The sequence below is a fragment of the Giraffa tippelskirchi genome, chromosome 5 (assembly GCF_054371585.1).
Source record: "Giraffa tippelskirchi isolate mGirTip1 chromosome 5, T2T-mGirTip1v1.2.pri, whole genome shotgun sequence".
NCBI lineage: Eukaryota > Metazoa > Chordata > Mammalia > Artiodactyla > Giraffidae > Giraffa > Giraffa tippelskirchi.
The window spans coordinates 100,699,368-100,839,009 of record NC_137279.1 but is presented as its reverse complement, the minus strand read 5'-3'; the positions used below and the strand labels follow the sequence as shown (position 1 = coordinate 100,839,009).

Genomic DNA, 139,642 nt, shown 5'->3' with positions numbered 1-139,642 from the left:
GGTTTGGGAAATCATTTGGCTCCATCAGGAAGACTTCTGCTCACAATATGGTCTGAATTATATGAACACACAGACACATACATGCACAGTGGGTAACACATGACATCAACATAGCCTAATGGGAGAATAAAGGGAAAGAAGCTTAAGGATAGAGTTTAAATTCCCAGTAATTTTAAAAAGTGGGTTTTTTTTTTTTGATGTGTTTCTGTCTTTTTTGATATGGTTTTTATTTATCAAAATGCCATTTATCTCTCAAAAGTGACATTAAAATGAGCTAATAAAAAATTTCTCATTTTTCTAAAAAAGTCACTGTTTACTATTGTTCTGGGTCTTTTCTCATTTTGCTTCAGAAATCTGTTATTTAACTAGTGTCCTCACCATCAAATACCACAAAATAGAATGCCTTTTGTAACCAAATATCTTTTCTTTTGTCTAATGCTACTTTGTCCTAGAAAGAAAAAGCAGGGTCTTTTCTTTTTTCAGTTACCTAAATGCATCTTCCTTGAGATTTCAAAATATTCACCTCTCATCTTAACACTGCCCAAGATTTATGGTGGTGGGAGGGCCACTGAATACTAAAGAACAAAAAGTTCTCATACAATCATCCTGTCTCTTCTACTAGACCATGATGTATTGGGTATTGGAGAAGCAAGTGACTTCCTTTGCATTAATGAGGTGATCAACCACAAGAAACAAATCCATGGCTGAGGGAGGTGATTACAAGTTACCCAGAGATCCCTGAATTTGAGATGGATTTGGCACCTGGATGGAATTTGAAGTTGTCTCCCTTGGGGTGGGGATGAGCAGAACAGAAGGAAGAACACAGCATTTTAGTGACTAGAGAGGTATCAGACTGCTAACTCTTAATTGAAATCTGTTTTCCTCATATTACAACATTATAGGACTGTAGGTGGGATGGGGCTGCCCAATAGCAACTGTATTGCCCAGTTTCCCTTGCAGCTACTTGCCTAACTAAGTCATCTTTTAGAAATGTAAGAAGAGGTGATTAGGCAAGTTCTGCCCAACCTGTTTAAAAGGCAGTAGTTTGCTGTGATTTGCCCTGGACCTCTGATCTATTTTCTTACCTGTGGCCTAGAATATTGATAACTAGAGAGACCTTTCAAAACTATGTATTGAAGTAGGTCCACCATCAGATTGGGGCTCTAAATGACTGGATCTCCTAATCTGATCTATTAATCTTGGTCAGTTATATGAGAGATAAATAAATTGCTATTTTTTGTGTGCTATTGAATTTTCAATTTTGTTTTTTACAACTGCTTTTACAACTTTTTACAACTCTAATTAATCTTATCATCAATATTTTTTGGACCTGTAGCTTTTTAAAGACTGATATCTTTCATAAAAGTTTTCAGTTATAAATGTGAACTTACAATAGGTACTTTTAAACATAAAATTCTAAAAAGTGTTTTAATGCAACCATTTTATATACTGGAAGTGTGACCTAAAATTAAATTATTTATAAATTGGATAATTTTGAATTTACTAGAGATGCCTAGTTATAGGAAAACTGATGAATATGTTTATAAACTGAATAGTAGTCTCTCCCTGCTGAATCAGCTTTACCATTTCAGAATAATACAAGAATTACCTTTAAAAGTTAGTATTTTAAAATGTAATTTTATTTTAATGCTCTACTACTTTCACTGTCTTATAATTAATTACTTTCAAACTTGTCATGGATGTCGTTTTTAAATTCTTGTGAAATGTTTTAAACCTTAACTCAAATTTTCTCTCTGTTTAGGCTAACTGCAAATTTGCAAGTGAGTATATACAAACTCAGGTTTCCCTGGTAGCTCAGCTGGTAAAGAATCTGCCTGCAATGCAGGAGACCCCGGTTCAATCCCTGAGTTGGGAAGATCTCCTGGAGGAGGTCATGGCAAACCACTGCAGTATTCTTACCTGGAGAATCCCCATGGACAGAGGAACCTGGCAGGCTACCGTCCATGGGGTCGCAAAGAGTCCAACATGACTGAGCGACTAAGCACAGCACACAGATAGGCTCAACTTTGACTAAAGTTTTTCTACAGATGAAAGGCAGGCAGAGGACATGCTGGGGGTGTTCTGTTTCAGTTGTGCTTCCTATGCATCCAGTGCTGCATGCCATGCTCTTGTGCACAAAAACAAGCAATGGAAGACCCTTCCCTTCGTGATTTTCAAAGATGATTGGAAACACAGAATATAAACCCATCAAAAAGATTTAAAGATACTTAAAAATACCATTAAAAAAAAAAAAAAGCAGGTGAAACGTCTCCAATGAAGAAATGACTGGGTTCTGAAAAGTTAGGCAATTTTAATAAATTGTTGAAAATCAGAATACATTTCCTAATAGAAATAATATCTTTTTCCATGGTTAAGGCACTGGAAATGTTGTGAAAACCAACTGAGGCACAAAAGAAAATCAGTTAAAATTCTGGATCAGTAGGGAATGGAAATTTTGTGGTAATGGCTCATTCACATAGAGAAGAACTACAATCATATCAGGTGAGTCTCTGGGGCTCTTGTCTTTCCGTTCATTCCTCAGACACAGGGTCCTGCTGACCTGCACATCAGAGACAGTTGAGATGTGGTCTAGGGTAGGGATAGTGCAGATCATGAGAAGTAGATGATTCTAGGAACGGTTCAGAGGTAGAATGACTGTAATGATGGATGTGGAGCAGAGGAGTCATACAGAGTTTTCTTGTGCACTTTCCCAGCCAATACCCACCTCCAGAAGCAATCATTGTTTTCTTTTATCACCATAGATTCCTTTCATTTTTGTTTGTTTTTTTATTACTGAGGTGTAATTGACATATATTTAGTTTCTAGTGTATAGAACTTATACATCTGAATATATTTGTATATGGTGAAATGGTGAAATGATCACCACAATAAGTCTGGAGAACATCTGATACTTTAATTTGTTCTTGAACGTCATATAAATTGTACAATATATACTTTCTGTGCTTGGAATCATTACACAATGTAGTGTTTTTAAGTTTCATCCATTCTTTTATTGATGAATATTTTGATTATTTCCACTTTTTGGTGTAATGAAGAAGGTGTTTTATTCTTGAACAAGTCTTTTTTTTTTTTTTTTTGATTTCTGGTCTCAGTTTTCTTGTGTGCCCAAGTGGAACTGCTGAGTCATAGGTAGGTATAATGTTTAACTTTACTTGACACTGCCAAAAAGTTTTCAAAAGAGATTGTGCCATTTATACACTCACTAACAATATATAAAAATTCTAGTAGCTCCATAGCCTCTCAACACTTGGTACTGCTAGCCATACTTGTGGGCATGTGGTATTATCTCATGGTGTTTTTAATTGGAATTTCCCTGATGACTGATGATATTGAACCTCTTTCCACTTAATTTCTTGGCCATTTTTATATCTCCTTTGCCAAGTGTTTGTGAAAACATTTTGCCCATTTTTAAAAAGCTCAGTGGTTTTAGAATTCAGTTGTAAGAATTCTTTGTGCAATCTGGTTACAAATCCTTGGCAGATATATGTATTTCAAATATTTTCTTCCAGTCTGTGACTTAACTTTTCACCTTCTTTTTTAAAATAATTAATTATTTATTTTTGGCTGTGCTGAGTCTTCATTTCTGCACATGGGCTTTCTCTTGTTTCCTCGAGTAGAGGTTACTCTGAAGGAAAGTTGCATGGCTTGAGGTAGCCTGGAATTAAAACTCCCCTCCAGGTCCCCCCCACCACTCTATGCAAAACAAAGAACTCTCTCACCCGATGAAAAAATGGACATTAAGTTTGATTACGCCCAGCTCCCAGCTGGTCCAGCCTCTGGCCGATCTCCAAACTTCCTTGCCCCAGCCGTTTAAGAGATAACTACTCTGAACAACCTTGGAAAAGAACAGGCCCCCTTAAGACAGTAACTTTCCACATACATGCCTATATATACTTACTCATTTCTTAGGTTAGTACAGCAGCTCGCTAATCTGACTGCTGCCGCTTCTTGCCTCATTAAAGGTGATCTGTTCCTGTAAAGTGCTGGTCTCCTTTTTCTGAACCTTGCCTTCTCTAACTACCTTACCTTACATGCTCTCTAGTTGCGGTGCACAGGCTCCTCATAGAGGTGGCTTCTCTTGTTGTGGAGCACACTCTAGGACATGCAGGCTTCAGTAGCTGTGATGCCCAGACTCAGCAGTTGTGATACATGGGCTTAGTTGTTTTGCAACATGTGGGCAGGGGTGGAACTAATCAGGTTCCGTTCCTGACCAGGGATGGAACACATATCCCACTGTAAATGGTATTATTTTTACATTTTCATATTTCAGTTGTTTGTTACGAGTATAAAGAAATACTATTAATGTTTGTATATTGATTTTGTATCACATGGCCTTGCTAAACTCACTTATTCTAGTAGTTTGTATGTTCCTTGGATAGTCTATGTACACGATCATGTCATTTATGAGTACAGTTTTACTATTTCCTTTGCAATTAAATTTTTTTCTCTCCTTATGACACTGACAAGAACTCCAGTACAGTGTTGAATAGAAGTGGTGATAACAGATAACCTTGTCTTGTAGGGGGAAACATTCACTATTTCACCATTGTGATGTTATTTGTATGTTTTAGGTAAATAATTTCATCAAATTGAGAAAGCTTCCTTCGATTCTTAGTCAGCTAATAGTTTTTATTATGAATAGGTGTTAAATTTTATAAAATGCTTTTTCTGTATCTTTTTGGTTGTTGTTAAATTTTAACTAATTATTTTTATTTTGGCTGCACTGAGTCTTCATTGCTGTGTAGGCTTTCTCCAGTTTCATCGAGCAGGGGCTATTCTAATTGTGGTGCATGGGCTTCTCATTCTGGTGGCTTCTCTTGTTGCAGAGCACAGGCTCTAGGGTGCAGGGCTTCAAAAGTTGTGGCATGTGAGCAACGTGGTTATGGCACATGGACTTAGTTGCTCCGCATCATGTGAAATCTTTCTGGACCAGGAGTCAAACCCGTGTCCCCTTCAAAGGCAGGCAGATTCTTAACCACTGGACCACGAGGAAAGTCCTTTTCTGTATCTTTTAAGATGATCACATTGTTAAAATTATATTGAATGATTTTTTTAAGTGTTAAGCCAGTTTATCTTTCTAGAATAAACTCACAAAAACATGATATGTATCATTCTTACATAACACTGTATTTGATTTGCTAGCATTTCATTTGGAATTTTTTTTCCATCTGTATTCTTCATTTCTTTCTTTTTTAGTTTGGCTATGCTGGATCTTCACTGCAGCGCAAGGGCTTCTCTAGTTTTGTGGCTTGGGCTACAGAGTGCATGCTGGGTCATACGGCTCAGTAGTTGCAGCTCACTGGCTTACTTGCCCCAAGACAGGTGGGATCTTATTTCCCTTGTGTGTGTGCTAAGTCGCTTCAGTCATGTCTGACTCTGTGCGATCCTATGGACTGTAGCCCGCCAGGCTCCTCTGTCCATGGGATTCTCCAGGCAAGAATACTGAAGTGGGTTGCTAGTGCCTTTCTCCAGGGGATCTTCCTGACTGAGGGATCCAACCCGCGTCTCTGATGTCTTCTGCATTGTAAGCTGGATTTTTAACTATTGAACCACCAGGAAGTCCCCAGGGACATTAGTCTATAATTTTTTTTTCTTGGAATGTCTTTAGTAGGTCTTTGGTATTAAGGTTATGTTGGCCTCTCTGAAAGATTTTGTCTAGAATTGCTCATCACTTTCCTTAAAGTTTGGTAGTGTTTACTAGTGTAACCATTTGGATATGACATTTTTGTTAATGGAATGTTACAAATTATGGACTTAATTCATTAAAAGATACAGGATTATTCAAAACTTTTGTTAGTTGTATTTTTCTAGAAAGTTTCCCATTTCATCTTGGTTGTCAAATTTATGAACATAAAGTTATACATGAATCCTCATATTACTTTTTTAATGTATGTGGCATCTATAGTGATGTTGCCTCTGTCATTCCTTTTTTTAAAAAATTAATTAATTTACTTTAATTGGGGGCTAATTACTTTACAATATTGTGGTGGTTTTTGCCATGCATTGACATGAATCAACCACAGGTGTATATCTGTCCCCCAATCCTAACCCCCCACCCACCTCCCTACCCAATCCATCCTTCTGGGTTGTCCCAGAGCACTAGCTTTGGGTCCCTGCTTCATGCATCAAACTTGCACTGGTCATCTATTTTACATATGGTAATATATGTCTTACATATGTTACTATACATGGGTAATATACATTTTACATATGGTAATATACATGGGCATCTGGTCCCATCACTTCATGGCAAATAGATGGGGAAACAGTGGAAACAGTGGCTGACTTTATCTTTCTGGGCTCCAAAATCACTTCAGATGGTGATTGCAGCTATGAAATTAAAAGACACTTACTCCTTGGAAAGAAAGTTATGACCAACTTAGACAGCATATTAAAAAGCAGAGATGAGGCAGTCCTAAGATGGTAGAGGAATAGGATGGGGAGACGACTTTCTCTCCCACAAATTCACCGAAGGAACATTTACACGCCGAGCAAATTCCACAAAACAACTTTTGAATGCTGGCAGAGGACATCAGACACACAGAAAGGCAGCCCATAGTCTTTGAAAGGAGGTAGGACAAAATATAAAAGATAAAAAGTGAGACAAAAGAGGTGGGAATGGAGATGTGTCACAGGAAAGGAGTCTTAAAAAGAGAAGTTTCCAAACACCAGGAGACACTCTCTCTGGCGGGTCTGTGGCGAGCCTTGGAATCACAGAGGGCAAAATAACTGAGAGGAAAAATAAATAAATAATTAAAACCCGCGGTTTACGTACCTAACAGCCACTCCCAGAGGGTACGCAGCGCAGACGCGCACATCCCCAGCTAGCAAGCGGGGGATGGGCAGGGAGAGGCAGGCTGCATTGCTTTGGGTAAGGACTGGGCCTGAATACTCCGAGGGCAATCTGAGGGAACTAGATTGAGACAGCAACCTAGACCCTGGGATAGCTTTCCTGTGAAAAGCCATAACCTAAGACACCCCCAGGCCCGCTCACAGAACAAAGGACTGAGGAGAGCAATCAGGCTGTGGACCAGCCCACCCTGCTCCAGAGACAGGCAAGCGAGGGCAGCCAGAGCCGGAAGGGTGGAATCGTGGTCCCAGAGAGGCATCCTATACCAAACTGCAAACAGACCTCGCTGCTAACCAGGACTTCTTGGGACTCTGGCGGGTCGACATCCGCCGAGAGGATTGCAGCCAGAGATCAGCTCCCCAGAGGAGAGCACAGCAAACCTGGGAAGCTGCGCCCATTGTACACTGAGAAAACTGAGCAGTTGGGATGGGGAAAGGGAAAAAGGTGCAGCCCCTGACCGCGCTAGCCAAAAACTTGGTCACCGGAGCTGCTTGGACATGGGAAGGGCAAAATCCCAGGCTCAACCAAGTCTGTGCCTTTGTGAAGTACCCGGGAACCAGAACCTGAGCAGCTTAGACCTGGGAAGTACAGGCAACCCCAGGGGTCGCTTCAGACTGTTCCTGGCAGTGCAACCTAGAGCCTGAGCAGTGTAGACTGGGAAAGCACACACGCCATGAGCGGGCCAAACCCAGTGTGGCTGAAACATTGTGACCACATGCCAGTGAGATTTGTTTGCAGTGTTCCTCCCTCCCCACAGCACGACTGAACAAGTGAGACTAAAAAAAAGTGACCCGCTTTGTGTCAGGGCGGATATTAGACACTGAATAGACCAGCAAACAGAAGAAGCTAAAAGAAACAGAGGGAACCGCTTTGGAAGTGACAGATGCAACAGATTAAAGCCCTGTAGTTAGCACCGACTACATAGGAAGGGGCCTAGAGACCTTGAGAAGTACAAGCTGGACCAAAGAACTATCTGAAAATGAACTGATCCCACACTGTCCATAACAGCTCCAGAGAAAGTCCTAGGTACATTTTTACTACTATCATTTTTTTAATTTTTAAAACTTTTAAAATTATTTTTTAATTTTTCAAATTTTATTTTATTTTCTTATTTTATTTTTACTTTTAAGTCCCCTATTATGCCTTCAATTTTCATTTTTATAACCTACTATTACCTTGCAAAAAAAAAGACTATTTTTATTTGTATTTTTTGTTTTAAGACCTTATTTTTAAAGCAAACTTCATATATATATATTTTATAATTTTTGTGACTGGTGGTTTTATTTCTTTTTTTGTCTTTTTTTTGTTCTTTTTTGTCCTCTTTTTTTAATATGGTATTTTGAGAACCTAACCTCTACTCTAAATTTTTAATCTTTGCTTTTTAGTATTTGTTATCAACTTTGTATCTTCAAGAACCCAATCTTTAGCACCCATTTTTACTTGGGAGTGAGATCACTGGCTTGATTGCTCTCTCCTCCTTTTAACTCTCCTTTTTCTCCACCAAGCTGCCTCCATTTCCTCACTCCCTCTTTACTTCTCAACCCAACTCTGTGAATCTCTTTGTGTGTTCCAGGCTGTGGAGAACACTTAGAGAACTGGTTACTGGCTGAATCTGTCTCTCCCCTTTTGATTCCCCCATTTCTCCTCCTGGCCACCTCTGTCTCCTTCCTCCCTCTTCTCTTCCCTATGTAACTCTGTGAACATCTCTGAGAGATCCAGATGATGGAGAGCACATAGGGAAGTGATTACTTGCTAGCTTGCTCTCTCCCCTTTTGATTCCCCTCTTCTCCTCCTGGCCTCCTCTATCTCCCTCCTCCCTCTTCTCTTCTCCATGTAACTCTGTGAACCTCTCCTGGTGTCCCTCACTGTGGAGAAACGTTTCATCATTAGCCTAGAGGTTTTATCATTGGTGCTGTATAGATGGAGAAGTCTTGAGGCTACTGTAAGAATAAGACTGAAAACCAGAGACAGGAGCCTTAAGTCCAAATCTTGAGAACACCAGAGAACTCCTGAATCCAGGAAGCATTAAACGATAGGAGTTTATCAAATGCCTCCATACCTACACTGAAACCAAGCACCACCGAAGGGCCAACAAGTTTCAGAGTAAGATATACCATGCAAATTCTCTAGCAACACAGGAACATAGCCCTGAGCTTCCATATACAGGCTGCCCAAAGTCACACCAAATCCAATGACATCTCAAAACTCATTACTGGGCACTTCATTGCACTCCAGAGAGAAGAAATCCAGCTCCACCCACCAGAACACCGACACAAGCTTCCCCAACTAGGAAACCTTGACAAGCCACCCGTCTAACCCTACCCACAGCGAGGAACTTCCACAATAAAGAGGAGTCACAAACTGCCAGAAAACAGAAAGGCCACCCCAAACACAGCAATATAAACAAGATGAAAAGGCAGAGAAATACCCAAGTAAAGGAACAGGATAAATGCCCTCTAAATCAAACAAAAGAGGAAGAGATAGGGAATCTACCTGATAAAGAATTCCGAATAATGATAGTGAAAATGATCCAAAATCTGGAAAACAAATTGAAGTTACAGATAAGTAACCTGGAGACAAGGATCGAGAAGATGCAAGAAAGGTTTAACAAGGACTTAGAAGAAATAAAAAAGAGTCAGTATATAATGAATAATGCAATAAATGAGATAAAAAACACTCTGAGGGAATAAACAGTAGAATAACAGAGGCAGAAGATAGGATAAGTGAGGTAGAAGATAGAATGATAGAAATAAATGAAACACAGAGGAAAAAAGAAAAAAGAATTAAAAGAAATGAGGACAACCTCAGAGACCTCTGGGACAATGTTAAACGTACCAACATACGAATCATAGGAGTCCCAGAAGAAGAAGACAAAAAGAAAGACCATGAGAAAATACTCAAGGAGATAATAGTTGAAAACTTCCCTAAAGTGGGGAAGGAAATAATCACTCAAGTCCACAAAACCCAGGGAGTCCCAAACAGGGTAAATCCAAGGCAAAACACCCCAAGAAACATAAGAGTTAAATTAACAAAAATCAAACATAAAGAACAAATATTAAAAGCAGCAAGGCAAAAACAACAAATAACACACAAGGAGATTTCCATAAGGAAAACAGCTGATCTTTCAACAGAAACTCTTCAGGCCAGAAGGGAATGGCAGGACATACTTAAAGTGATGAAAGAAAAAAATCTACAGCCCAGATTACTATTTCCTGCAAGAATCTCATACAAATACGAAGGAGAAATCAAAACTTAACAGACAAGTAAGAGCTGAGAGAATTCAGCACCACCAAATCAGCTCTCCAACAAATGCTAAAGGATCTTCTCTAGACAGGAAACATAGAAAGGGTGTATAATCTTGAACCCAAAACAATAAAGTAAAAAGGAATGGGATCATACTTATCAATAATTACCTTAAATGTAAATGGGTTGACTGCCCTAACCAAAAGACAAAGACTGACTGAATGGGTACAAAAAGAAGACCCTATATATGTTGTCTACAAGACACCCACCTCAAAACAAGGTACACATACGGACTGAAAGTGAAGGGCTGGAAAAAGATATTTCACGCAAATAGAGACCAAAAGAAAGCAGGAGTAGCAATACTCATATCAGATAAAATAGACTTTAAAACAAAGGCGGTGAAAAGAGACAAAGATGGACACTACATAATGATCAAAGGATCAATCCAAGAAGAAGATATATAACAATTATAAATATATATGCACCCAACATAGGAGCACCGCAATATGTAAGGCAAATGCTAACAAGTATGAAAGGGGAAATTAACAATAACACAATAATAGTGGGAGACTTCAATACCCCACTCACACCTATGGACAGATCAACTAAACAGAAAATTAACAAAGAAACACAAACTTTAAATGATACAATAGACCAGTTAGACCTAATTGATATCTACAGGTCGTTTCACCCCAAAACAATGAATTTCACCTTTTTCTCAAGCGCACACGCAACCTTCTCCAGAATAGATCACATCCTGGGCCATAAATCCAGTCTTGGTAAATTCAAAAAAATTGAAGTCATCCCAAGCATCTTTACTGACCACAATGTAGTAAGATTAGATGTCAATTACAGGAGAAAAACAATTAAAAACTCCAACATATGGAGGCTGAACAACACACTGCTGAATAACCAACAAATCACAGAAGAAATCAAACTATGCATACAAACGAATGAAAGTGAAAACACAATAGCCCAAAACCTATTGGACACTGTAAAAGCAGTGCTAAGGGGAAGATTCATAGCCATACAGGCTCACCTCAAGAAACAAGAAAAAAGCCAAATAAATAACCTAACTCTACACCTAAAGCAACTAGAAAAGGAAGAAATGAAGAACCCCAGGGTTAGTAGAAGGAACAAAATCTTAAAAATTAGGGCAGAAATAAATGCAAAAGAAACAAAAGAGACCATAGCAAAATTCAACAAAATTAAAAGCTGGTTCTTTGAGAAGATAAATAAAATTGACAAGCCGTTAGCCAGACTCATCAAGAAACAAAGGGAGAAGAATCAAATCAACAAAATTAGAAATGAAAACAGAGAGATCGCAACAGACAACACAGAAATACAAAGGATCATAAGAGACTATTATCAGCAACCATATGCAAATAAAATGGACAACTTGGAAGAAATGGATAAATTCCTAGAAAAGTACGACTTCCCAAATCTGAACCAGGAATTAATAGAAAATCTCAACAGACACATCACAAGCACAGGAATTGAAACTGTAATCAGAAATCTTCCAGCACACAAAAGCCCAGGACCAGATGGCTTCACAGCTGAATTCTACCAAAAATTTAGAGAAGAGCTAACACCTATCCTACTCAAACTCTTCCAGAAAATTGCAGAGGAAGGTAAACTTCCAAACTCATTCTATGAGGCCACCATCACCCTAATACCAAAACCTGACAAAGATGCCACAAGAAAAGAAAACTACAGGCCAATATCACTGATGAACACAGATGCAAAAATCCTTAACAAAATACTAGCAAACAGAATCCATTTTAAAAAGATCATACATCATGACCAAGTGGGCTTTATCCCAGGGATGCAAGGATTCTTCAATATCTGCCAATCAATCAATGTAATACACCACATAAGCAAATTGAAAAATAAAAACCATATGATTATTTCAATAGATGCAGAGAAAGCCTTTGACAAAGTTCAACATCCATTTATGATAAAAACCCTCCAAAAAGCAGGAATAGAAGGAACATACCTCAACATAAAAAAAGCTATATATGACAAACCCACAGCGAACATTATCCTAAATGGTGAAAAACTGAAAGCATTTCCCCTAAAGTCCGGAACAAGACAAGGGTGCCCACTCTCACCACTACTATTCAACATAGTTTTGGAAGTTTTGGCCACAGCAATCAGAGCAGAAAAAGAAATAAAAGGAATCCAGATTGGAAAAGAAGAAGTAAAAATCTCACTGTTTGCAGATGACGTGATCCTCTACATAGAAAACCCTAAAGACTCCACCAGAAAACTTCTAGAGCTAATCAATGAATATAGTAAAGTTGCAGGATATAAAATTAACACACAGAAATCCCTTGCATTCCTATACACTAACAACGAGAAAACAGAAAGAGAAATGAAGGAAACAATTCCATTCACCATCGCAACGAAAAGAATAAAATACATAGGAATATATCTACCTAAAGAAACAAAAGACCTATATATAGAAAACTATAAAACACTGGTGAAAGAAATCAAAGAGGACACAAACAGATGGAGAAATAGACCGTGTTCATGGATCAGGAAAATCAATACAGTGAAAATGAGTATACTACCCAAAGCAATCTATAGATTCAATGCAATCCCTATCAAGCTATCAACGGTATTTTTCAGAGACCTAGAACAAATAATTTCACAATTTGTATGGAAATACAAAAAACCTAGAATAGCCAAAACAATCTTGAGAAAGACGAATGGAACTGGAGGAATCAACCTGCCTGTCTTCAGGCTCTACTACAAAGCCACAGTCATCAAGACAGTATGGTACTGGCACAAGGAAAGAAATATAGATCAATGGAACAAAACAGAAAGCCCAGAGATACACCCACGCACCTATGGACACTTTATCTTTGACAAAGGAGGCAAGAATATACAATGGAGAAAAGACAATCTTTTTAACAAGTGGTGCTGGGAAAACTGGTCAACCACTTGTAAAAGAATGAAACTAGAACACTTTCTAACACCATACACAAAAATAAACTCAAAATGGATTAAATATCTAAAGGTAAGACCAGAAACTATAAAACTACTAGAGGAAAACATAGGCAAAACACTCTCCGACATAAACCACAGCAGGATCCTCTATGACCCACCTCCCAGAATACTGGCAATAAAAGCAAAAATAAACAAATGGGATCTAATTAAAATTAAAAGCTTTTGCACAACAAAGGAAACTATAAGCAAGGTGAACAGACAGCCTTCAGAATGGGAGAAAATAATAGCAAACGAAGCAACGGACAAACAATTAATCTCAGAAATATACAAGCAACTCCTGCAGCTCAATTCCAGAAAAATAAATGACCCAATCAAAATGTGGGCCAAAGAACTTAACAGACACTTCTCCAAAGAAGACATACAGATGGCTAACAAACACATGAAAAGATGCTCAACATCACTGATTATCAGAGAAATGCAAATCAAAACCACAATGTGGTACCATTTCACGCCCGTCAGAATAGCTGCTATCCAAAGGACTACAAGCAATAAATGCTGGAGAGGGTGGGGAGAAAAGGGAACCCTCTTAAACTGTTGGTGGGAATGCAAACTAGTACAGCCACTATGGAGAACAGTGTGGAGATTCCTCAAGAAACTGGAAATAGAACTGCCATATGACCCAGCAATCCCCTTTCTGGGCATACACACTGAGGAAACCAGAATTGAAAGAGACACGTGTACCCCAATGTTCATCGCAGCACTGTTTATAATAGCCAGGACATGGAAGCGGCCTAGATGCCCATCAGCAGACGAATGGATCAGGAAGCTGTGGTACATATACACAATGGAATATTACTCAGCCATTAAAAAGAATACATTCAAATTAGTTCTAATGAGGTGGGTGAAATTGGAGCCTATTATACAGAGTGAAGTAAGCCAGAAAGAAAAACACCAATACGGTATACTAACACATATATATGGTATTTAGTTAATCGGTAAAGATAACCCTGTATGTGAGACATCAAAAGAGACACAGATAAATAGAACACTATTATGGACTCTATGGGAGAGGGTGAAGGTGGGATGATATGAGAGAATGGCCTTGAAGCATGTAAATTATCATATTGAAACAAATCGCCAGTCCAGGTTCGATGCATGATACCGGGTGCTTGGGGCTGGTGCACTGGGATGACCTGGAGGGATGGGATGGGGAGGGAGGTGGGAGGGTGGTTCTGGAAGGGGAACACATGTACACCCATTTTGGATTCATGTCAATGTATAGCAAAACAAATACAATATTGTAAAGTTAAAAAATAGATAAATAAACTAAAATAAATAAATAAATAAACTTCAAAACCTAGACAAGTGTTTTGGAGAAGGAAATGGCAACCCACTCCAGTATTCTTGCCTGGAGAATCCCTTGGACAGAAGAGCCTGGTGAGCCCCAGTCCATTGGGTCGCAGAGAGTCGGACACGGCTGAGCAACTAATACACATACAAGTGTATAAAAGAAAAAACAACAGTTCTCACAATCCTAGTCCTTGTGGTATAAGTTTCCACAATTCTGTTCACAAATAAAAATTACATACACCTTGGCCACCTAATGCGAAGAACTCACTCATTGGAAAAGACCCTGATGCTGGGAAAGATGGAGGGCAGGAGAAGGGGACGACAGAGGGTGACATGGTTGGGTGGCATCACCGACTTGATGGACATGAGTTTGAGCAAGCTACAGGAGTTGGTGATGGATGGAAGCCTGTCGTGCTGCAGTCCATGGGGTCACAAAGAGTCGTACACGACTGAGCAACTGAACTGAACTTATAGTCAATAAAGGGCTTCCCTGGTGACCCACATGGTAAAGAATCCACCTGCAATGTGGGAGGCCTGGGTTCGATCCCTGGTCAGGAAGATCCCCTAGAGAATGGCATGGCAACCTACTCCGGTATTCTTGCCTGCCGAATGCCCATGGACAGAGGAGCCTGGCAGACTACAGTCCCTGGGGACGCAAAGAGTTGGACACGACGAGCAACTAAGCACAGCACAGCACATAGTCCAATAAAAAGGATCATATCATTCTTCACCTACTTTGCCATTTAATGGTATGGGTACATTATGCTTTGTCTATATAGAATGCAGTTTGGTTTAATGGCTGTACAGTGTTTGTTTCGTTGTGTAGAAAAGCATAGTTTATTTAACTGGACTTTATAGACTTTTATATTGTTACCTATTTGTGATTCTTACTAATAATATTGAAATAAAAATTCTTGTACATTAAAATAAATAAATAAAAATAAAAAGCAGAGACATTACTTTGCCAACAAAGGTCCTTCTAGTCAAGCCTATGGTTTTTCCAGTGGTCATGTATGGATGTGAGAGCTGGACTATAAAGAAAGCTGAGCACTGAAGAATTGATGCTTTTGAACTGTGGTGTTGGAGAAGACTCTTGAGAGTCCCTTCGACTGCAAGGAGATCCAACTAGTCCATCCTAAAGGAGATCAGTCCTGGGTGTTCATTGGAAGGACTGATGTTGAAGCTGAAACTCCAATACTTTGGCCACCTGTTGCGAAGAGCTGACTCATTTGAAAAGACCTTGATGCTGGGCAAGATTAAAGGCAGGAGGAGAAGGGGACGACAGAGGATGAGATGGTTGGATGGCATTACCGACTCAATGGACATGGGTTTGGGTGGACTCCAGGAGCTGGTGATGGACAAGGAGGCCTGGCGTGCTGCAGTTCATGGAGCTGCAAAGAGTCGGACACGACTGAGTGACTGAACTGAACTGAACTGAATATACATGTTTCAAGGCTATCCTCTCAAGTCATCCCACCCTTGCCTTCTCCCACAGAGTCCAAAAGTTTGTTCTTTATATCTGTGTCTCTTTTGCTGTCTTGCATATAGGGTCATCGTTACCATCTTTCTAAATTCCATATATATGCGTTAATGTATTGGTGTTTTCTTTCTGACTTACTTCACTCTATATAATAGGCTCCAATTTCATATACCTCATCAGAACTGACTCAAATGAGTTCTTTTTTATAGTTGAGTAATATTTCATTGTGTATATGTAAAACAGCTTCCTCATCCATTCTTCTGCCAATGGACATCTAGATTGCTTCCATGTCCTAGCAATTGTAAACAGTGCTCCAATGAACATTGGGATACATGTGTCTCTTTCACTTCTGGTTTCCTCGGGGTTTATGCTCAGCAGTGGGATTGCTGGGTCATATGGCAGTTCTATTTCCAGTTTTTAAGGAATCTCCACACTGTTCTCCATAGTGGTTGTACTAGTTTGCATTTCCACCAACAGTGTAAGAGGGTTGCCTTTTCTCCACACCCTCTCTAGCATTTATTGTTTGTAGGCTTTTTAATGGCAGCCATCCTGACCAGCATGATGAGATGGTACCTCATGGTGGTTTTGATTTGCATTTCTCTGATAATGAGTGATATTGAGCATCTTTTCATGTGTTTATTAGCCACCTGTATGTCTTCTCTGGAGAAATGTCTTTGGTCCTCTTTTTGATTGGGTCGTTCATTTTTCAGGTATTGAGCTGCATGAGCTGCTTGTATATTTTGGCAATTAATTCTTTTTCAACTGTTTCATTTGCTATTATTTTCTCCCATTCTGAAGGCTGCCTTTTCACCTTGCTTATAGTTTCCTTCATTGTGCAAAAGCTTTCAAGTTTAATTAAACTTGATGACCATAAGCATGTAACCTGCAGACCTACTGGGGCCTAAAGATTGATAATGTTAACCCCTGTGACACCACCCTGTTACCTCACCATCAGCCAATCAGAGAATTCTGCAGGGGCTGGTCATTTACCCTGGGATGCCACTCCCTCACCTTGTCTTTAAAAATACATTGCTGAAACCCATCAGGGAGGTCAGGCTTTTTGAGCACTAGTCCTGTGTTCCTTATATGCGTGCATGCTAAGTTGCTTCAGTCGTGTCCAACTCTGTGACCCCATGGACTGTATCCCGCCAGGTTCCTCTGTCGATGGGGATTCTCCAGGCAAGAATACTGGAGTGGGTTGCCATTTCCTCCTCCAGGGTTCCTTATATGGCACCTTACAATACATGCTGCTGTTTGCTTCATCACAACCTGGCATCAGTAGATTGGCTTTCCTGTGTGTAGGCAAGTGGACCCAAATTTTGGTTCGGTAACAGATATCTTACTGTTGTTGATTTCCATTTTAACTTTTCTGTGGTTAAAGAACACATTTCATGTGATTCTAATGCTTTGAAATTGACTACTAGTTTTATGGCTCAGTATATGATATATTTTGTTCATTGTTCCATATGCACTTGGAAAGATGATGCAATCTACAGCTGTTGAGTGTAGTTTCCTACAAGTATCAGTTAAGTTGCTTGGTATTGTTACTCAAATGTTCTATATCCTTACTAATATTTTGTCTGTTTGGCCTATTGATTACTGGGGAGGTATGTTAAAATCTCCAACTCTAATTCTAGATTTGTCTTTCCCATACAATTCTGTCAATTGTTTGCTTAATAAATTTTGAAGTTATATTATTACATGCATACACATTTAGGATTATGTATTTCTTCTATGGAATTTATCTTCTAATTATTATGAATTTCTTTTTTTTCCTCTGTTACTTCTTCCTTAACATCTTCTTTGACCATTAATAATATAATTGCATCAGTTTTCACATGGTTACTGTTTTCACAGAGTATCTTTTCCCTTGTTTTATTTCCAATTACTTATATTTAAATCAATTATATTTAAAGTCTCTTGTACTCAGGATATTTTTGGGTCTTTAAAAAAAAATAGTCTGACAATCTTTTTCTTTTTAAAGAGCTATTATTGTTGTTTAGTCACCAAGTTGTGTCTGCTTCTTTTGTGACCCCATGAACTGTATTCCGCCAGGCTTCTCTGTCCATAGGATTTCCTAGGCAAGAATACTGGAGTGGGTTGGCATTTCCTTCTCCAGGGAATCTCCCCGACCCAGGGATGAAACTCGTATCTCCTGTACTGGCAGGCAGATTCTTTTACCACTGAGTCACTTGGGACATCCTGAAGAGCAATTAGTCCATTTAAATTTGTGATTACTGATATGGTTAGCTTAAAGTATACCATATTTGCCTTTCAATTTTTTCCACCTGTTACTTGTTTTTTTTCGTTTGTTTGTTTCTCCTTTTCAGCTTGCTTTCAGGTTAGTCAAGTGTGTTTTAGTTCTCCATTTTCCCTCTTTTATTGTCTTTTTGCATATAATATATACTTAATAGTTACTCTAATGATTACAAAGTGAATCCTTCATTTCTTACTTTCTCTCTTGAAATAGTACTTAATCATTTGACAGTGTACTAAAGCCTTACAATAGTATAATTATAATTTTATTTATCTTTCCTGAATATTGTGTTATCAATGTCATATATGTTATGTCAACATGTTATGAACCCCATAATATATTGAAAGTATTGTTTTAAGCAGCAAATAGTCTTTTAAAAAGAATATGAAGTGAAAATTTTGAAATGTTACCATTTATACCATATGAAAATATCAAATTCCTGGGAATAAACCTAACAAAAGTCATACAAATCCTCTATGCAGAAAGTGGAAAAAATATTGGAAGAAACTACAGAGACCTAAATTAGTGGTGTGAGATACCATGTTATGAGTCAATATTGCAAGGATGTCAGGTCACTGCAATTCAGTCTTCAGATTCAATGCAGTTCCAATCAGAATCTCAAGGTGTAGAAGTATGTGTGTGTGTCTGTAGCTGATTTTAAAAACTTAGCCTAGGCACCTCAAAAAGAGCAAGGCTCACCAAAGAAGTTTAGATGTGAGTTGAGTGCTCAGTTGCTTAGTCATGTCCAACTCTTTGCGACCCAAGGAGTGTAGCCCACAAGTCTCCTCTGTTCATGGGATTTCCCAGGCAAGAATACTGAAGTGAGTTGCCATTTCCTTCTCCAGGGGATCTTCCTGACCCAGGGATCAAACTCAGATGTCAAGTAAGCATATAAAAAGATGTTGCACGTCATATGTCATCAGGCAAATGCAAGTTAAAATCACGAGAAGATAATACTACACATCTATGAGAATGGCCAAAAACCAAGAACATTGATGACACCAAATGCTGGCAAGGCTACAGTGCTACAGATAGTCTTTCATTGCTGATGGGAATGTAATATGGTACAGCCACACTGCAGATTTCCTACAAACTACGCATATTTTTACCATGTATCCGGCAATTATGAGTCTTAGTATTTACTTGAAGGAGGTGAAAACTTTTATCCGTACGTAAACTTGCACTCAGATTTCCATGCTGCACCCCCAGCTTAATTGAAGTATGTGTGTGTGCTTAGTTGCTCAGTCATGTTGGACTCTTTGCCACCCAATGGACTGTAGCCCACCAGGCTCTTCTGTCCCTGAGGATTCTCCAGGCAAGACTACTGGAGTGGGTTGCCATGCCCTCCTCCATGGGATCTTCCCAACCCAGGAATTGCACCCAGGCCTCCTGCACTGCAGGTGGATTCTTTACCATCTGAGTCACCAAGCAATTGAGGTATAATTGACAAATCCAAAATTATATATATTTAAATTGTATACTATGATGATTTGCTGTATTTATACATTGTGAGATGATTACCACCATCAAGTTAATTAACACCTCCATCACCTAACATAGTTACTTTGTGTGTGTGTGTGGTGAAGAATGCTTTACATTTACTTCCTTAGCAAATTTCAAGTATCCAATAGAGAATTATTAATGATTATATATTTTGTGTATATATATATATATATATATATACCATGCTGTATGTTAGATCCTCAGAATGTATTCATTTTATAACTGAATGTTTATACCTTTTGACCAACATCTTCTCATTTCTTCTGTTTTAGCCCCTGGTAACTACCATTCTATTCTATTTGTATGAGCTCAACTTTTTTTTTTAGATTCCACATATAATAATTTCACATCACACTGTATGTGATAGCATACAATATTTATCTTTCCCTTCTGGTATATTTCACCTAGCATAATGCCTTCTAGGTTCATCTGTGTTGTCACAAATGACAGGATTCTCTTTTTATGGTTAAATAATACTCTATTGTTATGTATATATAACATAGTTTCTCCATTTATATGTTGGCGGACACTTAGGTTGTTTTCATACCTTGCCTATGGTGAATAATGCTATAATGAATATGAGCATGCATGTCTCTTCCAGATACTGATTTTACTTCCTTTGGATACATATGCAGAAGTGAAATTTCTGGATCTTATCATAGTTCTATTTTTAATTTCTTGAGGAGCTTCCATACTGTTTTCCATAATAGCAGTATGAATTTACACTCCCATCAACAATGTACAAGAATTCCCTTTTTCCACAACCTTGCCAACATTTGTTATTTCTTACATGTATTTCTTTTGATAATAGCCATTATAACAGGTATGAGGTGATATCTCATTATGGTTTTGATTTGCATTTCCCTGATAGTTATTGATAATGAGCACCTTTTTATGTATCTATTGACCATTTGTTTATTTTCTTTGGAAAAATGTCTACTCAGGCTCTTTGCCTATTTTTAAAATCAGATTGTTTCCTTGCTATTGAGTTGCATGAGTTTCTTATATATTTTAGATATCAACCCCTTATCAGATACATGGTTTGCAAATATTTTCACCCATTCTGTAGTTTGTCTTCTCATTTCTTGGTTACTTCTTTGCTGTACAGCTTTTTGGTTTGATATAGTCCCAGTTGTTTATTTTTGCTTTTGTTGCTTATACTTTTGGATTATCTAAAAAATCGTTGCCAAGACCAGTGTCAAGGAGATTTTCCCTATATTTTTTTCTAAGAGTTTTATGATTTCAGGTCTTACATTTCAGTCTTGAATCCATTTCAAGTTAGTTTTGTGAGTGATATAAGAGAGGAGTCCAATTTCATTCTTTTGCAATGTGGATATCTAGCTTTCCCAGCACCATTTATTGAAAAGAGTATCCATTTCCCATTTTATGTTCTGGGCACCCATGTCAAAGATTAGTTAACTGTGTATATGTGAGTTTATTCCTGGGCTTTCTATGCTCTTCCATTGGTCTATGTGTCTGTTTTTATGCCACTACCATTGTGTTTTGATTACTGTAGGTTTTTTAATATAGTTTGAAATCAGGACGTGTAATTCCTCCAGCTTTGTTCTTTTTCCTCAAGGTTGTTTTGGCTATTTGGAGTCTTTTGTGGATACAAATGTTTATAGCAGCTTTATTTGTAGTTGCTGAAACTTGGAAGCAACTTGGATGTCTTTCAGTAGGCAAATGGATAAATTATAGTGCATCTGGACAGCAGAATATTGTTTAGTGTTAAGAGGAAATTAACTACCAAGCCATAAAAAAGACATGGAGGAAACTGAAATGCATCTTACTAAGTGAAACTAAAATGAAAAGACTACTGTGATGGTTAACTTTATGTGTCAGCTTGACTGGGCTAAATAAGGTATACCCAAATAGCTGGCAAAATATTATTTCTGAGTGTGTCTGTGAGGGTGTTTCTAGATGAGATTAGCATTTGAATTGGCAGACTGAGTGAAGAAGATCACCCCTTACCCATGTGGGTGGGCATTATCCAATTCATTGAAGTCCTGAATAAAACAAAAAGGTAAAGGAAGGGCAAATTTGCTCTCTACTTGAACTGGAATATCCATCTTTTCTTGCCCTCACACATGGGTGCTTTTGGTTCTTGGGCTTTTGGACTGCACTATGACTTAAATCACTGGGGCTTCCCTGGCTCTCAGGCTTTCAAATTTAAAACTACACCACTGGCTTTCCTATGCTCCAACTTGCATATGGCAGACATTGTTTTCTCAAATTCCATAGTCAGTGAACCAATCCCTCATTATAAGTCTCTTACTCTCTCTCTCTCTACATATATATATATATATATACACACACACACACACACACATACATACATATATATGTATATTACATACATACTATTCTGTTTCTCTGGAGAACCCTGACTAAAACAGCTATATACTATATGATTCTGACTATATAACATTCTGGGAAATGCAAAAGTATGAAGATACTTAAATGACCTGTGGTTGTCAGGGGTTTGAGGGAAAGAGGGATGAATGGGTGAAGCACAGAGGAGTTTTAGGGCAGTGAAAATACTCTGTGTGATACTATAATGGTGTATCCATGTCATTATATATTTCTTCAAACATATAGAATATACAACACCCTAATGTAAACTATGGACTTTGGGTGATAATGATGTGTCAATGTAGATTCTTTGATTGTAACAAATGTACCACTCTGGGGATGTTGATGAAGTAGGCTATGCTTGTGTGGGAGCTGGGAGTATAAGGGAAATCTCTATACCTCTTATCAATTTAGCTATGAAGCTAAAACTGCTCTAAAAAAGTAAAGTCTGAAAAAATGGAATCTCAAAAAATATTTTTCTGTAGTTTCTTTGTTTAAAAAAAAGAAGACATGCTGTACTAAGCTACAATTATGCTGTGTTGGTGTAAGACTAGTCAAATAGTTAAATAGGACACCGTAGAGAATCCAGAAACTGGTTCATGTACATAAAGACATTTGATTTATGATGAAGTTATCACTGCAAAGCAATTGGAAAAGTAGCTATCAATAAATGCTGCTTGGAAAATACCCACAAAACTTGATTCTTATTTCATATTCTACAAAATATTGATTCCAATTTATAGATACAAATGTATTAGAAATCCTAGATGGTGTAACAAAATAAGAAAAATAAACGAGAGATATTTAAACTGGAAGGAGGAAATACAGAGAATACATTTGTCCATGTAGAGGATTCCAAGGAATCTACACAAAAAGCTACTAGAACTTACAAGTGATTAGCAAGTTCACAGTATTAAAAAGGTCAACATATAAATATATAGAAATGCAAGTTGATTTTTGTTTATAAATGATTGGAATCCCAAAGTAAAAAACAGCACCAATAGCTCTTCATAAATGAAACAGGTATAATTATAATAGAATATATAGGATCTTTATTTTGAAAATCAAAAACCAATGATGAAATAAATAAGACCTTAATGAATGGTGAGACATTGAGGCATACCATTTTCAATGATTGAAACATTTAGTGTAGTTAAGATGTCAATTCTCCTTTAAGTTGATATAATGATTTAATGCAATCCCAATTAAAATTCCAGCAGAATTCTTTGCAAATCTTTACAAAAGATAATTCTAAAGTTCATGTGGAAATGTGAAGAAACTAAAGTAGTCAAAACAATTTTGAAAAGGAAGAACACAGTTGGAAGACTCACATTAAGATATATCATGAATCTAAATAGAGAAGACAGTGGTATTGGTAAAAGGATAGACACGTAGATCAGTGGAATAGAATAGATTCCAGAAATTGACCTTTTGTAGTGGGAATTTCTAATAATGTACTTTCACAGCCTTGAGAAATTTCATAGAAATAGCACCTGGAAAAACAGCATATATCAAGAAACTGTATTGATTATTTTTCATGTTTTTCTTAGAATAATAGCCTTGTTACAGACCCCAAGGCCAGACCCAGAAGGGAGTGTGACGGGGATCATGAAAGCATGGAGCTTGGAACACCACGGTGGTGTTAGGTATGAACACTGCCTACGCACTTGCCGATTGTTCCCGAGACCATCCCAGAAGGAAACAGACTGGGGTAAAAACAAGGAGATCTGGACTATGTCAATGTAATGTCTTGGGAAGATAGATCAAAAACAGTTTTGTAGTCTGCAATTAGGAATAAAAGCTGGACTCAGAGTGGACTCCACACCTCAGTCCAATAGAGGCTGCAGGTCCCCTAACCCATTGCACCAGATTTCGTGTTCTGTTTTCATTCTCATTGCTCACTCCTGGACCTTTAGGGCAACAACCTTTGTAAACTCAGTCTATTGATTTTTAGTGAAGATATAGAACAATTCAATGGAGAAAAGACAGTCTTTTGCACAAATGATCCTGGAAAAATGAGGCATCACATGCAAAAAAAAAAAGTGAACCTTGACCTACATCTCATAACTCATATAGAAAATGAATTCAAAATGGATAGTAGACCAGGTATAAGATACAAAACTCTTAGAAGAAAATATCGAAGAAAATCTTCACGACCTTGGATAGGGCAAATATTTCTTGGATACAAAACCAAAAGCATGATCCATAGAAGAACAAGTTAAAACTTTTTCTTCTCAAAAGACATTAACAGAATGAAAAGCCATGGACTGGGAGAAAATTTACCAATCGTCCATTTGACAGAGAGCTTTTATGTGAATATATAAAGAACTCTTAAAACTTGAAAAAAATACAATTAAAAAAAAAGAGGGCAAAAGATTTGAACAGATACTTCACCAAAGGGCTTTCCTGATAGCTCAGTTGGTAAAGAATCCGCCTGCAATGCAAGAGACGCTGTTTTGATTCCTGGGTTGGGAAGATCCGCTGAAGAAGGGATAGGCTACCCACTCCAGTATTCTTGGGCTTCCCTTGTGGCTCAGCTAGTAAAGAATCTGCCCACAATGCGGGAGACCTGGGTTCAATCCTGGGTTGGGAAGATCCCCTGCAAAAGGGAAAGGCTACCCACTCCAGTATTCTGGCCCAGAGAATTCCATAGACTGTATAGCCCTTGGGGTCGCAAAGAGGTGGACATAACTGAGTGACTTTAACTCACTCACTTTCACCAGAGGAGATATATGGAGGGCAAAATACACATGGTGAACCCATTAGTCATGACATAAATGAAAATTGAAACCAAATGGGAAACTCTTGCACACCTATTATAATGGCTAAAATTTTTTAAAAATGACAATACCCAGTGCTGGTGAGGATCTATAGCAACTTGAACTCTCCTACCTAGCTTGTGAGAATACAAAATAGAATAATGATTCTGGAAAATAGGTTGATAGCTTCTAAAAAATTAAACAAATACCTGCAATGTTACCCAGCAATCCTACTTCTATTAATAAGTGTTTATTCTAGAGAAATGAAAACACATATCCACACAAAAAATTGTACACAGGTTCATAGCAGTACTATTCATAACTGCCAAAAACTGAAGACAACTCAAAATATCCTTCAACAGATGAAAAGATAAACTGTGGAGTTGTCATACAATGGAGTGCTACTCATCAGTAAAAAGAAACAAGCTATTAATACACAAACACCATGGATGAATCTGAAATGCATTATGCTAAGTGAAAGAAGCCAGTCTCAAAAAGTAACTTAATGTCTACTCCCATTTATATGATATTTTGGAAAAGATAAAACTATAGTAATGACAAACAGATCAATAGTTTCTAGGGATTAGGTTGGGTTAAGAAACTGATCAAGAAGTGTTAGAACTGTTCTTTATCCTGCTTTTGGTGGTGGTAGTTATAAGAATCTATGTATTATTAAAACTCAAAAAACAGCAAACAAAACAAAAATCTTTATCCATTCATCCGTTGGTGGACATAAGTGGTAATTTAAAAAATCTAGAAGAACCAACTGAATAACTATTTGTACTAAAAAGAGTTCAATAAAGGGGCAAAATATAAGCTCAACATATACAAATTGGCATTTTTTCTATACATCAATTAGGAAAAGTAAGAGAATAAAAGATCCCATTAACAATAGCAAGAAAAACTAAACATCTCCTAAGAATAAACCAAAAAGTAATATGCAAGACCTATTTGAAGCAAACAGTAAACGTGACTAAAAGACATAAAAAATATGACTTGAATAAATATCTTGTTCCCAGATAAGGAGTCTTAGTATTGTAAAAATTATTGTTTGCTTGTCAGCATTAATTGGTAATGTCAAGGCAACCTAGTCAAAATTTCAGTGGAATTTTTCATGGACCTGGATGAGTTGATTCTCAAATTTATATTGAATACCGGAAAGGAAAATATTTGAAAAAATGAAAAGAAAGACAAAAACTGAAAAGAAACCTTTAAAAACAAACTAACATTATAGTGATTGAAGCAGTGTGGTATTAGTTGTATAAAAAGATGGCCTCATGTATAAAAAGGAATTTAGTTTCAATAAAAATGCTATTTCTAATCATTGTAATAAAAAATAAATTACTAATAAATAATGTTTATTATCTATTTGGGGAAAAAGTTAAAGTTAGGTCCTGATTTTGCACTGTATCAAATTCCAGAGATAGACATAAAACACAAAACTGAAGAAAAATAGGAGAAAATATAGAAAAATATTTGTATAACCTGGGAGAAAAGAAAGGCATTCATAAATAAGACACAAAAATCTATGAACAGTGAAGGAAAAGTCTTACACGTGCAAATCCAAAACTTCAGTATATAAATAATACTAATTAAGGAATTCAGGGACTTCCTGGTGGTCCAGTGGCTAAGACTCTGCATTCCCAATACAGGGGGCCCAGTTTGATCCCTGGTTGGGGAACTAGATTTCACCTGTCATAACTAAGAGTTCACAAGCAGTTTTGAGGGGTGGGAGAACTCCGTTGCATCAAGGTTACAACAGTGTCTCAGAATACAGATATGTGCGCAACAGATGTGCTTATTTTTCAAACCTGAGACCCAGCTTTGTGGGGTGAGGGCATGAGATGGCTTTGGGTTCTTGTCAACCACAGCAGAAGGTTGTTCTTAGGATTGTAGCTTCAGGTACCAAGTCAACCTTGTCTAAAGTTACTCAGTGTAGGCTGAGTCATGAGAAACATTCGACATCATGATTTTATTATTGAGATTTCTTGATCCTTCTGTGGAAATGTCACAAAGGTTAAATCCCAGGGTTGGAAACCTTGAAAGACTTTGGGGATTAGCTATGCATAAACATATTGCTGGGTGAAGAACAGGAAGAGTGAAATCACATGTGACTAATTTGATGGCAAGGCACGACAGTCAAAAGACATTTATCAGGAACTAAAAAGGAAAATAAACACAGTCCTGTCAACAAAAGATCAGTGGGAAAATTTTAGTGTATGGCTCAAGTTCACAACCTTTACATTTTGTTCTCAAGGATTTCCTTAATAATATTTTAGTGTTGTTATGCCCTTACCTTTGATAGTAAAGGCTAGCAACAATTTTCTGCAGTGACTGGGCAAGAGTCTTGTAAAGTAGGCTTACTTTGTTGATATGCTAAAATGTGAAGTGTCTTTAATTTATTTCTCCCCCTGGAATTCTGGATTTTATTCTGGATTTTATTTTTTTATTTATTTACTTTTCTAAACTTTTTATTTCGTATTGGGGTATAGCCAATTAACAATGTTGTGATAGTTTCAGGTGAACAGGGAAGGGACTCATACATATATCCACTCTCCCCCAAACGCCCCTCCCATCCAGGCTGCCACAGAACAGTGAGCAGAGTTCTGTGTGGTACACAGTAAGTCCTTGTTGGTTATCCATTTTAAATTTAGAAGTGCATACATGTCCATCACAAACTCTCTAACTATCCCTTGCCCCCATCCTCCTCCCGGCAACCATAAATTCATTCTGTAAGTCTATGAGTCTCTTTCTGTTTTGTAAGTTCATTGGTATCATTTCTTTTTAGATTCCACATGAAAGGGATATCATAGGATGTTTCTCCTTCTCTGTCTGACTTACCTCACCTAGTATGACACTCTCTAGGTCCATCCATGTTGCTGCAAATGGCATTACTTCATTCTTTTTAATGGCCGAGTAATGTTCTAGATTTTTTGTTTACTATGTGTTATTTGCATCCCTACTAGCTCAGATGGTAAAGAATCTGCCTACAATGCGGGAGACCTGGGTCCAATCCCTGGGTTGGAAAGATCTCCTGGAGAAGGAATTGGCAACCCATTCCAGGATTCTTGCCTGGAGAATTTCATGGACAGAGGAGCCTGGTGGGCACAGTCTGTGGAATTGCAAAGAGTCGGACATGACTGAGCCACTAACACACACACATTTGATCCCAAAGTTGTATAATTACACTGAAAGGCAAAATACGGTATTTCCTTTCAAGGGAGAAAGGAAACCCAGTCTCTTTCATCCTAGTGCAGTGATTTTTATTTATTTTTTAGTTATTCACTGACCTAATCCTAACCTGGACCCAAAGGTCTAAGTCCATGTGCTCAGGAAGAAATCTGTATAGATATTCACCCATGATCACAACTTTCACTCATGCTCCATATCTGACTCATTAGATGCTGCCAGCTGGTGTACTACTGTGATCCAACAGAGCAGGGACATACCAGACAGCAAACACAACTTTTTCACAACCCGTACTTGATCAAATATGTTTTGGTAGGGTTGGGATATGCCAAAATCCGTCACTGACATAATTTGGATATCATTTGATTTGCTATTGTCACAGGTTGTACCTCCTCCATGGTATAAACAAACAAAGCATTAATAAGATTACCATGTTTTTATAACCTGAACTTATACAACTTGAGTGAAGCAGAAACTGGGGTTACACTTTGTTCTGGAAGTCAACACTGACTCACTGGGAAACATTGCACAAGTTACCCAAACTCTGTGTGCCTTAGTTTGCCCATTGTGAAAGATCCTCTGTATACCTCAAAGTTGTAACAATCCCATGGACTGTAGCCCACTAGGCTCATGCCAGGGATTCTCCAGGCATGAATACTTGGGTAGATTGCCATGATGTTTTCCAGGGGATAACAATCCTAGGTCCTGGCTTTTAGAAAAGACCCCTCATTCAAACATTCAATATACTTCTTATGTGCTAGACACTCTTGTAGGTACAGTCGAATTTTTAACATATCCAAACGTGATATCATTGTCCTCTCTTCCTCAAACTGGCTTTTTTGTTTTTTCCAGGTTTATTTATTTATTCCCCTTTTAACAAAGCAGAAGAAATAACACAGGATTAAAACTGCAAAAGTAGTTAACTGGTAGAACACACATACACACAAAAAATCTGGATAGGAAGATAAGCTTATGTACAATGAGGAAACACATGTAAATTATGGTAGTTTGTAGGCTGTATATGAAACATTAAAAAAAAAAAGTCAAACATGCTACACGGTGCCACTGTTTACAGCAATATTGAAGGGGAGAAAATAACACTAATTTAGGGACTGATATACCACAAGGTCCAGGTTTCACAGCATCAGTGCAATAAATTCACAAAACTATATTACAGCTAGTTAATCAGTTTAAGAATTGTTCCCAAATATGTCACATTTCCAGCCCTCAGAGATCCATTCCTACAGATTTCAACTACTCCATCTATGGGGACCAAAAGCAGCCAGTGTTACCACGAAAGGAGACTCTTGAGACTTATCTTTAAAGGCTTATTCTGGTCTTGAAAAATTAGTAGGATAAGGCTATTTTCTACTGAAATGAATCTTGACTGAACAAAGGAAGACTTTTGTCCTTTATTGGCTGGTCTTGGAGTGAAGATCATAGACATGACTCTTAACCTATTATGGACATTAGTTCCAATTAACTGAGAACCTGAAATTTTAAAGTCCTAAATACCAACTTGTGTAAGCTTGCTACTAAAAAGCCTTTAAGGACGTACTAACTTCAAGTGCAAGGGAACAAGAGCTCTAAAAGTTTCTGTCAGATTTCCTATTTGGGAGGAAGGATCAATATTCCCTACAAACTGCTAAATTCTGCACAAGGGAGAAAACACACGCTAAGGCATGGGATTAGTTTCATCTTATTCCATGAGGCTTCTTCTCCCACACTATCGAAACAGAATGAGGAATGAATCTTAATTGGTCTCTTCATCAGAAGTGGTAAACTTGGTCTCTATATTCATGAAGCCAGTTTTTTAAGCAGACCATAGAACCAGCTTCCCGAAGCCACAGACCACTATCCTGTATTCAGCTAAAAAAAAAGATCAACTTGAACAGTTATCCCGAGCCACTGTTAACTGTACTAAAGGGTGAAGTTCACCACTATGTTATTTTAAAAGTAAGAGTTCAGTTAACCCTGGGTGACAAAAAACCAAGATGAGGAACTGAAGAAAGAGTTGTCCATATAAGGCCAGCTGATAAGAACACACCCATGAAGACACTGGGCATGAAGCCTTACTTGGTAAGTCAGAATTTCTACTAAGGGCAGAGTCAGGGACAGCAGAGAGCTACTTCTGTAACATTTTAGTATCCAAACAGCATAACAGACACTGTTCCCAAGGACAGTGTATACTCCATTAATCACACTGAATAAAGCAAATGCTTTATTCATTTTTCTTTTCTTTTTGTTTGAGAAGCTTGTTTATCTGTCTTTTGGCTATTCCAATGTACTTCGAAATGATTCCATGTTGGTTCAGTCCAGGAAGCAAAAGAAAGAAAGTCACTATCAGGTAGGTGAGAAGGAGGTTGTGGACTTGCTGTCCCACCCAAGCAACTGCAGCAAGAGAAATGATCATGGTCATGAAGTACATTTTAGGCTTTTCTTCCTTTAGTGTAAAGAGGCGTTTCTACCAGCCCACAGCTCTGCGTCAAGTTTTTACTAGATTGCTGCAAATTTCATGGAATCTTTGCTGTTGCTCAGTCGTCCATTTATTGGAGCCAAAAATTCTAGGCGCTAGAATGGGAACAAGGTAGTCAGCCAAGCACAAAAACATAACAAAACAAGAAACACCCGATAGAACAGATGGATCTAGATAGTAGATAGTCAGAAAAACCAAAGAAACCACATCCATGATGGCAGGTGGAAACCAGGCTCTTTCCCATCGGAGGACTTTATCTGCCATCAGCATCACTTCTCCCCATCCTTGCAGCTGCTCTTCCAGACTTGCAGTCTCTGCAGCCAACAGATTGGTGCTGCGATTATCTCCTTCCGCCATAGTTCTTGAGGTACCGCCTCAGCGAGCACAGGACGCAACGAAACGAGGTCCTTCGCAGACACCCTCACCGCACCCCTCCTCAAACTAGCTTTTATCTCATCTATTTTCTCTCTCAGTGGTGGCACTGACATCCATCCAGTTGCCTGAGACAGAAATGCCTGGGAGTCCATCTCAGTGATTCTCTTTCCTTCTGTCCTTCATTCCAGTCAATGACAGTCCTCTCAAGTGTACACTCACCAATTAAAAGAAACTTTTACCCCCTTGCTAACCCCACCTCAATGTCTTATCCCTTATGGTCTCTCTGCCTTGAGCATGGCCCTTCCTGATTTCACATAGCTGGCTTCTCATCATTCAGATCTTAGCTCAAATGTCATCTTGTTAGTGATATGCTCTTCAACCCTTCCTATACAGAGCTGCTCCTCAGCTCTGCTCTTAATTTCATTACCTGTTTTTTTAACCATCTTATTAGCAGTAACGGAGAAGGCAATGGCAACCCACTCCAGTACTCTTGCCTGGAAAATCCCATGGATGCAGGAGCCTGGTAGGCTGCAGTCCATGGGGTCGCTGGGAGTCGGACACGACTGAGCGACGTCCCTTTCACTTTTCACTTTCATGCATTGGAGAAGGAAATGGCAACCCACTTCAGTGTTCTTGCCTGGAGAATCCCAGGGACGGGGGAGCCTGGTGGGCTGTCGTCTTTGGGATCGCACAGAGTCGGACACGACTGAAGAGACTTAGCAAGAGCAGCAGTATTAGCACTAATACTACCTGATAACTCATATGTAGCCCCCATTTTGTATGTCTCCATCACAGAATCTAAGCTCTCTAAGTGCAGGTACATTTTCTGCCTTTGCTTTGTCATTGTTCAGTCGCTAGTCGTGTCCAACTGTTTGCAACCCCATGGACTGCAGCATGCCAGTATTCCCTGTCCTTCACTGTTTCCCAGAGTTTGCTCAAACTCATGTCCATTGAGTTAATGATGCCATCTAACCATTTGGTCCTCTTGTCCCCTTCTCCCACCATCAGTCTTTCCCAGCATCAGGGTTGTCTCCAATGAGTTGGCTTTTCCCATCAGGGGGCCAAAGTATTGGAGCTTCAGCTTCAGCATAAGTCATTCCAATGAATATCAAGGTTGATTTGGTTTAGGATCAACTAGTTTGATCTCCTTGCAGTCCAAGGAACTCTCAAGAGTCTTCTCCCACACCGCAGTTCAAAAGCATCAATTCTTCGGCACTCAGCCATCTTTGTGGTCCAACTCGCACATCCGTACATGACTACTGGAAAAATCATAGGTTTGACTATATGGATATTTGTTGGCAAAGTAATGTCTCTGATCTTTTAATATGCTGTCTAGGTTTGCCATACCTTTTCTTCCAAGGAGAAAGTGTTTTTCAATTTCAAGGCTGCAGTCACCATCTGCAGTGATTTTGGATCCCAAGAAAACTAAGATGCCATGATCTTGGTTTTTTTGAACATTGAGTTTTAAGCCAGCTTTTTCACTCTCCTCTTTCACTTTCATCAAGAAGCTCTTTAGTTCCTCTTTGCTTTCTGCCATAAAGGTGATATTATCTGCATATCTGAGGTTATTGATATTTATCCCAGCAATCTCAGTTCCAGCTTGAGCTTCATCCAGCCCAGCATTTTGCATGATGTACTCTGCATGTAAGTTAAATAAGCAGGGTGACAATATGCAGCTTGACATACTCCTTTCCCCTTTTTGAACCAGTCCTTTTTCCCATGTCCAGTTCTAACTGTTGCTTCTTGACCTGCATACAGGTTTCTCAGAAGGCAGGTCAGGTGTTCTGGTATTCCCATCTCTTGAAGAATTTTCCATTGTTTGTTGTGATCCACATGGTCAAAGGCTATAGCATAGTCAATGAAGCAGAAGTAGATGTTTTCCTGGAATTCTCTTGCTTTTTCTATGATCCAATGGATGTTGCCAATTTGATCTCTAGTTCCTCTCCCTCTTCTAAATGTAGCTTGTACATCTGGAATTTCTCAGTTCACATATCGTTAAAGCATAACTTGAAGGATTTTGTGCATTATCTTGCTAGCATGTGAAATGAATGCAATTTTGTCATAGTGTGAACATTCTTTGACATTGACCTTATTTGGGATTGGAATGAAAACTGACCTTTTCCAGTCCTGTGGCCATTACTGAGTTTTCCAAATTTGCTGGCATATTCACAGCACTTTCACAGCATCATCTTTTAGGATTTGAAATAGCTTAACTGGAATTACATCACCTCCACTAGCTTTGATCGTAGTGATGCTTCCTAAGGCCCACTTGGCTTCCGAATCCAGGATGTTTGGCTGTTGGTGAGTGATCACACCATCATGGTTATTGGGTCATTAAGATATTTTTTGGAGAATTAACCTCATGCTGGTGCCATCATGAGCCCTTGGGCTGAGATGTGACTCGGGGAGGAAATTAATGAATCACCATTAGGTTTTCTTGTTAGTCTTTAGCTATTTGGAGCAGTACCACTTTAAATAATTAGTGAAATTTGAATGAAAAAAAGTAAAGGAAGGGTGGTCCTAAGATGGTGGAGGAATAGGACGGGGAGACAACTTTTTCTCCCACAAATTCACCGAAAGAACATTTAGATGCCAAGCAAATTGCACAAAACAACTTCTGAATGCTGGCAGAGGACGTCAGACACACAGAAAGGCAGCTCATAGTCTTCCAAAGGAGGTAGGACAAAATATAAAAGATAAAAAGAGAGGCAAAAGAGGTAGAGATGGAGATCCATTCTGGGAAGGGAGTCTTAAAAAAGAGAGAAGTTTCCAAACATCAGGAAACACTCTCTCTGGCGGGTCTGTGGCGAGCCTTGGAATCACAGAGGGCAAAATAACCGAGAGGAAAAATTAATAAATATTAAAACCCGTGGTTTACGTCAGTTCAGTTCAGTCGCTCAGTCGTGTCCGACTCTTTGCGACCCCATGAACTGCAGCACGCCAGGCCTCTCTGTCCATCACCAACTCCCAGAGTCTACCTAAACCCATGTCCATCGATTCGGTGATGCCATCCAACCATCTCATCCTCTGTCGTCCCCTTCTCCTCCCGCCCCCAATCCTACCCAGCATTAGGGTCTTTTCCAATGAGTCAACCCTTCGCATGAGGTGCCCAAAGTATTGGAGTTTCAGCTTCAACATCAGACCTTCCAATGAACACCCAGGATTGATCTCTTTTAGGACGGATTGATTGGATCTCCTTGCAGTCCAAGGGACTCTCAAGAGTCTTCTCCAACACCACAGTTCAAAAGCATCAATTCTGCGGCACTCAGCTTTCTTCACCGTCCAACTCTCACATCCATACATGACCACTGGAAAAACCATAGCCTTGACTAGACGGACTTTTGTTGGCAAAGTAATGTCTCTGCTTTTAAATATGCTATCTAGGTTGGCCATAACCTTCCTTCCAAGGAGTAAGCGTCTTTTAATTTCATGGCTGCAATCACCATCAGCAGTGATTTTGGAGCCCCAAAAAATAAAGTCTGACACTGTTTCCACTGTTTCCCCATCTATTTCCCATGAAGTGATGGGACCAGATGCCATGATCTTAGTTTTCTGAATGTTGAGCTTTAACCCAACTTTTTCACTCTCCTCTTTCACCTTCATCAAGGGGCTCTTTAGTTCTTCTTCACTTTCTGCCATAAGGGTGCTGTCATCTGCATATCTGAGGTTATTGATATTTCTCCTGGCAATCTTGATTCCAGCTTGTGTTTCTTCCAGCCCAGCGTTTCTCATGATGTTCTCTGCATAGAAGTTAAATAAGCAGGGTGACAATATACAGCCTTGACGTACTCCTTTTCCTATTTGGAACCAGTCTGTTGTTCCATGTCCAGTTCTAACTGTTGCTTCCTGACCTGCATACAGGTTTCTCAAGAGATAGGTCAGATGGTCTGGTATTCCCATCTCTTTCAGAATTTTCCACAGTTTCTTGTGATCCACACAGTCAAAGGCTTTGGCATAGTCAATAAAGCAGAAATAGATGTTTTTCTGGAACTCGCTTGCTTTTTCGATGATCCAGTGGATATTGGCAATTTGATCTCTGGTTCCTCTGCCTTTTCTAAAACCAGCTTGAACATCTGGAAGTTCACGGTTCACGTATTGCTGAAGCCTGGCCTGGAGAATTTTGAGCATTACTTTACTAGCATGTGAGATGAGTGCAATTGTGCAGTAGTTTGAGCATTCTTTGGCATTGCCTTTCTTTGGGATTGGAACGAAAACTGACCTCTTCCAGTCCTGTGGCCACTGCTGAGTTTTCCAAATCTGCTGGCATATCGAGTGCAGCACTTTCACAGCATCACCTTTGAGGATTTGAAATAGCTCAACTGGAATTCCATCACCTTCACTAGCTTTGTTCGTAGTGATGCTTTCTAAGGCCCACTTGACTTCACATTCCAGGATGTCTGGCTCTAGGTGAGTTATCACACCATCGTGATTATCTGGTCATGAAGATCTTTGTACATTTCTTCTGTGTATTCTTGCCAGCTCCTCTTAATATCTTCTGCTTCTGTTAGGTCCATACCATTTCTGTCCTTTATCGAGCCCATCTTTGCATGAAATGTTCCTTTGGTATCTCTAATTTTCTTGAAGAGATCTCTAGTCTTTCCCAATCTGTTGTTTTCCTCTATTTCTTTGCACTGATCGCTGAGGAAGGCTTTCTTATCTCTCCTTGCTATTCTTTGGAACTCTGCATTCAGATGGGAATATCTTTCCTTTTCTCCTTTGCTTTTCGCTTCTCTTCTCTTCCAAGCTATCTGTAAGGCCTCCTCAGACAGCCATTTTGCTTTTTTGCATTTCTTTTCCATGGAGATGTTCTTGATCCCTGTCTCCTGTACAATGTCACGAACCTCTGTCCATAGTTCATCAGGCACTCTGTCTATCAGGTCTAGACCCTTAAATCTATTTGTCACTTCCACGGTATACTCATAAGGGATTTGATCTAGGTCATACCTGAATGGTCTAGTGGTTTTCCCTACTTTCTTCAATTTAAGTCTGAATTTGCAATAAGCAGTTCATGATCCAAGCCACAGTCTGCTCCCAGTCTTGTTTTTGCTGACTGTATAGAGCTTCTCCATCTTTGGCTGCAAAGAATATAATCAATCTGATTTCGGTGTTGACCATCTGGTGATGTCCACGTGTAGAGTCTTCTCTTGTGTTGTTGGAATAGGGTGTTTGCTATTACCAGTGTGTTCTTGTGGCAAAACTCTATTAGCCTTTGCCCTGCTTCATTCTGTACTCCAAGGCCAAACTTGCCTGTTACGCCAGGTGTTTCTTGACTTCCTACTTTTGCATTCCAGTCCCCTGTAATGAAAAGGACATCTTTTTTGGGTGTTAGTTCTAAAAGGTCTTGTAGGTCTTCATAGAATCGTTCAACTTCAGCTTCTTCGGCATTACTGGTTGGGGCATAGACTTGGATTACCGTGATATTGAATGGTTTGCCTTGGAAACGAACAGAGATCATTCTATCGTTTTTGAGATTGCATCCAAGTACTGCATTTCAGACTCTTTTGTTGACCATGATGGCTACTCCATTTCTTCTAAGGGATTCTTGCCCACAGTAGTAGATATAATGGTCATCTGAGTTAAATTCACCCATCCCAGTCCATCTTAGTTCGCTGATTCCTAGAATGTCGATGTTCACTCTTGCCATCTCCTGTTTGACCATTTCCAATTTGCCTTGATTCATGGACCTAACATTCCAGGTTCCTATGCAATATTGCTCTTTACAACATCGGTCTTTGTGTCTGTCACCAGTCACATCCACAATTGAATATCACTTTTGCTTTGGCTCCATCCCATCATTCTTTCTGGAGTTATTTCTCCACTGATCTCCATTAGTATATTGGGCACCTGCTGACCTGGGGAATTCATCTTTCAGTGTCCTATCTTTTTGCCTTTTCATACTGTTCATGGGGTTCTAAAGGCAAGAATACTGAAGTGGTTTGCCATGCCCTTCTCCAGTGGACCACAATCTGTCAGACCTCTCCACCAACACCCATCCGTCTTGGGTGGTTTACGTACCTAACAGCAAATCCCAGCCGGCGCGCAGCCGAGACATGCACATTCCCAACTAGCAAGCAGGGGCTGAGCAGGGAGGGGCGGGCTGCATTGCTTTGGGTAGGGACTGGGCCTGAATGCCCCGAGGGCAATCTGAGGGAACTAGATTGAGACAGCAACCTAGACCCTGGGATAGCTTTCCCGCGAAATGCCTTAACCTAAGATGCCGCCAGGCCTGCTCACAGAACAAAGGACTGAGGAGAGCAATCAGGCTGTGGACCAGCCCACCCTGCTCCGGAGACAGGCAAACGAGGGCAGCCAGAGCCGGAAGGGTGGAATCGTGGCTCCAGAGAGGCATCCTATACCAAACTGCAAACAGACCTTGCTGCTAACCAGGACTTCTTGGGACTCTGGAGGGTCGATGCCTGCCGAGAGGGTCACAGCCAGAGATCAGCTCCCCAGGGGAGAGCATGGCACACCTGGGAAGCTGCACCCGTTGTACACCCAGAAAACCGAGCGGCTGGGACGGGGTAAGGGGAAAAGGCGCAGCTCCCGAACGCGCTAGCCAAAAACCTGATCACCAGAGCTGCTTGGACCTGGGAAGGGTGCAAAACCCAGGCTCAACCAAGTCTGCGACTCTGTGAAGTACCCGGGAACCAGAACCTGAGCGGCTTAGACCTGGGAAGTACAGGCAACCCCAGGGGTCGCTTCAGACAGTTCCCGGCAGTGCAACCTAGAGCCTGAGCAGTGTAGACTGGGAAAGCACACACGCCGTGAGTGGGCCAAACCCAGTGCGGCTGAAACATTGTGACCACATGCCAGTGAGCTTTGTTCGCAGTGTTCCTCCCTCCCCACAGCACAACTGAACAAGTGAGACTAAAAAAAAGTGACCACCACCGCCCCCCTTGTGTCAGGGCGGAAATTAGACACCGAAGAGACCAGCAAACAGAAGAAGCTAAAAGAAACAGAGGGAACCGCTATGGAAGTGACAGATGCAACAGATTAAAACCCTGTAGTTAGCACCGACTACATAGGAAGGGGCCTAGAGAACTTGAGAAGTACAAGCTGGACCAAGGAACTATCTGGAAATGAACTGACCCCACACTGTCCATAACAGCTCCAGAGAAAGTCCTAGATACATTTTTACTACTATCATTTTTTTAATTTTTAGAACTTTTTAAATTATTTTTTAATTATTAAATTTTATTTTATTTTTTATTTTTCTTTTTAAGTCCCCTATTACTCCTTCAATTTTCATTTTTATAACCTACTATTACCTTGCAAAAAAATTCCTATTTTTATTTTTTTATTTTATTTTTTTTAAGACATTATTTTTAAAGTAAACTTCATATATATATTTTATAATTTTTGTGACTCTGGTGGGTTTTTTTCTTTTCTTTCTTTTTTTTTCTCTTTTTTTAATATGGTATTTTGAGAACCTAACCTCTACTCTAGATTTTTAATCTTTGCTTTTTAGTATTTGCTATCAACTTTGTATCTTCCAGAACCCAATCTTCAGCACCCATTTTCACTTGGGAGTGAGATCACTGGCTTGATTGCTCTCTCCCCCTTTTAACTCTCCTTTTACTCCACCAAGTCGCCTCCATCTCCCCACTCCACCTTCTCAACCCAACTCTGTGAATCTCTTTGTGTGTTCCGGGCTGTGGAGAACACTTAGAGAACTGATTACTGGCTGGATCTGTCTCTCTCAGTGTTCTCCACAGCCCAGAACACACAAAAAGATTCGCAGAGTTGGATTGAGAAGAAAAGGGGGAGTGGGATACAAAAACAAGACCCCTATGTATGTTGTCTACAAGAGACCCACCTCAAAACAAGGGACACATACAGATGGAAAGTGGAGGGCTGGAAAAAGATATTTCACGCAAATAGAGACCAAAGAAAGCAGGAGTAGCAATACTCATATCAGATAAAATAGACTTTAAAACAAAGGCGGTGAAAAGAGACAAAGGTGGACACTACATAATGATAAAAGGATCAATCCAAGAGGAAGATATAACAATTATAAATATATATGCACCCAACATAGGATCACTGCAATATGTAAGGCAAATGCTAACAAGTATCAAAGGGGAAATTAACAATAACACAATAATAGTGGGAGACTTTAATACCCCACTCACACCTATGGACAGATCAACTAAACAGGAAATTAACAAAGAAACACAAACTTTAAATGATACAATAGACCAGTTAGACCTAATTGATATCTACAGGTCGTTTCACCCCAAAACAATGAATTTCACCTTTTTCTCAAGCGCACACGGAACCTTCTCCAGAATAGATCACATCCTGGGCCATAAATCTAGTCTTGGTAAATTCAAAAAAACTGAAACCATCCCAAGCATCTTTACTGACCACAATGTAGTAAGATTAGATGTCAATTATAGGTGAAAAACAATTAAAAACTCTAACATATGGAGGCTGAACAACACACTGCTGAATAACCAACGAATCACAGAAGAAATCAAAATATGCATAGAAATGAACGAAAGTGGAAACACAACAACCCAAAACCTATTGGACACTGTAAAAGCAGTGCTAAGGGGAAGATTCATAGCCATACAGGCTCACCTCAAGAAACAAGAAAAAATCCAAATAAATAACCTAACTCTACACCTAAAGCAACTAGAAAAGGAAGAAATGAGGAACCCCAAGGTTAGTAGAAGGAACGAAATCTTAAAAATTGGGGCAGAAATAAATGCAAAAGAAACAAAAGAGACCATAGCAAAAATCAACAAAGCCAAAAGCTGGTTCTTTGAGAAGATAAATCAAGTTGACAAGCCATTAACCAGACTCATCAAGAAACAAAGGGAGAAGAATCAAATCAACAAAATTAGAAATGAAAACGGAGAGATCACAACAGACAACACAGAAATACAAAGGATCATAAGAGACTATTATCAGCAACCATATGCAAATAAAATGGACAACTTGGAAGAAATGGATAAATTCCTAGAAAAGTACGACTTCCCAAAACTGAACCAGGTATTAAAGAAAATCTCAACAGACACATCACAAGCACAGGAATTGAAACTGTAATCAGAAATCTTCCAGCACACAAAAGCCCAGGACCAGATGGCTTCACAGCTGAATTCTACCAAAAATTTAGAGAAGAGCTAACACCTATCCTACTCAAACTCTTCCAGAAAATTGCAGAGGAAGGTAAACTTCCAAACTCATTCTATGAGGCCACCATCACCCTAATACCAAAACCTGACAAAGATGCCACAAGAAAAGAAAACTTCAGGCCAATATCACTGATGAACACAGATGCAAAAATCCTTAACAAAATACTAGCAAACAGAATCCATTTTAAAAAGATCATACATCATGACCAAGTGGGCTTTATCCCAGGGATGCAAGGATTCTTCAATATCTGCCAATCAATCAATGTAATACACTACATAAGCAAATTGAAAAATAAAAACCATATGATTATTTCAATAGATGCAGAGAAAGCCTTTGACAAAGTTCAACATCCATTTATGATAAAAACCCTCCAAAAAGCAGGAATAGAAGGAACATACCTCAACATAAAAAAAGCTATATATGACAAACCCACAGCGAACATTATCCTAAATGGTGAAAAACTGAAAGCATTTCCCCTAAAGTCCGGAACAAGACAAGGGTGCCCACTCTCACCACTACTATTCAACATAGTTTTGGAAGTTTTGGCCACAGCAATCAGAGCAGAAAAAGAAATAAAAGGAATCCAGATTGGAAAAGAAGAAGTAAAAATCTCACTGTTTGCAGATGACGTGATCCTCTACATAGAAAACCCTAAAGACTCCACCAGAAAACTTCTAGAGCTAATCAATGAATATAGTAAAGTTGCAGGATATAAAATTAACACACAGAAATCCCTTGCATTCCTATACACTAACAACGAGAAAACAGAAAGAGAAATGAAGGAAACAATTCCATTCACCATCGCAACGAAAAGAATAAAATACATAGGAATATATCTACCTAAAGAAACAAAAGACCTATATATAGAAAACTATTAAACACTGGTGAAAGAAATCAAAGAGGACACAAACAGATGGAGAAACAGACTGTGTTCATGGATCGGGAGAATCAATACAGTGTAAATGAGTATACTACCCAAAGCAATCTATAGATTCAATGCAATCCCTATCAAGCTACCAACGGTATTTTTCAGAGACCTAGAACAAATAATTTCACAATTTGTATGGAAATACAAAAAACCTAGAATAGCCAAAACAATCTTGAGAAAGACGAATGGAACTGGAGGAATCAACCTGCCTGTCTTCAGGCTCTACTACAAAGCCACAGTCATCAAGACAGTGTGGTACTGGCACAAGGAAAGAAATATAGATCAATGGAACAAAATAGAAAGCCCAGAGATACACCCACACACCTATGGGCAGCTTATCTTTGACAAAGGAGGCAAGAATATACAATGGAGAAAAGACAATCTTTTTAACAAGTGGTGCTGGGAAAACTGGTCAACCACTTGTAAAAGAATGAAACTAGAACACTTTCTAACACCATACACAAAAATAAACTCAAAATGGATTAAATATCTAAATGTAAGACCAGAAACTATAAAACGCCTAGAGGAAAACGTAGGCAAAACACTCTCCGACATAAACCACAGCAGGATCCTCTATGACCCACCTCCCAGAATACTGGCAATAAAAGCAAAAATAAACAAATGGGATCTAATTAAAATTAAAAGCTTTTGCACAACAAAGGAAACTATAAGCAAGGTGAACAGACAGCCTTCAGAATGGGAGAAAATAATAGCAAACAAAGCAACACACAAACAATTAATCTCCAAAATATACAAGCAACTCCTGCAGCTCAATTCCAGAAAAATAAACGACCCAATCAAAGGTGGGCCAAAGAACTAAACAGACACTTCTCCAAAGAAGACATACAGATGGCTAACAAACACATGAAAAGATGCTCAACATCACTCATTATCAGAGAAATGCAAATCAAAACACATAAAGTACCATTTCACGCCCGACAGAATGGCTGCTATCCAAAGGACTACAAGCAATAAATGCTGGAGAGGGTGGGGAGAAAAGGGACCCCTCTTACACTGTTGGTGGGAATGCAAACTAGTACAGCCACTATGGAGAACGGTGTGGAGATTCCTCAAGAAACTGGAAACAGAAGTGCCACATGACCCAGCAATCCCACTGCTGGGCATACACACTGAGGAAACCAGAATTGAAAGAGACACGTGTACCCCAATGTTCATTGCAGCACTGTTTATAATAGCCAGGACATGGAAGCAGCCTAGATGCCCATCAGCAGACGAATGGATCAGGAAGCTGTGGTACATATACACAACGGAATATTACTCAGCCATTAAAAAGAATGCATTCAAGTCAGTTGTAATGAGGTGGATGAAACTGGCGCCTATTATACAGAGTGAAGTAAGCTAGAAAGAAAAACACCAATACGGTATACTAACACATATATATGGTATTTAGTTAATCGGTAAAGATAACCCTGTATGCGAGACATCGAAAGAGACACAGATAAATAGAACAGTATTATGGACTCTGTGGGAGAGGGCGAGGGCGGGATGATATGGGAGAATGGCCTTGAAGCATGTAAATTATCATATGTGAAATGAATCGCCAGTCCAGGTTTGATGCATGATATAGGGTGTTTGGGGCTGGTGCACTGGGATGACCTGGAGGGATGGGATGGGGAGGGAGGTGGGAGGGTGGTTCTGGAAGGGGAACACATGTACACCCATGGTGGATTCATGTCAATGTATGGCAAAACAAATACAATATTGTAAAGTTAAAAAATAGATAAATAAACTAATTTAAAAAAAATAAAATAAAAAGAAAGAGGAAAAACCCACCTCTTTTGCTAGCATTAAAAAAATAAAAGAAAACAAATGTACTTTAAGTTAAAAATAACAAACACCCTTTTGTTTGAGCTGCAGGTGGTTGTTAGTGCAGCTTTAGTGAATAAATTTATCCACAGAATCTTAGGAGAAAAAATAAGTCAAACACAGAGACCAGGATGCAAAAACCACTCAGAAGTAACCACGTAGGGCAGAAGTTCCTCCAGGGAAGCTGGCAAGGGCTAGAAGTCTGTGTTAAGGTTTTGAGAAAACACCCAAGTAGGAAATCAATGTAGCCCCATCAAGTGAGTCTTGTAAGGTATCATTCCGGCCGAGGCAGAAAAGAAGGAGAGATAAGCTCAGTGGAGGTAGGTTACCTTTATTCAGGCAAGGAGGGGTGACAGTCGGCCTAACGACCAGGCTAAGCGCGAGAGGGATCAGGGAGGCTTCATATTTAAAGGGAGGTTTGTGGAAGCAATAAGGGAAACGTTAGTCAGGGGGGACGTTTTGGGTAATCTTTGGTTGAGATGGCATTTGTAATTGAACAGGGGGTGGGAGGTTTCTGGGCAGGGGGTGATAAGTCCCAGGTAGATGCAACAGGCCCAGAGCTTCAGGGTGGGACTTAAAGTTCGGTTTTGTTTTCTCCAAAGTTAGACCATTCAGCAAGGGCCTTTGAGACCGTTGTTTTCTTTTCTAGGCCCAAAGACTCCTTCAACTCTGTTTCTCTTTCAACTTAACATTTATCATTACCTGATTTTATTTGCTTATCACTTATCTCCTCCTTTTAAAACAACCCTAATTTAAAATATAAACAATATAATTTACTTAAATGTTCTACAGATGAAATTAGTGGCCTCGGTCTCCAGGGCCAAAAGAGTTCTTGGCATAAAGATGTTCAGTCAGACATCTTTGAGACAGAATGACTCAAGATTCAACATTAGCTTTGGAATGCTTTGAGTATTTTTATGAATAAATCAACTGGAAGGCATGTCTTTTGTAGCAATTTTCACCCTTTATTTAAAGGGGGTGAAGATGTGGGGAGTGCAGCTTTAATCTGTGTTTACTGAAAATGGAAGCGCCAAGATTAACTTAAACAGGAATTCAGTATTTTTATATTACCCAGAGAATAGTATATGGGTCCTGCTCTGCTGCTGATGCTAAGTCGCTTCAGTCGTGTCCTACTCTGTGCGACCCCATAGACGGCAGCCCACCAGGCTCCCCCGTCCCTGGGATTCTCCAGGCAAGAACACCAGAGTGGGTTGCCATTGCCTTCTCCTATGGGTCCTGCTCAGCTTTGTTCAATTACCATTCCAAGTCAGTTTCCTCAGCTGTCATGTAGGGACAATTACGGTACCTATTTATAGGGTTATTGGGTTGGTTACATGAGAAAAATCACAGAAAGCCCTTAGAGGAGTAACTCTAACTGCATCAATAAATGCAGCAATTTGTTGGTGCACTACTAATCATAAATTACTAACCTTAAATTCAATCAAAGCTGATGATGAGTCATGGTGACTCTCAATCTAACACATAGCTTCAATTTGCTCCCTGTAATTCACTTGAGAAATCCATTGTGGCCATGACATTCTTCATAAATTTAATTTACTACCATTCAGAGGTTCTGGCCTACAGACTACAGGGAGTAAATAAGGATTTCAGGGCCCAAACCAATTAATTAATACTGTAAACTGAACTTTACAATGTTGCCGAAAATCGCTGGGGGGCAGAGCTATAACCCCAGAGTCCAGCAGAGCACATTCAATGTTGATTAAATAACAAGTGAATGACGAGCGTTTCAGGTGATCAGTTGCCTAGAGCCGACATAAGCTCAGCCAGAGGCAGACGTGTGAGCGGCTCCACGTGCACCGGGCTGCAAGCATTCAACAGCGGGTAGGGGATCTTCGAGCGCCCTTGGCACCCAGAACTCAGAGCAGGAGCGCCCTCTGGCGGCGGCGTCCGGGGGTTCGGGCCGAGAGCCTCGGGAAGGAAGCTCGAGGGGCGGGGCGGGGCGGCGGCGCGGCGCGGGGCGGCGGCGCGGGGCGGCGGCGCGGGGCGGCGGCGCGGGGCGGCGGCGCGGGGCGGCGGCGCGGGGCGGCGGCGCGGGGCGGCGGCGCGGGGCGGCGGCGCGGGGCGGCGGCGCGGGGCGGCGGCGCGGGGCGGCGGCGCGGGGCGGCGGCGCGGGGCGGCGGCGCGGGGCGGCGGCGCGGGGCGGCGGCGCGGGGCGGCGGCGCGGGGCGGCGGCGCGGGGCGGGGCGGTGCCGGGCTAGATGGAGCGTGCGGGCGCCGCGACCCCAGAGGGCGACATGCCTGGCTTTCTTCTGGCTCTTCAGAGCGGGAGCCGAGCCGAGGCGCCGCGGGCGCGGGTGCAGGAGCAGGACTTGCGGCAGTGGGGCCTCACAGGTCAGTGGCTTCAGGCGAACTTCGGCCCACGACGGCCGACTCGGTGGGATTCTCCTCACCCAGGCCCTGCACCCGGTGCCAGGAACGGTCCGGCGGCGCCGCGGGTGGACCTTCCAGTCGGTTTCAAACCTACGGACAGCAGGGCCTTCCCTTCCCGCCCTTGAGGCGGGGCTGGGCGGAGAAGAACCCCGCCTGGCCATTGCCCCGCCTGCGCAGCGCGCGCGGCCGGCGGACGCGGGAGAAATGGGACTCCCGGAGGGGAAGCCCGCGGCTCCCGCCACCCGGCGCGCCGGCCCTGGGGAGGGGGAACTTGTTGAGGCCCCTGTCCCAAAGGTAAGACGTTCCTCTCTCTCAAGAGGCGGAGACCGTCCTACCGCCCCAAGGGTGTGGGTTTCGAGTTTGTGTTCCGGTTGGTTTGGAGGCCTAGCTTGGGGCGTTTAATTGGTTGCTTCTGTAAAAGGTCAGAACTCGTCTCCGAGCTTCAGTTCTCTTCTTCGTTTACCCGGCTCGCACAGTTCTTTGATCTCCACTGGTTAATTCTCCTCCAACGCTATAACTTGAAATATGCAGCTAAGCAAAGTTCATCAACGCATTTCTGCGTGTAACTATTTTATTTGTATTAGCCCTTCCCCAGAATCTTTAGAAGCGCAAAGCTTGCATCCCCTTGAGGTCTTCAGGCAGGAAGGCGGAGGCCACAGGATGGAGAGTTGTTTATTGTTGTTTAGTCGCGAAGTCGTGTCTTATTCTTTTGCGACCCCCTGGACTGTAGCCCGCCAGGCTCCTCTGTCCGTGGGATTTCCCAGGCAAGAATACTAGAGTGGGTTGCCATTTTCTCTAGGGGACCTTCCCAACCCAGATATCGAACCCATGTCTCTTGCGTCTCCTGCTTTGGCAGCCGGTTGCTTTACTACTTAGCCACCCGTGAAGCTCGTAAGGAGTGTTTATCCATCTTAAATGTAAATTTATGGTCTGATGCTTATGTGTTTGGTGTAAAGTTTGTATGTTTATAAAGCCAAAGTTTATACGTGATTGTGTGTTTGCCTATTTCCTTGCATGTGTTTTGGGGTATGATACGATGTGTGAGAAGGCTAGATCAAATGTGCACATTGATACTGGACTGTTGATAATACACCTGGAGAAATACACACATGGACCAGTGCTGGCTGTTATAGTAAAATTGAGAAGATAGGTACGAGATTGCAGGTTTGCCTGGATGAATTAGAGTGAGTGAATGAAGAGGTAAATAGACAAATACGGAAGTTTGGTGGTGGGCATGGATAAGTGCGTAGTGTGGAGAAAGGAAAAAGTAGAAAATAAGTATGCTGCTGCTGCTGCTGCTAAGTCGCTTCAGTCGTGTCTGACTATGTGTGACCCCATAGACGGCAGCCCACCAGGCTCCTCCCTCCATGGGATTTTCCAGGCAAGAGTACTGGAGTGGGGTGCCATTGCCTTCTCCGGAAAATAAGTATACTCAGAGGAATAACCATTAAATATTGTAACTTGAAATTCCTGTTTCTATTTGAATAAATTAATGTTCTGAGAAACTATTCTTTGTGAGTTGGTTAAAAATGCTTACTGAATTTTCATATTTTATTTTTACTTTTTGTATTTTTTTAAATTCTTTTTTTTCTTCAGATTTTTTCCTTTTTAACAGAAGTAGTGCATATTTTCTGTAAAACATTTAGGGTAATATTCTATGCATAAAGAAAAATAATACTATACATAATTCTATGACACACTATTATCTTTCCTGCCAGTCTTTGGCCTTTGCATGCATGCATATATTTGGATGTATAATTTCTTTTTCTCTTTCTTTTCCAGGGTGGGGCCAGGACTGAGGGAGAAGTGCAAAAATGGGGTTTCATTTTTCTGAAACCATAAATTTTTTCCTTATTGTCATTTAGTCGTCTTCAGTGTATTTAGTGCGTACATGTGTTCTAAGTCACTTCAGTCGTATCCAACTCTTCGCAACCCTATGGATTGTAGTCTGCCAGGCTCCTCTGTCTATGGGATTCTCCAGGCAAGGATACTGGAGTGGGTTGCATATTTAGTAGGTACAGGCTGATTTTTTCATTTTTTATTTTTATTTTAGAGATTAATCTCCTGTCATTTATTTCGTTTGCAAATATTTTCTTCCATTTTGAGGGTTGTCGTTTCATCTCATTTATGGTTTTCTTTGCTGTACAAAAGCTTTTAAGTTTAGTTAAGTCCCATTTGTTTATTTTTGTTCTTACTTTCATTACTGTAGCTGCTGCTGCTGCTAAGTCGCTTCAGTCGTGTCCGACTCTGTGCGACCCCAGAGACGGCAGCCCACCAGGCTCCTTCGTCCCTGGGATTCTCCAGGCAAGAATACTGGAGTGGGTTGCCATTGCCTTCTCCAGTGCGTGAAAGGGAAAAGTGAAAGTGAAGTCGCTCAGTCGTATCCGACTCTTAGCGACCCCATGGACTGTAGCCTACCAGGCTCCTCTGTCCATGGGATTTTCCAGGCAAGAGTACTGGAGTGGGATGCCATTGCCTTCTGTGCATTACTGTAGAAGGTAGGTCAAAAAAGATCTTGCCGTTGATTTATGTCAGAGTATTCTTCCTATGTTTTCCTGTAAGAGTTTTACAGTATCTGGTCTTTAATCCATTTTAACTTTATTTTTGTGTATGATGTTAGGGAGTGTTCTAATTCATTCTTTTACATGTAGCTGTCCAGTTTTTCCAGCATCACTTGTTGAAGGGACTGTCTTTTCTCCATTGTATTTACATGCTTCCTTTGTCATAGATTAGGTAACCATAGAAATGTGGGTTTATCTCTGGGCTTTCTATACTGTTGTGTTGATCTATATTTCTGTTCTTGTGTCAGTACCATACTGTCTTGATTACTGTTGCTTTGTAGTATAGTCTGAAGCCAGAGAGTCTGATTCCTCCAGCTCCATTTTGTTTTCTCAAGATTGCTTTGGCAATTTGGATCTTTTGTGTTTCCATACAAACTGTAAAAATTTTTTCTTTTGATTATGTGAAAAATGCCATTGGTAATTTGATAGGGATCGCATTGAATCTGTAGGTTGCTCTGGGTAGTATTGATTCTTCCAAGAACATGGTATATCTCTCACTTGTTTGTCTCATCTTTGATTTCTTTCATCAGTTTCTTAATAGTTTTCTGAGTACAGGTCTTTTACCTCCTTAGGTCAGTTTATCCCTAGATATTTTATTTGTTTTGTTGCAGTGGTAAATGGGATTTTTTTTTTCCTCTTTCCTATCTTTTGTCGTTAGTGTGTAGGAGTAACAGAAATTTCTGTGCATTAATTTTGTATACTGCAGCTTTACCAGATTCATTGATTGGCTCTAGTGGTTTTCTGCTGGCGGAGAAGGCAATGGCACCCCACTCCAGTACTCTTGCCTGGGAAACCCCATGGACGGAGGAGCCTGGTAGGCTACAGCCCATGGGGTCGCGAAGAGTCAGACACGACTGAGCGACTTCACTTTCACTTTTCACTTTCATGCACTGGAGAAGGAAATGGCAACCCACTCCGATATTCTTGCCTGGAGAATCCCAGGGACGAAGGAGCCTGGTGGGCTGCCGTCTCTGGGGTCGCACAGAGTCGGACACGATTAAAGCGACTTAGCAGCAGCAGCAGCTGGCATCTTTAGGATTTTCTTTGTATAGTTTCATGTCATCTGCAGACAGTGACACTTTTGCTTCTTCTTCCCCAGTTTGGATTCCTTTTATTTCTTTTTCTTATCAGATTGCAATGGCTAGAACTTCCAAAACTGTGTTGAATAATAGTAGTGAGAGTGGACTGCTGCTGCTGCAGCTGCTGCTTCTGCTAAGTCACCTCAGTCGTGTCTGACTCTGCACGACCCCATAGGTGGCAGCCTACCAGGCTCCCCCATCCCTGGGATTCTCCAGGCAAGAACACTGGAGTGGGTTGCCATTTCCTTCTCCAATGCATGAAAGTGAAAAGTGAAAGTAAAGATGCTCAGTCGTGTCTGACTCTTAGAGACCCCACGGACTGCAGCCTACCAGGCTCCTCCATCCATGGGATTTTCCATGCAAGAGTACTGAAGTGGGTTGCCATTGCCTTCTCCAGGTGAGAGTGGACATCCTTGTCTTATTCCTGATCTTAGAGGAAATGCTTTTAGTTTTTCATCATTGAGAATGATGTTTGCAGTGGGTTTTTCATATATGACCTTTATTATGTTGAGGTAGATTCCCTCTGTGCCTACTTTCTGGAGGATTTTTATCATAAATAGGTGTTGAATTTTGTCAAAAGCTTTTTCCGCATTTATTGAGGTGACCATATGGTTTTTATTCTTTAATTTGTTAACATGGTATATCATATTGATTTGCATTTATTGAAGAATCCCTGCATCCCTAGGATAAAGCCCACTTAATCATGATGTATGATCCTTTTAATATGTTGTTGATTTCTGTTTGTTAGTATTTTGCTGAGGATTTTTGTGTCTGTGTTTATCAGTGATATGGTCTCTAATTTTCTTTTTTTGTGATATCTTTGTCTGATTTGGGTATTAGGGTGATGGTGGCATTGTAGATTGAGCTTGGGAGTGTTCCTTCCTCTGCAATTTTTTGGAAGAGTTTGAGAAGGATGAGTGTTAGCTCGTCTCTAAATGTTTGATAGAATTTGCCTGTGAAGCCATTCTGGTCCTGGACTTTTGTTTGTTGAAAGATTTTTAATTACAGTTTCAATTTCATTACTGGTGATAGGTCTGTTTAAATTTTCTATTGGTTTAGTCTTGATTCAGTCTTGGAAGATGGCACCTTTCTATTGTCAGTTGTAATTTCTCCATTTTCATTTCTGATTTTATTGATTTGAATCTTGTCCCTTTTTTTCTTGATGAGTCTGGCTAAAGGTTTACCAATAACCAGCTGTAGTTTCACTGATTTTTGCTGTTGTTTTATTTCTACTGGGTTGGCCAAAAAGTTAATTCAAGTTTTTCCATAACATCTTATGGACAGACTCAAAGGAATTCTTTGGCCAACTCAGTATTTCATTTATTTCTGCTCTGATTTTTATGATTGCTTTAGGTATAAGGTTAGGTTGTTTGAGTTTTCTCTTGTTTCTTGAGGTAGGATTGAATTGTTATAAACTTCCTTCTTAGAACTTATTTTGCTTCATACTTAGATTTTGGGTCATCATATCTTCATTTGTTTCTATGTATTTTTAAATTTGCTCTTCAATTTATTCAGTGATGTCTTGGTTATTTTGTATCATATTGTTTAGCCTCCTTGTGTTTGTGGTGTTTTTTTTTTTTAACATTTTTCCCCCCTGTTATTGACTTCTGGTCTCATAATGTTGTGGTCAGAAAAAATACTTGATACGATTTCAGTTTTTTAAAATTTACTGAGGCTTAATTTGTGACCCATGATGTCATCTATCCTGGAGAATGTTCCATGTGCACTTGAGAAGAAAGTGTAATATGCTGCTTTCAGGTAGAATGTCCTATAAATAGCAATTAAATCTGCTTGGTCTATATTGGCATATGTTTCCTTGTTTTCTGTCTAGCTGATGTTTCCATATGTGTAAGTTGGGTGTTAAAGTCCCCCACTATTATTCTGTTCCTGTCAGTTTTCCTTTTTATGGCTGTTAGCATTTTCATTATGTATTGAGGTGCATAAATATTTATGTGTTATATCTTCTTGGATTTATCCCTTGATCATTATGTAGTGACCTTCCTTGTCTTTTGTAAGTCTTTATTTTTAAGTCTGCTTTATCTGATATAAGTATCGCTATTCCAGCTTTCTTTTGATTTCCATTTGCATGGCATGTCTTTTTCCATCCCCTCACTTTCAGCCTGTATGTGTTTTTAGGTCTGAAGTAAGTCTCTAGTGAGCTGTGTGCTTAGTTGATCAGTTGTGTCCAACTCTTTGTGATCATGTGGACTGTAGCCTGCCAGGCTCCTCTGTCCATGGAATTCTCCAGGCAAGAATACTGGAATGGGTTGCCATTTCCTTCTCCAGGGGATCTTCCCAACCCAGGGATCGAACCCGGGTCTCCAGAATTGCAGGCAGATTCTTTACCATCTGAGCCACCAGGGATGAACCATACATTCAGGTCTTGTTTTTGTATCCATTCAGCCAGTCTGTTTCTTTTGGTTGGAGCATTTAATCCATTTACATTTAAGATAATTATCAATATTCATGTTCCTATTACCATTTTCTTTATTATTCTGGGTGTGTTTTTGTAGGTCTTTTTGTTCTCTTGTGTTCCTGCCTAGAGAAGTTCCTTTAGCATTTGTTGTAAAGCTGATTTGGTAGTGTTGAATTCCCTTAGCTTTTGCTTATCTGTAAAGCTTTCAATTTCTCCTTTGAAGCTGCATGAGATCCTTGCTAGGTAGAGTAAAGTAGGTTTTTCCCTTTCATTATTTTAAATATATCCTGCCAGTCTCTTCTGGCCTGCAGAATTTCTTCTGAAAAATCAGCTGATAACTTTGTGGAGATTCCCTTGTATGTTATTTTTTTTGCATTTCCCTTGCATTAGTATTTTTTCTTTGAATTTAGTATTTGTTTGTTTGATTAATATGTGTCTTGCCATGTTTCTCCTTGGGTTTATCCTGTATGGGACTCTGCTTCTTGAACTTGGGTGGCTATTTCTTTTCCCATGTTAGGGGATTTTTCGGCTATAATCTCTTCAAATATTTTCTCAGACCCTTTCTCTTCCTCTTTTTTCTTCTGGGATCGCTATCATTCAAACATTGGTGAGTTTAATGTTGCTGAGACTCTCCTCATTTCTTTCCATTCTTTCTCTTTTTTCTGCTCCTTTGCAGTTATTTCCACTATTCTACCTTTTAGCTCACTTATTCATTTTTCTGTCTCAGTTATCGTGCTATTGATTCCTTCTAGTGTATTTTTTATTTCATTTTTATTTATTTTAATTGGAGTATAATTACAGTATTGTGATGGTTTCTGCCATACATCAGCATGAGTTGGCCTTAGGTATGCTACACACATGTCTCCCCAATCCTGAACCCCCTCCCACCCCCTTCCCTGCTCCACCCCTCGAGGCCATTCCAGAGCACTGGCTTTGGGTGCCCTGCTTCATGCATCAGACTTGCACTGGTCATCTATTTTACATATGGTAATGTATATATTTCAGTGCCATTCTCTCAAATCATCCTTCACTCTCATTTTCCCACTGAGTCCAAAAGTCTGTTCTTTACGTCTGTGTCTCCTTTGCTGCCCTGTATGTAGGATCGTCGGTGCCATCTTTCTAAATTCCATATATGTATATATGCATTAGTATACAGTATTTGTCTTTCTCTTTTTGGCTTATTTCACTCTATGATAGGCTCTAGGTTCATCCATCTCATTAGAACTGACTCAAATACATTCTTTTCAAAGCTGAGTAATATTCCATTGTGTATGTGTACCACAACTTTCTTATCCATTCATCTGCTGATAGATACCTAGATTGCTTCCGTGTCTTAGCTATTGTAAATAGTGCTGCAATGAACATTGGGGTACATTGTGTCTCTTTCAGTTCTGGTTTCCTTAGGGTATACGCCCAGCAGTGGGATTGCTAGGTTGTATGGCTGTTTTATTCCGAGTTTTTAAGGAATCACACTGTTCTCTACAGTGGCTGTACTAGTTTGCATTCCCACCAACAGTGTAAGAGGGTTCCCTTTTCACCACACCCTCTCCATCATTTATTGTGTGTAGACTTTTTGATGATGGCCATTCTGACCAGCTTGAGACGATACCTCATTGTGGTTTTGATTTGCATTTCTCTAATAATGAGTGATGTTGAGCATCTTTTCATATGTTTATTAGCCATCTATATGACTTCTTTGGGGAAATGTCTGTTTAGGTCTTTTGTCCACCTTTTGACTAGGTTGTTTGTTTTTCAGGTATTGAGCTGTATGAGCTGCTTGTATATTTTGGAGATTGTCACTTGTTTAGTTTGCTATTATTTTCTCCCATTCTGAAGGCTGTCTTTTCACCTTGCTTATAGTTTCCTTCGTTGTGCAAAAGCTTTTAAGTTTAATTAGGTCCCATTTGTTTATTTCTGTTTTTATTTCCATTACTCTGGGAGGTGGATCATAGAGGATCTTGCTGTGATTTATGATGGAGAGTGTTCTGCTTGTGTTTTCCTCAAAGAGTTTTGTAGTTTCTGGTCTTACATTTAGATCTTTAATCCATTTTGCATTTTGTTTTTGTGTATAGTGTTAACAAGTGTTCTAGTTTCATTCTTTTACATGTAGCTGTCCAGTTTTCCCAGGACCATTTGTTGAAGAGGCTATCTTTTCTCCATTATATATTTTTACCTCCTTTGTCAAAGCTGAGCTCTGCATAGGTGAGTTGGATTTAGCTCTGGACTTTCTAGTTTGTTCCATTGATCTATATTTCTGTCTTTGTGCTAGTACTATACTGTTTTGATAGCTGTAGCTTTGTAGTATAGTCTTAAGTTGGGAAGGTTGATTCCTCCAGTTCCGTTCTTTCTCAAGATTGCCTTAGCTGTTCAGGGTCTTTTGTGTTTCCATACAAATTGTGAAGTTATTTGTTCTAGTTCTGTGAAAAATACCATTGGTAGTTTTGATAGGGATTGCATTGAATCTATAGATTGCTTTGAGTAGTAAATTCATTTTCATTATGTTGATTCTTCTAATCCAAGAACATGGTATATTTCTCTGTATCATCTTTGATTTCTTTCATCACTGTTTTAGTTTTCTGTATATGAGTCTTTTGTCTCTTTAGGTGAATTTATTAAGAATTTTATTCATTTCAGTGCTGTGGTGAATGGGATTGTTTTCTTAGTTTCTCTTTATGATTGATTTTTGAGTGTTAGAGTATAGAAATGCAGGGGATTTCTGTGTATTAACTTTATATCCTGTGCCATTACTATATTCATTGATTAGTTTTAGTAATTTTCCAGTGGCATCTTTAGGGTTTTCTATGTAGAGGATCATGTCATCTGCAGTAAGAGTCAATTCTTTTCCAATGTGGATTCCTTTTATTTTCCTTCTCTGATAGCTGTGGCTAGGACTTCCAAAATTATGTTGAATAGTAGTAGTGAGAGTGGGCACCCTTGTCTTGTTCCTGCTTTTAGAGCAAATGCTTTCAATTTTTTGCCATTGAGGATAATGTTTGTTGTGTGTTTATCACATATGGCTTTTATTATGTTGAGGTATGTTCCTTCCATGCCTACTTTCTGGATAATTTTTATCATAAATGGGTGTTGAATTTTGTCAAAGGCTTTCTCTGCATCTACTGAAACAATCATATGATTTTTATCTTTAAGTTTGTTGAGATGGTGTATCACATTGATTAATTTGCAAATATTGAAGAATCCTTGTACTGGAATAAAGCCCACTTGATCATGCTATATGATCTTTTTAATATGTTGTTGGATTCTGTTTGCTAGAAATTTTTTTGAGGATTTTTGCATCTATGTTCATCAGTGATATTGACCTGTAGTTTTCTTTTTTTGTGGCCTCTGTCTGGTTTTGGCATCAGGGTGATGGTGGCCTCATAGAATGAGTTTGGGAGTTTCCCTTCCTCTGCAATTTTCTGGAAGAGTTTGAGTAGAATAGATGTTAGCTCTTCTCTAAATTTTTGGTAGTATTCAGCTGTGAAGCCATCTGGTCCTGGGCTTTTGTTTGTTGGAAGATTTTTTGATTACAGTTTCAATTTTCATGCTTGTGATTGGTCTGTTCACATTTTCTGTTTCTTACTGGTTCAGTTTTGGAAGGTTATACTTTTCTAAGAATTTATCCATTTCTTCCAAGTTGTCCATTTTATTGGTGTATAGTTGCTGATAGTAGTCTCTTAGGATCTTTTGTATTTCTGTGTTGTCTGTCTCAAATTCTCCCTTTTCATTTCTAATTTCATTGATTTCAGTCTAATTTTTTCTTGATAAGTCTGACTAACAGTTTGTGTGTTTTGTTTATCTTCTTAAAGAACCAGCTTTTAGTTTTATTGATCTTTGCTATAGTCTCCTTCATTTTTCCTTTTCTTTATTTCCCTTCTGAGTTTTATGATTTATTTCCTTCTACTAACTTTGGGTTTTTTATTGTTGTTCTTCTTTTTCTAGTTGCTTTAGGTGTAAGGTTAGGTTGGTTGTTTGATGTTTCTCTTGTTTCTTGAGGTAGGCTTGTATTGCTATGAAGTCCCTCTTAGCACTGCTTTTACTAAATCCCATAGATTTTGTGTTGTTGTATTTTCATTATCTTTCGTTTCTATGCATATTTTTATTTCCTTTTTGATTTCTTCAGTGATCTGTTGGTTGTTCAGAAGCATTTTGTTTAGCCTCCATATGTTTGTGTTTTTTATACTTTTATTTTTTCCTGTAGTTGATATCTTAATTGTGTTCAGAAAAGATGCTTGAAATGATCTCAATTTTTAAAAAATTTACCAAGGCTTAATTTGTGGCCCAGGATGTGATCTATCCTGGAGAATGTTCCATGTGCACTTGAGAAAAAGGTGAAATCCATTGTTTTTAGGTGAAATGCCCTGTAGATACCAGTTAGGACCAACTGGTCCAATGTATCATTTAAAGCTTGTGTTTCCATGTTAATTTTCTGTCTGGATGATCTGTCCATCGGTGTGAGTGGGGTATTAAAGACCCCACTATTATTGTGTTATTGTTGATTTCCCCTTTAATAGTTATTAGCATTTGCCTTATGTATTGAGGTGCTCCTATGTTGGGTGCATATCTGTGTTTACTATTTTTATGTTCTTTTTTGGATTGATCCCTTGATCATTATGTACTTCTTTGTCAAAATGTCCTTTGTCTCTTATAACGGTCTTTAATTTAAAGTCTATTTTATCTGATATGAGTATTGCTACTTCTGCTTTCTTTTGGTCTCCATTTCCATGAAATATTTTTCCTAGCCCCTTACTTTGAGTCTGTATGTGTCCCTAGGTTTGAGGTGGATCTTTTGTAGGCAGCATATATAGGGGTCTTGCTTTTGTATCCATTTGGCCAGTCTCTGTCTTTTGGTTGGAGCATTTGACCCATTTATGTTTAAGGTAATTATTGATAAGTATTATTGTGTTACCATTTTGTTTGGGGTTTGTTTCTATAAACCTTTTTCTGTGTTTCCTATCTAGATAAGATCCTTTAGCATTTGTTGAAGAGCTGATTTGGTGGTGCTGAATTCTCTTAGCTTTTGCTTGTCTGAAAGCTTTTGATTTCTCCTTTGAATCTGAATGAGATCCTTGCTGGGTAGAGTAATCCTGGTTGTAGGTTTTTCCCTTTCATCACTCTAAGTATATCCTTTAAGCCATTCTCTTCTGGCCTGCAGAGTTTTTGTTGAAAGATTGCTACCCTTGTGGGAGTCTCCTTGCATGTTGTTTGCTGCTTTTCTCTTGCTGCTTTTAGTATTTTTTCTTTGTATTTCATTTTTGTTGGTTTGATTAATATGTATCTTGGCATGTTCTCCTTGGGTTTATACTGTATGGGATTCTCTGGGCTTCTTGGACTTCGGTGGCTATTTCCATCCCCATTTTAGGGAAGTTTTCAACTATTACCTCCTCAAATATTTTCTCATGCCCTTTTGTTTTGTCTTCTCCTGGGATGCTTATGATTCAAATGTTGGGGTGCATAACATTGTCCCAGAGGTCTCTGTGACTGTCCTTATTTCTTTCTATTCATTTTTCTTTTTTCCACGCTGCTTCATTTATTTCCACCATTCTGTCTTCCAGCTCACTTACCCTTACTTCTGCCTCAGGTACTCTACTGTTGGTTCACTCCAGAGTGTTTTTAATCTCAGTTATTGCATTGCTCATCACTGATAAACAATTCTTTATTTCTCCTAGATCCTTGTTAAATATTTCTTCCCTCTTCAAGAAGAGGGAATCCATGTGTCTAGTGTGCTTATGTGTATCTCCATTTTGTTTTCAAGATTTTGGATCATCTTTACTATCATTATTCTGAATTCTTTTTCAGGTAGACTCTATCTCCTTTTGGTTTGCTTTGGTGGGTTTTCACATGTTCCTTCACCTGCTGGGTATTTCTCTGGCTTTTCATTTTGTTTTCTGTGTTTGGGGTCTCCTTTCTTCTGGCTGGAGGGTAGTAGTTGCTCTTAGTTGTGGCGTCTGCTCCCTGTGGGTTGGGTTGGACCAGTGGCTTGCGAAGATTTCCTGATTGGGTGAACTTGTGTGGGTGTTCTGGTCGATGGAGCTGGATCTCATCTCTCTGGAGGGCAGTGCAGTGTCCAGTAGAGAGTTTTGGGGTATCTGTGGATTTGCTATGGCTTTTGGGAGCCTGTCTGTTAATGTTCAAGATTGTGTTCTGTTTTGCTGGAGGATTAGCTTGGGATGTCTTGCACTGGAGCTTGCTGGCTCTTGGGTGGAGCTTAGACTCAGCGTAGGTATGGAGGGTTTTGGGTGGACTCTGGTGTATTAGTGTTCTCTGTTGTCAGGAGTTTTATGATGGTCAGAAGTTCTGGAGTTGAGCCTCCTACCTCTAGGTTTCAGTCCTGACATCTTACAGTAGCATCAAGACTTCTCCATCCACACAGCACAAAAGATAAAATCCAAAGGTTAATGATGAAACAACTCTCCACAGCCAGGAACACCCAAAGGGAGTCACAGAGTTTATATAGAGAAGAGAATAGGGAGGAAGGAGAAAGAGGTGACCAGGAGGAGAAAAGGGGAGTCAAAAGGGAAGAACAATCAAGCCAATAATCAAATCCCTGGGTGAAATGGGTACTGAAAATTAGGCTCTTAAAGATACAAAATTAATAACAAAAGATAGAAAAGCAAAAATTAAGAACCTGGAATAAAAATTAGACTCTCAAAAGCACAGTGTAAAAATACGGAATTTATTTCAAAAATAATATATATATATTTTTTTAGAAAGATGAAAGTATGCTATAAAAAAAGCTAATAACTGTATTAGGACAGTATGAGGGGAAAAAAGAAAAATAAGAGGGGAAGAAAGGAAAAAAATAGGAATTAAAATACAAGAAATTAAAAAATAATAAAATTTTAAAAAATTAAAAATAATAATGAAGAAAAAAGTTTCTTTTAAATACTTTAATAAGAAGCAGAGGGATATATATGGTGGTAGTGAGATGAGTGTTCATGTGATTCCTCTGTGTTCTGCTAGTCGAATTGCCTACTCAGAAAGTCCTCCAGTATATCTAGGAATGTCTCGGGAGCTGTTGTGGGCAGCGTGGAGTCAGTTCAGTGTCAGATATTCCCTTGTTCCAGCTGTAGTTGTTCCCAATGTGTACAGTTGCCCCTCAAATGCACTGTCTCAGTTTGACTGCAGGGTTTAAATCTGTTGCACATGCTACTTCTGGGGCAGTTCCCCCTTCTTTTCTTTTCTTAGGTTGGCCTCCTCTGTTTCCAAGTTTCTCTTCAGTGTCTGATCTCCGCCCTGACATGAGGCGGTGAAACTGGACGCTTACTTGGACTCACTTGTGCTGTGGAGATGGAAAGTGAAAGTATCAGTCACTAAGGTGTGTCCAACTCTTTGCAACCCCATGGACTGTACTTCAGGCTCCTCTGTCCATGGGATTCTCCAGGCAAGAATACTGAAGTGGGTTGCCATTCCCTTCTCCAGGGGATCTTCCCACCCAACCCAGGGATTGAACCCAGGTCTCCTGCATTGCAGGCAGTTTCTTTACTGATTGGACCACGAAGGAAGATGGAGAAAGGGAGGGACACTGCAAACAACGCCATTGGCATGTGTGGGGAGCCCTTGAAATGGATGGATCACACAGGGATTGCCACAGTTCAAGGCGATGTGCGCCTGCCAGGTCCAAGTGCTAGGGCTCCCGAGTGCAGGGTGCACCGTGAGGGCACAGTCCCAGGTGGGCCATGCATCTCCTCAGGGGAGTTGGTCTCAGGCTGTGATACCCCCTATAGATCTGTGGTGTCCAGGATCCTGGGAAGACATGGGTAGCGACTGGTGGCTTGCTCACAGCTTGGTGGGAGATGTGGTGTTTGGGGCTGAGATTGCAGCAGCTCCTTGCTTTCTGCCTCTAGCTATTGCTCACCTGCCTCTCTGCCTCTGAGGAGAGTCTTCATTTATTGTGTTGTTCATCACTGTCTATTTGTTCTTTTAATTCTTTAGGTCCTTGTTAAACATTTCTTGTATTTTCTGTATCCGTGCCAAGAAGTGGGTCCAGCACTAGAGTTTGCAGGCAGTTGGGTGGAGATGGGCCTTGGTGCTGGGATGAGGACCTCTGGGAAAGTTCACACTGATTAATATTCCCTGGGATCTGAAGTTCTCTATTAGTCCAGTGGCTTGGCGTTGGCGCCCCCACCACAGGGTCTCAGATCCAAGCCCTGGCCTGAGAACCAAGATCCTGCAAGTCATGTGGCACAGCCAAAAAAAAAAAAAGCAATAAACCAAAAAAGAGCAGAACAGTGAATACCAAAGGACAAAAAATAAGATAAAATTAGAAAAATTAAAAACATATAGAACAAGAGAAGAATAACAATAAAAGTGGAACAAGACAGAACCACAACAGCAAGAAAATAAAATAAAACAAAAAACAATATAAAAATAAAAGATAAAAAAGAAAAAGAATTCCCTGGTGCTTTCTCTAGCCATGTTCTTGCCCCCCACGGTGAGCTGTAGCCTACCGCTGCCTCCCCAGGAGACCTCAGCTCCTCTCTGGTTAGGTCTCTGGACTCTCTGTGTCAGCCCCACCTTTGCTTGTGTTCCTCTCACCAGCATCTGTTTCTGCAGCTGGCCTGGAGCACACGTGCCTGCACAGGCCTCCATATGCATGTTCAAAGGGTTGTTGGCCATTTTTTTATTGAGGTTTGTTTTTGCTTTGTAGGCTCTTGCTTGCATTGAAACATTAAATATTTGTCATGTATAATGGGAATATGTTTTCTAATGTGTTATTTGTCGTTTGATTTTGTTGCATATGTGTATGTATATCAATGATGATGTTTAATAATTCTTTGTAGTCAGATCTTTTAGCCTTGAGGCATGTGAGTTTTGCCATTAGCATTCTGCTTAGAAAGGACTGCTATTCTGAATTTGTACTTAATGGCCTAAATGTTTTTCTTCTAGTATAATTATGCTTTTTCATTTTACATTAAAATTTTCATTTCCCCAGAAATTTGTTAGGAGAGAACTTGACTCTATTCCTTTCCCCCAAATATGGAACAAAGTACCTGTTTTTCTGGAAATTGCTGACTTACATAAGTATTTTTTTTTGCGGTAAGCAGTCTTCTTCTTAATAGTGTCAGAGATATATCCCATTCATTTGGTGAACTTTAGAAACTCAAAATACGTTGGATCATAAAGGTGTGTTTGGACTGCATTTTTCTTTTTTTTGGAATATACAGAAAGCTGACAGTGGCCTCCTGGTTTTTTCCTTCTGGTAATTTATGTCATTTTCCTCTGACTGCTTTTAAGATACTTTCTTTTAAGTTTTTAGAAACCTAATTATGATGTGTCTTGGTATATATTTCTTTGGGCTTATTTTTTTATTCTATTTGAAGTTCATTCAGCTTTTCGAATCTGTAGATCTTTTGCCAAATTGTGGAAATTTTTCAGCCATTCTTTCTTTGAGTACTTTTTTAGCCAATGAAGGAATGTAGATCTTTTGTTTGAGACTTGCAGCTCCTTGAAGCTCTGTTTTCAGTCTGTTTTCTCTCAGTTCAGATTGAGTAATTTCTGTGGTTCTGCCTTCCAGTTCACTGATTGTTTTCTCTTTTCTGTTCTGCTATCAAGTCCATCTTCTGAGTTTTTTACTTCCATTATTGTTTTTGTTAGTATATTATTTTTCTTTGTACCTTCTATTTCTTTACTGATGCTTTCTATTTTTTTTTTCAAATATTTTAATAAGCATGTTCATAGTTGCTTGTTGAGGCACTTTTATCATTGCTGGTTTAAAATAAGTGTAACACCTGTGTCATCTAGATGTTGGCATTTGTGGCTTGTCTTTTTTCATTCAGTTTGAAATCTTCCTGGTTCTTGGTATAATGAATGTTTATTAAAACTGGACTTTTTTTTTAATCCTACTTTTTAAAAAAATTTATTTCAGCTGCACAGGGTCTTCATTGTAGCACATGGGCTTCCCTAGTTGCAGTGTGCAGATTAAGTTTCAGTCTGTGGAATCTTAGTTTCCTCATCAGGGATTGAACCTGGGCTCCCTGCATTGGGAGCATGAAGTCTTATCCCCTGGACCACCAGGGAAGTTCTTTATTTTACATATTGAGACTCAAGGTCTCATTTAAACCTTTTGTTCAGTTGTCATGCTGGTCTGGCAGGGGAAGGTGGTTGCTGCCTTGTTACTACCAGGTGGAAATAGAAATCAGACTCCCCCTCTGAGATTTTCTTAATACCTGGGGATAGGGAGGGGTTTCTCCTTACTTCTTGGTGAGAATGAGAGTACTGGCTCCTAATCTTAGTCCCCATGGACACTGTGCTAAAGGTGGTCTCATTAATCCTAGGCAGTGATAAAAATCCTGAACCTCCGATAGGCCTCCTTTAACACTGTTTGTAGGGCCGGTTGGGGAGGGGACTCATATCATCTAGTAGGAGTGTAAGTTCAGGCTCCCTATGTGGTCTCCACTGACACTGCAGGGGAGGGAAAAGTGAAGTGGGACGGCTTCATTATTGGTGAATGGGATGAAGATCCTGACTGCCTGCTTAGCCATCTCTGGTACCTTCCTGCTAGGGATGATGGGGACTTCATTGAATCTCTTGAGGGTGGAGGTCTAGGCTCCCATTTGGCCTTTGCTCATATGGGTGGGGCCACAGATTTTTCCCTTAAGTATTTGGCTTAACTAGAGTGGTTATTGTCCAGAAGTTTAAAAGTTCTGTCTCTCTAGGCTGTCTTTTTCCTTTGGCTATAGAAACAGGCTTTTGTTAAACTTTTCTTTTATCGTGTACATTGGCATTTCTGGGTGGTTAATTTCTTCACCTCTTAAGTCTGGGATATATGAGGCAAAAAGAAACCCAGGAAACTCATAACTGTTGTAAGTTGGCTCCCAAGGTTACTAACCAGTCTGCCTTCTTTGGCCCCACCTTTTCAGAGTCATCTTGTTATGTTCATTTTCTTTGTAATATTCAGAATTTTTAGTTGTATTATCAAGAGGAATGAGGAAAAGAACATCTCTATCTTCCCAAAAGCAGAAGTCACCAAGGTTCACATTTTAGTCTTCTTTAAATTTTCTGGATTTTCCCACATACAATATGGGGATGGTACCTAGCATGGGATTGTTACTAGCTTTAAGTTGGGTAAATTAATGTACATTGTTTACTACTCTCTCTGGTATTTAGTAAGTGCTTAATATCAAAACTAGTAATCCTTTATCTGTCTTACTTGCCATCAGTATCTTTTTTTCATTTGTCATTTGCCTTTTAAAAAAATTTTACTTTTGTCTGCGCTGGGTCTTTGTTGCTGCGTGCAGGTTCTCTCTAGTTGCACGGCACTCTCTAGTTGTGGTGCACAGCTTCTTATTGCAGTGCCTTCTCTTTTGCAGAGCACAGGCTCTAGGGTGTGTGGGCTTCAGTAGTTGGCAGCACCAGAGTGCTCTCTAGAGTGCAGGCTCAGTAGTTGTGGCACAGGAGTTTAGTTGCTCTGCACCATGTGGAATCTCCCCAGACCAGGGATTGAACCCATGTCCCTGGTATTGGCAGGTGGATTCTTAACCAGTGGACCACCAGGGAGGTCCGCCTTTTATTTTTGTGGAGGGTTTTTTTGTTTTAATGTACTAAATTATTGTTTCTTTTCTAAATAAAAATTACATACATAAATATATTTAGATAAAAATTATAATTATATACCTACATAAAAAATAACTTGTTAATCTTTTAAATGTTTTGCAATTTTATGTTGCCCAATTTCTTTTTAAAGGTGATGAGTTCAAACCAGAGTTTTACTTTTGTTAATGGTTTTTCTATAAAGTATGTTTGGGGTTTCCCCCGTTGGGAACATAGGGCTTGTCTCTGAAACTGGATTTCCTCCCACCCGCATCCCAGAGAAAGAGAGGCAGGCAGCAGGAGCTCTGGGATTTCAGACATCTATTTTTCTGCTGTCCTTGTACATTAGTAAACACCTCCTGTGCAACACTGTTTCCATTCTTAACAGCACTGCTTCTTGATTCAAACTTGATTTAATCTAGTCCTGTCTTGATTTTTTTTTTCCTTTAGCATCTGATGGCAGATTTAAATGGTTGCAGTTAAGCGAGCAGACACATATATCACCCATGTGTTGTTGTTTACTGTTACGTGGCATCAGTAAAACCTCATTTCCTAGAATGGACACTGGCATGAGACTCAGGCAGTCTGGAGGCCAGATCACAGGTTGATTCTCTCATCTGTCAAGTGGATCCTGTAACACTGACAGGCTGTTTTAGGGCTTTGACTAAAGCAAAGTCTGTTCAAAAAATAGTTTGAAAGTCAGCAAATATTTGCATATCTGTAACTTTTCAGTGAAAGATATGTCCAGTAAGGCTTGGGGTATGGGTAATTAGGCTGTGTTCTTTGGTTCAAGGTCTTGAACATAGCCTGTGTGTGTGCTGAAATGTCTGCTCTTCCGACTTGCTTTTTTTTTTTTCTTTTTCCTAGGGATCCATCTACGCCCTTATCAGCTGCAGGGAGTCAACTGGCTAGCCCAGTGCTTCCACTGTCAGAATGGCTGCATCCTGGGGGATGAGATGGGCTTGGGTAAGACCTGCCAGGTATGTTACTGTGGAGTGAGTACTGTTTACCTCTGCTGAAATACCTCCTTACAACTCATTCCTGTTTTTAGCTGCCAATTATTGGTATGTATTTTAATACTAGGAGGTATACAGGTATTTTTATACCTGAGCCTTTGTTGCAAGATCATGACTTTGGACTTGGCTTTTCTCATTATGGGGATGGTTTTGAACTGTCACTACCTTTGTTTTAATCTAACCCTTGACATATAGAATTACAATTAATGGGCAGGATTTTCTATATAAAGCAAATATGCCTGTCCCAGGGATCAAATTGGCTCTTCCCTCTTTAGTAATACTTCACTAGTTAACTGGATCACTTTTAATATTAGTCTCCCTTGGTGGATGGTGGGGCTACTTCGTATTTCTCTGCCATGCTAGAGAATTACAGAGGAGGTACTCTGTTTTCTAAAATGACCTGGCCTTCCAGTGGTAGGAATCAGACCTACCTCCTTGGGTAGAATCAGACGTGACTTCCTTGGGCATGGTTTTGTCTTGAGATTGATTCTGCCAGTAGGATAATCACCAGTATAGCTAATGTTGGCAGAGGTCAGTGGTAGTCTTGGATTGATGGAAAGTCCAGACACAGGTACCCCTTGGGTTCATCACACAAGGTTTATTCCTCTGTAGTGTACCAATGGCACCCCACTCCAGTACTCTTGCCTGGAAAATCCCATGGACGGAGGAGCCTGGTAGGCTGCAGTCCATGGGGTCGCAAGAGTCGGACACGACTGAGCGACTTCACTTTCACTTTCCCATTCATGCATTGGAGAAGGAAATGGCAACCCACTCCAGTGTTCTTGCCTGGAGAATCCCAGGGATGGTGGAGTCTGGTGGGCTGCCGTCTATGGGGTCGCACAGAGTCGGACACAACTGAAGCGACTTAGCAGCAGTGTACCAAAGAAAAGTCAGTGCTGTCAGGCTATACAGCAGAGGCAATTGAGCAGAAACCATGGAAGTATAAGTTCCTTGGTTCCAAAAAAGGTTTCGTCATTGAACTCACAGAGTGAGTGAAGTTCCCATTAGTTCTTTTAGAAGGACTAACCACCCCCCTTAAGTCTGACCTCACATAGTAAACATCAAGCTGGAGCTATTCTGCTCAGAGTCTAGTCTGACCATGTTGAAAGTGAAAGTAAATGTTGCTCAGTCGTGTCCAACTCTTTGCAACCCCATGGACTATACAGTCCATGAAATTCTCCAGGCCAGAATACTGGAGTGGGTAGCCTTTCCCTTCTTCAGGGCATCTTCCCAACCCAGGGATCAAAGCCAGGTCTCCCGCATTGCAGGTGGACTCTTTTCCAGCTGAGCCACAAGGGAAGCCCAAGAATACTGGAGTGGGTAGCCTATCTCTTCTCCAGCAGATCTTCCTGACCCAGGAATCGAACCAGGGTCTCCTGCATTGCAGGTGGATTCTTTACCAACTGAACTATCAAGGAAGCCCCTGAGCTATCAAGGAAGCCCCTGAGTTATCAAGGAAGCCCCTGAGTTATCAAGGAAGCCCCTGAGTTATCAAGGTAGCCCCTGACCATGTGGGCAATGTGTTAATCTAGATCTGCCTCGTCAATCTTGAGGTTATTCAGGATGCAGTATGACCTCTGAGCATGGTTCTCCAAGGTAGCTATTTATCACCCTCAGATGTCTCAGGCAGTAATCCTGGTTCTAGTATATTCCTGAACTGAGAGCTATGGAACAAAGATAATTATCCCAGTGTTTCTGGGAGGTAGGCCAATGGACTTGTATATTCAGGTAGAGAGCCCTCCATGTAGTCTCCTGTGCAGTGTGCATTTATCACAGCAAGCTTTTAAAGAAACTTCTCTAGTCAAAAATGTTTACAGCCATGTCCTAAAATAGGCTATTAGGCTTTACAGAGATTTTCAGTTTAGACCCTGACCTGAGTTTATGAGTCACTATTTATTGTTTGTTTTCCTCACTGGAATCTGTGCCCCAGGACAGCCAGGAGTTTTGTTTGTTTTGTTAACTGTTCTACACCAGAGTTCAGAATAGAGCCTGGTGAATAGAGGGTACTCCATTAGTGCGTAGGCTTCCCAGGTAGTGCTAGTGGTAATACAATGCTTAGTCACTCAGTTGTGTTCGACCATTTGTGAGCCCATGGACTGTAGCCCACCAGGCCTCCTCTGTCCATGGAATTCTCCAGGCAAGAATACTGGAGTGGGTTGCCATGCCCTCCTCATGCTAGTGGTAAAGAACCTGCCTACCAGGGCAGGTAGACAGAAAGAGATGTGGGTTTGATCCCTGGGTTGGGAAGATCCCCTGGAGGAGGGCACAGAAACTCACTCCAGTATTCTTGCCAGGAGAATACCATGGACAGAGGAGCCTGGCAGACTGTAGTCCATGGGGTTGCTGAGTTGGATAGACCGAAGCAACGTAGCATACAAGCATGCACACATAAATCCATGTGGGGGGCAGTTAGGAAGGAAGGAAAACATCCTCCTTTAGGAGACCTGGCCAACAGCAGAGGCCCTGTGGTTAGTCGTCTTCACAGTCATACCTTGATTCTTCTTAGCATGTTTTTAGAGCATTCCTAACTTTGTGCCTCATTTGCATTGTTTTCATTGATTTCTGTTGTCTGTTCCTGATGCTTTCCTTTGTATGAAAGTTCCAGTTACATAAATTTTGAGCACTATTGCTTGTTGACTGTTGATGTAATTGAGTACCATAAATGTCTTTGGCAATTGTATCAAGGCTTACCTGATTTCACTCGGAGGAATGGATGACTCTCCTAATGTGTGGAAGATTGTACATTATTTGTAAAGCCAGTCTTGTTTAATAGATTGTGTTTGTACTTTATTCTTTTTGATGCAATTATAAGTGTTCTCTGCAAGGCTGTGGGAACTTTATAATTACTTTTCATGCGGAAAGGTGATCAAAACTTCCTTCTTTTTCTGTGTTTCAGACTATTGCACTCTTCATTTATTTGGCAGGAAGATTAAATGATGAAGGACCATTTCTGATTCTTTGTCCCTTGTCCGTTTTGAGCAACTGGAAAGAAGAGATGGAGAGGTACAGAGTAGATGTAGTTGAAATTTTTTTTTTTTACTTTTTTTTCTGGGTACTATGTGAAATATGATAAAACAGCATATTGTCCTAAGCAGTGAGTTTATTTTTTCCAGAAAACTCTGACCTGAGGCAGTGTAGATGGAGAATGAGGATCAGATGAGGGAGGGTCCAGTGGATGTTTTTGTTGCCTTTTGGCAATTTGAAGGTCAGTACTCATTTTTAGTAAATTTTGCTGAACTGCGGAAGAAACTATCCTTTTCATAGTGATACAGTGACATTTCATAGGAAGTAATGAATGTGGAAAAATATTTTTCTTTTAAGAATTAACATAAGGTCCTTTTAGATGTTCATCTCACCCTCTCCCTCTTCACATGGGGACTCAGTCACCCTTAGGTTTACCCATTACTCTAGTTGAGGTTTCAGGGTCTCAGGACTCGTTCTGGCTGCAGAGCATCCTGGGGTCTGTACATCTGCAATCCTTCCATGAAATGTCATTTTCCAGACATGCACCCCTTGTCCATGGCTCTGCGTTTGTGTTCATCTACCTCTTTTCTTGGATTCAGATTTGCTCCAGGTCTTTCCTGTGTAACATATGCAGGTGACAAGGACAAGAGAGCCTGCCTACAGCAAGACCTGAAGCAGGAGTCACGTTTTCATGTGCTGCTAACTACCTATGAGGTATCTGTTTGTTTTTCTACAGCCAGAACTCTTAACCTGGGACCTTAGAAGTTGTAGAATCCTCTGGGATTATGTTTAGTTTTTTTAAGGGCTCATGTTATTCTAGGAGGAAAGTCTGTTTTCGTTTGATTCTCACAGAGGTCCTGTGAGCAAAGGGAGTGAAAGACTATATTGTTAGTTCGATATCGCTCCCTCTTTCTTGGTGGATCAAGGGGGAGGGCTTCCCAGGGAGGCAGCACTTGAGCTGTCTCTTGGCCGCTGAGTAAAAGAAGGTAGGATGGGCGAGGCATCATCTGTTACTAGAGGATGGGAAAGGAAGATGAAGATCCTTAGTTCCCACCCCTGTTCCTGTTCTTCAAGCTAAGAATGTCCAGACTCGTTTAAGCAAGACCTTCCACGCGTTCATGCCTCTCTTTGTCTGTAAGATGCTGCCCCCTAGAGGTTATGCTCGGAACTCTTTTACATAGTCAATGAATAAGACAGCTAACTCCGATAGTTTAGGAGAGTTAATAAAAGACTAGCTTATGAATGTCAGAAGTATATCAATATCAGCCTTTACAATGTGTCTTCCTTAATTTTTCAGATTTGCTTGCAAGATGCATCTTTTCTAAAGTCGTGAGTATGTTGCATTACTTCAGAAATTGTCCTGAATGTGTCACGAGAGTTATGTCTTTCCTTCACGTTTTTTCCCCTGGTTTGTCATCATGAGTCTTACCAGGTGTGTGGTATGGCAGGAGTCTTACAGTCCAACCCCCTACTCTTTAGCTGTGTATGCGTAGATTCCCTAACTTAACCTCTGTGAACCTTGGCTTCTTTGTCTGTAAAATGAGGACAGCTGCTGTGAGGATTAAGTGAGGTAAGCTGTATGTGGTGGGAGGTTAATAGATACCAGATTCTTTACATCACAACTTGTATAGATGCCTGTCAGGACTGCTGTGTGGAAATTCTACTACAACATAGGAGGGGAATTATTTAAGCTTTTTTCTGGAAATATCCTAAAATAGCCATCAGTGCTATAAAGTTAACTTTTTATTTTTAAAATAATTTTGTTTATTTATTTTGGCTGTGCTAGAAAGGGATTTTTAAGTAAATTTCTTTCCAGTTATTGGCTTACAGGTCTCAAATCAGCTCATAAAGTACAGGAAACTTAGGTGTAACTCTTGATACTACCTGGTACTTACAATGGTAGGGATGCTGTGTTGCAGTATGTTTAAGCCAACAGTTACCTTATAAATTAAACAAGAGTTCAGTTTTGGGTGAATAAGAAGATACATTGACAGTTTCATTCTCATAGCATGTGAACTTACGGTTAGGTGGGGTTTGTTTCTTTAATAGTCAGAACCTTTACAGAGTGCTTTATCAATATTATAAATGTTATTTCATACCCAGGCTCTTCTGAGTTGGATTTTTATTTTCATCTTATTTTGAAACACTAAAGACTCAGTCACAGATTTCAGGACTTCCATCTAGTGTTTTGTTTCATTCATGTTTCATTTAAGTAAGTGTATTACTTTACTTTTCTTAAGAAAAGGATATGCTTTCCCTCTCATTTCTTTTTTATTGTCAATATCCAACTTAATATGTATTAAAGATATCTCCTCTGGAAAGACATTGTTCTGGGAGTTACCAGCAATACCAGGAAAATAAACCATACGGTGACCCCCAAGAGAACATGAACTCCAGTAGAGTTAATAAGAAGTGTTCAGATATCCATAATATTAGGCAATATATGGAAAGTCTCAAAAGGCAAGAAGATTAGGACAGATGTTATTGGGTACTTCCCATAAATTATCCTATTGAATCAGCATGAAAACCCTAATAAGTAGGTACCGTCATTCATTTTGTAGATGAGAATGGTAAGAGATAGGTGTGACCCATCCCAGGGCACATGGCTAATAAATGGCAAAGCAGACATCCAAACCTACTTTGTTGTAGAGCTTTTTTTAAAGAGAACTTTCCAAAGTATCTAGGTGCACTGGAGTTTCACATTTTCAGTAGAAATATAATCTTTCTATATTAGATCATTATCTTAAATCCATTTCAAGTGAATTCAAGAAACTAAGTAGTAAAGGGACACTTATAATGTTTACTCACTATGACCCCTAAGAACACAGTTGTGTTCTTTTGATGTATTTGACAAGGTTATACTGTGTATTACTGTACTGCATACTGAGAACAGCCTGAAAGTGTAATGCAATCTCAGCCCTAAGGAGGCTTATTAGGGAGGGTTGAGACTGTGCATGTAACAATATGAAAAATAAGAAAATTTTTTGACAGTAAACTTACAAAATCTTTGGATCAAGACGATTAGAAATTACTTTTCCCATTCTCCATTCAGTCCTGGAATACCCTCTGCCTCTTCCTCTCCAGGGAGCATCCCTTGGCATGTCCTTTAGAGAGTAATTTGATGACCTTCTGTCACTGAGCCCAAACCTACCTCCTTGTAGTCTGATTCATTAAACACGCTTTTTATTGATTGCTTCTGTATGTAAAAACCTGAATGTTGAAACTTCCTTGGTGGTCCAGTGGTTAAGAACAACCCATGTCTCCATTGCAGGGGCATGGGTTTGATCCTTGGTTGGGGAACTAAGATCCCACATGCCACACTGTGTGGCAAAATAAAAGAATAGAAATTAAAAAAAAAAAAAATCTGAATATATAGCTCTTAATACCATAATAATACTGTAATAATCTTAATAGATTAATACCTAATCTATGTTGAATGATAATTTAAACAGGAGCCAGGCACTGTCCGTTGGAGAAGGAAATGGCAACCTACTCCATTGTTCTTGCCTGGAGAATCCCAGGGACGGGGGAGCCTGGTGGGCTGCCATCTGTGGGGTCGCGCAGAGTTGGACACGACTGAAGCGACTTAGCAGCAGCAGCAGCAGGCACTGTCCTGTAGCCCCTTGAAAAGGGCTCACACCCTTGTCACGCCATGACCAGTGTCCAAGATCAGCTGGACTCTTACTCCTCATGATCCTTCAGTGCAACTCCTGTTACCTGGCAGGAATGATCCTGGTTCCTGCACCCTCTCTTGGACCCAGTTCTTCCCTCTACCTGCACCACTCAGTAGGTGAATGGGCCTAGGTGTCTGTTTCTGTACCCATTTTCTGGATTTTCTCTGTGGCCTCAGAGGAAGAAGGCTTCCTCCTCTTTTAAGACCAACCTCTGCTGAAGATCTTCCTCTAATATTTGAGGGATTTTAATTTCCATATACCTTTCCAGTGTCCTGCTTTACTTGTATGTACATTTAGTTGTTTTTAATATTTAAGTATGTATGTGTTTTTGGCTGTGTCAGGGTCTTGGTTGCAGCCTGCTGGATCTTTTGTTGTGGTGTGCTGGTGCATGGGCTTTTTGTTGCGATGTGGAGGCTTCTCTCTAGCTGTGGCTCACAGGCTTCAGAGTGTGTAGGCTCTATAGTTTGCTGCCCTTGGGGTCTCTAGTTGAGGTGCACAGGCTCAGTAGTTGTGGACCATGGGCTTAGTTGTCCTGCAGCACGTGGGATCTTAGTTCCCTGCCTAGAGATTAAACCTGCATCCCCTGCATTGGAAGGTGGATTCTTAACCACTGAACCACTAGGGAAGTCCCCTACATTTAGTTTTTTAAGTATAAGAATAATGTAATGGGATTACAGAATGTTTACAAATGAGATAAGAGCCTTATAACTTCCACTTTATTATCTTTTGCATGGTTTTTATTATGTATAATATAAATATATATAATATTTATATCTTTTTTAGTTATATAGGCCTTTTAAATTATAACATAATCATATTTATCATTTAAAATATATATGTTTCTTCACCCATTATTGGACCTATTATTTTTTTCAGGCTTTTGCTGTTTTAGATAATGCAGCTTTGAACATATTAATACATACATATTTTAAATTTTTTTGTGGGAAAAACAGCTTCCCAGGAGTATATACAGAGGATATCTTCTTGGGAATTTGTGGTCATAACTATTATGCTACCAAAGGGCACTGGCATAGCCACCAGTGACTTCCACATTAACAGAGCCAGTGATGCATCTTCCTGTTGTAACATTTGATCCCATTTTTTATAATTTATTTATTTATTGGTTGCACTGGGTATTCCTTGCTGCTTGCTGGCTTTCTGTAGTAGCGGTGAGCAGGAGCTACTCTTCATTGCAGGACACAGGCTTCTCATTGCAATGGCTTCTCTTGTTGCAGAGCACAGGCTCTAGGCACATGGACTTCAGAAATTGTGACTCGTGAGCTCTAGAGTGTGGGCTCAGCAGTTGTGGTGCAGGAGCTTAGTTGTTCTGCAGCAGGTGGGATCTTCCCAGACCAGGAATTGAACCTATGTTCCCTACATTGGCAGGCAGATTCTCTTCCACTGTACCACCTGGGAAGTCTACCATGTCCCCATTTTAAAATCACTTTTTTTTTTTTTTTTAGCTACTGTGACATCATTGTGTCTTGATTTTTCTTCTGGGTCTGTGTCTTAGTTCTGCCTCATACTAACTTTATGACCTTGACTGAGTCATCTGCCTTTCTGAGCTTTAGTATCCATGTTAGTAAAAAGGGCACAATAATGTCTACTCATTTTATTTTTGGGGGTTAAATAACATACCTAAAGCGAAGCTTTAGGCATGTTAAAGTGACACATAGTAAGTGGTCCTAAGTGTTTCCTTTTGCTTTCTGTCTCCAGCACTTTCTTTGCTACCTTCAATGCATAGAATTTTCCCATCTCAGAAAATAAATTCCCTTAATTTTACTACGTTTTCCAGATATTGCCTGATGTACTTGGTCAGCTCTTGGAGAAGGCAATTTGGGTGTGTTTCTAACAGAATGGGCTTGATATTAGTCTTCCCAGAAAGAGTCTCAGCTTTGTAGTAAGACTTTTGGCTGTGAGATATGTGTTTGAGTTATACAAAACTGAAAACATGGATTTTTCCCTCACAGTTTCCCTTGGAGTGTTCTTGTTGTGGATGAAGCTCACAGGTTGAAAAACCAAAGCTCCTTGCTGCATAAGACTCTTTCAGAGGTAAACTCATAGGATACTTTTAGTTTTTATATAACTCCCTTTTAAAAAATATTAATATTAGTTTGGTCCTGTATAGAGCCAATTAAATTGACATATTTTTTTCAGTGAGATTTCTACAGGGTTCAGTGAACATTTTATGGTGACAGAAGTAATACTTAACATGGCCTAATTTCTCTTGTCTTTTACATAGGAGATCATGTTTATTAAAAATCTGGTTGTCAAACGAATAGGACTCTACCCCAGGATAATATGTTGTATTTTTGGAAATGTTTCAACTGTCTTTTTGATCTTCAGTTTCTTTAAAAATAATCTTACTGTATGCAGTAACAAACATATCTGACATATTTATTATACCACTCCCCCATTTACCTGTTTAAAAAATTTGACAATTCGAGTCATGAAGAGACTAATTTCATGCCATTGAATATTCCCTTCAGTCTCACCTGTCTTTGTCATACTTTTTTGAGTATGAAACCTTTGAACTTACTCCATTTACTTCTCTGGCATCATTCTGGCAAAGCAGATGAGAAATGTCATTGTAGCCTTAGATTTGCCCTCTTTTCTGAGGAGCCAGTGGAACAGCTTATGGGTATGAAGTGCCCTTCTTGTTGTTGACCTAGTAAAGGCTTGTTCATTCCTGCGACCTCATGTGCAAATTTCTGGGATCGTCATTGACTTTTGGTCCCTTTCCTATGATAGATCAATTAATGAATTTAGAGGTCATTTGGAGGAAAGTCTTAGATCTGAATTCATTTACTGGTTAAAAGTTACGGGTTTTAGTGTTTAAATGCAGATATGGCCACTATTATTACCCCGATCTCAAAGATTGCTGTCCCTTAGTAGGGCCCCCTCTGCTCTGTGGTGTCCTTTGCCTTCTTTTTTTGTTTGTTTGTTTTTTTTTTTCTTTGCCTTCTTTTTAAGGACTCTTTAACACTGTCTCTTTCCCAAGAGATTGTCATACCTGGCGCCCAAGAGACTATAAGATCCTGCTTCATCAGCTGTTTTGCCGGTTTATTGATTTATAGTGGGAGAAGAGAAGCAGGTATAGTAAAGGAACCCTGTGTTTGGAGTGGGGAAGCTAAAGTTTGTTGCTGGCTCCAGAGCCTTTTCTTCTTATTCGTAAGGAAACAGGCTCAGAGGAGATTGTTCTATGTTATCTGAGTATTCCTTTTTAGGTGAGGTTTGAACTGCAGACAGCTAGTTGGTCAGGAAAAAAACACATTTATTGATTGGGCTGAGAGGTGGGGAGAAGGGTGCTGCCTTTCATTTTCTCCTCGTCCAAATACTGTTTTCAGCTTGTTTGTAAAATTTGTAAGAAACCTAAATGTCAACATAGGAATTGATTATACTATACAATTTGTGGTATACCCATACAGTATATTTACAGAGTAAGGCTGCCATGAAAAATTATATAGAAGAATATTTAATAATGTATAAAATATTTGCAGGATATTTTATACAAAAAAATTTCCAAAATTTTATATACAAGCAGAGATTGTCTCTAGGCTTCTTTTTCCCGATTATAAGTTTTGATGCTGAAATGAACACTGCTTTGAATAAAAATATTAATCCATGTGATAGTGTAATTTCATTTTAGTGATTGACAACCTTGGTTATCCCTGTTGACTTCATATTTTTTGGTCACTTTAGTTCTTTGAGCATATTGTAAAAATGTGATTTAGTTACTGGAAACATTCATTGTTAACCATTTCCCATACTTGAAATATTGTGAATACGTTGCTCTACAAGCGCATGAGTGGGTGGTCATTGATTAGACCATTTAAAAAGAAACAAACCAAGTGAAAGTGCTCCCCCCAAAGATTTTGAAAACTGTTTTCATTGATTGTATCATTTCATTTATCACCTTTGATATCTTCTTATGACCCCCTCCCAAATCAAATTATAGAAACACAAGAGGAAAAGTAAAAGCCACCAATAATCGTATTACTATGTATATTAACATTTGGTATATATGCCGCCACATTCTTTGCAGCGCATGTGTACACCCAAACCTAAATATGTATGTATGTGCATGCTAAGTCGTTCCAGTCGTGTCTGACTCTTTGCTACCCCATTGACTGTAGCCCTCCAGGCTCCTCTGTCCATGAGATTCTCCAGGCAAGAATACTGGAATGGGTTGCCATTTCCTTCTCCAATGCTGTTAAAAAAATAAAAATATATTAAATATCAGAATTCAGTATATATATGTGTATATGTATGCATATATACACACATAATGTATTTCCATGTTAAATATATATATATACTCACAGGATATAGCTTTCTCTTTGTGCTGTATTATTTAACTCAAGTAGTATAAGATCTTGTTATGTTAGCTAAGAGATTGTCCTTTGCTTGACCTAACAACTGTTGTTACTGTTTTTCCTAACCTTTCACTTCATTAGTCTGTTATTCATGGTGTTCTTATTCCTCTGCTCAAAATTTAACAAGCATCTTTCCATTTTGGGCGGTATATAGTCCAGAAATGTCCAGAATTCTTGATGTCTGGCATTGGCTACACGTGTTAAGTTTTACAAAAGGATGTTTTTAAAAAATATATCTTCTTTCTTGTAGTGGTAGGTCCTGCTGCTGTAGTTTTGGGCTTCTCAAACTGCATGAGTATCTGTTGTGTGCTTGAATTTGCACATGGGTTGCATAACAGTAACCATTTTGAATACTCATCAGTACTTTAGCATTCACAAAGTGATTTTACTTTATAAATGGTATCTCCTTTACAGGATTATTATCCCCTTCTTACAGTTGAAACCGAAGAGGTATTATTTCCTACATCAAACAGCTATATACATTTAGAACCTGAGCTTTCTGATTTCATGTCCCTGAATTCATTTCACTGAATCATGCCTCTCTCTGTAAAGGTTGTGATGGGTCACTCAGTCTTGCTTTCCAGCGTTACAGATTTTAACTTCATTCGTTTATATATTGGAGTTCTCAGTTGTCTTCAGCCTCCTGTTGACTGGAACACCCATCCAGAACAGCCTCCAGGAGCTCTACTCACTCCTCAGTTTTGTGGAGCCTGATCTCTTTTCCAAGGAGCAGGTGGAAGATTTTGTTCAGCGTTACCAGGATATTGAGAAAGAGTCTGAGTCAGGCAAGTTCCCTTCTTACAAATCATGCCCAAGAGGTCTGGGCCCAGCAACTTCCCTAGGGCAAAGGGGTTATAGATAGAAAAGAAGGAGAATCCATAACCAGAGAACACCTTTTGGGGAAATAGCCGCACAAAGAAAAGGTGATGTCAGAGCCCTCCTGTTGTTCCCAGTGCCTGCTGTTCATGATTCTCTTATTTGTTGTCACGTGACTCTATAATAGTGCTTATTTGGGTCGTTATCAGAAGAAATAGTGTCTGCTGGTTTGCAGACTTTTTTTTTTTCCAACATGTGATTTCTGTGAGGACTTGGACGACTTCCCATCGTACTTCTTGAGGCAGAGAAACATGTGGGTGCTGTAGTCTGAAACTGGCATTCAGGGTTCCATAGCACTGGTGTTTCTTTTAACACTTTTATCAGTGCATAGAACCAAAAGTCTGGGCTGGATGGTGGTGGAAGTAAAGGAGGAAGCCATTCTGGTTTGTACAATGGTCATTCGCAGTTTTCCCCTCATGCTTTTGCTCCTCTGCCTCATAAAATTGTCTATGTGATATTATCCCAGGATCATCATTCAAAGTAATTGATAGGCATGCCAACTAGTGGGTCTGTATGTACTAGCTGAGGATGAGTTGGAAAGGCTTCTCACAGCAGAAATCTCCATACTGGATTGAATTTTACCTGGGGAACCTGCTCTGATTGTTCCCATGTTTAAGTTTGCTATATAAAATATTCCAAGTCAAATATTACACAGGACATACTGATATTTAAAAAATTATTTGTTTATCAAATTCAAATTTAATTGGGCACTTGTATTTTTATTTTCTGTATCTGGCAAACGTGCATGCAGTGTAATTCTAGTTTAGGCTAGTTTTCAAAGTTTCGGACAGCTCAGGAAGGAAAAAGGGTATGGAAGTCAAAGAACTAAGTGTGAGGACTAGCACCTTTAGCAGCCAGCTGTGTGACTTTGGATAAGGGATTTAACTTCTCTGAACTTCACTTAGTTATACAAATAGGGACAATGTTACCAACTTGCCTACATTTCTGAGCTGTTATGCTGATCAAATGCAAAAGTATCCTGGAAAAAGAATAGCTCTATGCAAATGAGATTATTAGAAACAGAAGAAGTTGGAAAGAAAAATCCAAGGAAGGATGAAATGCTGTGAAAAATTACCTTGCTGGCCAGAAGGCAGAATTGGTATGAAAATGAGGAACAAAAGTAAACTGTTACATGTTCTCTAATAGTTCATTGCCTTGATTTTGCTTTTGTCCCACACTACTTGTGTGTGTTTTTTTCTTTCCTTGTATAGCAAGTGAACTATACAAACTCTTGCAGCCATTTCTGCTGAGGCGAGTAAAGGCTGAGGTAGCCACAGAGCTTCCCAGGAAGACGGAAGTAGTGATATACCATGGCATGTCAGCACTGCAGAAGAAATACTACAAGGCCATTTTGATGAAAGACCTAGGTAATCAGAGGGTACTTGTCCATTTAGAAACTAATGAGGATGTGATTTTCATGCAAGGAAATATTTTATGATCACACTCAGTTTGTATAGCAAGAATATCGGATGGGCTTTTTTTATTCTAAATAGTAGTCAGGTCAACTAGAGTGAAACTGGCAGAGTATCTTTGCCAAAGTATAACTCTGACTTTGTTGTTTGTTGACTTTGTGAGATTTCCTCCCCATCCCCCCACTCCTGGTTTTCCTTAAAGGGCTTCCCCTGGTGGCTCAGATGATAAAGAATCCACTTGCAATGCAGGAAACCCGGGTTCAATTCCAGGATTGGGAAGATCCCCTGGAGAAGGGAATGGCAACCCACTCCAGTATTCTTGCCGAGAGAGTTTCATGGTCGGAGGAGCTTGGCAGGCTACAACAGGGTTGCAAAGAGTTGGACACGACTGAGCAGCTAACACTTTTACTTTTCCGTCTTAAAACAAGGTGATGCTTAAGAAAACGTCTTATCAGTGTGCTGTTCTTAATGCACTTCAGTGAAATTTGGCAGGTTAATATAGATTTGAAAGATACATTATTGAAATGAGTAAGGTTATGTATGGAAACTTGCAGGGTTTTTTGTTGTTGTTCAGTAATCCATCTCTCTCTGTCTCTTTTTAAAATTTCAGATGCATTTGAAAATGAGATGGCAAAGAAAGTTAAACTTCAGAATGTCCTGTCCCAGCTTCGGAAGTGTGTGGATCACCCGTATCTGTTTGACGGTGAGGCAGTGCCCTTTTTTCTCAGCATTACTTTTTGTTGTCATTTTATGGCCAACCTCATAGAAAAGTTCTTCGAAAGATTTGCCTATATTTACTATCTATTTTTCCGCATTTTCTCTTGTTAATTTTTTATGTTGATTATCTAATGTATTCATATTCAGATTTCTTCAGTTTTAAACATCCCTTATGACTTTTTCTTTTATCTTTTTAAAGTAAATTTATTTTTATTTTAGATACAATGGGAAAACACAGGAGAATTTTAATCAGGGGAGTGATAGGATCTGATCTACATTTTGTTATCGTTTTGAGCTATGGACACTTAAAAAAGAAACAATAGCAAAAACAAACACTACAACCCCCAAAACTGCAGGTCCAGAAATGATAGCATATCCATTCCCCCATCCCCTCCCACCACGAAGATCCCCTCCCTCTACTGGAAGGAGAGTGACATGTTTATCCTCAAGGGCAGAAACTGGAGAATGAGAGAATTCTATGTAAGTAGACCTCGTTAAGAGTTGGATACAACTTAGCGGCTGAGCTCATGAACAGACCTTGTTAAACATAGTTCTCATTTTACTCAGCCTCCTCACATACTGTAGTTCCTTTTCCACAACTGCTTCTCTTTGTTCAGTGTAATTGTTGTTCGTTGTTGTTCATTCACTAAGTCATATCCGACTCTTTGTGACCCCACAGACTGCAACACTCCAGGCTTCCCTGTACTTCACTCCCAGAGTTTGCTCAAACTCATGTCCATTGAGTCAGTGATGCCATTTAACCATCTCCTTCTCTCTTGCCCCCTTCTCCTCCTGCCCTCAATCTTCCCCAGCATCAGGGTCTTTTCCAGTGAGTCAGCTCTTTGCATCAAGTGACCAAAGTATTGGAGCTTCAGCTTCAGCATCAGTCGTTCCAATGAATATTCAGGGTTGATTTCCTTTAGGATTGACTGTTTTGATCTCTTTGCAGTCCAAGGGACTCTCAAGAGTCTTCTCCAACACCACAATTCAAAAGCATTAATTCTTTGGCGCTCAGCTTTCTTTATGGTCCAACTCTCACATCTGTACGTGACTGTTGGAAAAACCATAGCTTTGACTATACAGACCTTTGTTGGGGAAGTGATGTCTCTACTTTTTAATATGCTGTCTAGCTTTATCATAGCTTTTCTTCCAAGGAGCAAGTGTCTTTTAATTTTATGGCTACAGTCACCATCCACAGTGATTTTGGAGCCCAAGAAAATAAAATCTGTCACTGTTTCCACTTCTGTTTGCCATGAAGTGATAGGACCAGATGCCATGATCTTCGTGTTTTTGAATGTTGAGTTTTAAGCCAGATTTTTCACTCTCCTCTTTCACCGTCATCCAGAGGTTCTTTAGTTCCTCTTTATTTTCTGCCATAAGGGTGGTATCATCTGCATATCTGAGGTTGTTGACATTTCTCCTGGCAATCTTGATTTCATTATGATAGAAAAGCATTTAAATTTTGCCACTTTTCTGCGTCTTCATTTATTTTGGAGAGCTTCCTGTGTCACATGAAACTTACGGGAAATCATGTGAATACTTCTCTCCTGTGAATCTGCCTGTGTCCATCTTTGTTCTTTTCAAATTCAAGATCCAGTCAGAGATCTTACAGTGCATTTTTCATGTCTGTTTATTCTCCTATAATCTAGAAATGCTCCTCGGCTTTTTTTTCTTTTTTTTTTTACTTTTTCATTAAATTGACAGTTTTGAAGAATCATGGCTATATGTTTTATGGGGTGTCTCATAATCTGAATTTTTTATGATTGGATGTCCCTTTGTCTTGAACCCACTCAGTGAACCTTTTTTGTCACTACCATTCCTAGTTCACTGGTGGTCTCCGTGTGGCTCAACTGTTTTTTTTTTTTTTTTTAATAAATTTATTTATTTTAGTTGGGGGCTAATTACTTTACAATATTGTAGTAGTTTTTGCCATACATTGACATGAATCAGCCATGGGTTTACATGTGTTCCCCTTCCTGGACCCCCCCCCCCACCTCCCTCCCTATCCCATCCCTCTGGGTCATCCTATTGCCTCAGCCCTGAGCATTTGTCTCATGCATCGAACCTGGAATGGTGTTCTGTTTCACATATGATAATATACATGTTTCAATGCTATTCTCTCAGAACGTCCCACCCTCACTTTCTCCCTCAGAGTCCATAAGACTGTTCTATGCATCTGTGTCTCTTATTCTGTCTCGCATATAGGGTTATCGTTAGTATCTTTCAAATTCCATATATATGCATTAGTATACTGTGTTGGTGTTTTTCTTTCTGGCTTACTTCACTCTGTATAGTGGGCTCCAGTTTCATCCATCTCAATAGAACCGATTCAAAAGTATTTTTTTTAATGGCTGAGTAATATTCCATTGTGTATATGTACCACAGCTTCCTTATCCATTCGTCTGCTGATGGACATCTAGGTTGCTTCCATGTCCTGGCTATTGTAAACAGTGCTGCGATGAACATTGGGGTACACACGTCTCTTTCATTTCTGGTTTCCTCGGTGTGTATGCCCAGCAGTGGGATTGCTGGGTCATATGGCAGTTCTATTCCCAGTTTTTTAAGGAATCTCCACACTGTTCTCCATAGTGGCTGTACTAGTTTGCATTCCCACCAACAGTGTAAGAGGGTTCCCTTTTCTCCCCACCCTCTCCAGCATTTATTGCTTGTAGACTTTTGGATAGCAGCCATTCTGACTGGTGTGAAATGGTACCTCATTGTGGTTTTGATTTGCATTTCTCTGAAAATGAGTGATGTTGAGCATCTTTTCATGTGTTTGTTAGCCATCTGTATGTCTTCTTTGGAGAAATGTCTGTTTAGTTCTTTGGCCCATTTTTTGATTGGGTCGTTTATTTTTCTGGAATTGAGCTGCAGGAGTTGCTTGTTTATTTTTGAGATTAATTGTTTGTCTGTTGCTTCGTTTGCTATTATTTTCTCCCATTCTGAAGGCTGTCTGTTCACCTTGCTTATAGTTTCCTTTGTTGTGCAAAAGCTTTTAATTTTAATTAGATCCCATTTGTTTATTTTTGCTTTTATTTCCAATATTCTGGGAGGTGGGTCATGGAGGATCCTGCTGTGATTTATGTCGGAGAGTATTTTGCCTATGTTTTCCTCTAGGAGTTTTATAGTTTCTGGTCTTACGTTTAGATCTTTAATCCGTTTTGAGTTTATTTTTGTGTATGGTGTTAGGAAGTGTTCTACTCTCAGTCTTTTACAAGTGGTTGACCAGTTTTCCCAGCACCACTTGTTAAAGAGATTGTCTTTTCTCCATTGTATATTCTTGCCTCCTTTGTCAAAGATAAGCTGTCCATAGGTGCGTGGGTTTATTTCTGGGCTTTCTATTTCGTTCCATTGATCTATATTTCTATCTTTGTGCCAGTACCATACTGTCTTGATGACTGTGGCTTTGTAGTAGAGCCTGAAGTCAGGCAGGTTGATTCCTCCAGTTCCATTCTTCTTTCTCAAGATTGCTTTGGCTATTCGAGGTTTCTTATATTTCCATACAAATTGTGAAATGATTTGTTCTAGTTCTGTGAAAAATACCATTGGTAGCTTGAAAGGGATTGCATTGAATCTATAGATTGCTTTGTGTAGTATACTCATTTTCACTATATTAATTCTTCCAATCCATGAACACGGTATATTTCTCCATCTGTTTGTGTCCTCTTTGATTTCTTTCATCAGTGTTTTATAGTGTTCTATATATAAGTCTTTTGTTTCTTGAGGTAGATATATTCCTAAGTATTTTATTCTTTTTGTTGCCATGGTGAATGGTATTGTTTCCTTAATTTCTCTTTCTGTTTTCTCATTATTGGAGTATAGGAATGCAAGGGATTTCTGTGTGTTAATTTTATATCCTTCAACTTTACTATATGCATTGATTAGCTCTAGTAATTTTCTGGTAGAATCTTTCGGGTTTTCTATGTAGAGGATCATGTCATCTGCAAACAGTGAGAGTTTTACTTCTTCTTTTCCTATCTGTATTCCTTTTACTTCTTTTTCCGCTCTGATTGCTGTGGCCAAAACTTCCAAAACTATGTTGAATAGTAGTGGTGAAAGTGGGCATCCTCAACTGTTTTTTTTAATTAATCTCTCAAAACCTTTGACACAGTTGATCACTTCTTGAAACATCTTTTTCCTTTGGCTTCTGGGACAATACTTTCTCTTGCTTCTCTATCTGTCTTATGTCTTCTCCTTCTCTGCCTCCTTTGCTGAGGGAATTTCATCCCAGGGATGTCCATAAATTTCCCTCTAAGTACTAATTTAGCTGCATTCTACACATGATATGTAGTGTTTTCATTTTCATTCAAATTGGTTTTGGTTTTTTTTTTTTAATTCACTCTGATGGGTAGCCTGTGGGACAGTTCCAGGCATTTTATGGCTGTGAGGGCTCTAGTATTGATATGACCAATGCAGAGGGTTTTCTGCAGTCATTTTAAGGAAGTCCTTGCCAAGTAGCCATATGAATTGTTTTGAAATGTCACAGAATCTTAATGAGGTGCATGTCAGAGCTTTTCTTTTATGTGAAGAGCTGTTGGGAACATATAGATTTTGAAAGAAGCCTTCCAGGTTATTTTGCTACCCTCAGCATGAGAATGACTAATTTATATCTAACCCTATGTCTTGATTTGTTCTGTAGAGTGAGAACCTGAAGGTTTCAGTTTTGGGTCTGTTTGGTCTTTAGCATCTCCCTGTGCTTCAGTTTCCCAAAGAGTAGATTTGTTCCTTGGGTCAACATTTCTTAGACATATTGGATGTGCCAGGCTCTGTGACTGATGTTGGGTAGTGCTGATATCATAATATAAACAAATAATTATGAAATGCCTCAAAGAGAAATGAGACTTGGGCCCATTATCAGTTAGAAGGATCTTGGCTTCTCTGTAGCCTAGCCATCAGCTTCTCCATTCATAGTCTGCCCCAACTGGGAACACATTTATTAGAAGTGCGTTCTTTCTTTTCCAGGTGTGGAACCAGAGCCTTTTGAAATTGGAGACCACCTGATTGAGGCTAGTGGGAAACTTCACGTGCTGGATAAGCTGCTGGCATTCCTGTATTCCAAGTAGGTGATAGGTTCATATTTTCTACTCGGAGTTGGTGATTGTTAAAACCAGAATAATGAGCAACTCACTGATGTCTTGAGATTAATCCCAGTTCTCCTTTTTTCCAAGACCCTGATTCAGGTTCCACCTTCTCTGCAACTACACCCTTCATCCCATGCCATCTCCTCTGTGATCATCCTTTTCTTTCCTGAATTCCTACAGCACTTAAGATCCTAATCCAGCACTTGGCAACGTACTGCCTTAATCTGCTATCTGGTTAATTGCTATATTAACCATGTCACTCCAGCTGTATTGTTTAGTTCTACAAAGACAAGATACCATCAAATGTTTCTTTTTAAAAGGGCTGCTGGTGTACCTTGCTTTGAATTGGCACGTATTAAGTACTTAGCAAATATTTACTCTTGTTAACTTGTGGGGCTTGATTTGAACTCAGGGAGAACGCGGGGACTCTTTCCCTGAGATACAAGTTGGGTATTGGAAGAATAAGCCACTTTTGAGGCCTGTAAAGGTTTAGCTAAGTGTTCAGTGTCGTGGTGTCCAGCCTGTATCTGATCCTCTGGTCCTTGGAGGGACAGAGCAGTCTAAAAAAATATCCCAGTTTCCCAAGGATTTCTAAGTTGTCCCTTAGGGACAACTGACCTAAGAAGGCCTGAACCAACCTAAAACCTCAGATTTGGCAAAAGTGTCCAACATTAGGAATGTGCAAGTCAAACAACTGCATGCCTGATTGTATCTCCTCTAAGTGTCCTAGTGTTGGAGAAGGACCCGTAAATAGCTTCTCTTCAACCCTTTCATTTCACAGGTGATGAAACAGGCCCAGAGAGGCTGAGTGGCTTGTCTGAGGCCACCACAGCCAGCAAATGACAGAAATGGGATTAGATGATGTCCTTGATTTTAAGTTCAATACCTTTTCTACCAATTTGAGGCTAGAGTCTTGAAGGAGTTTTTCATAATTGTTCATCTATACCTATTGCAAACTCAGATTAAATTAGTTTTCCTAATAGAATGTTGTTTAGACAGTGCCATACAGTACTTCCTTGTTTATGCAAACTTAATAGCTGATAACCATGGGGCTGTAGGTTTGAACTATTTTTGTTGTTTTTTTTTCGGCCATACCATGGAGCTTTTGGTTGAACCCTGCCCTTGGCAGTGAAAAGCGCAGAGCCCTAATAACTTGGAGCACCAGGGAATTCCCTTGAATTTGTCCTTGACCTAATCCATTTTGCCACCTCCTTTCTTCTTTCTTCTCCCTACATAAGTTTGCTCATATATCATATGGGATATGAAATGCCACCTGCCTCTTGCTTCTCTAAAGTGACGCTTCTCAAAATTTTCAACCAGTAAAGCTATAATTGAAAGGATAGTGACTTTCACCCCAAAGTAGAGAAGAGCTATGGATTGCCAACCACAAGCTCTTCAGGGTCATCAGTTTTTGTTTCATTTTTTGTACATTTGAATTTTGCATTTTTCTCTTCACATATCTTTTATTTTGCTGTCAAAACTGTATGTTTCTTTCCATTTAGTAATTGCCATCCTAGAAAGAAGCACCTTGGTTATCTAGGGCTTCTTAAACCCTCTGGTGCATTGACACAGACTCCTGGGAATATCCCAACACTAGTGACAAGTGCTGTAAGGACTCAGCTACTGGTGCAGTTACACCCTTATATAAAACATTTCACATTACTGAAGAAGGCTCTGTAAATGATTATGACATTTATGTTTCTACTTCAGGATTTCATGTCTTCATAAACTTGCATTCTTCACTAAGTTTCACCTGCAGGAAATCCACCCTAAATACTATTGGAGTTGGCAGTTTTTCCTTTTCTTTTTCTTGCCAGGGGCCATCGAGTTTTACTTTTCTCCCAGATGACCCAAATGTTGGATATTCTCCAAGACTACCTGGATTATAGAGGTGACATCCCTTGGCCATTACGTTACTGAAGACTTTTAGACTTAACAGTCCAGATGGGCCCATGAAGAATTATCTGGGGTGTGGGGATGTTACAGAGAAAAACAGTGTAAGAATATTATTCAGAATCAAAGGAAGATAGCTTACAGTAGGGGCATGCCTGTATATGAGAAGAGACAAAATTCGTGTTTGGTTTTGAGCAGACAGTGTTTTACTACACAGTGAGTAATTGAAAATGGTTTCTATTTCTCTGTTTTCTCCCTCTGTGTTAAGGCTATAGCTATGAGCGTGTGGATGGTTCTGTGAGAGGAGAAGAGAGACACTTGGCCATTAAGAACTTTGGACAGCAGCCCATCTTTACTTTTCTCTTGAGTACCAGGGCAGGTAGGCCACATCCCTATTGATGAAAGCAAACAAATTAAAGGGAGAAACAGTACATTTAAATCCTAATCATTAGAATGTTTTTCCTTAATTCACTGAAAGGCAAGGTTTTTACTGAGGAGTGTAAAAAAAGGGATGGGGGGAATTGAGGTAGATTACATCAGTTTATCACTGTGCTAGACTTCTACCATGGTCCTTGTTTCTGTCAAACTGATTTAAGCTTTTCATCTCAATCTGGGATTGTTGGAAAGTAATTCTGATCTCTTTTGACCATTGACCTGGGAGCATCCTGAAAGATATCTATACTTTTGTATAGAAATTTTAGTTTTAGTCATGTTCAATAGAGACAGCTCTCCTTCCCAACCATGAATTTGGGGAACAAGATAGCAACCTGCCTACTAGTTGTCCTTCTGACAGGTAGCTCTGAAAGTGTTGTGAAAACTTAATAAAAATCTGCTTTTAAAAAGTGTGATTATAATGAAATTGCCAGCTCTTTAGAATTAATTGTAACATTGTCTGTATATGACTTAAGTCATAAATATTTTATATGACATTTGTAGTGCCATACCACTTATGGTAGGTGCCCAATATGCTACTGGAGATCAGTGGAGAAATAACTCCAGAAAGAATGATGGGATGGAGCCAAAGCAAAAACAGTACCCAGCTGTGGATGTGACTGGTGATAGACGCAAAGTCTGATGCTGTAAAGAGCAATATTGCATAGGAACCTGGAATGTTAGATCCATGAATCAAGGCAAATTGGAAGTGGTCAAACAGGAGATGGCAAGAGTGAACGTCGACATTCTAGGAATCAGCAAACTAAGATGGACTGGAATGAGTGAATTTAACTCAGATGACCATTATATCTACTACTGTGGGCAGGAATCCCTTAGAAGAAATGGAGTAGCCATCATGATCAACAAAAGAGTCCGAAATGCAGTACTTGGATGCAATCTCAAAAACGACAGAATGATCTCTGTTCGTTTCCAAGGCAAACCATTCAATATCACAGTAATCCAAGTTTATGCCCCGACCAGTAATGCTAAAGAAGCTGAACTTGAACGGTTCTATGAAGACCTACAAGACCTTTTAGAACTAACACCCAAAAAAGATGTCCTTTTCATTATAGGGGACTGGAATGCAAAAGTAGGAAGTCAAGAAACACCTGGCGTAACAGGCAAATTTGGCCTTGGAGTACAGAATGAAGCAGGGCAAAGGCTAATAAGAGTTTTGCCAAGAGAATGAACTGGTCATAGCAAACACCCTCTTCCAACAACACAAGAGAAGACTCTACACATGGATATCACCAGATGGTCAACACCGAAATCAGATTGATTATATTCTTTGCAGCCAAAGATGGAGAAGCTCTATACAGTCAGCAAAAACAAGACCGGGAGCAGACTGTGGCTCAGATCATGAACTCCTATTGCCAAAGTCAGACTTAAATTGAAGAAAGTAGGGAAAACCACTAGACCATTCAGGTATGACCTAAATCAAATCCGTTATGATTATACAGTGGAAGTGACAAATAGATTTAAGGGACTAGATCTGATAGAGTGTCTAATGAACTATGGACAGAGGTTCGTGACATTGTACAGGAGACAGGGATCAAGACCATCCCCATGAAAAAGAAATGCAGAAAAGCAAAATGGCTGTCTGAGGAGACCTTACAAATAGCTGGGAAAAGAAGAGAAGCGAAAAGCAAAGGAGAAAAGGAAAGCTGTTCCCATCTGAATGCAGAGTTCCAAAGAATAGCAAGGAGAGATTAGAAAGCCTTCCTCAGTGATCAATACAAAGAAATAGAGGAAAACAACAGAATGGAAAGACTAGAGATCTCTTCAAGAAAATTAGAGATACCAAGGGAACATTTCATGCAAAGATGGGCTCGATAAAGGACAGAAATGGTATGGACCTAACAGAAGCAGAAGATATTAAGAAGAGGTGGCAAGAATACACAGAAGAACTGTACGAAAAAGATCTTCATGACCCAGATAATCACGATGGTGTGATCACTCCCCTAGAGCCAGACATCCTGGAATGTGAAGTCAAGTGGGCCTTAGAAAGCATCACTACGAACAAAGCTAGTGGAGGTGATGGAATTCCAATTGAGCTATTTCAAATCCTCAAAGATGATGCTGTGAAAGTGCTGCACTCGATATGCCAGCAAATCTGGAAAACTCAGCAGTGGCCACAGGACTGGAAAAGTTCAGTTTTCATTCCAATCCCAAAGAAAGGCAATGCCAAAGAATGCTCAAACTACCGCACAATTGCACTCATCTCACACGCTAGTAAAGTAATGCTCAAAATTCTCCAAGCCAGGCTTCAGCCATACGTGAACTGTAAACTTCCAGATGTTCAAGCTGGTTTTAGAAAAGGCAGAGAGGAACCAGAGATCAAATTGCCAACATCCGCTGGATCATCGGAAAAACAAGAGAGTTCCAGAAAAACTTCTATTTCTGCTTTATTGACTATGCCAAAGCCTTTGACTGTGTGGATCACAATAAACTGTGGAAAATTCTGAAAGAGATGGGAATACCAGATCATCTGACCTGTCTCTTGAGAAACCTGTATGCAGGTCAGGAAGCAACAGTTAGAACTGGACATGGAACAACAGACTAGTTCCAAATAGGAAAAGGAGTACGTCAAGGCTGTATATTGTCACCCTGCTTATTTAACTTCTATGCAGAGAACATCATGAGAAACGCTGGGCTGGAAGAAAGACAAGCTGGAATCAAGATTGCTGGGAGAAATATCGATAACCTCAGATATGCAGATGACACCACCCTTATGGCAGAAAGTGAAGAAGAACTGAAGAGCCTCTTGATGAAAGTGAAAGAGGAGAGTGTAAAGGTTGGCTTAAAGCTCAATGTTCAGAAAACTTAAGATCATGGCATCTGGTCCCATCACTTCATGGGAAATAGATGGGGAAACAGTGGCTGACTTTATTTTTGGGGGCTCCAAAATCGCTGTTGATGGTGATTGCAGCCATGAAAGTAAAAGACGCTTACTCATTGGAAGGAAGGTTATGACCAACCTAGAAAGCATATTAAAAAGCGGAGACATTACTTTGCCAACAAAGGTCCGTCTAGTCAAGGCTATGGTTTTTCCAGTGATCATGTATGGATGTGAGAGTTGGACAGTGAAGAAAGCTCAGTGCCGAAGAATTGATGCTTTTGAACTGTGGTGTTGGAGAAGACTCTTGAGAGTCCCTCGGACTGCAAGGAGATCCAACCAGTCCACCCTAAAGGTGATCAATCCTGGGTGTTCATTGGAAGGACTGATGTTGAAGCTGAAACTCCAATACTTTGGCCACTTCATGCGAAGAGTTGACTCATTGGAAAAGACCCTAATGCTGGGTAGGATTGGGGGCGGGAGGAGAAGGGGAAGACATAGGATGAGATGGTTGGATGGCATCACCGACTCGATGGACAGGGGTTTGGGTAAACTCCGGGAGTTGGTGATGGGCAGGGAGGCCTGGCGTGCTGCGATTCATGGGGTCACAAAGAGTCAGACACGACTGAGCGACTGAACTGAACTGAACCACTTACGGAGTGCTCTCATTTACTTAAATAATGTCAGCTCTTGGAGATTAAATTATTCTCATGTCATGGAAGAAGCAGACCTTAAATTAATTTTGAATTCACAGAATGTTAAGTTTCTTTTTTTTTCTCTCTCTCTCTCTCTTTTTTCTGGTAGACCTAAATCTTGATGGAATAGAATTAGGAGCTCTAAAGGGATGTGTGTCCTCTATTGTAAAGAGAGATCAGTATATTTATGAAAAGAGAGTTCAGTCTTATTTAGTAAACATTTATTAAGTGCCTGGTACTATAGGGTATTAAAAAGTAGTGTTGAATATAATCCTTGACCATAAGGAGATTGTTTCACCTGTGTACGTCTCATCTCTGTATTACAGAGATATAGTGAAATTCATTTGGTCCCACTCGCTTCTAAGATCATAGAGTGCACCCTCGATCTCAGCCACTTATTCATGTCACAGTTGTCTTAAGGTAGTAAAAGTGGCTGAGATTGAGGGTGCAGTCTATGATCTTAGAAGGAGATCCAACCGGTCCATCCAAAAGGAAATTGGTCCTGAATATTCATTGGAAGGACTGATGCTGAAGCTGAAAGTCCAATACTTTGGCCACCTGATGTGAAGAACTGACTCATTAGAAAAGACCTTGATGCTGGGAAAGATGAAGGCAGGAGGAGAAGAGGATGACAGAGGATGAGATGGCTAGATGTCATCACTGACTCAATGGACATGAGTTTGAGTAGACTCCAGGAGTTGGTGATGGACAGGGAGGCCTGGCGTGCTGCACTCCATGGGGTCGCAAAGAGTCGGGCACAACTGAGCAACTGAACTGATGCCTTACTGATTTCAACACCATCATACTCTGCAGCATTGTTTGAAACATCTGAAATTAGGAAGAAAGATCTGCTTTTCAACTAATCTCCTTGGAGTTCTCTGAATTAGTCAGAACAGAGGGATCTCTTAGGAGCCAAAGCAGTCCTGAGCCTTTTCCAAACACCAGCTGTCCTGTTTGCTGTCACGTTTTAGTTGTTGATTTGCATCATCATCATTTATTCAGAAGAATTGATGCTTTTGAACTGTGGTGTTGGAGAACACTCTTGAGAGTCCCTTGGACTGCAAGGAGATCCATCCAGTCCATCCTAAAGGAAATCAGTCCTGAATATTCATTGATGAAGCTGAAACTCCAATACTTTGGCCACCTGATGTGGAGAGCTGACTCACTGGAAAAGACCCTGATGCTGGGAAAGATTGAGGGCAGGAGGAGAAGGGGACAACAGAGGATGAGATGGTTGGATGGCATCACCGATTCAATGGACATGGGTTTGGGTGGACTCTGGGAGTTGGTGATGGACAGGGAGGCCTGGCGTGCTGCGGTTCATGGGGTCGCAAAGAGTCAGACACGACTGAGCGACTGAACTGAATATTTATTCAAGTTTCTCTCTGACTTTCGGGTATTTCTGATTGAGTCATGTTGCCACCAGGTGGCAGTGAGAGCTCATGAATATGTCTCAGACAAGTCTGGCTATAGCTTGTTTACAAAATATCACCCCTTAATGAAAAAGAGCTGAACTTAACAGTAACCCAAGAAGAAAATTTTTATGAAATAAAAATTTCATAAAAAAATTAAAAACACTTCAATGAAATAAGTGTCTGGGAGTATTATGGAATAGTGGATAAAAAACATAGACTCTGAAGCCAGACCATGTGGTACTGAATCTGGCTCTTTCTCTTCCTATCTCTGCAGCTTCCAATCATCCCTTAACCTCTCCGTGCTTCCATTGCAACATCTATAAAATGAGTACCCATGATTGTTGCGAGGATTGTAGGAGTTAATATATGTAAAGCACTTTAGAATGGTGCCTGCAGAGAGTAAAGCATAGCACCTGGGTAGCTGTCATTGTTATTCAGTATATTAGCATCTCTCGGTAATCAGTCTTTATTATCTGTTTATTCCAACTTTAATTTTATATAAAGGCTTTAATTAGAATGTTCCTGCCTGACTTAAGATCCAGTTTAGAGGCAGTAGCCCATCTCAGAAGGTAGTTCTGGTTCCTAGAACAAGCCGTTTCAGGCTTGCTTGTTTCAGCAACGAGCTGTAATGACTCTGGCAAGAGGGAGTCCATTTTGTGCTTGTTTCCACATTAATCAAAGAGAAGGCTGTAATTTGCCTTCATAGTTCTTCTCATTAATTCCTGTAGTCCAAGGAGCCTCCACAGCCTTTTTCCTAAAGAAAGACTGGAAAATTGTCCCCGGGAGTGTTTTTGTCCTTTGGTTGGTTTTGTTACCTTCTCCTTAATTAATGTGGAGACAAGTAACAGAAGAGAATTACTAAGGTCTTCTCCAATCAGAGAGAGGTGGCTCCCCTGCTCCGCTTGGGGATGTAATACATGACATCTCCTCTTCTCATTAACTTGTGTCAGAGCCCGTGCTGCCAGGTTGTAACTTGCAGTGGACATTAAGAGGTCTTCTTTTGAAAGTGCCCATAGCAGACCTCTCTCATATTTAAAACTGTTTCTCAAAGAGCATGTGTCGGTTTTCCACAGACTATTCTAAACGAAGTTCAATGAAGATTTTTAAACAGAAGAGATTTAAAATGGATTCAGGGTGCTAACTTAAGTACCTACTTTTGCTCCTTACCCTGCTCCACTCATTTCCGTTACTTGCAGTTGTTAAACTTTCCCGAGTCAGACAATAAAAGCCTAGGTAGGACTTTTAACCACTACAAAGCTCTGTCTAGAGTTGAGGATGGTGGTGTCAATTTGAAGTATGAAACCAGTCATTTTGGCTGCTTTCAATTTATCAATCTGAACGCTGTGGCCTTGTGTCATCATAGTCTGGTCCTTAGCCCATGTACTGCTGCTAACATTCTTTTTTGTATTGTTTTCAGGTGGAGTTGGCATGAACTTAACAGCAGCAGATACTGTTATTTTTTTTGACAGTGATTTCAATCCTCAGAATGACTTGCAAGCAGCTGCCCGGGCTCACCGAATTGGCCAGAACAAGTGAGAGATTTAAGCATAGCTCTGGTTCCACTTCCTTGGCTCTTCAGTAGTTCTGGGTTGGCGGGGAAGGTGAAGGATGTGGGCTGGTGACAGTTCTAGACTGGAGGGTGAGAGACCAGTAGGTTTTAGCCCATCTCTGTTGCTGACTCCAGAGTAGTAGTACTGGGCTGGGACTTGCTTTGGTAAAAAGAGCAAAGTAAAATTGTGAAAGGACTAGGAGGAACTCTGAGAAGTTATTTAACATCCTTCCTGAGTTAAGGTGTGATTCAGTTTAAAAATGAAGTTATGGGTTTATGGACCTAAGATAAAAAGATAAGTCTTACTCTCTGACCTGGTGATGATTTAGATCTAACAGAGATTTTCCTCTACCACAGATAAGGAACCCCAATCATGACCACCTCGTCATCCCTCCCTTGACTCTCTTGGAAAGGTTCAGTGAGAATTAGAGGCCAGGTTCTCTCAAACAAATAACTCAGGTTCACATACAGTAATCCCCCATTAATTGTACCCTGAACGTGGCATTTTAGGTTTGTTTCCTTTTTTGTGTCTTGACCTGGCATGCTTGTGTGCTTCTTTGCAGACCCTTCTATGTTAGCATGTTAGTTTTCTGTGATTTCTCTACAGGTCTGTTAAAGTTATTCGACTGATTGGCCGAGACACTGTAGAAGAGATTGTCTATAGGAAAGCGGCCTCCAAGCTGCAGCTCACCAACATGATCATAGAAGGGGGCCATTTCACTCTGGGAGCCCAGAAACCTGCTGCGGATGCTGACCTCCAGGTAAGACACACTATTCTTCACTTTGTTTTTGTTTTTAACTTTTTAATTTATTTGGCCTTGCCAGGTCTTGTTTGCGGCATGTGGAATTTTTAGTTGCCGCATGTGGGATCTAGTTCCCTGACCAGGGATCAAACCTGGGGCCCCTGCATTGGAAACATGGAGTCTTAGCCCCTGGACCACCAGGGAAGTCCCTGTTCTTCATATTAGAAAATGTCATGGTTTTAGTCAGTGCTTCCATGGGTGAGAAAGTAGATGAATTAACCACCCACTCTTTCCTGCTACACGTTTGTTCCCTAGCCAGATTCCTTCCTGCCATGGGAAGATCCCCTGGAGGAGGAAATGACAACCCTCTCCAGTATTCTTGCTTGGGAAATCCCATGGACAGCGGAGCCTAGCGGACTGTCGTCGATGGGGTCACAGAGTCAGACACAACTGAGCATGCATGCACGTAATATCTATACTACATGCAAGCTGCTGTGGGAGCAAAAATGAATATGATAAATAAAAGCAGCAGAATACAGAATAAGGATGGACTTTGGATCCCTTTTACTTGGATTTAGATCAAAGCCTTGTCTCTTACTGGCTGTGTTGCTTTGAGCAGATAGCTTAACCTTTGCTTTCTGAAAATGAGGATACCACAGTTTCCATCAGGGGGCCTTAAGAGAATTAGATAAAATAAACAACTCAGCATAATAAATAATGATTTATCTCGTACCTCCATCTTAACCCCAGACCCTTTGATCAGTGCTTTACATCACCTTCTTCACACTCAGAGGAGGGTAGACAAGATCAGGAATTCAGAATTATGCTGTAGGAAAAACAGATGAAAGAACTAGAGTTAATTGCTTAAAGGAGGAGACACCAGCTAGGAAGCAGATGCAGGCTTGGAAGATGTTAAAGAAAACTCTTCTGGAAGAGGACTTGGAGATATTCTCTAGCAGCTGTTGGGTTTAAATTAGAACACATATTATGATATAGCCCAGGTCCTCCCATTTTGACCCAGGGATGAAGGGCTGGAAGCAGAGAGACTGACTTCTAGGATACTGGAAAGATCCAGGCGTGAAGTGAGTTAATAAACCTCTGACACAGGCAGTAGCAATGGGAGGGTCTGGTGTGAGCAACATTACAGAAGAAGAAATGACAGGAGCTGCTGCTTAGAGGTGGGAAGCTAGGGAGAATGGAAAATTTTAAGATGTCTGTAAGGTCTTCAGCCTGGATAATGAAGAGGATAGAAATTAGGCAGCAAGAAGGTTAGGTAGAGATTTAGGAAGAGGAAGATAATTTAGGCTTTAGTCAACAGAGTTTGCAGTAAAAATGTATAAAAAAAATACTGTTAGAGAAAAAACTCAGATAAAAATTTCATTTGCAAAAGTTTGAAGAGAGTAGACTTCAAGGGGACTAGTTTATCAAACAGAAAATACAACAAGTATTTAAAAGGAAAAATTACACACTATTAAAAGTGGAATTACCAAGTATTTGGTTAGTCTGGTTTTTCTCACATGGTTATCATATCCACAAAGATCAGTGCATATCTTTACACATCTGCTTTGCAGAAGACAGGGCTCACACTGGTTTTGTTAGAAAGTCAGTAACTTACGGGAAAGGCTCAAGGTTTCATTTATTTTGGAACTTGAACTAGAAAGTAACCCTGGGTTTTGTATGTTTACTTGTTTGGGTCTTGTTTCTCTTAAGGTGCAAAGTGTGTTTTTTTTCCCCTTTCTCTGTTTTTCCCTTTGGTTCCCAATTGATGTGTGCACACTTGTCCATGCTGGTGGCAAAGCAGATTGTACATGTGTTCACGTTATCCAAGAGGCAGTTACAAATGTAAGATGGCAGCTTGAGAGAAAGGTATGGGCAGACTGCGGAGACTCTTACAGTTCTCCAAGCATGAGTTCTCTGTAGAGCCTCGTGAGTGACAAGTTCAGTATTGGGTCTGGTGAGGGGAATGAATGGCTGAGCCTTGGCATGCCCACATTCTGGATGTGGGAGGAGGAGTTGTCAGTAAGAAGCTTGAATTCTCTCCCAGTTGAGGAGGGGCTTAGGGGATTTAGTGATGGTGTCCCTGTGACTTAGGCTGCTGGGCATGTCTGTGTGATTGTGTAAACACGTCTCTGTGCCATGGGCCAGATGCTAATGGGAACATAGACCTCCCTAGCTGTTTGAGAGGGCCTCTGTCAGAATCTCGCCCAGCTCGTGGTTAGTTGAAGGTTACTTCTGATTTTTCTCTTACCTACCAAGCCTCTGCAAGTTATCTCTGGTTGCCAGAAGCAAAGATAACACCCCAATGCCCTTATCTCCAAAGAGAGCAGGGTTTGTATAATAAAAAGAATCCAATAGTCAAAGATGTGACTGTGGTTCAGTAAATCTAAGAAGTACTGGATCGTGAAATCCTCAAAGAAGGAAGCAGATTCATTATCCTGCAGGAAGAACATAATAAAAACAGAGGCAGAGGCAGATGGAGTGAACATTTATTGAATGCTCACTGTGCTCTAAGTATCACATGAAGTGCTTCTTTCCAATTGTTTCTGTGATACGAATAACAGAAGAATGAGGTAGGCACTCTCCTTATTCCCATTTCAAATAATTTGCCCAAGAATGTTCATTCATTAAGACTCCAATCCAAGGACTCTGTAACCTCCAAGCACATGCCCTTGCCTTTAATTACTGTAATGTATTTCTTCTCGTGGGCTTCCTAGGTGGTGCTAGTGGTGAAGAACCCACCTGCCATTGCAGGAGACATAAGAGATGTGGGTTCGATCCCAGTCAGGAAGATCCCCTGGAGAAGGGCATGGCAACCCACTCCAGTATTCTTGCCTGGAGAATCCCATGGACAGGGGAGCCTGGTGGGCTATAGTCCATAGTGTCATCATGAAAGAGTCAGACATGACTGAAGCGACTTAGCATGCACGAACATTTCTTCTCTGAAAATACATGTGGTCCCTTGATAACTGAGACACATCACAAGTGAAAGGTAGACTAAAAGGAGTATCTCAGTGTGGACCAGTCTTTTTCATAAATAGTGGCTTCTATATTTGGTGCCAGTTGCTGAAATGAAAGTTGCTCAGTCATGTCCAACTCTTTGCTGAAGTGAAAGTTGCTTAGTCATGTCCAACTCTATACAGTCCATGGAATTCTCCAGGCCAGAATGCTGGAGTAGGTAGCCTTTCCCTTCTCCAGGGGATCTTCCCAACCCAGGGTTTGAACCAGGGTCTCCCAAATTGCAGGCGGATTCTTTACCAGCTGAGCCACCAGGGAAGCCCAAGAATACTGGAGTGGGTAGCCTATCCCTTCTCAAGGGGATCTTCCCAACCCAGGAATCGAACCAGGGTCTCTTGCATTGCAGGCCGATTCTTTACCAACGTCCCGCGTAGCTCAGTCGGTAAAGCATCTGGCAACAATGCAGGAGACCTGGGTTCAATTCCTGGGTCGGGAAGATCTGGAGAAGGAAATGACAACCCATTCCAGTATTCTTGCCTGGAGAATCCCATGGACAGAGGCCCCTACAGGCTACAGTTCATGGGATGGCAAGAGTTGGATACAACTTAGTGCTATTTTTTCTTTACCAACTGAGCTATCAGGGAAGCCAATTGCCAAAGTCAGTCACTTTTTTGTATATATCAAGGTTATACATAAGTATATCAAGGTTAAAGATAAGTATATCTAGGTTTGTTCAATTCTTCCAGTGAGCTACCTACATTTTTTTCCAGTTGTGACAGAGTATCATAAGATTTCCAAGTTATTCACAAAATAAACCAGCTAGAGATAGCTAACCCCAAAAGACAAGATGCAAATGAGCCAAAGTGTGAATGCAGCTTGGTTCAGAGCCTCAGAGTTAGCACTTAGGGAAGTACACAATTGAAAGGAGGAAACTACAGCCAGGAAAGATGATCTGAACTTTTTTAGGTGGTTCCTACATGCCTAGGGAGAGGCTGAGGGTTCGTTAGAGAGCAGGGAAGAGAAGCAGGGTAGTGCAATGCCAGAGGCATGTCCAGCAAGCAACATTAGAATTGAGAAACGGCTCTTCCGTCAGGAGAGAGTTGTCACTGGTCTTTAGTGAAGATGGTTTCCACTGAGCACTGTGGTGGGAACAGAACTGCCAAAGGAAAGTCACTTAAGGAATATGCTGTGTAGCCTTCTCATTCCAAGAAGTTTAGCAGTAGGAGGGGTGGGAGAGTAGCTAACAGGATCTGTGACGTCTCACGTGACTGCTGGGAACGCCTGTGAAAACCTCTGTGCGAAGATAATGCCGGAAGTGACTGTTACTCTTCAGGACAAAGATTGGAGGGTCAAATTTTCTGTTTATTGAGAATTGTCAAAGTTAGGCTCTGACTGTCATTTATCACCTCTCTGCTCATCCATCATCCAACTACAGAACAGCCCCGTTGGTGTCATCTATCACAGGGCAGGAAGAAAGGCTGAGCATCAGGACAGGGACGCGCCTGGTATCTAAGCCACTTCACAAATCACTGGTGCCCAGTGTTTGTTTTCATGAGGGCCAACTGGACTTTTTTGTTTTCTTCATTCAAGTTGAGCGAGATACTCAAATTTGGTTTGGATAAACTGCTGTCCTCGGAGGGAAGCACCATGGATGAAATAGACCTGGAGTCTATCCTGGGAGAAACAGAAGATGGTCACTGGGTCTCTGATGCCCTGCCTACAGCAGAAGAAGGAAGCAGAGAGCCAGAGGAAGGAAGTAAGTGGGGGGTGAGAACAGAGCTAATGGCATGGCCACCCCAAGCTGGAGCAGGAGATGGGTCCCCATTTCTATGTTGGTAGTATTTGGATTTCTGATTTGAAATGTTTTTTTCTACATGGTAGCATTGTAAGGATGTTCCTTGATGTCTTAGGGTTATTTTATAATGAATTTATTTGTCTGTACCAGTGGCACACAAATTCAGTGTGGAATGGAGTGAGAGATCTGCTGGTCTTACTAGGCTTCTTGATTCGAGAGTACTTTATTCCTTTCATGCGGAGAAGGGCAGTTTCTTTACCCGATGCTGCTTCCTTTTTTTGAGTGGAGAGTAGGCTGACATGACTTCTCTTTTTGTGATTCTTTTTCGTTTCCATAGGACCCTGAATTTCCATCACCTGCTTCATTCTTTCTCTTTGCCACCAAACTGTCAAGGCACAACCTCCGGAAGCAATGCCTTCCCAAATTGCTAACTTCAAGTACTTTCTAGTCTCTTCCTGTCAGTTCCTTAGCAGTTGCTTCTCTGATCTTCCCAGTTGCAGACCTTTCCTCATTATTTTCCCACTTGGAATGTGTCCTCCTCGTGGGGGACAAATTCGATCTGTGTCTGATGTTGTTAGAACCCTACTGCCTCTTTTCCATGCAGTCTCTGCCTGACTCCACTGTGTGCTTGGGAGCTAATTCAGCTCATTTGGGATGTTCATTTTTCTACCTTCCTGCAAATTGAAGTTTGTAGTACTCTCCAACTCCTCGCTTTTTAGAAGATGTGGGTTCAGGGTGGCTTTGTTGTCCTTGTTATTCCTTATGGTTTTTATAGGATGTTTGGGAAGATCAGAATGTAGACAGCTGGCATTATTCTCTAAGACACCGCTCTTTAACTTTCTCATTGTTTAGCTTTTACATTTTTGAATATTAGCATCCCATTTTTATTGTTCAAGAACCCTTTCTGAGTCTCTGCTGTTGTTTTAATTGTGTCTTGTTCTGTTTGCAGGGATAGAATATCCTGAGGACTTTTATTGTAGCTTTTTAAAACAGTATTCCTCTACACCCTGTGCTGTATATTTGTCTTGTCCTTGTTGGTAGTTTCTCTGAAATATCTGGTGTGCCCTGGCTGTCTGTTCATGTATGCAGGTGAAATGCAGAGCTGATGGTCAGGTCTGGCCTGAGCAGGTATGTGGATTCCTGGGGCTTATTCCAGCATCACTGGTTGGTGAGCTGGCCTTCACACTGGAGGGGCCCTCCCAGATGTCTGTATTTGGAGTCTTTTCTCTGGGCAACTCCATTTCTCCAAAGACGAACCCTTTAATATCTTTCTGGAAGAAGTGAATGGGGTCTGGAGTAACCTGTTTGCTCAGATTGAGGAGACAACATGAATGAAGGGTTTCAGGGTGCTCCTGTGACTGCTGTTTTTTTTTTTTTTTAATTGGAGTATAGTTGCTTTACAATGTTGCGTTAGTTTCTGCTGTAGGGTGAAGTGAATCAGCCACATGTATACATATATCCCTTCTTTTTTTAGATTTCCTTCCCATTTAGGTCACCACAGAGCACTGAGTTCCCTGTGTTATACAATCAGTTTTCATTAGTTATCTAAACTATTTTATATGTAGTGGTGTATATATGTCAATCCCGATCCATCCCACCACCACCTCCTTACCCCTTGGTATCCATATGTTTTTTCTCTACATCTCTGTCTCTATTTCTGCTTTGCAAATAAAGATTATCTATGCCTTTTTCTAGATTCCACATACATGTGTTGTGTGTGCTCAGTCACAACCCCATGGATAATAGCCTGCCAGGCTCCTCTGTCCATGGAATTTTCCAGGCAAGAATACTGGAGTAGATTGCCGTTTCCTTCTCCAGGGGATCTTCCTGACCCAGGGATCGAGCCTGCGCCTTTTGCGTTTCCTGCCTTAGGAGGCAGATTCTTTACCACTGTGCTTTCTAGAAGAATATATGCATTAATGTACGATATTTTTTTTAGCTCCTGTTACTTGGTGTGCAGACTTTCTCTCAGTTATCCCTCCCTGCCGTTCCTTGTCTGTGGAAGTTCTGAGCTTTTGGAGGATTGAAAGGGTCTGTGTTCTCATAATCATCCCTTGACCGGGCACCTGTGTTTTGCTTCCACTGTTCTTTTAACTGTTATCCCTTGAGCCACTTAAAATTTTCTAAAAAGGTGTTGAACTTTTCATCCACTGTTGTCTCATATATCTTTTTAAAATCTTTTTACTGCCATGTAGGTTTTAGGTGGGAGGAGAAATAGATGTATGTGGTCCTATTTTTAAGTTGTATTTTGATTACATTAAGTACTGAAGCTGGCACTCATTTCTGCACTCATCTAGATTAATTTCAACTTATTTTGCTAATGTTTAGTAGAACAAAGTAAATTTCACATTTTCCAGAAAGATAATTGTATTTTTCAGTCAGTCCAACTACCAAAAAACATTATATATGTTTTTTTCAGGCAGTCCAGCTGCCAGGAAAGATTTCCCAATTGTATTAAAATTTAGAGTTTTGTCTTTGATCAGTGAGTACAGGTCCAGTCTGTGGTAGGTGGTTCCATTGGCAAGATATAGATGAGTGTCCATGCCTGTGGTCTCCAACCTTCTCTTGGCTGCAGAGTGAAGACAGAGCATGGTTAAAAGAAATGAATATGAAAGACTCATAACTACAGCATCCCCTATGAAAGTTAAAAAGCAGGATGGCTTTTATCTTGAATGCCAGGGTCTTTTTTTAAAGCACGTTTATAAGTTGAGAATCGCATGCAGCTACATATGTGATCATATTTGCCTCTTCTTGGCTCTTTTTTCCCTACTTGTTGATAGAGCACCTCATTGAAAGCCCCCTGCTGATTTAATTAGCAAATGCCAATTAGAATTACAGCTGGTTGGATTTGGGTACAAGTGTGAAGCAGTTGATCTCTTGAGAATGAAAATGTTTTGCTTTCGTACTCTCTAGGGAAAAACATACTTATATTCATAGCTGATTTTATAATGCTGTGAAAATACATTCTTAGGTAACGTGTGCTATTAAATATGCTTCAATTTAGAATCATTGTCTTACCTCTCTCTGGTTACTAGGCTTGGCTTGTTATGACTTCTCTCTATCATGTGATTCATGGTCTTGGCAAATTACCCAACCTCTTTGAGCTTTTGTGTCCTCATCTGTAAAGTGGTGCTAGTAGTGTATACTTTACCTTTTTACACAGTTGCAAAAATCAGGTGTGATTATAAATGTGAAGGTGCTCTGACAGCATAAACTGCTATTCAAGTTCACACTATCACCATACGTGTTATTACTGTAGTTACTGTTTGCTGGCCTGTTATCTTTCCATCCTTCTATAGACACAGTTGTATACTGAAAAGAACACATTGGCAGCAGACTGCCTTTTTCACTTATTAGCAATTTGAACTGGGGAGACTCTTAATAACTCTCTGAATCTCAGGGGTTTTTTTTTAATAATTTTATTTATTTTTGATTGTGCTGGGTCTTCGTTGCTGAACAGGATTTTCTCCAGTTGTGGCAAGTGAGGGCTACTCTCTAATTCTGGACTAAGGATCAAAGCTGTGTCTTTTGCTTTAGCAGGTGGATTCTTTACCATGGAGCCCCCAGGGAAGCCCTCAATTTTCTCTTTTTCTTAAGTGGGGTTAATTATACCAAGACTGTGGTGAGGCTCATGAAGATGCTTCATGAGCTCTGCAAAGAAAGTTGTAAATCTAAGGGGTTATTTTTGTGATTGTTTCCTCATAGATTTTCTACTTGATCCTTGTAATATTACAGAAAAGGGGGAAGAGTTGAGTGTTAAAAGTCTGTTTGTAATTTTAAAAAAATATGCTGTTGGTTACCTTTAGTTAGGAGATCTTAATGTCAATGAGATTTGTGCTGGGGAGTAGTGTGGAATGAATGAGTGATGAGTGATCCAGGACTTGGCAGGCATCGAACTGAGACTCACAGACTGCCTGAAGATGGATCAAAAGGGCTTTAGCCATGCTCGCTTCTTTGAAAAGTAAATATAGGATATCCCCAGGTGGATCCCAAACCCATCAGCATTAGTGGGATGGGAATTCCAGTACCTTCATCACAAGCTATTCTTGGCCCATTTAGAATAAGGCCATTCTCTTGTTTACCCTTGTTAGTGCTTTGACTAGAATCAATCTATTTTTCTTTAGTATCTAACATTTCTCTCTGTGTTTTATGTTTTTAGAAAACCACATGTACTTATTTGAAGGTAAAGATTATTCTAAGGAGCCTAGTAAAGAAGACAGAGAATCATTTGAGCAACTGGTGAATCTTCAGAAAACCCTTTTGGAGAAGACTAGTCAAGAGGGCCGGTTACTCCGAAATAAAGGCAGTGTAAGAACTGTTAATTTATGTGAGGATAAATTCTTACAAAGTTTCAACAAAAATGAACAGAAAGTGATGCTGAGAATGACTTGTTAAGAAATAAGAATGTAACTGTTGAAAAAAAAGTATAAGAATATGGCATAAAAATAATAACAAGGAGGTTATATTTTACCATTTAATGCAGGTGATAGTAAGCCACCCTTGAAGGGATCACTGTCTTACATCAGAATACCATACCCTGCTGCTGACAGTCATGACCCTATGTCATTAAGGATGGATGGCAATCATAAACGATGTCTGTAACGTTCATAGCATTTGACAGTTAGTCTGTATACATTAAATGCTAGTTATTGTTAAGGTGATCATCGTGTTGGAATATTGTGTTTAAGACTGAATGATAAAATACATTAAGGAATATTTCCATTAAAATGAGTTAAACCTAAAATGGCATCCTTTCGATTAAAAAACAAGTTAGTTTCTGAAGTACCTTATTCCTAATGAAATTAATCAAAATGACATATTGCTATACTGACATGCCAGTGCTTTGGTTGAGTTTAGAGTACAGTATCCTGGTTACCATTCCTACCAGATGTGTAAACTGAAGTATCTTGCCAGCACTTCCCACCACCCATGGTGAAATATTGTGAAATATTGAGCACATTGCTTCTGTTCAGAGTGTATGTCTGGGATGAATGAGACTCTACCTCATGAACAGGTAGACCCCAGTTCCCCTGGTTATGGAGCTTGTTCTTCCTGCAGGTTCCCATCCCAGGCCTTGTGGAGGGGTCCACCAAAAGAAAGCGGATTCTGAGCCCAGAAGAACTGGAGGACAGAAGGAAGAAAAGACAAGAAGCAGCGGCCAAGAGAAAGAGACTGTTAGAGGAGAAGAGGAAGAAGAAGGAAGAAGCAGAACATAAGAAAAAGTACGTGTGTGTTATTTGATGGTATTATTAATAAAGCTGAGGGTCACAGTTGGTAAAGGGATCCTTACTGCATAGTGGGCCAAAGTCAAACATCACTTTAAAACTGCAGAAAGTGTCTGTAATGCTGGTAGTTCCCACTGGTAATAGAATACTTTTTTAAAGATTAAACTTGCACCTTAGCAGTCCATCTACTTAAGAGAACAGTCCCGAATGCCTTAGGCAGAGAAGATGCATTCAGCTGAAGCGAGAACATTTTAGGACTTGATTGCAGCTGTCTGACAAGAGTAGTTTACTTGAACAGTCCCTTTTAGTCACATGTTCTTAAAAACAGTGACATCCGGTGGCTGCTCATTTTTTGAAGTGTAGTCAGGAGGCAGTTAGGCTAATCAGTAAGACTTCTTATTTATTTACAAACAGTCAGAAGAACAGGGTGTTTCTAATTGCATCTCCACTTGGCACTCACCGTTTGTGAATCGCAGCCCAGGATGTGCTTCGAGGGAAATGGTGATAAGGCCCAGTTAATTCCTCTCCCCTCTGGTTTCTCAAAGGATGGCCTGGTGGGAGTCCAACAATTACCAGTCCTTCTGCCTGCCTTCCGAGGAAAGCGAACCAGAGGACGGGGAAGATGAGAGCTCCATCCAACTGGAGTATGAGGACCCAGACTCAACCTGCATCAAGTATGTAAGCGGTGACGTCACCCACCCCCAGGCTGGGGCGGAGGATGCTGTCATTGTGCACTGCGTAGGTAGGTAGAAGTGGTGGGGCCTCAATCCTTACGGTGCCAAGAACTGGGGAAGACAAGGCAGAACCCTGTCTTGGGGTGATTAATGGGCTTAGGGCAGTCTTGTGTCAAAAAGAGTGTGAACTTTAGAACCAGGAGGCTAGAATTTGACTCTTACCTTTCTTCTTTACCTGGTTGGGCAACCCAACTTCTCCAGGCCTCAATTCCCTTATCTGTATAATGGGATAATATCTGCCTTGTTCCCTGCACAAACTTTTTAAGAGAGTACACAGAGGCTACATCTATAAGCCAAATGAATCCTTTGAGAAAAAACGAAACTCCAAACATGTTCTTCCCTCATGACCTTTGCACTTTTTTTTTTCTAGGCAAGTTCCTCTTCCTGGAACGCTCTTTCCCCACTTAGCCACATCAAGCATTGTTCAGATGTCTACATCTCAGAGAGAGGTCTCCCTTGACTTCCCACACCCCGTACTCACCCCTGTTTTTCTCTATTTACTTTCTTACCTTATTTTACTTGATGATACATCACCATGTGACATACTATGTATGTATTTGCTTGTTTGTTTCATTGAACGAACAAACAATGAAACAAACAAATATATAAATAATATATCATGTGCTGTTTCATCGAACTGGGCTTCCCTGGTGGCCCAGACTGTAAAGAATCTACCTGGAATGCAGGAGACTTGGGTTCAATCCCTGGGTCAGGAAGATCCCCTGGAATAGGAAATGGCAACCCATTCTAGTAGTATTCTTGCCTGAAGAATTCCATGGACAGAGGAGCCTGATGGGCTACAGTCCAAGAGATTGCAAAGAGTTAGACACGACTAAATGACTAACACTTTCGTTTTCACACTTTCACTGAACTAGAAAATAAACTTCATGGGAGCAGAGATTCCCCCGACCCACCACCACCACTGGTGTAACTCTAGACCATAAAAGAGTTCTTGACATGTGATACTGACAAATATTTATAGTATGATCAAATGAATGACTGAATACAGAGTATTAACCAGCTGTGTTAGTACCAGCTTGAATAAGTCATTTAACCTTTCCACTTTCTTACCTATGAAATGGGAGTTGTAAGCTGTTGTATTATCAATGCTTCAACTCTTTGTGGTTTTACATCTACTCTACATCCTTCCTTAGCCATCTTCCAGGAATTACAGAAGGACTACAAAGCTTCTGCTCTTTCAGAACACTGATTCTTCTGATGCTTTTCTGTATAATAGCCAGGTACATTCCAGAAAACCTAAACATACTTGACAAGTCCAGTGTGTAATATGCTTGGAGGTTAGATAGTTGTTTCTGCCCTTTGAAAAATCAAGTATACTTGGCATACCTTTTTTTTTTTTTAATTGTGGACTGGATTTTGCCTCCTATAGAAGAAAATCTTCTCTTTCTCCTATCAGATGACTCTGGCCGCTGGGGGAGAGGTGGTTTATTCACAGCTCTGGAAACAAGATCTGCTGAGCCAAAAAAAAGATATGAGTTGGCTGGGAAAATGAAAGGTAAGGAGCAAAGCAGAGAGAAGGGTTAATGATGGATTAAGAGGGAGAGGACATTAGGTGCGTTAAAAAGCACTAGATGAGGAGTCAGAAGAGCTAGTTGGAGTCTGAATTCTGTCATCAGTTAAAGCTAGTTGATATGCGACTTTGAGGCAATCCCTTCCCCCTCCCTGTACCTGTCTTCTCATTTGTAATTTGAAAATAATACTTTTTCCATCCGCCTCATGGGACTATAATGAGGATAATGAATGTGTAAGTATTTTGATAAATGTCAGTCCCTGCATGCATGTTGAAGTATTAGCTTGAAGTTCATTTCATTGTTTACCCAGTTCACTCTTATCTTCTTGAGGGAATATCTCCTGGAAATGTCAGACACCTGTGGGAAAGAAATCAGACATACCATTGAAGGGCTAACAGGAGCTGGGTGCTGAGAGGAAGGAGGTTATATTATGAAGTTAGCACAGACTGGGGTGTAACACTCCCTGAAGACGGAAGCAAAGCTGTCTGGGGAAACATGAAGGCTGAATGGTGTTCTCTCGGCAGAAAGAAGGGGCCGGGCACCTCCTTTTATGTGTGGAAATCACAAAGTGGCAAGAGGAGTAAAACGATTATTGTGATTATTTCCTGTGGAACTTGAGAGGTTAAAGGATCTCATCCAATAGAGAAGAGCTCTTCAGCTTTCTTCGAGATTGGTTTTTCTGCTCACTTTTGTAACGTAGAAAGGGATGTAAGGACTTAGAGTGAATAGTCTTTCTACTAAAACACATTACAGGGTTTAATATGTGTTGCCATAATTAACCAAATCTAGATACTGATTGGGCAGTTTGAAAAGAGAATTCAGGGGAGGCTGGAGCTAGAGATACAGACTGAGGAGTCTCCATTTGGATCCTTGTTTAAAACCCTGAAGGAGAGAGGATGGAAAAATGGGAGGGCAGAGAACAGAACTGAGAAAACACCTCCGTTTAGGAGAAGAGGGAAGAAGGAATTGTCAGAAAAATAAGAGAACCTTGACAATGTAGTGTTTTAGGGTACTAGGGAGGAGAGGTGTCAAGAAGTGGTCTATAGTGTCAGACACTGAAGTGAGGATGAGCACTGGGAAAAGGCCACTGGATTTGTCCCCTAAGGGCAGTCACATCACCCTGGAGCATTTTGAAGAAAGTGTGAAAAGTAAAACCTGGCTGCACAGAGTTAAGGTGTAAATGGTCAGTAAGGAAACAGAGATGGGAGTGTGCACTCTTTTCTGAAGGAGGACTGGAATAGGGTAGAGCAGGGTAGATGAAATGTGGGCTTGAAATACCAGGAAGGGCTTTATGGAAGTGGTGAAAGTTATCTTGGGCCTGGAAGGATGGGTTGAGATTAAATAAGTGGAGAGAAAGGGTAGAAGAGTCCATAACCATATCTCATTCTTCTTGGTAGCTCCTGTAACCCCACCATTCCCAGTATGGGGTATTGAATGACACAGTGAATGTTTTAGGGAAATGGTGTGTAAGCCAGACAGACGAGTAGAAAGTTTAGGCCGAGGAATAAAGTTAGGTTTTAAAGAAGAGAGGTTTGGGCCACATTACAGAAGACTGCACATGACTTATGACTTGTCCAGGGAGATGGCATTCTAAGGCAGGACCTTATCCAATGGCTAGACATGGGAGATTTGGGCAGAAGAAGGACATAGCAGAGCAAATATTGGGTTGGCCAAAAAGTTTGTTCAGGTTTTTCTATACCATCATATGGAAAAACCTGAACAGACTTTTTGGCCAGCCCAGTATTTTAGAATGACTTAAAAAGATTGGGGTATGCAGGATGGATTGAGAGGACAAAAGGTTCAAACTGAAACATGCGAGGCCTAGAATTAACACATTTCTCTAGAGAATTTGATTTGGATGAGATAGGAAAATATACAAATACAAATATGTATAGTAGAATGCAGTATTTGAATAATTTAAAACAAACATCAGACTCTTCTAAAGGAATTTTAAGTTCATGGTGATCCACCCCCTCCCATCCCAGATACTTCTGGGTTTTGCAGCCACTCTCCAGTGCCTACAGGAATACTTCGTAGGCAGTGTTTGAGGAGCACTGAAGTAGAAGAGCATAAAAATTCAGAAGTGAAGGGAGTGACACGGTAGCGAAAGACATTCCTCCTTTTAATCCTTCCTTTTTACCCCATGGATTAGACATCCCCACCTGAACAAAAGTGCCTTGGTGGGTCTTTTCGAAGACCCAAGAGGAGTCTCATCCACCACTATAACTGGTAAAACACAGATAAATCTCCATACAGGCAAGAACCAGCAGAGCCTGTGAAACTGCCTAGACCCCTCTCACTGCAGTAGGGCAAAAAACAGATGAGTGCTGCCCTCACAGGTACTCACGCATGGAACTTGCTGAAGTCCATCCTTCCTGAAGGGAAATCTGGCACATCATTGGAGAAAAGAGAAAAATATGAGTTTGTCTGCAGCATAGGTGGTAAGGGAAACTTTCCCAGCCCCAACCCTGGCCCACCAAGGGAAACACTGTGAGGGGCTGGTTTTTCTGGCAGCTACCATCACCAGGTGGAACACAGCTGGAAAAACCTGTTTCTCTCTGCCAGCATCTGGAATACTAAGGTGGTAGCTCCCCACCTGGGTGGAGGAAGGATATTGGGAAAGAGGCAGGTAAGAATTTCAAATGGTGTCAAAGGCACGTGCTCAGTAGAAAGTTCATGCATGAGTACCTGAAAATTTCCCTGCAGGTGTGTGGCACTCCCAGCACACTAAGTGTTAAACCCACACCTTCCCTCAGCTCTGCTGCCAGCTCCCTGTGCAGGCTCCCTGGTGTATCCATGAAAGTGAACTCTGGTAGACCAGGATCCTACTCAAAACAGGTTGTGTTGGCAGGCAAGGAAGAAACCACAGGCTTGAGCTATAGCTCCACCTTCTGGGAAAAAAGGTATCCAGCCAGCCTGGTGAATTGTAAAAATCAGAGAATACACAAAAGCTTAAAAATTTGGCCACAAGACAGAGCAAGAGAGTGGAGCACAAACATACAGGAGAAACTGAGATAATACCAATACTGTATAACATAATACCCTGTCTGCTGCTGAAGGTAATGAGCACTGAGTTAAGGAGCTATCTGTTACTTCAAATGCAAAAGTACCAGCGCATAAGTACCAGGAATATGAAATCAGGAAATATGGCATCACAGAAAGAAAATGACAGTTCTCCAGCAGCCGTGCTCAAAGGCACAAAATATTGTGATCTAACTGACAAAGAATTCAGAATAGCAGTTATGAAGAAACTCAGTGAATTACAAAAAGACTCAGAAAGGCAACTCAATAAAATCAGGAATAAAATATGTTAACATAGTGACTTCTTTTCAAAGAGATTGAAATTTTAAAAACCCAAACAAATTGTAGAGCTGAAGAAGTCAGTGGATGAGATGAAGAATACAATAGAGAACAAATTAGGCTTCTCAGGTAGTGCAGTGGTAAAGAATCCACCTGCCAGTGCAGAAGATGCAAGAGATGTGGGTTCAATCCGTGGGTTGGGAAGAGTCTCTGGAGTAGGAAACGGCAATCCATTCTAGTATTCTTGCCTGGAAAATCCCATGAACAGAGGAGCCTGGTGGGCTAAAGTCCATGGGGTCACAAAGAGTTCGACATGACTGAGCATGCATGCATAGCAGGGAGACCATATGGAAGAAAGAATAAGTGACTTGTGGGAGATAGGAATTTTGAAATAACATTTAAAAAGAGTGAAGTAAGCCTGTGTAAGCTATGAGACTGAATCAAGAAAACACAAATCAGAATAATTAGGCTTCTAGAAGGAGAAGGGGAAAAAGAGTTTAAGAAATAGTAGCTGAGAATTTTCCCAACCTGGGGAAAGACAAAACATACATGTCCATGAAGCTGATAGGTCACCCTGTTATCTCAATGCTAAAAGACCTTCTCCAAGACTTTCAGTGATAAAAAATCTTAAAGGAAGCTAGGGGAAAAAAAGAATGTAATGTACAAAGGAACCCCTATTTGATTATCAGCAGATTTCTTAGCAGAAACAGGTCCTGAGAGTAGAATGACATATTTGAAGTGTTGAAAGATCAAAATTGCCAACCAAGAATATGTTATACAGCAAAGTTATCCTTCAGCTCTGAAGGAGAAATAAAGGCTTTCCCAGCAAACAAAAGCTGAGGGAGTTCATCACCACTAGACTTGCCTTGCAAGAAATGCTGAAAGGAGTTCTTCAAGCCAAAATGAAAAGGCACTAATCAGTGATATGCTGCTGCTGCTGCTGCTAAGTCACTTCAGTCATGTCCAACTCTGTGCAACCCCATAGACAGCAGCCCACTAGGCTCCCCCGTCCCTGGGATTCTCCAGGCAAGAACACTGGAGTGGGTTGCCATTTCCTTCTCCAATACATGAAAGTGAAAAGTGAAAGTGAAGTCGCTCAGTCGTGTCCGACTGTTAGCGACCCCATGGACTGCAGCAGCCTACCAGGCTCTGCCGTCCATGGGATTTTTCCAGGCAAGAGTACTGAAGTAGGGTGCCACTGCCTTCTCCGAATCAGTGATATGACACTTGTCAAAGTATACAACACACTAGTAAAGGTAAAATACGTACAGTAAGATTTAGAAAACCAACTTAGTGTTAAGATGGTGTGTTAACCACTCAACTATAATATAAAACTTAAAGGAAAATAGTAAAAGTAACTACAGCTACTATAAATTGCTAATGAATACACAACATACAAAGAGGTAAATTGTGACATGCATCATATAAAAGGGAGGAGTAAAAGGGTGGAGCTTTTATAGGCAATTGGATATAAGTTGCTGTCCTCCTAAAATACACTGTTCTATTTATAAGATGTTTCATGTAAAGCCCCATAGTAACCACAAAGTAAAAACCTAGATTAGATCCACCAAAGACAAAAGGGAACCAGAGCATACCGCCATAGAAAATAACCAATTTACAAAAGTAGGCAGAAACAGAGGGAAAAAGAAACAGTGGAATTCAAAACAACTGGAATGCACACAGTGGCATTAGTAAGTCCTTATATATAGTTACTTTAAATGTAAATTGATTGAATTCATCAGTCAAAAGGCACAGAGTATCTAGATGGATAAAAAACAAGACCCAATTTTATATCTCAAAGTGACGGGATGGAAAAACATACTCCATGCAGGTAGAAACCAAAAGAAAGCAGAAATAGTTATATTTGTATTACACGAAATAGACTCGAAGCCAAAAATGGTAATGAGACAAAGAAGGTCACTATATAATGATAAAGGGATCAGTTCATCAAGAAGTTGTAACAAGTGTAAATATATGTGCAGCCAACATTGGTGCACCTAAATATATTAAGCAAATAATACATATGAGGGGAAAAGTAGACAATACAATAATAATAGGGGCTTCAGTACCCCACTCTCAGCAATACATAAATCATCCAGACAGAAAATGAACAAGGAAATGATGGCTTGAACCAAACAGTATACCAAATGGACCTAACAAGCATCTATAGAACATTCTATCCAACAGCAGCAGAATATACGTTCTTCTAAATGCAATGGAACATTTTCAAGAATAGATCATATGATAGGGCAAAAAACAGGTCTTAGCAAAATAAGATAATTGAAATCATACCAAGTAATCTTTTCTGCTCACAATGGTATGAAACTAGAAATAAAATGAGGAAAACTGGAAAATCTGTAAGATGTGGAAACTAAACAGTATACTTCTGAACAGTGGGTCAAAGAATAAACCAAAAGGGAAAGCAAAGAATATCTCAAAAAAAAAATATGGAAACACAACATCCCAAAACCTATGGGGCCATGCAAAAACAGTTCTAAGAGGGAGACTTATAGCACTAAATGCAAATATTAAGACATTAGAAAGATCACAAATAATCAACCTAACTTCAGCCCACAAGGAACTAGAAAAGAGGAACAAATTAAGCCCAAAGCTAGCAGAAGGAAGGAAATCAAGTTCAGAGGAGAAATAAATGAAATAGAGACAGAAAAAACAATAGAAAATATTAATGGAACTAAGAATTTTTCAAAAAGATAAACAAAATTGATAAATCTTTAGTGAGAATAAAAAAGAGAAGACCCAAATAAAACCAGAAAAGAAATTATAACCCTACAGAAATACATAGAATCATAAGAGACTACTATGGATAATTGTACACCAACAAACTAGATAACCTGGAAGAAGTGGATTAGTTTATAGAATCTCCAGACTGTCAAGACTGAGCCAGTAAGAACTAGAGAATCTGAACAGACCAGTGATGAGCAAAGAGATTGACTCAGTAATGAAAAACCTCCCAACACAGGAAACTTCAGGACCAGATGGCTTCACTGGCAGATTCTACCAAACATTTCAAGAAGAATCAATGCCAGTCCTTCTCAAACTCTTCCAAAAAAATTGAAGAGGAGGGAACCTTTCCAAACTCATTCTACGAGGCCAGTTTCACCCTGGTATCAAAGCCAGATGACACTACAAGAAGACAAACTGCTACTGCTGCTAAGTCGCTTCAGTCGTGTCCGACTCTGTGCGACTCCATAGACGGCAGCCCACCAGGCTCCCCCATCCCTGGGATTCTCCTGGCAAGAATACTGGAGTGGGTTGCCATTTCCTTCTCCAATGCACGAAAGTGAAAAGTGAAAGTGAAGTCGCTCAGTCGTGTCTGACTCTTCGCGACCCCATGGACTGCAGCCTACCAGGGTCCTCCGTCCATGGGATTTTCCAGGCAAGAGTACTGGAGTGGGGTGCAAGAAAACAAAACTATAGACCAATATCTTTGATAACTTCAATGCAAAAATTCTCAACAAAATATTAGCAGACCTAATTCAGGAACTTATTAAAAGGATTACACACATGACCAAGTAGGAATTATCCCTGGGATGTAGGGATGGTTCAACATACACAAATCAATAAATTATATATCACATTAATAGAATGAAAGATAAAAGTGATCCTCTCAATAGATGTAGAGACAGCATCTGACAGAGTACAAATTCATGATGACATACCCTCTGAAGATTGGTTACAGAAGGAACATACCTCAGTATGTTTTTTGTTTCATTGTTCAGTTGCTAAGCTGTGTCCTGGGGCCCACCAGGCTCCTCTTCCATGAGATTCTCCAGGCAAGAATACTGGAGTGGGTTGCCATTTCCTTCTCTAGGGGATCTTCCTGACCCAGGGATCAAACCCCAGTCTCTTGTACATCTTCTGCATTGCAGGCAGATTCTTTTACCACTGAGCCAAAAGCTATATACAAGCCCACAGCATGCATTATATTCCACATGATATAAAACTTTTCCTCTAATATCAGGAACAAGGCAGGGCACCATTGTTACCTATACCTGAGTAGCTTTGGAAAAGGGACAGCATAGGGATGATTCAGAGTAGCCCTTCCTCAGGGGTCTCCTTCTGTAGTGAACTTTATGTTCTTTCTGTTGCTTCTTGTTTTACCTCAGATTTGAGTTTGGGAGGCGTCCTTTTATTTCCTATTGACGATAAAGAGTCAAGAAACGAAGGGCAAGATTTGGTAAGTGAAAAAAAACACATCAATTTATTGGAGCTAAACTTTGACTCCCATCACCTCCTCTGAAAACTGCCCCTGCTCCCACTCAGTAAACGATTGTTCCTCCTAGTTGGCCTTGATTGTGGCCCAGCACCGAGATCGTGCCAATGTCCTGTCTGGCATTAAGATGGCAGCCCTAGAAGAGGCCCTGAAGAAGATATTTTTAGCAGCAAAGAAAAGGAAAGGTAAGTTCTTCCACTTGTGCTCAGGAATAGATGAATTTCTGTTTCCAAGCGTAGGATGTGATTTTTAAAGGGAGGTGAGAAATGGCAAGATCCCATTCAATATATGTGGTGAAGGGAAGCCCCAGTATGAGAGACCACACAAGTAACACTCTCCTCATCTTGTATTCTCAAAGCCCTTTTCCTTTCTTGATCACTTCTGTATCCTTTGTCTCTGGACCACCTACATCCTCTGGGTATTTGTATCATGATCTTACAGATGAGGAAGCAGAGAACCAGAGATGAGGTAAACTGGTCACGTGCTGTTGGGAAATGCTTTTTATCCTGTCCCCTCTTGGAGAGTCACAGTCTGCATTAGCAGACAGTTCTCTGCCAGAAGACCTGAGTTTAATTTTGTTTCCACATCCAGCATGTCTCAGAGTTTGTCAAACTGATTGACTTGTTAAAGAATCTTTGCTTTTTAAATTACATCTCAATCATCAATCATATTCTATCCCCATTGTACCTACTTACTACCAGAGCCTGTATATAGGTCCTCGTGTTCTATAGAATTAGTTTTCCCATGTTACAGTCACTCCTCATATAATAATCATATGCTTTGAGTGGCACTCACCAAGATTATATACATTTTGTTCATTGGAAACAACAAAGTGACTCAGAATACATTATCATCTCCTATGTATATCTTATACACATTACTCAATTTGATGAATGAAGACATCATGAACTTTTTTTTTTTAACAGCAAGTGTCCATCTTCCACGCATTGGACATGCCACGAAAGGTTTTAACTGGTATGGTACTGAGCGACTTATTCGGAAACACTTGGTCTCAAGAGGCATCCCAACTTACATGTATCCTTTTATTATCCTAATGGTGTACACTTTCAGCTCAGAAGGGGAAAATGTCTTGCATTTTTCTGGTGTCATGTTTTAATCCAAGGCCAAGTCCTCTTCTGCCATGTTTTTCACTCTACCCCCACTACAATGAGAAAAAACTAAGAAGCATTTTCTACTGTGTATATATCCAAGGAGATAAACACACCCCAGCACTTCTTCGTGCCAACAGCTAAAAGACACATGAAGAGAGGAATTAATTGAACAATTGCCATTTGCTCCCATGTTGAATCTGTTTCACATCACTTCTCTGGAGATCCTTCAGGCCCGCAGACCAAGGCCTAGTTCTAAGAACTTCACTCTGTTCACTAAAATAAGCAAGCAAACAAGTGACCTGTTTTATTTCTGAACCAATTCAGTGTATTCTTAAGCAGTGTGAAATTCATTTTGACCATGAGGGTATAATCAAGTTTTGCTAGACTAGTATTTTATTCCAGTGATCTGCTTGCTATAAGTTAGCATTGTTTGAACCACAATACTGAGTCCAGAATTATTAGAAGAAGCTGAATTTACCCCCAAGTACTATAATTATACAGAAACTTCCTCCTTTTACTTAGATAATTACTGAAATTAATTCACTTGGTGGGGGTTTATTTAAATCACTATAAAAACTTAGCAGAGAAGTTAGGTTTTATACATTTGCACAATTCAGACAGTATCAGAAGAGTTTTAGTATATCATCATAATTCTACAGTAATAAGTACTAACAATATTGAAAAGATTTATTATATTGTAAAAGGAAATTAAGGCGTATGCCTCTGGAGTGATTATTTCAGTAATTACTAAAGAACTAGTAGTTTTAGTAGAGTCGATTTTAAAGTGATGAAAAATATTCCTTGACCGCCTATTCAGCTACTATTTTCCTAGAAGCAAGGCTGCCATCCATCATCTACAGGCCTCATCTTCATCCTCAGGACAGCTAGTATCTTAACAATCAGCTCAGCATCAGATCCAGCCTTCAGCAACCAGCTGAAAAAGCTGGAAAAAAAAAAAAGCTAGTTGCTCAAAGCCACTGTAATAGAGTATTTTAACAAGGAATCAGGATCTGGTGGGCCTCTGAGAGACTGTTTTCTGAATTCTAATTTTATTCTCCTGAATGTGTTACTGATGTGTAATACCTGTAATATACCTATGCAAAAGTTATTTGGGAAAATCCTTTGGCGGTTTGCCAGTGCCCCAGTATGCATAGCTATTTGTATAATAATAAATACCTTTTCTCTCTCTAAAGGTTTCTTTGCTTGCTTTCCCCTCAATCTAGTTTTCTTCCTCTCAGACTGATTTCTTTATGGTGAGAAAGGTAAGTGCATTAAGGAGAAAGGAAGGGAAATAGAACAGGTTGGTTCTGGGGGAAGGAAATGCCTTCAGTCAGTTTGTGCCTTGGAAAGACAGGTCTCTAGGGGAAAGACTGAGAACAGAGATTGCTGATCCAGACAACCAGAGTTCCTCCTGCCTTCTGTTCATACAGTTCAGCATTCAGATCCAAAGGAACACATGTGGCTTCAGAGAAACCAAGGATCACCTTTCCCCCTCCCATTAAATTCAGTTCAGCTTCAAGAAATAAGGGGATTGTGGGGACTTCCCTGGTGGTCCACTGGCTAAGACCCTGTGCTCCCAATGCAGAGGGCCTGGGATCAATCCCTGCCAGAGAACCAGGTCCCACGTGCTACAACTAAGAGTTTGTATGCCACAATGAAGATGGAAGATCCCATGTGCTACAACTGAGACTCGGCACTGACAAATTAAAAAAAAAAAAAAGGAGTTGTAGAAGTGGCACAAAACTGACAGCAAATGTCAGACTGGGGAAGGCAGAGGGCTGAGAACCACCAGAGAAAGTTTTAGGAGGAGATATCATAGAAGCTCTGACTTTTCACATTTTTGTACATGAAGTCTCAGTCTTGGCCGGCTGTCCTCAACCAACCCAGTTTCTGCTGCCTTGAGGCCCTTAATACCTAGAGAAGCATCAGGCCTGGGCCCTTGATTCAGGGAACCCTGGCTAGTGGGGGGTCTCAGAGCTGGGGCCATGACCTTCTAAGGAAAGCAGTGCTGTTAGCGTCTGGGTTGTACTGTTCTATTTGACTTCCTCCCTGGCTTCTTCACCCATCAACAATATAGAATCTGTGTTGAAGACTAACTTCATGATTCCTTAACTTTTTTTTCTTTTTTAATTTATTTTAATAGAGGCTAATTACTTTACAGTATTGTGGTATTTGCCATACATTCACATGAATCAGCCATGGGTGTACATGTGTTCCCCATCCTGACCCTCCCTCCCACGTGCCTCCCCATCGCACCCCTCAGGGTCATCCCAGTGCACCAGCCCTGAGCATTCTGTCTCATGCATCAAACCTGGAATGGTGATCTATTTCACATAAGATAATATACATGTTTCAATGCTATTCTCTCAAATCATCCCACCCTTGCCTTCTCCCACAGAGTCCAAAAGTCTGTTCTTTACATCTGTGTCTCTTTTGCTGTCTCGCATATAAGGTCATTGTTACCATCTTTCTAAATTCCATATATATATACGTTAATATACTGTATTGGTATTTTTCTTTCTGACTTACTTTGTTCTGTATAATAGGCTCCAGTTTCATCCACCTCATTAGAACTGATTCAAATGCATTCTTTTTAATAGCTGAGTAATATTCCATTGTGTATGTGTACCACAGCTTTCTTATCCATTTGTCTACTGATGGACATCTAGGTTGCTTCCATGTCCTAGCTATTGTAAACAGTGCTGCAATGAACATTGGGGTACACGTGTCTCTTTCAGTTCTGGTTTCCTGGGTGTGTATGCCCAGCAGTGGGATTGCTGGGTTGTATGGCAGTTTTATTTCCAGTTTTTTAAGGAATCTCCACACTGTTCTCCATAGTGGCTGTACTAGTTTGCATTCCCACCAACAGTGTAAGAGGGTTCCTTTTTCTCCACACCCTCTCCAGCATTGATTGATTGTAGACTTTTTGATAGCAGCCATTCTGACCAGTACCTCATTGTGGTTTTGATTTGCATTTCTCTGATAATGAGTGATGTTGAGCATCTTTTCATGTGTTTGTTAGCCATCTGTATGTCTTCTTTGGAGAAATGTCGGTTTAGTTCTTTGGCCCACTTTTTGATTGGGTCGTTTATTTTTCTGGAATTCAGCTGCAGGAGTTGCTTGTATATTTTTGAGATGAATTCTTTGTCCATTGCTTCATTTGCTATTATTTTCTCCCATTCTGAAGGCTGTCTTTTCACCTTGCTTATAGTTTCCTTTATTGTGCAAAAGCTTTTAATTTTAATTAGGTCCCATTTGTTTATTTTTGCTTTTATTTCCAATATTCTGGGAGGTGGGTCATAGAGGATCCTGCTGTGGTTTATGTCGGAGAGTGCTTTGCCTATGTTTTCCTCTAGGAGTTTTATAGTTTCTGGTCTTACGTTTAGATCTTTAATCCATTTTGAGTTTATTTTTGTGTATGGTGTTAGAAAGTGTTCTAGTTTATTCTTTTACAAGTGGTTGACCAGTTTTCCCAGCACCACTTGTTAAAGAGATTGTCTTTTCTCCATTGTATATTCTTGCCTCCTTTGTCAAACATAAGGTGTCCATAGGTGTGTGGATTTATCTCTGGGCTTTCTATTTTGTTCCATTGATCTATATTTCTGTCTTTGTGCCAGTACCATACTGTCTTGATGACTGTTGCTTTGTAGTAGAGCCTGAAGTCAGACAGGTTGATTCTTCCAGTTCCATTCCTCTTTCTCAAGATTGCTTTGGGTATTCAAGGTTTTATGTATTTCCATACAAATAGTGAAATTATTTGTTCTAGTTCTCTGAAAAATACTGTTGGTAGCTTGATAGGGATTGCATTGAATCTATAGAGTGCTTTGTGTAGTATACTCATTTTCACTATATTGATTCTTCCGATCCATGAACACAGTTTTAGATAGTTCCTTGTTCCAGCTTATACTTCTTCTCAAGGTCTGTAGGTCCCTTTGAGTGTAGCCAGTGCTAACTACAGGGTTTTAATCTGTTGCACCTGTCACTTCCAAAGCAGTCCCCTCTTGTTTATTTTGGCAAGTCTCTTCAGTATCTAACTTCTGCCCTGACACAAGGGTGGTCATTTATTTAGGCTCACTTGTTCAGTTGTGCTGCGGGGAGGGAGGAACACTGCAAACAAATATCACTGGTGTGTGTGGGGAGTGCTCACAGTGTCTGGGCCACACTGGGTTTGTCCTCGCCCATGGCGTGTGTGCTTTCCTGGTCTACACTGCTCAGGCTCCAGGTTGCTCTGCAGGGGAACTGTCTAAGGTGGGCCCTGGGATGTGTGCACTTCCCAGATCTACGGCGTTCAGGTTCTCGGGTACTCCACAAAGGCACAGACTCAGCTGGGCCTGCATTTTGTGCCCTTCCCAGGTCCGAGCAGCTTAGGCGACCAGGTGCTTGGCCAGCACACTCTCCCCAGGCGCGGTGCGTCTTACCACCTCTCCCATCCCAGCCACTCAGTTTCCTGGGTGCGCAGCAGGAGCGCTGTCTCAGGTGTGCCGCATGTCTCCTCTGGGGAGCTGATCTGGCTGCGACCCTCCTGGCGGATGTCATCCATCCAGGATCCCAGGAAGACTTGGTTAGCAACTGGGAGCCTGCTCACAGTTTGGTAGAGGATGCCCCTTGCCTTCCTGCTGTGCTGTCGCCCACCTGCCTCCCTGCCTCCAAGCGGGGAATGGGCCAGTCCACTATTGGCTAGCTCTCCTCTGGTATTCGCTCAGTCCTTTGTTCTGAGTGGGCCTGGCAGTGCCTCAGGTTAGGCCTTTTCGCAGAATAGTTCTCTCTCTCTTTCTTTCTTTTCTCTCTCTGGCTATCCCACAGTTTAGGTTGCTGTCTCCCGTTAGCTCCCTCAGATTGCTCTCAGGGCATTCAGGCCCAGTCCTTACACTAAGCAATGCAGCCTCCCTGTTCAGCCCTGGCTTGCTGGTGGCAGACACAAGCGTCTGGGCTACTACTTCTCCACTGGGAGTTGCAGTTAGGCGCGTAATCTGTGGGTTTTATTTATTTTTTCCTCCTGGTTATGTTGCCCTCTTAAAATTCCAAAACTCCCCACAGACCTGCCGGTGAGAGGGTTTCCTGGTGTTTGGAAACTTCTCCTCTTTTATGACTCCCTCCCCGGGACAGGTCTCCATCCCTAACTCTTTTGTCTCTCTTTTTGTCTTTTATGTTTTGTCCTACCTCCTTTCAAAGACAATGGGCTGCCTTTTCTGGGTGCCTGGTGTCCTCTGCCAGTGTTCAGAAGTTGTTTTGTGGTATTTGCTCAGCATTCAAATGACCTTTTTATGAATTTGTGGGGGAGAAAGTGGTCTCCCCGTTCTATTCCTCTGCCATCTTAGGACCGCCCCATTCCTTAACTTTTTTTTCCTAAAAAATTTTACTTTCATTTTTATTGCCTCCTATCTATTACTCTTACTCTACTCTATATAGTCAAAGCTATGGTTTTTGCCAGCAGTCATATATGAATGTGAGAGTTGGACCATAAAAAAGGGCTGAGAGCCAAAGAATTGATGCTTTTGAACTGTGGTGCTGGTGAAGATTCTTGAGAATCCCTAGGACAACTAGAAATTCAGTCAGTCCTAAAAGAAATCAATCCTAATATTCCCTGGAAGGACTGATGCTGAAGCTGAAGCTCCAGTTCCAATACTTTGGCCACCTGATACAAAGAGCCAGCTCATTGGAAAAGACCCTGACACTGGGAAATACTGAAGGCAGGAGAAGGGAGTGACAAAGAAGGAGATGATTGGATGGCATCCCCAAATCGATGGACATCAATTTAAGCAAATTTCAAGAGATCGTGAAGGACAGAGAAGCCTGGTGTGCTGCAGTCCTTGGGGTTCGCAAAGAGTCAGACATGACTTAGCAACTAAACAACAAGAAGTCTATTACTCTTACCACCAGTCCTTGACACTTGAGTGATTATAACTTTAACCTCTTGACTGGCATCTTAAGCCTTAGAAGGAGAACTGGAACTCCAACAAGGGAGAACATTGAGAAATTTAACCTAATGCACAAATAAGCTGCCTGGTGTTCAAAAGCAGCCAAAGTCCAAACAGGTAAGGTATAAGCGGATGCAAAGAAAACTTGATTGTTTGAAAGCTGTATACCCTCCCGAAGAGCTGTACTTCCTTTGGATAGCAAAGTGTGTGAGGCTAGCCATGGAGGTTTCTGAGCATCTGAGAGGGGCATCAGAGCAGGGAACTCACTCCCAAAGGGAGCACAGCTGACCTTTTTCAGGGACACAGGCAATATTTTGAAAAAAATAGGGGTTTCTTGTTCACCCTATACTGTCCCCCTTGCTCCAGCCACATGGGGTTTTTCTCTGGATCAAGGCTCTGGCCATGACTGTCTGCTCCCTGAGGGGGACGGGGGAAACAACAGAGAAGTAGATCAGAAAACTCACATAGCATCTTCTCCCTTAAACATGGGCCCCCTGTCAGTGGCACCCCCCTGGTTTCCCTTTTGACCTCTCCTAGCTCAGAGTCAAAAATGCTGCTCTGCTTTGTCTCCCTATGGCTTTCCTGTCTCATAATCCCCTTGCTCTTCTCATCAGACGGTGTCACTGTCTGGGAAGGAAGAATGAGAGAAGCTACTTACTTTATTTATCCTAAGGGTTCTCTCCTGTTTCTTCCACAGTGTCTTTGATGCCATCTGGCCCTCCCCTCTGAGGAGGCCAAGATAGGGCCATGAGGATAATATAAGCTTTTGTTCACTGGTGAGCTTTTGTGGAGAAGTGTATACCCTAAACATCAATAAAATTCCCTGCTTATTGAGATAGCGAGGAACTTAACTTTGAAATTTGCTATGTGTACCATCTTATATATTTTCTCAATTTTTAATAAACTTTCCTTCACTTTGTAACATGCTTGTGACTTTAGTTTTTGTTCCATCAACCTAAACTACATTCTAGTAAGTTAATTAATTCTTGAATTAGAGCTTGAATCAGCCATTTTAGAGCCCAGCCCATCTCTAGGCCAATGTGTTTTCTGTATTTTGCTGGCTACTAAGTGAAGAATAAACTCACTATAGCATTACTTGTCTTCCTCTGTAATTTAACCTTATTTCCCAGAGACATCCCACAGTTGCTTCCTTGGGCCTTTGGCCATTCTAATCCCTTCCTGGACTGTCTTTATCTTCTAAACTCTTCCCTTATCTCCAGCACCCTATTGTCCCCTGTCCAGTCTAATTCTTTAAGAATCCAGAATAATCTAATCTCTCTGTACTTAAATTACTAATGATAATTGGATTTGTGGCACTTAATTTGTTAACCTCATATTTTACTCATTGGTATATTTATTTAGTTCTCAGCTAAATCCTAAGGCCTTTGAGAAAGGTTATTTTTTCATTTATTTTTCATATCACAAATCAATTAGTAAGTACTCAGATATTGAAATGAAGTGGAATGTAACTGGCTAACAACTTGGAAAGAATATTAGACTTCCTGAATACATTGTAAACTCCAGATGGCTTAAGTACTTAAATATAAAACTTGAGAATGTAGAAAGAAACTTGTCATTTTTATGGTGTCTGACTAGCAACTGCCCTTTGAAGCTTCTCCCAACTTCTCACTAAAATATCAATGGCATTAAGGTGAAGACTCACAATCACACTGAAAATAAGACAACCAACCAACCAACCAAATGCCAGAATATGAGAGGAAATGACACCAGTTATAAGGCAAAGCTGAACTGAGACTTCATTTTAGGAAACAAAGATTGCTTAAAAACCTAGGACCTTCACCAGCTAGAAAATGAGCAGCCATCTTTCTGTCCTTTCCATACGTTAACAAAAAAGTCAACTGCTGCACACACCCGCCCCGTCTCTTCTGTGAACTCTGTCCCCACCAGCCTTCTCAATAATATTATCCTACCAATTACTCCTTCTCTTACATACTCAGTTTCTTCTTTGACTTAGAATGTTTCCATTGACTTGTAAACAAGGTCAAACCACTCATTAAAAAGAACTCCCTAAATTCTTATTCCCTCCCTGTCACAGCCAAACCTTAAAAGAGTTGTTCATCTATAGTGTTTTCATTTCTTCACCTCCCACTCACTCTTCAACCCAGATCATTCTGGCTTTCTGCATCCTCACTCCACCAAGAGTCTGTTTGGATTAGCACCTATCTTAATAGCCTCACTTTAACTTAATGCCCCTTTAAAGGCACTGTCTACAAATAGTCATATTTTGAGGTACTGAGGATTAAGGCTTCAACATACAAATTTTGAAAGACACAATTCAGCCCAAAATAGTCAGCGGTTAAATGTTGGAGTTCCTCAAGGCTAATTTCCAGGCCCCACTCTCCTCCTCCCATTCTGAACTCTCTTATCAAGGCTATTTCATCCACTTAAATCTGTGAGTTTGCCTCTCAGGTCTCCAGCTCAGCTGTTTCCTCTGAATTCCAAGCCTATTATACTCAGCTGCCTACTTGACATCTCTTCTGAATATTTCAAAGGCACCACAAATTTACATACGCCAAATCGAGTTAATATCAGTCCTTTCCCATTCTTCCAAACAAATATATCTATTCTGTGTAAGGGTGACTTTTGATATTTCATCCCCCATAAATTCAACCTATCATCAAGATCCTGCAATTTAACTTCCTAAGTATCTAATGAATTCATCCACGTTGCTCCTTCTCCACCATCACCTTAGTGTAAACCATTATACTTCACCTGGACAACCACAAAAGCTTTCTGACTCTGTCCTTGTGTTGACTTTAGTTCTCCACTCTGACTGTTCACAGCCAGCATAGTCTTCTCAAAATAAAATCTATCCTGTCATCACTCATCTTGAAACTTACTATGGCTTCTCACTGTTCTTTGGGTAAAACCTCAAATCCTTAATATAGCTTAGTATGAATGTTATGCATCCATCATTTGCAAGTTCCAAACAATTTGGACTGAAAATAGAGAGGACATACTCAGTTCAGTTCAGTCAGTCGCTCAGTCATGTCTGACTCTTTGGGACCCCATGAATCGCAGCACGCCAGGCCTCCCTGTCCATCACCAACTCCCAGAGTTTACCCAAACCCATGTCCATCGAGTCAGTAATGCCATGCAACTATCTCATCCTCTGTCGTCCCCTTCTCCTCCTGCCCCCAATCCTTCCCAGCATTAGGGTCTTTTCCAATGAGTCAACTCTTCGCATGAGGTGGTCAAAGTATTGGAGTTTCAGCTTCAACATCAGTCTTCCAGTGAACACCCAGGACTGATCTCCTTTAGGATGGACTGGTTGGATCTCCTTGCAGTCCAAGGGACTCTCAAGAGTCTTCTCCAACACCACAGTTCAAAAGCATCAATTCTTCGGTACTCAACTTTCTTCACCGTCCAACTCTCACATCCATACATGATCACTGGAAAAACCATAGCCTTGACTAGACAGACCTTTGTTGGCAAAGTAATGTCTCTGCTTTTAAATATGCTATCTAGGTTGGTCATAACCTTCCTTCCAAGGAGTAAGTGTCTTTTAATTTCATGGCTGCAATCACCATCAGCAGTGATTTTGGAGCTCCAAAAAATAAAGTCTGACACTGTTTCCCCATCTATTTGCCATGAAGTGATGAGACCAGATGCCATGATCTTAGTTTTCTGAACATTGAGCTTTAAGCCAACTCTTTCACTCTCCTTTTTCACTTTCATCAAGAGGCTCTTTAGTTCTCCTTTACTTTTCTGCCATAAGGGTGGTGTCATCTGCATATCTGAGGTTATACATACTAGTTCCTGCCAAAATGTCAAATTAACCTGGGTACCTTCCAGAATCAACCCTGGAGGAACTAAAACTGGAAGCATGGGATCTAAGAAATAACAACATAGACCTGAAAAAAATCCCAGTGGCGTGGAAAGTGTTTTGAACTGGTGTGTAGGGGTAGTTGATGACTGGCGTGGTTATGGGAAACTGTTCAGGAAGAGCTGTTCTAATCATGCCACTGGCCTCCCAATCTGACCTTTCCTTGGATCCATTTTTTCCTGATACCTCTCTGCAGAAATTTGAGACAAGGACCCAGATACCCAATGGGGTAAAATTAGGGCAGGGCAAAAACCTCTTGGGGCCCACAGACTGGGAATGAGCAGCCTTGAGTATCTACTCACCTATCCTTTCCCTTTGAATTCCAGGGCTGGTAGAGGACAATCTAGGGAGTGCTCCCTCCCCCCAATACTGTTTTTCTATATGAAAGTTCAAAGATGTAGTTCAGATCTAAGGAACCACTAGGTAGAATAAAAATTTTTTTAAAGCATGACAGTGGATCTGTGATGCCTGAGGCTCTCTGCCCTAGGGCTTATTACCCTCCTCTCTTCTTAAGCTGAGGATCTAAACTGGGCTGAGAGCTAGACATCTAGCCTTTTCCACTGCATGTTAACATATAGAGTAGTCAAATATCCCTAGGGGAATATAGCTCATAACTGCATATCTGAGGATTTAAACAGCCTTAGTGGAAAACATTAATAACATTAAAAAAAAATTAGAACAGGGACTTCCCTAGTGGTCCAGTGGCTAAGACTCTGTGCTCCCAATGCAGGGGACCCAGGTTTGATCCCTGGTCAAGGAGCTAGATGCCACAACTTAAGTTTGCTTGCCACAACTAAAGATTCCACATGCTACAATGAAGATCAAAGCTCCTGCATGTTGCAACTAAGACCTGGTGCCACCAAATAAATAATTATTTTTAAAAATATAAGAACAGAAAAATTAAGAATTTATACTAAAAAGGAAGATTATCAGCAATATGAAATTGAAATTATATTGAAGAAGTCAAATGAAAACATTACATATGAAAAATAGATGAAAAAAATTCAAGATTGGGTAAATAGTGGAATAAATACAGCAGATGAATGACTTAGAGTTTTTTTAAAAAATTAGACAAACAGGAATTCTTCCAAAAGGAAATGGAAGAATAAAGAAATGTAAAAATAAAATTAAATATAAATAAATGATAGAGACCACTTTCTCATAATCACAGGGAGGAATCAAGATGGCAGAATAGAAAGATGTAGAGCTCACCTCCTCCCACAAATACATCAAGAAATACACCAATACATGGAACAATTCTCATAGAAAGCCTACTGAACTCTGGCAGAATATCTCAGACACCCAAAGATGCAAGAAAGATCTTCACATAACTGGATAGGATGAAAGAGAAAGAAATCGGGGTGGGACCTGCCCCACTGGGAGGGAGCTGGGAAGGAAGAAAGGTTCCTGCACCCTAGGAAGCCCCTGCAACGGTAGGGAGATCAGCCAAGACAGGTAGCTTCAGAGGCTCAGAAGAGAGTACAGCAGCCAGTTTGTGGCAGAAAAGAGAGAGACCTGCATAGATGCTCCATGCTACTGCCCTGAGTTCCCCAGCCTGAGATGCACATCTCCTTCTGCCTACACAGAAGAAGACAGTGCCTGCTATAAACGGGAAGCACACATGTTAAGGGGTGTGGAGGGAGGGGTGGGGCACACCATAGGAGCCTCACTCCTTGTGTGCTCACCATGGGCAAGACACCACCATTGATGCCCCATTGTGACTGAAGGGAGGGGTGAAGCCTGCCATAGCAGCCTCTTTCTCAGCACATTCTGCATTAAAAGGATCATTCACCATGATCAAGTGGGATTTATCACAGGGATGCAAGGATTTTTCAGTATCTGTTCCCTGACATCAGACTATACTACAAAGCTACAGTAATCAAGACAGTATGGCCCAAAAAACAGAAATATAGATTAATGGAACAGGATAGAAAGCCCTGAGATAAACCCACACACCTATGGTCACCCAATCTATGACAAAGGAAGCACAGACATACAATGGAGAAAAGACAGTCTCTTCAATAAGTGGTGCTGGAAAAAACTGAACAGCTACATGTAAAAGAATGAAATTAGAACATTCTCTAACACCATACACAAAAATAAACCCAGAATGGATTAAAGACCATACTACTAAACACCATAAAACTCTTAGAAGAAAACATAGGAAGAACACTCTTTGACATAAATCACAGCAAGATCTTTTTTGACCCATTTTCTAGAGCAATGAGAATAACAGCAAAAGCAAATGGTAACTAATTAAACTTAAAAGCTTTTGCACAGCAAAGGAAACCCGAAGATAACCCTCAGAATGGGAGAAAATATTTGCAAACAAAACAACTGACAAGGTATTCATCTCCAAAATATACTAACAGCTCATACAGCTCAGTATCAAAAAACAACCAATCAATGGGTGGAAGATCTAAATAGACATTTCTCCAAAGAAGACATACAGATGGCTAAAAGACATATGAAAGGATGCTCAACATTGCTAATTATTAGAGAAATGCAAGTCAAAACGAGAGTGTGGGGAAAAGGGAGCCCTCTTGCACTGTTGGTAGAAATGTAAATTGATATAGCCGCTATGGAGAACAGTATGGAAGTTTCTTTAAAAACTAAAAATAGAACTACCATACGACCCAGAAATCCTACTACTGGGCATATACTCTGAGAAAACCATAATTCTAAGACACATGTACCCCAATGTTCATTGCAGCACTATTTACAATAGTCAGGACATGGAAACAACCTAAAGTGTCCATCAACGGATGAATGGATAAAGATGTAGTACATATATACAATGGACTATTACTTAGCCATAAAAAGGACCAAACTGGGTCATTTGACAAGCTGTGTGAGGACCTAAGTGGCTGTCACAGAGAAGGAAGTCAGAAAGAGAAAGATAAATACCATATATTAATGCATATATGTGGAATCTAGAAAAATGGTACAGATAAACCTAATTCCAGAGCAGGAATAGAGATGCAGATGTACAGAACAGATATGTGGACACAGGGTGGGAAAGGGAGGGTGGAATAAATTGGAAGATTAGATTTAACAGAAATACATTACTGTGTGTAAAATAGATAGCTAGTAAGAACCAGCTGTATAGCACATGGAGCTCAGCTCAGTGCTCTGTGATGACCTAGATGAGTGGCATGGGGAAAGGAGGTCCAAGACAAAAGGAATATGTATATGTATACATATATCCGATGCACTTCATTGTTCAGCAGAAACTAACACAGCATTGTAAAGCAATAATGCTCCAATAAAAAAATGTTAACAAACACAATGAAAAAACAGCCATTTCAACACTTGAGATAGTATATATGATGAAAATTAAATATCTACCTCATAAATTTTATCCCAGAATCATAATATGGTTTGCACATACATGGAAATAAAGTCAACTAACATTTGGATTGTCAGTCAGCAAGAACTGCACAGGTGCTTTAAATGGCCAACTACCTCCCTTATATATATAAGATAATAATACATGGAAAATACATGCCAAGGAAATATAGCAAGAATCAGGATTGGCAAATGTTAATTTTAAATTAAATAGAATTCAAGACAAGGCATCAAAATTACCTCACACTGATAACTGGTGTAACACAAATATAGCTGTCCTTAACTGTTTTGTACTTATAACTATAATTTCAAATTATTTCTCTTGCTATATCTATATGGATATATATTATAGTTTTTTATGTCAATTATACTTCAATAAGGTCAAAATTTTAAAAAGAGAAACCTAAAGTCACATAAAATAAGATGAACTATACTAAATTATATATATGGCATAGATTGAGGTTATTGTCTCTATATTAACATTATTGAAGGAAAAAAACATAAGATTATTACCAGAGGTGCCAAGAAAATCTTTAACAAACTTCACTATTCATTCTGATTTTTCAAAATACTCAAATTAGGGTGTTTCCTGCTAGCTCACTTGATAGAACAGGAGACTCTTAAAATCTCAAATTAAGAACTGATATAGATACAGCCTGAACATGATAAAATATTTTACTAAATGGGAAAACACTAAGCCATTTTTACTAAGGTCAAGAACCAAGAAAGATACCTATTACCTCCTCTACTATTTAATATTGTCCTGGAGGTGGGACAAATTGAGAGAGTAGTATTGACATATATATACTTGTAGTTTTTGTTCAGTAACTCAGCTGTGTCTGACTCTGTGACCCCAAGGACTGTAGCACACCAGGTTTCCCTGTCCTTCACCATCTCCTGGAGCTTGCTCAAACTCATGTCCATTGAGTTGGTGATGCCATTCAACCATCTCATTCTCTGTTGTCCCCTTCCCCTCCTGTCTTCTATCTTTCCCATCATCAAGGTCTTTTCCAGTGAGTCAGCTCTTCGCATCAAGTGGCCAAAGTACTGGAGTTTCAGCTTCAGCATCAGTCCTTCCAATGAATATTCAGGACTGATTTCCTTTAGGATTGACTGGTTTGATCTCCTTCCAAGGGACTTTCAAGAATCTTTTCCAACACCACAGTTCAAAAGCATCAATTCTTTGGCATTCAGTCTTCTCTATGGTCCAACTCTCACATCCATAATGACTACTGGAAAAACTATAGCTTTGACTATACTGGCCTTTGTTGACAAAGGGATGTCTCTGCTTTTTAATATGCTGTCTAGGTTGGTCATAGCTTTTCTTCCAAGGAGCAAGCATCTTTTAATTTCATTGTTGCACTTACCATCCATAGTGATGCTGGAGCCCAAGAAAATAAAGTCTGTCACTGTTTCCATTGTTTTCCATCTGTTTGCCCTGAAGTGATGAGACTGGATGTCATGATCTTCATTTTTTGAATGTCGAGTTTTAAGCCAGCTTTTTCACTCTCCTCTTTCACCTTCATCAAGAGGTTCTTTCATTCCTCTTTGCTTTCTGCCATTAAGATGGTATCATCTGCATATATGAGGATATTAATATTTCTTCTGGCAATCTTGATTCCAGCCTGTGCTTCATCCAGCCCATCATTTCGCATGATGTACTCTGCATTTAAGTTAAATAAGCAGAATGAAAATATACAGCCTTGATGTACTCCTTTCACAATTTTGCACCAGCTGGTTGTTCCATGTCCAGTTCTAACTGTTGCTTCTTGACCTGCATACAGGTTTCTCTGGAGGCAGGTAAGGTGGTCTGGTATTCCCATCTCTTTAAGAATTTTCCATTTTGTTGTGATCTACATAGTCAAAGGCTTTAGCGAAGTCAATGAAGCAGAAAAGTGAAAGTGAAAGTCTCTCAGTCGTGTCCAACTCTTTGCAACCCCATGGACTATTACTGTCCATGGAATTCTCCAGGCCAGAATACTGGAGAGGGTGGCAGTTCCCTTCCCCAGGGGATCTTCCCAACCCAGGAATTGAGCTGGGGTCTCCTGCATTGCAGGTGGATTCTTTACCAACAGAGCTATCAGGGAAGCCAATGAACCAGATGTTTTTTTTTTCTGGAATTCTCTAGCTTTGTCTATGATCCAATGAGTGTTGCAATCTGATCTCCGGTTCCTCTGCCTTTTCTAAATCCAGCTTAAACATTTGACAGTTTTTGGTTCACATACTGTTGAAGCCTAGATTGGAGGATTTTGAGCATGACCTTGCTAGCATGTGAAATGAGTACAATTGTGTGGTAGTTTGAACATTCTTTGGCATTGCCCTTCTTTGGGATTGGAATGAAAACTGACCTTTTCCAGGCCACTGCTGAGTTTTCCAAATTTGTTGGCATGTTGAGTACAGCACTTTAACACTACCATTTGTAAAATAGATAGCTAGTGGGAAGCTGCTGTATATCACAGGTAGCTTAGCTTGGTGATCTGTGATGACCTAGCAGGAGTAGGGCTGGGAAGGAGGCTCAAGAGGGAGGAAATAAATGTATAAATAGCTGATTCATGTTGTTGTATAGCAGAAACACAACCTGTAAGGCAATTATACTCCAATAAAAAAATGTAACTAGAAAGCAAAAACAATTAGAGACATAAGAATTGGAAAAGATGATGTGAGACTATCTATGTTAAAAGGTACTATGAGAGTTTACCTAAATACTCAGTTATGCATAGGTGCATGCATGCTAAGTTGCTTCAGTCATGTCCAACTCTTTGCGACCTCACAGACTATAGCCCTCTAGGCTCCTCTATCCATGGGGTTCTCCAGGGGAAGAATACTGGAGTGGCTTGCCATGCCCTCCTCAAGGGGATCTTCCAGACCCAGGGATCAAACCTAGGTCTCCCACAATGCAGGCTGATTCTTTACCATCTAAGCTACCAGATGCAGGTTTACTCAAAAATGTCCTCTGAGAAATTAAATGCAATCCAAATAAAAATACCATGTATTTTCACCTAGAGTTTCATACTGAATTTCACAGTATTTAGTATTTAGTGACGAAGGCCTAAATAAGAAAAGCAGATTTAAAAGTATAGGGTAAAGTTTCTATAAATAAATGTCCTACTGTTACTTGACAATAGAATTGAAAGCCTAAAAGTAGGTCCTTGAAATATAATGAAAATTTGTATGATTAGAGTAGAATCTCAACTTACTGGAAATGATGAACTTTATAATAAATAGTATTGGGACAACCAGATGACCATTTGGAAAAAGAAAATTGGAAGCATATCTCACACAAGAGAAAAAAAAACAAATCAGATCTAGATGAAAAGACAAATACTGTATGATTTCACTTACATGTGGGATCTAAAAAACAAATGAACAAACATAAAGCAGAACCCTTCCCTCTGGCAAACAAATTTGCCAGAGGGAAAGGTGGGTGACAGAAGGAAATAAATAGTTGAGGGAGCTTAAGATGTACAAATTTCCAGTTATGAAATAAATGAGTCATGGGTATGGAATGTAGTGTGCAGAATAGTCAATAACTGTATAATATCTATGAAGTGAAGTTGCTCAATCATGTCCAACTCTTTGCAATCCCACGGACTGTAGCCTACCAGGCTCCTCCATCCATGGGATTTTCCAGGCAACAGTGGAGTGGGTTACCATTTCCTTCTCCAGAGGATCTTCCCGACCCAGGGATCAAACCCGGGTCTCCCGCATTGTAGACAGACGCTTTACCATCTGAGCCACCTGGGAAGTCCGTATAATATCTATGTATGGTGACAAATCAAAGTGATAATTTTGAAATGTGTAGAAATCGAATCACTAGTATAACAGGAACTAACATAGTGCTACAGGTCACTTAAACTTCAAAAAAAACAGACTCATAGAAAAAGAGATCAGATTTGTGGTTACTAGAGGCAGGGGTGGAGGTGATGGAAGGAGGAATTGGGTGAAGGGAGTCAAAAGATATACTTTCAGTTATAAGATAAGTACTATGGATGTAAGGTTATTGTTTAGTTGCTAAGTTGTGTCCGACTCTATAACCCCATGGACTGCATACCAGGCTCCTCTGTCCACTATCTCCCAGTGTTTGCTCAAATTCATGTCCATTGAATCAGTGATGTTATCTAACCATCTCTTGTCCTCTGCCACCCCCTTCTCCTCTTGACTTCAATCTATCCCAGCATTAATGTCTTTTCCAATGAGCTGGCCCTTCACATCAACTGGCAAAAGTATTGGAGTTTCAGATTTAGCATCAGTCCTTCCAATGAATATTTGGGGTTGATTTCCTTTAGAATTGACTGGTTTGATCTTCTTGCAGTCCAAGGGACTCTCAAGAGTCTTCTCCAGCACCACAGTTCAAAAGCATCAAATCTTTGGCACTCAGCCTTCTTTATGATCCAACTCTCACATCCCTACATGACTACTGGAAAAACCTTAGCTTTGACTATATGGACCTTTGTTGCCAAAGTGATGTCTCTTCTTTTTAACATGCTGTCTAGGTTTGTCATAGCTTTCCTTCCAAGGAGCAGACATCCTTTAATTCAGCGTCTTTTTTTTCAATGGATGTAAGGTACAACATGATAAATTTAATTAACATTGCTGTATGCTATACATGCAAGTTGTTAACAGAGTATATCCTAAGAGTTCTCATCACAAGGAAAACTTACTATTTCTTTAATTCTGTATCTATATGAGATGAAAGTTGTTTGTTAAACTTACTGTGATAATCGTTTCATGATATGTGTAAATCAAATCATTATGCTGAACACTTTAAACTTACATAGTGTTATATAACAATTATATCTTAATAAAACTAGAAAAAAATGAAAATATATAAATACTAGAAAAATGTGAGAGAATTCCTCTGTAAGCTGGGTTTTGAAAAAGCCTTTCTAACTATAGCTCAAAATCCAAAAGAGGTAAATATTGATAAATTCAAATACTTAAAACCACTCATGACAAAAAATAAGCAAAATCAAAACAAGTGATAAAGTGGCATAAAAATATTAATAATACCTGTGAAATAGAGGACTGACATATACCAGAAACTCTTAAATACCAGGGTAGAAATGACAAAAAATGGACAAGAGATATGAGCAGACAACTTACAAGAATTTTATTACAATAACTCTAAAAGATACCCAACTTCATGCATGATTAGTGAAATTCAACACTCCCTTATAAGCCATTTCTCACTTAGCAGATTGGCAAAAATTCAAATGCTTGATGACAAGCTTTTTTAGAGATATAAGTAAATAGGCACTATTATTATATTGCTAGTGGGAATACAAATTCCCCTTATATGGCAATATCTAACAAAACTACATATTCATTTACTGTTTGACCAATTTATCCCACTTCTAGAAATATACCCTGAAGATATATGTCAGAAGAAAATATAAATGCTCGTGATTTATTTAATCATTATTTTTAATTGCCAAAATACTGAAGCTACCTAAATATTCATACATAGAATACGGGATGAAAAATTATGGCACAAACACACAATGAAATAATATGCAGCTATAAAATTTTTCAAAACTGTTTCAACTAATGAAGAAGAATGAGCTGAGTGGCTATTGAATTGGAGTGGCTGAGTTACTGATTTCTTTCCACACCTAAGACTTGGAAAGCTTAAGGAAAGCAAGGTAAAGAGGCTTCCTCATAGTAACCTGACTGGAATCAGACAACAACCTGTCTTACTGACCCACAGGGACAGATACTCTTATGCCTTCTACTATTCCACCACTTAAGGCAGATGAACACAGCTAGTTTCAGGAGACAAGAGAAGTAACACCACACCTATGAGGGACCAGCAGCCAGAGAGAGGGAAGGATAAGTAAACACTCTGAATAAGCCCCTTACTAACTACAACAGCCAAAAGAGATAGACAACAATTTGAACGTAAAAATAATTAGAATGCCCCCCAAATATTTCCTGGAACTAACAGTATGGTTTTTTGAACTGAAATTTTATAATACATTTTAGGATAGGATGAGACTAAAGGATAGGATGACCTGTAAGATCAAGTGAAAGAAATACTCCAAACTCAGAGGTATTATATTAAAAGATGACATACATTCTAGTATAAAATTCTTGAACTTCAGGCACAAAGGGGTGTGTGTGTGTGTGTGTGTGTGTGTGTGTGTGTGTGTGTGTGTGTGTGTGTGTGTGTGTTAGTCACTCAGTCATGTCCGACTCCGCGACCCCATGGAATGTAGCCTGCCAGGCTCCTCTGTCCGTGGAATTTTCCAGGCAAGGATACCGGAGTGGGTTGCCATTTCCTTCTCCAGGGGATCTTCCCAATCCAGGGATTGAACCTGGGTCTCCTGCATTGCAGGCGTATGCTTTACCATCTGAGCTAAAATTCTTGAACTCCAGGCAACAAAGGTAAATCTTATAAATTCCCAAAGAGAAAAATCAAACTGTTCTTAAGATGATAAGATGAGACTTGTGTCAGACTTCTCATCTGTACACACACCCAACATACTGCATGTTCCCAATCCGTGGAATTGATTACATAGATATGAGTACAAATACGTAATGATATGTTTACATATATGTATGCACAGATGATTTTCGTCACAAAACACTAGAATGATCATACTGTTTGTGTACAGCTGGTATCTAGTCTATTAGAGTTAGCAAAACTTCTGGCTGGTTGGGTTTTATGACATACTGATTACTACTGTTTCTAACATCACTCCAGTAAAATCTTCCTGGTGGCTCAGATGGTAAACAACCTGCCTGCACAGCAAGAGACCGGGTTCGATTCCTGGGTCATGATGATCCCCTGGAGAAGGTAATGGCTTCCCACTCCAGTATTTTTGCCTGGAGAATTCCATGGACAGAGGAGTGTGGCGGCTACAGTCCATTGGGTCGCAAAGAGTCAGACACGACTGAGCAACTAACACTATAATATAATTTCACCAGAAATTCGAGTGATCATGTCTACTGCCAGCAGTTTGTACATCTCTCACACGCATACATACAGTGCTGGCAGAGACTTTTTAGATATTTGCTAACCACTTAGACTTGCTCTTTTTCTATTTACTTTTTTTTCCCTATGGTCTAGTCTTGTTAGCCTTGGAGAAGGAAATGGCAACCCACTCCAGTATTCCTGCCTGGAGAATCCCATGGAGAGAGGAGCCTGGCAGGCTACAGTTCATGGTATCGCAAGAGTCACACATGACTTAGCACTATCTTTCTTTCTTCTTTCTTAGTCCTGTTTATTCTAGCTTTTCACTTCTTTCTTTTTAGGTCAAGGTTTTGGTAATTAGTATTTTCATGAAAATCATCCCTTTTCTTTGTTGCTCTAAAAGTAAAAGTAAGTGAAAGTGTTAGTTGCTCAGTTGTGTCCAACTCTTTACGATCCCATGGACTGTAGCCCACCAGGCTCATCTGTCCATGGAATTCTCCAGGCAAGAATTTTGTTGTTGTAAGGTTGGACACTAATATCTCAGATACATGTATATATATGACAGACAGAGTACATTTGTATGTATGTAAATTAGGTTTGTAGTGACAAAAACCAAACCAAAACAAAAAACCCAAACTACAGACAAGTGTCCACTAACCGAGGAGGAATGGACATATAAATGATAATATTCACATTGCAAAACATTTTGCAGCCATTTAAAAGTTTTATATTATTGATAAAAACAAGATAGTGTTATAGCAGGAACTACTAGTTGCCAAAATATTAATTCTTCCTTTCCTCTATTTTCTCCATGTAACAGAATACTGTTTTATTGGGGAATGTGTGTGTGTGTGTGTGTAATGTATTCAATTAAACAATTACACATTCCAACGGCCTTTGCAGTTAGAAACAGCCATGTAATGACATGTTCTGGCTAGTAATAATATAGGTGGAAGTTCTTAGATGGGCTTTACGAGAAATAGCTCCAAGAACTGGGACGCATCTTCTGCTTCTGATCATGAGTGAGAAACTGAGTCCCGAATTATGCTGCCAGAATAGACAATTAGAAAACTGGGAAAAATATAGAAAAAAAACTTTTCGGACATCGGACAACAGGAAGCTCTGAACTATGATCTCTGAAAGAAATAAGGTGAAATCTACCACACCTAAGTTTTCTTCCTAGAGACAATTCCTGGGATATGGCACAGGGAAGAAACAAAAAAGGCATGGAAAACTGTTTAGTTAAATTTAAAAAAAAAGGAATCTTGGATTTTTGCACAGAGTAACTGAGAGGAGGAAGACACACAGAAGAATTACCAAAATACATATAATGGGCCCCATGAATCAACAGCTGAATAGAAGCCTGTGTATGGTAAGGTAATGGAAAAGAACAGATACCAGGCAAAGAACAGTGACTAGGAGAAGGCAAATAATTCCTAGAGATCACACTGGGCTGGAGATCATTACAGTCACAGTAGAAAATGAAGAAAAAGGCCATGATTTAAGAGTGGGTCCAAGTGCCCTTGAGCAATGACTACTATAGACTCATCCTGAAAGAATTTTAAAACAACTCACTAAATAATCAAACTGAACAAAAGTAACTTAACTTCTGAGAACAAATTTCAACAGTCTTTAAAAACAAAATACAGTAAGGACAGGAAAATACGACCCAGAACCAGGATAAAATTCAGACAATCGAAACAAACTCAGAAATGAAAGAGATGATGGAATTAGGCAAAAATGTTAAAACATATATTTTAATTATTCTTATATGTTCAAAAAGGAAAAGAAATATGAGCATAAGAAGGAGAGAAATGGAAGATATAAATGGAACTCCAAAAGATGATAAAATATCATAAATGGAAATATTACTAGATATGGTTACTAGAAGATCAGAGAGTGCAGAAGAAATTTTCATTAAACTTGAAGACATAGAATTTATCCAAAATGAATCGAAGAGAGAAAAAAAGACTGAAAAAAAGTTGTAGTGACTTGTGGGACAATGTTAAAGAAGTATGGTATATCCAAAATTGTAGTCTCAAAGACAGAGAATGAGGCAGAAAAATATTTGAAGAAATAAAGGCTCAACAGTTTCTAATTTGGGGGGGTGGGGAATAAACACACAGAATGAAGACTCTCAATGAACTCTTAAGCAAAACACACACACCATACCACAATCAAATTACTGAAAACTAGAAAACTTATCAACTAGAAAAAGACACAAAAAAAAAAAAAAAAAAAGAAAAAGACACCTACTTTCAACAAAAATCACAAGGCACACTAAAAGACAAAAAAAAAAAAATCTGAAGAGACAAAGCATGCATCATAACCAGAATCAGACATTATACATATTTTAGAGTTATTGAAGAGGGAACTTAAAATAACTGATTAATAGGTTAAGGATTCTAGTGGAAAAAGTAGAAAACATCCAAATAACAGATAAGTCATATAAGCAAGGAGAAAGAAACTCTAAGAATCAAAAGAAATGCTATAAATCATTTGTTTTATAATCTTATTTTTTATAGAAAATATTTCTATAAATGCTATAAATCATAAATCAAAAACACTGTAACAGAAGTGAATAATGCCTTTGAGGGTAAACTGGATACTGCTGAGGGGAGAGGCAACGAGCTTGAAGAGAAGCCAACATACTACTTACAGAGTTCTGCCATTTAAGAAATTTGTAGTATGCACTCAGTGTGAGTATAATCAAATTTCTTGGCAATTTTTATCTCTAGGGCCCATGATTTATCAGTATATTCTATATTTAACAAGTAAATAACTGATTCATAAAAAGCTACTCTGAAAATGTTTATAGCAGCATGTATATTTTGTTCCTTCGGATCTGATGTATATTTTGTTCCTTCGGATCTGATGTATATTTTGTTCCTTCGGATCTGTTGTCAGCAAGTTCTTCCTTCAGAAATGGATGAAGTGTCACATATTTTGCCTTCTCAAGTGATTCACAAATGAAAAGTTTTAAATTCTGTTGATATAAAGGCTATTCTAGATCAGAACCATACCATTTACTTCTAGAAATTTCTCACCTGTCTTTGCTAACTCTATTAGATTTGGGCCTTTCCAGTTTTTCTTCTTTTGTGCATGTCAGCCAGAGAGGAATGTAAAGGGTTAAACAAAAAGCAACATATATTAATTTCGTAAATAAAAAATAAAGCACATGAGAAAAATTTTATGAGAGATGGGAGGGAGGAATTGGGAATACTTTGTTATAAGATACCTCCACTAAGCATGAAGAAGCAGGCAAACTAATTGTAAATGCGTGTTGCAAACTATAGAGCAACCACTAAAAAAATACACTCAATTACACAAAAAGTGAGTGTAATTGGTATGCTAACAGAGGAGATAAAATGGAATCATGCAAAATACTCAGTTAAAACCAAAGAAGGCAAAAAAAGAGGGGCAGATAAAAAAGAACAAGTTCAATAAATAAGAAGCTAATTACAAACATAGTAGGTATTAATCCAATGATATCAATAATCACTTAGGATTAGGTTAAGGAGTATCACTTAAAATATGAGTGGTCCTAATGTATCATTTAAAAGAGAGATTGTCAGAGTAGATAAAAAATAAGATTCAATCACCATATTTGAATATAGATGTTATTCCCAGATTGCCTTAAGACAACTGCTTTTTGTCATCTGGTTTCCTGTTATTAAAAATAGTTAATTAGCTTCCCTACTAACTGGTATATCCAGATAGTATGAACTTCATGGAGAGAGACTTTTAGCAAAATGGTGACAGACTGAATATAAAGGAGTAATAGTGTTGAACCAGTCAAGTAACCTCACCTTCTTAATCCAAGTGCCTTTAAGGATGACTATTCTCTGTCATCCTTGGGAAGCAGGGATTATTACTTCTACTTTACATTTTGTAAAAATGTGAAAGTGTTAGTCACTCAGTCAAGTCCGACTCTGTGACCCCATGGACTATAACACCTGCCAGGCTCCTCTTCCATGGAATTCTCCAGGCAAGAATACTGGAGTACAGGGTAGCTATTCCCTTCTCCAGGAGATCTTCCCAACTCAGGGATCGAATTCGGCTCTCCTGCATTGTAGGCAGATTCTTTAGTCTGAGCCTTTTCATTTTATGAAAATCATTAAAATAAGGGTCTCTGATGCACTCTAGACAGGAAACCCAACTTTCTCCCACATGGCCCTCACTTAAAACTCCATGGACCCCCTCTATTCTACTCAACTCTTATGCATTTCTCCATGCCTACTCCCTGTCATCTGCCAGTCCCATTGTGGTCTTGTAGGAAAATGGGTCATCATTCCCTAAAACTGTGAATTGAGCATTTTTCTTTGGCTTTAAAATATCAGGTATGTAATAATAAAGATCCAGCAAACCACCGAAAGCAAATGGCACCTACAAAAATCTCTGGTGACTCTGCCTTTTCCTCTTTCTTTCTTGGTCCTGCTCAGAGCTGTCTCATTGGCAGGCAGCCGCCTGTGAAATGCACACATTTCAAAGCAAATGGTTCCAGGAGCTCATAATTGCTGCCAAACGTGTGCAGATTTTAATAGCCCATTTTCATTAGCCCTGTGTGAAATCACCTGTCTCTGTGTTGTTACCCAACTTAATTGTCAATTATGGTGATTAAGTTTGGCTTTCACTACCATCTCTGGTAATCATTAGTATTATCTCTGAGGCTGAACGAAGGGAAAAAATTATGCCAGGAAGAAAATCATTTTGTAAGTGAAGGTGAATATTTTGGTGTCAGTGAATGAGGTAGCATTTTTCTTTTTTCAGCTTGAACCAAACTTGAGTCTAGCTGTTGTTTCCAATTTGCCTTTAGATATCTTGGGACAAATCAACTCTCTTTTGTCACTTGGTTTCCTGTTGTCAAGGAGGGGTTCCCATCCCTTTCCAATTCTTCAGAGGTGTGCTCCATCACTAATTAGAAAAGTAAGTAAGATAATTAATACCTTTAAAGTGCTTTCAGTAATGTTGATGAGTCTAATAGGCGAAGCCCTAGAAACTTTTGGGGGGTTGCATAGAAAGTGCTGCCAAAGGGAAATGAGATTTTGATGGCTGATACTTTTCTAATTTCATCAGCCCTGTTAAATTTTGAACTTCTAGCCTTGGCTTCCTATATAGAATTATCTAATTGTGACTCTTAACTAATAGTTTCCTTTTTTTCTGGAATGTGGAATGAACAATAATGAAAGTAAAGAAAACCATAATTTCTTTCCTTCCTCTTTTACAAATTTTAATTTAGTAAAATCCCCAACCCCATTTCTGTTATGCTTTTATGGGATTGGGATTTCAGGATGACAGAATAATGAAAGACATTTTTAAAGTGATATCATTAGACATTCTCTCTAGTATTTGAATGCCATCTGTCCCCAAGGTTTCCAACACTCTTAAGATGATAGTTTCCTTGATCTTTCCAAAACACTTTGAGGAAAAGAGTAAGAGATTTTTTTTCCCTATCAATAATATAATGGGAAGAAAGAAATTAAGTAATACAAGCTTAAGGGATATGGAGAGTGAATCAGTAACTATTTACTGCCTTCTGGGATAGAGAGGGGATATCTCACACAATCCTTAATAACACCACCTAAGAGCATAACCTAGCAGAGACCCTGGCAAGTCTAGACTGAGGCTGAGAAGAATTATAAAGGAATTAGCTTTCTGGATAGCTTCCCTTCTCTTCCAACTTAAAAAAAAATTTTTCCATAAGTCAGAAAGAAAAACACTGATACAGTATACTAACACATATATATGGAATTTAGAAAGATCGTAACGACGACCCTATATGCGAGACAACAAAAAGAGACACAGATGTAAAGAACAGACTTTTGGACTCTGTGGGAGAAGGCGAGGGTGCGATGATTTGAGAGAATAGCATTGAAACATGTATATTACCATATGTGAATTAGATGACCAGTCCAACTTCAATGCATGAAGCAGGGCACTCAAAGCTGGTGCACTGGGACAACCCAGAGGGATGGGATGGGGAGGGAGATGGGAGGGGGCTTCAGGACAGGGGAACACATGTACACCTGTGGCTGATTCATGTCAATGTATGGTGAAAACCACCACAATATTGTGTTAGCCTCCAATTAAAATAAATTTAAAAAAAATTTCCCCCAAAAGAGAATATGATTTAAAATATCACCTAGGAATAAAGGAGGAGGATAAAATACAGCTCAGATATTTTCTCTTTTATGAAGCTTTTGCCAGCCCTTCCTCTCTCAAGTCCCCAGGACAACATAAGTTGCCCCCGTCTTGTGTTTTCACTGTACTTTGTTCTTATGCAGGTACAGTGTGGCTATTTTATTGTAGTGCTTTGTTGTGTAGCCTAAACTTGTCCTCAAAATTTGGCCAAGAGAGCACTTCTTTCTCAG

At 40.0% G+C, this 139,642-nt stretch overlaps 1 protein-coding gene, 1 long non-coding RNA gene and 1 pseudogene across 29 annotated transcripts; 2 read left to right on the top strand and 1 right to left on the bottom strand.

Annotated features, from left to right (window-relative positions):
• Window positions 1–28,791: 28,791 nt before the first annotated feature.
• On the bottom strand, window positions 28,792–30,860 carry LOC145505729 (ADP-ribosylation factor-like protein 6-interacting protein 1 pseudogene; annotated as a pseudogene). Its single transcript, XR_014053241.1, has one exon. The product of XR_014053241.1 is annotated as an ADP-ribosylation factor-like protein 6-interacting protein 1 pseudogene (transcript).
• A 7,322-nt stretch (window positions 30,861–38,182) lies between these two features.
• On the top strand, window positions 38,183–40,228 carry LOC145507132 (uncharacterized). The gene is made up of 2 exons (XR_014054605.1): window positions 38,183–38,461; window positions 38,660–40,228. It is a non-coding gene; the product is annotated as an uncharacterized LOC145507132 (long non-coding RNA).
• Window positions 40,229–44,894: 4,666 nt separating this feature from the next.
• On the top strand, window positions 44,895–114,437 carry CHD1L (chromodomain helicase DNA binding protein 1 like). Of its 27 annotated transcripts, none has more exons than XM_081493031.1 (25): window positions 44,925–45,055; window positions 63,547–63,659; window positions 66,592–66,698; window positions 66,809–66,900; window positions 67,259–67,373; window positions 67,957–67,988; window positions 72,304–72,385; window positions 73,337–73,427; window positions 75,332–75,494; window positions 76,823–76,952; window positions 77,608–77,700; window positions 82,677–82,773; window positions 84,613–84,686; window positions 84,957–85,067; window positions 91,484–91,598; window positions 92,223–92,376; window positions 96,904–97,069; window positions 101,268–101,416; window positions 102,167–102,330; window positions 102,879–103,075; window positions 104,485–104,583; window positions 112,027–112,097; window positions 112,204–112,318; window positions 113,060–113,168; window positions 114,063–114,437. In XM_081493031.1, the coding sequence occupies exons 10-25, from the start codon at window positions 76,901–76,903 to the stop codon at window positions 114,139–114,141; spliced, it is 1,845 nt and encodes a 614-aa protein (XP_081349157.1). In that variant the 5' UTR covers window positions 44,925–45,055; window positions 63,547–63,659; window positions 66,592–66,698; window positions 66,809–66,900; window positions 67,259–67,373; window positions 67,957–67,988; window positions 72,304–72,385; window positions 73,337–73,427; window positions 75,332–75,494; window positions 76,823–76,900; the 3' UTR covers window positions 114,142–114,437. The 27 variants fall into 27 exon arrangements, with proteins under 27 accessions (XP_081349129.1, XP_081349137.1, XP_081349156.1 ...); XM_081493025.1 differs by lacking the exon at window positions 44,925–45,055 and adding an exon at window positions 45,268–45,388 and having other exon boundaries at window positions 75,339–75,494; window positions 76,797–76,952; XM_081493003.1 differs by lacking the exon at window positions 66,809–66,900 and having other exon boundaries at window positions 44,895–45,055; window positions 75,339–75,494; window positions 76,797–76,952.
• The last annotated feature ends 25,205 nt before the right edge of the window (window positions 114,438–139,642 follow it).

What these genes read in the sequence shown, in the direction of transcription:
- CHD1L (XM_081493003.1), top strand. Translation starts at nt 44,923, where the DNA reads ATGGAGCGTGCGGGCGCCGCGACCCCAGAGGGCGACATGCCTGGCTTT. An exon ending in TGCTGCTAACTACCTATGAG is followed by an intron (nt 67,374 to 67,956) that starts GTATCTGTTTGT and finishes TTAATTTTTCAG; the next exon opens with ATTTGCTTGCAAGATGCATC. An exon ending in CTGGCATTCCTGTATTCCAA is followed by an intron (nt 82,774 to 84,612) that starts GTAGGTGATAGG and finishes TTTTCTTGCCAG; the next exon opens with GGGCCATCGAGTTTTACTTT.